Source organism: Myotis daubentonii, chromosome 5, assembly GCF_963259705.1.
Source record: "Myotis daubentonii chromosome 5, mMyoDau2.1, whole genome shotgun sequence".
Classification (NCBI taxonomy): Eukaryota; Metazoa; Chordata; class Mammalia; order Chiroptera; family Vespertilionidae; genus Myotis; species Myotis daubentonii.
This window is the reverse complement of record NC_081844.1, coordinates 19,197,700-19,316,952: the sequence shown is the minus strand read 5'-3', so window position 1 is coordinate 19,316,952 and position 119,253 is coordinate 19,197,700. Positions and strand designations below refer to the sequence as shown.

Sequence of the window (119,253 nt, the reverse complement as noted above, 5' to 3'; positions counted from 1 at the left end):
AACACACACACACACACACACACACACACACACACACACACACACTCCTCCCAGCTTGGCCACAGGACTGGCGATGAAGTCATCAGCTAAAGATGTTTCGAAGGGGAGCCAGAGGGGCCTGGCTGCCAGCAATGCAGAATTTGGTCAAGTGGAGCCAACAGCCCCCTTTCCTGTCCCCAGGGATTTCCCAGGCCCTCACTGGTGCTGTGTCCCCTTGAGAAGTTCCAGGAATGAAATGATCTAATGTGGATGGAAAGGGGGCCACATAGAAAGCTGACAAGCTCAGGGGGGGCCTGACAAACTCAGAGACCAGAACTAACCACATAGGATGGTCTGAAATCACAACTTCTTAACTAAAAGTGAGTCACGGCAGGGAGTCATGTCCTAGGCCAGTACCTTCCTTGACAAAGGTCAATCTTCACTGTAACTGAGCCTGAACATTGTCTTTTTGCCTCCCTGATAACATACCTTTGGAACGTCAGAGAAATCCCCTCAGAGTACAACCTCTCACCAGAGCGGGAGACCACAGAGCCCTGCATTGTTGTCTTGTTCCCGCATACTATCTCTATGGGCTGTAAATGTTCATTGTTAACTGTCCTGCACCCACCAATGTAAAAGAAGTACTTGTTTCTCCATTTCCTCCAGTCTCAGGAAATGAGATTTACTCCCACCTCCCTAATCTACCACCAGTGGATTTCATGAAACCCCCCTTACGTCTCCTCCTTTGCCTGTAATGTACAAAATAAACTGCAAAAGTACCAGTCTCCTGAGCATTTTCTCAATCATTTGAGATTTTTACCTCCTGGCAACTGTCATCACTTTGTCTCAAATAAATTAATGAAATTCTCTACAGGTTTGGACATTTCTTACATTGACAGTAATTACTGGTCCTGAGGGTAAGTGACACATGCCCACTCATGAGTCAGCAGTTTCACTCCTGAATATGCACAGTGGAATACTATACAGCAAGGAAAAGGACAGGTCCCCCCGCAGGTTACAAAGAACATTCATGGAGGTGATGTTGAGTGAAAGATGCCAGACAGAAAAGAAGGCACCATTGGTTCCATTACATCATTTTAGGAAACAGGCAGCTTCACCCATTATAACAGAGGTGGGCATGGCTGGTATCCAGGGGCACTGAGCATGACGGGAGAGAGCCCAGGGTGCTCCTGGGCTGGGAATGTTCTGGAACCTCATCCAGGAGGCGGTCCCATGGGCATACCATTGTACAAGGTCATTGAGCTGAGCATTAAGATTAGTCCTTTTTCCTTATGACATTTGCATCTCAATCAAAGTTTAACAATAAAAAGGCAGAGGCTGTGGGGTACATTCTGGTCTCTGAGTTTGTAAGGCCTCCCCTCAGCTTGTCAGGTTTTGTATGTGGCCCCTTTTCTATCCACATACATTCTGGATGTTTCTCTCTCTCTCTCTCTTCCCCTCTCTCTAAAAATCAATGAAAATGTCCTGGGGTGAGGATTAAAAAAAGAAGAAGAAAGAAAATATATCAGGACTCTCCCAGCAGTTGCTATAGAGCCTGCCTGCATCTTATTCCCCTTCACCCCAATAAGTCTTGATACTACACTTAAACTACTCCCATGCATCTGAGCTTTGAAATTCTTTTCTCACAACACCACAAGAAACCATTTTCCCTGGCAAAAATATTGTGACTTACAGTATGAAATATATATTTGGCCTTCCACCCCATTTCTGGTACTGAGCTCCTAAACTCCTTGTAGTTTCCCTGTGAAGTGAGTGAGAAAGGTGTCTTTTGCTATGTTAATCTATAATAATAAAAGCATAATATGCTAATTAGACTGGACAGCCAAACGACCTTCTGGACGTCATTCTGGACACCCTTCTGGACAAAGCTATGGCAGTGGGGGCTGAGGCAGAGGCAGTGAGGGGTGATCAGGCAGGCAGGCGAGCAGTTAGGGGTGATCAGGGAGGCAAGCAGTTAGGAGCCAACAGTCCTGGATTGGGAGAGGGTGCAGGCTGAGCTGAGGGACCCCCTCCTCATGCATGAATTTCATGCACTGGGCCTCTAGTCTATAATAATAAAAACATAATATGCTAATTAGACTGGCCGGCCGGACGACCTTCCAGACAAAGCCAGGGCTGCGAGGGAAGCCCGGGTCCCGAGTGCCAGAGGGAAGCCGGTGCCGGCAGCTGTGGGAAGGAAGACCTACTCTTGCACGAATTTCATGCAGCGGGCCTCTAGTATAAACATAACTAAGGATGGGGCTGGTGGCCAGTGGAGCCAGCAACATGATTAGAAGTTTCAGGTCCACCCCTGACCTCTGGGGAGAGGAGAGGAGAGGTACTGGAGGTTGAATCAATCACCAATGGCCAATGTCTTAATCAACTATGCCTACGTCAGGAAGCCTCCATAAAACCCCGAATGATGGGGTTCCAAGAGCTTCCAGGTTGGTGAACAGGAGGTGCTGGGAGGGTGGTGTCTCGGAGAGGACATGGAAGCTCCATGGCCTTCCCCACACCTTGTCCTGTCCATCTTTTCATCTGGCTGTTGATTCTTATCTGTTAATACCCTTTGTAATAAATGAGAACTCTAGTGCGTCAGTGGGTTTCTGGAGTTCTCTGATCTGCTCTAGCAAACTCATTGGACCTAAGAAGGGGGCCAGAAGCACAGGTGACAACCTGGACTTGCAGGTCAGTTGGCATCTGGAGAGAGGGTTGGGGTGGGGACAGTCATGTGGGACCAAAAGCCCTGAACCTATGGGATCTGACGCTGTCTCCAGGCAAAAAGTGTCAGAACTGGGTTGAATCATGGGATACCCAGCTGGTGAGGGAGAATTGTTGGTGTGGGGAACCTCCCCTCCCAACACTGGAAATTGGGTGCAAAATATTTTAATGTAAAGTGTCCAGAACAGGCAAATGAGATTCCAGACAGGAAGCAGACGAGTGGCTGCTAGGGGCTGGGGCAGGGGGTCTAGGGAGTGCCTGCTAATGCAGGTGGGATCTCCTTTGGGGGTCATGGAAAAGTTCTGGAAAAGATGGTTGTATGATATCATGAGTGTGCTAAAGGCCACGGAATCGTTCACTTTCAAATGGTGGCTCTCCTGTTAATTCCTGTGGAGCTTCCTGACTGAAGAGAGATGGCCTCAGCCTCCCGCTTCTGTGTTCCCGGGAACTCAGCCTCTGACCGACTCAGATGCGACCTCTGCACAGCCGTGTGAGCATGCAGGGTCTCGTGGATGGGTCATCCCTACACCCCTACCCACTTTACCTGCCCCTCCACTTCCCCATCACTAGAGAGGGAATGGGTCCGAGTGGAAAGAAGAGGCTGGTTGAACCTCCTGACCAGCTGCAGCCCGGATGGTAGGGGAGCCCCTGATGAGAAGCCAGGGCTTAACGAAGGTGGGAGGTGGGGTTGGCCCAGGCCCCTCCCATTACCTGGTGATAACCCACCGCAAGGAGCTGAGGCGGAGCCTCAGGGCGCTGGAGTCTTGGCTGGCCTACACAGCCAGTGGCTTTGTGCTGGGGAGGGGGGCTGGATCCTGTTCTTCCAGTGGGAGCCTTGCTCTGTGGCCCCCATTGATCCTGTACCTCTTGCCTGCACACCCCTGTCACACTTTACACATCTGCCCATCTTCTCTGTGGCACAGGGACCAGTGCCAGGGGCCAGGAGTCCTGAGCAGTGGAGGAAGGTCTGGGTGACTCAGGGGAAGGGTTCCTGGAGCACCCACTGCCCCATCACCTTCTGGAGGCTAGTCCTGACACCAGCCCTTTGTGCCCTAAACCTCAGCACCCCAATTCCTTGTCACCTCCTCTCTGGGCCCAGCAAGGGACTGAGGCCCAGACTGGCTTCCTCCTCTCCCCAGCCTTCCAGAAACCCCAGCCTGGGGCAGAGAGAGCCAAGCACAGACCCTTTCAGTCACAGAGCAAGGGGGTGGCACTGGAATCTGAATTATGATAATGTTGACCCCCAGCATGTGCAAACCCCCCACTCCCTGTGTGTCCTCCCCACGGCCCTGACACGAGTTCTGTTACCACCATTTTTATCTTTAATATTTGTATTGATTTCAGAGAGGAAAGGAGGAGAGAGATAGAAACATCAATAATGAGGGAGAATCATTTATTGCCTGCCTCCTGCACATGCCCTACTGGGGACCGAGCCCACAACCCAGGGATGTACCCTTGACCGGAATGGAACCCAGGACCCTTTAGTCCACAGGCCCCTACTCTATCCACTGAGCCAAACCAACTGGGGCGACCACCTTTTACAGATGGGGAAACTGAGGCTCTGCTGGATGGGGAAACTGAGGCTCTCCCCTTGTGCCAAGTGTCAGGGAGAGGAGGGGCAGGAATGTGAGCACAGAATGGCTGGAGCTGACAGCTGTCCAGGCCGATGGGTCTGGATCAGGGCAAACTCTTGGAGGCTGTTATATTTGGGGGAAACCATAAATAGACGGGGGGACCTTCAGAGTCCTATCCCAGGCCTAGAAATACCAGGGGAACACATGGCCCAGTAGAAGGCCAGACATGTGTGAGGTACCCATTGTGGAGTCACCCCCTAAAACCTATGTACCTTCTTGTGCCCCTGGGGTTTGGTTCCCTTATCCATTCATGGAAATGAACGGTGCCTGCAGCCTGGAGTCCAGTGAATGCTGTGGTCTCACCATTATTGATCTGCAGGCTGCCACCTTGGACAGCACCCCCTGTGCTCGGCTCTCTGCGCCCTGATGATCTTGCTCTGCCACGTGAGGATGACTCAGCACTCTGGAGTAACTCTGGAGCCTGGCCTCTGCTGGTGTGTGTGGGGGGAGGGAGCCCTAGCTCCTTGCCTAGTCATCCCTACATCCTTTCGTGAGTACTTTGTGACTTTGTGCCACGCTGGTGGGGCAAGAGGATGTTAGGGTGAGCACATGTGTTTAACTAAGCACCTGCAGGTTACCTGGGAGGTCACAGGGACCTCAGGACTTTCCTATCGCCTGGTATAATTCCACTGCACAGAGCTAAGGCTGACGAGGGGGGGTGGGGGGGAGTGGGGATGGAGGGGAGGCTAGACTTGGTTGGCCTAGCACAGCTGGGGGGTATGTGCTGGGAGAGAGGGGTGAACTCGGTTCTCCCAGTAGGAACATGGCTGTGTGGCCCCCACTGATCCTTGTACTTCTTGCCTGCACACTCCTATCACACTTTATACATCCCACCATCTGTCTCACACGGCTGCCCACCCTCTCCATGGCACAGGGGCCAGTGCCTGGGGCCAGAAGTTCTGGGTGACCCAGGAGGAAGGGTGTGCCTGGGGCACCTTCTGCCTCTTCACCATCTGGTGGCTGGCTAACACCAGCACTCCCTGCCCTGAAGTGCAGCACTCCAATTCCTTGTCACCACTCTCTGGGCCAGCCAAGGAACTGTTGCCCAGAGTGGCTTTATCCCTGCCCAAATCTTCCAGGAACCCCCACGTCTGGGGCAGACAGAGTCAACACTGCCATTGCTGGGGGTCAGGCTTGGATTGGGGGAGTGAATGGAGGAGGGGCTTTTAGAGTAGGGTTTTGAAGAATGAGTAGGAGTTTCCCAGATGAGGATGAGTAACTGCAAAAATACCCAGTATATGAAGCACCTACTACATGCCTACTGTGTCCTTTATACATCATGTAACCTTCTCTCCATTAAAAGTCTCTGTCCTTATTTCCCAAATGAACAGAGGTGTGATGGAGAGAAATGACTTGCCCAGGTAACACTTTTTGGCTATTTCTGCTCTGCTTTTTCTTTCTTTTTTTTTTTAAATTTCAGAGAGGAAGGGAGAGGGAGAGAGAGAGATAGAAACACAATGAGGAGAGTCATTGATTGGCTGCCCGATCAGCTGGGGATTGAGCCCAAAACCCAGGCATGCGCCCTTGACCGAGTCGAACCTGGACCCTTCAGTCCGCAGGCCGGTGCTCTATCCACTGAGCCGAACCAGCTAGGGCTGCTTTGCTTTTCAATATCTTAGGCCTTTGGTTCTAACCAGAGGGAAGAGAGGTAACACCATCAGGAAAGAAGGCCACTTCTTACGCTCTTGCTATGGAGTTTAGCACATAATAATGTTGTGGGTCTTTTGTTTGTTTGTTTTTAAGAAAATCATTCTTCCCATCAGCCCACCAACCTGGGATGATGTCCCCATTTCACAGAGGAAGATACTACTGAGGCTCAGAGGCTCTCCTGGGCCCCAGCTTCCCCAGGAGCACCACCCTCCAGCTTCTCCCCCAGGAAAGCAGCCACAGACCCTGCCCAGCTGTGGTCCCTGGAGTGTTTACTGTGTCGGCTGGACCAGGCAGGCGGGGGCGGACAAAGTCCGGGGAATATAAAGGTCTGGCAGCAGCGTCCGGTCAGTCACAGCTCAGAGCACAAGGAGCACAGCTTTGCCCGGGCAGAGCCCCACGACACCGCGCTGCCTGCGATGCTGTTGATGCTGCTGACGCTCTCCTGGCTGCCGTCGGGGGGCGCCCTATCTCTTGCCCAGGAGCACCTCCCGGTCTTCCCGGGACCCTCACACGCACACTCCAGTCCGGACATCTCCAGGTTCCAGGAGTTGAGGAAACGCTACGAAGATTTGCTGACCAGGCTTCGAGCAAACCAGACGTGGGAAGACTCGAACCCTGACCTCATCCCTGCCTCTCATGTCCAGATACTCACCCCAAAGCGTGAGTGAAATCTCAAATACATCCCCCCCTAACCCCAAGCAGCTTCTATCAACCAGTGGTTCTGAGTTATAGAGCATGACGCTGAGCCTCAGTTTCCCCATCTGTGAGCCGGACAAACACGTCCCTCCTTGGCGCTGATTGGGGAGCTAGCGTTCCTGTTTGCGTCAGGACAAGCTTAGCCAATGTGGGAGAGGAGAATTACATCTCCTCGGATAGCAGATGGGGAAACTGAGGCCGAGAGAAGCCAGCGACTCTCCTGAAGGCTCACCTAGCCTGGAGAGCCCTGAGATGAGGTCGGGCAGGGTGCGTGGTCCCTGTCCTTGAATGTAGCTGGGGTTGAGGGTGGGTGGGATCCTAGAGGGTGGATGCAGGGGCAGGGCAGGGGACAGGAAGGGGAGCAGGCAGGACTTTGTGCACAAAGAGGAGAAGAACCCACCGGGACTGGTTCTGAATCTGATCCAATCTCGCTGCCGGGCACTGCTGAAGTGGCATGTGCTAGGTGCCCTGGAAGGAGAGTATTTTCCGAGGAGACTCCGGGAGGTGGAGAGGGCAGATCTGGCCTGCGCTAGGAACTGGGAGGGGCTGGGGAGGGGTGATTTTATCCCGCCCTAATCCCACTGGTGCTGTGAGACTCCAGGTAAACCTCTTGCCCTTTTAGTCTAACAAACCGGTGGTGCTCATGCAGCAACTCAAACGCCAGTCTCTGTAGTAGCCCCAGCACCTGCACCAGACTGGGGGGCTGCGAATCCCCAGGAGCCTAGTACCCTTCATTTCTCAGATGGGAAACTGAGACCCAAGGAGTGGAGAACAGTGTCTGGTTGCTGAAACGCTAGCCCCAGGCACTTAGTAGGCCTTCAATGAAAATGTTTTTGACTGCCAGGAGGAGGCAGCATCAGCATTTGACTAAGCACCTACTGCGTGCCATGCACCGTGGTGATCAGGCAGACAAATCCCTACCAAACAAAATAGGGTGGTGCCTATTTTAGGCAGGTTGGAGGGATTCAGGGAAAGAGTGTGGCTGGTGGAGGAAGGGGTTTATGCAATGGCCCTAGGGTGGGATCCAACCTGGCCTGTGGGAGGAAATGGGCACCCTCACGCCCGGCACACAGTAGGCCCGTGCGTGACTGGCCTTCCTCTCTCTCCCACAGTGAGACTTGGACCTGGCGGCCACCTGCACCTGCACCTGGGCATCCCCAGGGCCAACCTGACTAAGGGGCTCCCCGCAGCCTCCCGCCTGCATCGGGCCCTGCTCAGGCTGTCCCCGACGGAGTCGGGCTCGTGGGATGTGACGCGGCCGCTGCAGCGTCAGATCGGCTTCGGTGTCTCCCGGGAGCCCGCACTGCGTCTGCACTGGCCGCCGCCATCTGACCGGCTGCTGGTGGCACCGACTTCCGCACGGCCCCGGCTGGAGCTGCACTGGCGGCCACGCGCCGGCAGGGAACGCCGCAGCACGCATGCGCGCGCTCCAGACGGCTGCCCGCTCGGGGAGGGGCGCTGCTGCCGCCTGCGGAGCCTGCGCGCAACGCTGGACGACTTGGGCTGGGCCGACTGGGTCCTGGCCCCGCGCGAGCTGGATGTGCGCATGTGCAGCGGCGCGTGCCCGAGCCAGTTCCGGTCGGCGAACAGGCATGCGCAGATGCTGGCGCGTCTGCACCGCCTGAAGCCCGAGGGCGTCCCTGCGCCGTGCTGCGTGCCCGCCAGCTACGAGCCCGTGGTGCTCCTGCACCGGGACAGCGAGGGCCGCGTGGCCCTCGCGCCCTACGACGACCTCGTGGCCAGCGACTGCCACTGCTTGTGAGCGGACCTAGACCTTCATCGACGGCCGTGCGCAGTGGAGGCGACCTCAGTCCTTGCCTGTCCAGTGGAATGGAGTGGGACCTGAAACATACCATTATAACCACTGCTGTCTGCGGCCTGCCGTCAAAAACAAAGTTTTTATACGTTGATATTTATTATTAATTTATTGGGGTTACTGGCCTGCGGACCAGAGAGCTGGGGAGGGCTGATCCAGCAGGGTGTACGTTTATTTAAACTGTGGTAATAAAAATGAATTTGTGTGACCTGGCTCCTGTGATGCGTGAGCTGGGGACCTTGGGAAGAGCCTGCCCCTCCCTGGCCTCAGTTCCCACAGGAGACCTAAGACAGGGGGGAGTGGAAGGGTCAGTGAATGGGCAGCAGGGCGTTCTTGGAGCTGACGGGCATTTGGACGGTGCTAGTGACCCTCCAAGGGCAGCCTGGGACGTCCCTGCCTCCATGCTTGTCTAGCTCCATGTCTCTGGGCCAGTTTCCCTCTATCTCCTCGTCTCTCAGTGCTCCTGTTTCTGGACAAGTTTTTTTTTTTTTTATATATTTTATTGATTTTTTTACAGAGAGGAAGGGAGAGAGATAGAGAGTTAGAAACATTGATGAGAGAGAAACATCAATCAGCTGCCTCCTGCACACTCCCCACTGGGGATGTGCCCGCAACCCAGGTACATGCCCTTGACCGGAATCGAACCTGGGACCTTTCAGTCCGCAGGCCGACGCTCTTTCCACTGAGCCAAACCGGTCTCAGCTGTTTCTGGACAAGTTAAGATATTAGTATATTAGGGCTAAAACAGACTTAGAGCCCAGCTAGTGCGGCTCAGTGGTTGGGCATTGACCTATGAACTAGGGGGTCATGGTTCGATTCCTGGTCAGGGCACATGCCTGGGTTTCAGGCTCTACCCTGTGCAGGAGTCAGTCGATCAATGATCCTCTCTCATCACTGATGTTTCTATCCCTCCCTCTTCCTCTCTGAAATCCATTAAAAAATATTTTTAAAAAACACAGACTTAGAGACCAATTCTAACACTGCATTTCACAGATGGGGGGAACGAGACCCGTGGAGTTAATGGCAGAGTTAGGACTTGAACTCATGCCCCCTGGCGCCCCAGCCATAGTTCTGCAACTATTAGGGTGTTAACGAGTAAGAAAAAGAGGAAGGGGTGGCATTCTGGGCAAAGGGAGTGGCATGGGCAAATGGCTTAGGAAAATGAAAGCTTCAGAAGGGAGTGGGCTAGGTGGGGATGAGGCCCAGACCAGAAGGGCAGAGGGATGGGAGAGGCAGTGAGGTGACAAGGCTGAGTCATACAGTCCTCAAATACCAGACTGAGGACCCAGGGACAATGGGGAGCCAGAGAGGGTGTGTGAGCAGGGGAAGGACACAGTCCTGATTCATGAGTTACAGAAATCCCTCGGGGGCTGGCGTGGGCTGCCCTGGGGACTGAGTCTGGGTGCCGGGGACCTGAGAGGGACAGAGGGGAGGGGCTGGGGAGAAATTCAGGAGTCTCCAGAGATCTAGTCTTGAGAGCTCAGGAAGTCACTGAGAGGAACCTTCTCCCTCCGAGCCAGCAGCCTCACCAGCCCTACAGTGTTTATTGAGCACCGTCTGCACACCGAGAGGAAGGGGACAATGGAGTTGACTCTGGGAACCTGCTGTGTCTGTGTTGGAGTCTCCTCTTCCCTTTCTAGCAGCCGGTGGGGCTGAAGAGCAGAGCAGGAGCCGGGCAGAGGGCTGCGAGGACAGCTCTTGCCTATCCCCATTCCTCAGGCTGGGAGACTGAGGTCAGGGCGGATCCAGAACGGCCCGAATCACCTGGGGTGGGGCAGGCTGGAGTTCAGGCTCAGTGCCCTGTGATCACGTACTCATCTTCGACCTCAGGAGCCTGGCCCGGGAACTGCAGGTTGCCGTAGACGGGCTGGGAGGCCCGTTGGAGGTCCTCGTAGTTCATGTAGAAGTCACTGTCCTCTGAAGGGTGCGTCCTGCGGGGACAGACAGACAGGAAGGAGGACTCAGAGGGGAGGCACATCTGCTTTGAGAGGCAAAGGCAGTTCAGTGACCCAGTCGACTCATATTTACACATGGAGAAACTGAAGCGAGGGGCACTGTTCTCCCAGCCCAGCAACTTCCTCGGAGGAAAGGAAGTCAGGGTCAGTGAGTCAGGGAACCTTCTGTGGATTTGGCACAGAATGCTGAGGTCGGAGGACTTTGGACCACGGTAGCATTTTTTTTTTCCTTCCTTAAAGTTGAGATGGTTGTCTTGTTTTTTACATTAAAATTTAGCCTTCAGTTTCTTCTCAAAAAAAATTGGTAGCTCTGGTCACATCAGCCCCATAAACATACGTGGCTGGAGCCAGTGTCTGTCCTTATAGATAGGAAATGTGTCCATGGTCCCTGAAGCAGCAGACTTTGTGGCCACAGAATAAAAATAAGTCTCAGAGACTCCCTTTCTGCATCCACACATTAGTTGGGGAGGAGTTTGCGCCTTAGGAATGTTTAGCTATGGTAGGCAAGACCCTCAGAGAAGAACGTTCCTTCCTTCAGAGCATCTTAATCCCACCCTGGTTCCTCTTGTAACAAAGGCCACTTTGGGTAAGTGGTGTCTATCACTCATTCACACTTTAGTATAAATTACTCCAAACACATATATGGTTGGACAGGGATGGACAGGACTGGGAGTCAGAGTTTGTTTCCTTCCTCTGCTTCTGACTCACTGTGTGACCTTGGGAAAGTCATTCCCTTTCCTCCCAGAGCCTATCTTTTTCATCTGTAAAATGCAGAGTGGGAATGACGCATCCAATCCTAAATGTTTTCGGAAGAGACTGGCCGTGAACCCTCAGTGACAGGAAAGCAGAGGGGAGCGTCAGGGCACAAGCTGCCTTAGCAAGTCCAGTTCCCTCAAATCCCTACCGAAGACCACTTCTGCTTTTAAGCCGTGTTTTCATCTGCTTTGCATATTCTCTCATTTCTCATCAATAGACTCCCACTGCCCGCCCCCCGCCCCCCAATCGGGGTCTCACCATCCAAACTCAGCCAGGACCCTGTTCCCTCCTTGCTTGTATCCTCCCAATGCCTTCGGCCTCAGCTCTAATGTCTGGCTGTCTCCAAGCCCATTGACAGCAGTTTCTCTGTTCTCTCCCACCCACTGACAGTTGTTTCTGCTGGTGCCTCCCCCTGAAAGCCCACCCACTTCTCATCCAACCTGGGAAAGCTGAACCTACCTAACCCCAGCCTGATCTAGGGACGTTGGGGCGTTGTATAGGGGAGATGGACACAGATGTCTTTCTTAGCATCTCTCATGTGTCCAAGAGAGATGGAGGGAGGGCTGTCCCCATTCCACAAGACGGAAACAGTGTTCAGGGCAGCGCTGGGTCACACGGAACATGCAGCCAGGCTGTTGACCGCTACCGCAGAGCCCCCACTCTGCCTAGAGCACTGGCCTCCTCTCTCCCTGTCCTTGGCAGCCAGAAACTGGGTTTGTAGGTCATGAAGGGAGTTTGTCCTGACTACAGGGGCTCACTTATTCTTACCCAAACTCCATAAGGCGGGGTTGCTGTTATCCCCATTTTACAGATGAGGCACTGAGACCCGGAAGGGGAAAAACTAATTGCTCGAGGTCACACAGCCTGCAAGAGGCAGAGCTGGGATTTGAACCCTGGCCATCTGGCTCCAGAGTCTAACAGGCAAATGCGTGTGGGTCACTCACCCGTGCTTGGCCGGCTGGTCCTTGTCAGGTGGCTGGCCTATGAACACGTTCTCATAGTCAGGTGTGGGGGGTCTGGGTAGGGTGGCTTCTGGTTGATGAAGGCTGAGGCTCCGGCTACTGTATTTCGGCTGCCAGCCTGAGCTGGGCCTGGGACCATCGGGAGCAGCCCATGTCTTGTCCTGGCTCTGGCTCCTGGGTGACCAGCGTGACCGGAATCTCCAGGCCAGCAATGAGCCAGCTATGATGAGCCCAAGGAGCAGGCTTCCACTGGCTGCCAGAGCCCCAATGGCCGCCCAGGACAGGCCAGGGGGGCAGCTGACCTCCAGGAAGGTGGAGAGGTTGCGCCAGGTGAAGGTGCCGGCATCCAGGCACTGCGGGGGCAGCTGGTCCGAGCAGTTGTCCTGCCGGACCTGGTGCCAGGAGGCGAGGCTGCAGCGGCAGTCAGCCTTCAAGTCAAGGGCGCAGCGTCCTGCCAGCTCCGCATCCACGCGGTCCAGAGGGTTGTTGGTCACATTCAGGATCTGCAGCTTTTCCAGGCGGGCAAAAAAGGGCCCCGGGAGCTCCCGAAGGCCGTTCCCAGACAGGTCGAGGAGGAGCACGCTGCTGGCCTGCAGAGACCTGTTCCAGGGAATGTTCAGGCCTCGGCCGCTGAAGTTCAAGCATGTGGCTGTGAACTCCGTGGCCCAGTCCACGTCCCCCGAGGACACGTTGCAGGACAATCCCAGGCTGCATGGATCCTGCAGTAGCAGCAGCAACCACAGCGCCCAGGGCAGGGCGCGCCCCATTCAAGCAACCTAGACAGAGACACCAGAATCCAAGCCCGACCCCTGCCTGTGGCCGCTCTCACCCTCCACACCTGGGTTTATTGTGAGTTGGGTTTGTTTGTTTTTAATGGCTCAGAACAGCTCAGGACGCTTTTGGTAATAGGCAGCCCCTCACTTACAGCCCCTTATTGTTTGGCTCTGGCCCCCAGCCTCAGTCTTTCCCCTCCTGGAAATGGGTACATAAACCCGGTGCCAGTCCCGGCGTTGCCCCTTCTACCAGATGGGTTCCTGGGCTTGGCTCAGTCCCCAACAATTTCGGGCGGCTTCATTGGCCAAGACGCGACTATATGCAAATGAGCGGTGGCCCGGCAGAGGGCCGGTCTCTGAAGCACCGCGGCTGGGAGTCCTGGGCTGGAGTGGGTGGGTGGGTGGGGGGTGCCGAACTCTGATTTGCAGGCCCTGCACAGACCCCAGTTCTAGCTTCTGTCCTGTCTTTGCAGTCCCATTACCACGCCTTTACCTGGGCGGCGCTGGGAGATCCGGTGCAGAGGAGAGCTTGGCGCTGGATCACCTGGACCCGGGCGCACAGGAGCCGGCGCCCTCTCAGATCCCCTGCGGTCCCTAGCGCTCCGCAGACCCTGCACCCAGCGACGCGGGGGAAGAGGAACTGGAGTCCGGGTGGAGCGCAGAGGGCAAGAATGAAGAAGACACAGAGAAGACCCGCCCTTCTGCAGGGCCTCCAGGCCCAGGATTCTCACGGGAGGGGGAAGGGCGGCCGCTTCCCTCTCGCTGGAGCCCAGTCAACCCCCATTAATATCCCCGCTGCGGTCCCATCACCACGGCTTCATCAACTCACTTCCTGGTCGCAGCTCAGTTGACTCTCAACCCTTGCACTCATTTATTCACTCGACAGACATCACCCAGGGCCCCCAGAGGCCGCAGCCCTGACCAGGTTCTCGAGGAACACCCGGTCCTGAGAGGACAGAGCTGTACGCAGACACCCAGTCCCACGCAGTCAGGACAGGGCTAGAGGGAGGGACACAGTCCTGGAAGGCTTCTTGGGGGAGGAGACATTAACATTGGAGTGAATAGACGTTAGCTGAGGATTCCTAAAACCTGCCTGTGACTCCCCAAGCTCCTAATCTCCCCACAGACTCAGCACTCTTGCTCGTGGACAAAGAGGCCTCCATGTCACAGGGTTGGTGAGGAAGCTCCCTGGGGGAAGGGACGTTGAGTCTGGGGCTTGGAGAATGACAGGCAGTGGCAGGCAGAAGCAAACCCATTTGCAGATTCTAGGCAGAAGGCACAGCAGGAGCAAAGACCCTTGGCCCCGGGCTCAGAGCATGGGCCCTGGGCCTGTTGGTTAGCAGGGGGGTGGCTGGAGTGGACATGCTAAGAGGAGGAACGGGTAGTGTGTGTGTGTGTGTGTGTGTGTGTGTGTGTGTGTGTGTGTGTGTAGGAGGAGGAGCAGAGGACAGGCCTCGAAGCAGGCTGAGGGGTGGGACCTTATTCCCAGGGCCATGGGGAGCCAAAGCAGATGTGTGAGCTGGGGAGGGGCATTGTGTCAAGACTTACAACTGGAGTGAGCCTGGGGACTGGGGAGGGAATCTAAGGAGGAGACCAGTATCCCCCAGGGAGAGGTAGCCTGAATCAGACCTGAAGGACAGTAACAGTGAGATTGAGGAGGGAGTGGACAGGGCTGGGCTGGGAGAAGGTCTCAGCTTCAGTGGGGTCCTGGCATATCAGGCAGATTGAGTTCAAGTCCATTCTAGCCCCTGACTCCTGTGCAACCTTAACTGCTCTGTGCCTCAGTTTCCACATCTGTAAAATGGGATAAGTGCTAAGAGCCTTCTAGATTCTGAGAGGCTGCAGTCCACTCCTTCCACTCTCCCCTCTCCTCAGACTCTGCTCTTCCCATTTCCATACTCAGAAGAATTCAGAGACTTTTCAGAAAGGGTTGCAAATTGTTCTTCAACACACCCACCCAAAGTTACTCCAAATAAGAAAATGTAATCACAACTCTGAGACAGTTTGTTTTCTTATCAGATTGGCAAGAATTCAAAGGTGTGATACATGTGTGCTGGCTGAATGTGGGGAACAGGCAATCCCACACCCTGTGGGGGGATATCCACAGTGCCGCCCCCAGGAAAGGCACCCTGGCCCAGGCCACCAGGATCGTGAACACATGTGCCCACTCACCCAGCAACCCCACCCTGGGGCTCCCACAAAATATCTACGTTTGCAAAATGACAGAGGCGTAAACTGATGAAGGCTGAACACAATGCAGTCCGTCTACACAGTGGAATATTACTCAGCCACGAAAAGGAGTGAAGCATTGACATCGACAATGTGGATGAACCTGAGAGACATGCCAAGTAAAAGAAGCCAGACACAAAAGGCCACTTGTATGACCTCATTTATGTGAAATGCCCAGAACAGACAGAGGCAAATCCACAGAGACAGAAGCACATCAGTGGCTGTCAGAGTCTGGGGGAATGGGAAATGGCTACGAATGGGAGTTGAACTGTGACTTCCTGGTTCATGGGCGGACACTCAAACACCAAGCCACAGCGGCCGGCAGAAACATTGATTTGTCGTTGCACTTATGTATGCATTCATTGGTTGGTTCTTGCATGTGCTTTAACTGGGGATCGAACCCACAACCTTGGTGTATTGGGAAGATGCTCTAATCAACTGAGCTACCCAGCCAGGGCTAGGGGGGCACCTTTTTAGTGGGATGATCAAGGAATCCTTATTGAGAAGGATAAAGGAGCTTACTGAGTAAGGAGATGGGGGAAGGGCACCCAATGTATGGAACAACTTATGCAAAGGCCCTGCCTGGGGCGGAAGCTGCCCGGGTGAAAGCAGCTGTCTCCAAGAGAAAATGCTAACTGGAAAAAGCAAATAAAATAATAATAATAACTTTCTAGATTTCATTTGCCTACAGAAACTTTGGATGAAACATGAAAAACGAATACCCATAGTTACCTCTTAGTGGCAGGCAGTTGGGAAGGAGAAGCTCACCAAGTACATTTTAATATTTTTTATTTTAGGATCCCATCATTTCATTGGAATGCGAATCATAGTTGACACATTCAATTAAAACATTAAAATTAGCCAGCAAGCACACACAAGACACCCAGGTTTTCAGGACAAGAGGGAAGAGGGTGCAGGTGGGCCATCTCCCATACCCCACATCCTGGAAGGTGTGGGTAGCGTCCAACACTGAGGCCTCTTAGAATAAGAGGAAATGAGCAAATGAGGAAGCAGCAGACACTCAGGCGTGGGGGAGGGGGGCAGGCAGGCCTGGGGCCTGGGATAGTAGGTCCGGGGGAACTAGAGGTTTGAGGTCTCACATATCTGGGTGTCCTGGAGCTCAGGAGGCATAGGTCCTGTGGCTTGGGTGTCTGGAAATGCCTCGAATTTGGGGGGGCTTCTGGCTTCTGGAGCATGCCATAGGTTTAACAGGCTTGGGGTCTAGGCCTCCTGCTGTAGTCCCAGCGGGCCATGCCCAGGACTGTGGAAGGGAGGAAACTCTGGCTCCGCTGGCCCCCACCCTGGCTGAGGGGAACTGGAAGCTTCTGGAAGGCACATCTTCATACTCCCTTCCTGACACACACCGAGCAGGTCCTGGGTCTGACTTCCAGGAAGGGCCGGCCCATCACATCAGCACAGAGAGCTCCAGAGACCCTCAGAGACAGAGAGAGAGAGAGAGAGAGAGAGAGAGAGAGAGAGAGAGAGAGAGAGAGAGAAAGAGAGAGAGAGGAGTTCCCTCAGTTCAGCTACATGAGCCCAACACTCTTGGATGCCCTGCACCCACCCTAGCTGGGTGAGGCCTCGGACTGGGCCCTGCCCCTAGGAGCCCCTAGACTTCCTGGCCCAGCCCCCTTCCTGGCTTCCTGCCAGCTCCATCCTCTCCTAACAGTCTTTGAAACCCCACCCCTCTCTCGGAGTCCAGTCCCCCCCAGGGGAGGGGTGGGGCAGCCTGACACAGCAGCAGCGGAGGCCATTTAGGGGGCCAGCGATCTTCAGGCATCTGCAGGGCTCTGGAGCCAGCAAGTCAGGACAGAAGGCAGGTGTGTTGGCCAAGGGCTGGCCTGGGGCAGTGAAGCCCACAGGTTTACCTGCCACGTGGGTGGCCCCAGACCTCTCGGCATTCATTCAGCAAACACGGCCGATAGGCTTGGCCACTTCTCTCCGGCCAGTACCCTAACCTCCCTGTGCCTGGGCTGGCTTTCCTCTCTTAAAATGAGGACAGTCACGACCACTGGGTAGGTGGCTGTGAAAGCTGGGAGGCAGACATGAATGTGAGCACCAGCCTGGAGCTGGGGACACACGTGACCAATGCACCAGCTGAGTGTCCCATGGGCTAAAACAGCCGTGGGCAAACGACGGCCCGTTTGAAATGAATAAAACTAAAAAAAAAAAAAAAAGACTGCACCCTTTTATGTAATGATGTTTACTTTGAATTTATATTAGTTCACACAAACACTCCATCCATGCTTTTGTTCCGGCCCTCCGGTCCAGTTTAAGAACCCATTGTGGCCCTTGAGTCAAAAAGTTTGCCCACCCCTGGGCTAAAACGGTAGTCCACGAACACACAAATCTAATTCCGGAGGTAAACCTTGATTTTCAATGAGGAGGAAAGACCTTATTTGAGGTCACATGGCCTTGTTGGTTATAGCAAATTTTGAGAAGCCACTGGATACCTTTGGGAGGGGGGTGGGCAAACAAGAGGTGGCATTGAGGCGACCGTGGTCAAAAGGTGCAGGCCACCTGCCAGATGGCATTTCCCGGCTCTGGCCGCAGGAGGCCACGCTGCCGGCCCGCAGGCTCTCCTAGGAGCAGCCCTGACGCACAGACGAGGGCAGTTCATTATAAACGCCCAGGCTCCTAGTCCTCCCGGGAAAGCATCTCTGTCTTCCCGGGGAACTCACGACATCTTCGGCAGGGCGCCTTCTCGCCTCACTACGACCCGGGCTCCTGGGGTGACCTCCCAAGTCATTATGCTCTTGAATCTGGTCCTAGGGGCTGCTTTTTGGGGATCCCACATGAAGACAGGTGAAGTGCCGTGAAGGAATACTGCACGATCTCACTTACACACGGAGTCTGGAGGTGGGTATGTACATTAAGTTGAGTGTAATGAATGTCTCACGCTGTGTATCAAACATCAAGTTGTACACCTTAGTATGTACAAATTTTTCCTTTCGGCACCCTGACCAGGGGTTAAACCCGCAACCTTGGCCTATCAGATGATGCTCTAACCAACTGAGCTACCTAGCCAGGGCTTATATGTGGAATCTAAAAAAGCAAAATAAATTAATAAACAAAACAGAAACAGCCCTAGCCCATTTGGCTCAGTGGTTACAGCATCAGCCTTGGACTGAAGGGTCGCGGGTTTGATTCTGGTCAAAGGCATGTGCCTCAGTTGCAGGCTCGATCCCCGGGCTTGGTCAGGGTGCGTGTAGGAGGCAACCAATCAATGTGTCTCTCTCATATAGATGTTTCTCTCTCTCTTTTTGTCCCTCCCCTCCCTTCCATTCTTTCTAAAAAAAAGTGGAAAAAATATCATCAGGTGAGGATTAACAAAAAGCAAACAACCAGAAACAGAACTATAGATATAGAGAACAACTTGATGGTTGTTAAAGGGGAGGGAGTGAGGGGGGAAGGGAATTAAAAAATTAACAATAATCATTTATCTCATGATTAAAAAAAGGAATGCTATACAGCAGTTAGATTTTTAAAACCTTGTTTACTATATATAAATATATAAGTATTAACATGGAAATATATCATTAAATGTTAATTATAATATATAATTATTATATTTAATTATAAGTAGCGGCATCCAGGCACTGGCTACTTAATTAGTATTAAGTTGTGCAATCTTCACAATAGTCCCTTGAAATTGGAACTACCATTGCCCTGCATTTTACAGCAGGGGAAACTGAGGCACAGTGTGTTTGAGTAGCTTGCCCAGGGCCCTACAGTTGCTGAGGGGCAGCCCTGAATCCGTGTGTTGACCACGAGGCTGCATTTGTCTGTGTCCACCTGGAAGGTGTGCAGAGCCATTGCATAACACACATGGCGCTTGTGGATGCACAGGTGGTAGCGGCTGCCTGGGGGTGGGGGCTAATAGGGGTATTTAGCTTTATTTGCTAGGTTTGATTCATTTTATTTTTGGCAAGTTTTGTTCGTTTCACAAATATTAAGTGAGCGCCTACTGGATGCATGCAGCAAGGCTCCTGCCCTTGGGGTGCTGACATTCCAGTGAGGGAGATGATGAAACTAGAAACTGACAAATTCAAAGGCGGTTCGAAAACAGTGTTATTGCGCCCGGCCAGGGTAGCTCAGTGGTTGGGTGTAGACCTATGAACCAGGAGGTCAGGATTCGGTTCCTGGTCAGGGCATATGCTCAGGTTGCGGTTGCAGGCTAGCTCCCCAGAGGGGGGCGTGCAGGAGGCAGCTGATCAATGATTCTCTCCCATCTTTGATGCTTCTATCTCTCTTCCTCTCCCTTCCTCTCTGAAATCAATTTTAAGAAAATAGCGCTGTTGAGAAAAAAAAAAAAATGACTGTGGGGTATTCTGACAACCAGATGGGGCTATTGACAGTTTTGAGGGTTTAGTCAAGGAAGGCCTCTTGAGAAAAAAGATAGGACAAAATGGGAAAAACAAAACAAAAAGATTGGAGGAAAGAGCTCAAAATGGGAATCAGGGTGTGTGTGTTTTTTGAGGGGGGAGAACGGGGTGATTTTTGAAATATTTTTTTCTGCTATGAAATTATTCAACTCCTTAATATGTAAACGTTAGTTGGAAGCCCACTTGGAGGCACAGGTGAAATCAGCAGAGAAACCTACCGGGTTCCAAGCCTGAAACTGGGGATCTCAAGAGCTGCACCAAAGGGGCGCCAGGGGCCCTCAGGAATTGGACCTGCGAGTCTCTGCTGCCCTCGTGTGGTCGAGCTAGGGATTGCAGGCGCGGGTGGCCTTGGCAGAAGTGGAAAACTGGTTCCTCCCCGTTCTGACCCCCGACCCCCACCTCACCTCAGCCACAAGCGGGTTGTGACCACCTGTGTGGCCCTTAGGCTGAGATCTCCGAGGACACTGGAGGCCTCAGGCCTCAGCACAGAGGAGGCATTTGTAATTTTTAGTTCAGCAACAGGTATTTATTGAGTGCCTACCTACTGTGTGCCAAGCCTTGTTCTCAGGGCTAGGGATACAGCATGAAACAAAACATTAGAATTCTCTGCTCATCAAACTCATGAATTACTGGGGACATGAGCAATCAACGTGCAAAACCAAAATTTTCAGGAAAATGCAACAGAGCAATGTGACCCAGGACTTTGGAGGGGCTCTCTGAGGAGACATCCCTGGAACTGAGGCCTGAACGGGGAGAAGCCAGCCAGGGGGAGGGGAAGGGTGTCCCAGACAGGAAAAACAGCCTGTGCAAAGGCCCTGGGGTGGGAATGAGCTGGGTGCAGGCAACAGGATCATGGACAAAAAATGCCTAGTTTCTGGTGCTTAGGGAGCATCTACTCCCCACTCCTGTTAAGATGGGGGACCTTGGAAGGGGCAGAAAAATTTTCCCCATGTGCCACACAGAGTGAGAATGCAACCTTAGGGTGCCATGGAAATGCTTTCCTCCACCACAAGAGAGGCCTGGGCTCTGGAGAGAGAAGTGAGGGGGGCACTGCCACCACACCCCAAAGTGGACCTGGTACCTCCACTCTCTGCTATGCATCTTGGGGCAAGTTGCTTCCCTGCTCTGAGCCTATTTTACCTGCAGAACTTTGTCAGCAGCTGCTATAGACTCCCCCACCGCCATCTCTCCCTTCCCTGCCCCTCCCCCCAAGCCTGAGGTTCTCACAAAAATGCCTCCAATATCCCAGAGTGAGTGTCCCAGACCTAGGCAGGGAGCTGGGGGCACTTCAGTGGGTGGAGTGCTGCCTCTGGGTTGCCACATGACTCCCCTGGTGCCTGTCCGAGCCTCAGTTTCCCCATCTGCAACATGGGGAAGAGAAACGCTGCCTCTCTCATGAGGTGCTGGGTGCACAGGTTCCTAATGATTGGTTTGACTCTAAAGTTCAAGTGCAAGGCAGGTACTTAAGTTTGTGGGCAGTGGGAACCCCAGAAGGTGCCTGGAGCAGGGCAGTGGGCTGGCGGGGCTGCGGTTCAGTCAGCTCTTGCTCAAGTCCACACAGCAGAACAGGGCACAGCCAGGGTTCAAACCCAGGCCCAGATCCTCCACTGGGGACTTCTGCCTCCAGGTGACCAGTCTTGGGTGTAACTTGTAACCTGACACTCCAAGTAGTTGCTGGTTTTCCAGGAAGTCTATGCTGTCTGAACAACCCTTCGCCTGTGCCCCTTCTCCCCTCCACCAGCACCCCTGGCTGGGGGCCCTGCTCCCACTCTGTCCAGGCTGGAACCCCTACCCAACGCCTCAGCACCCTCACCCACCACCCATAGTCACCAGCTGCTGTGGCTTCTTCCTTCCTGGTGTTTGGGTTTTAATTTTTGTGTTGCAGTTAGAAAATTACCCATAATTACAGCTCTGAAAGGAAATGTCTCCTGGTGCAGACCCTGCTCCCAGCTGTGGCCCCCTCCATCGCAGGGCTGAGGAGGGCTGCCAGCCCGGATCTGGCCCCTTCCAAAGCCTCCCACTGTAATGAGAAGGGGGCTGCTCCCGTCTCCTCTGGAGAGAAAAAACCATTATCAGGAAAACCCCAAATCAGCTTCCCCTACTACTTTTGCAACATATTCACAGCCAGACATCTGGGTCCACAGGGAGGGCCCATCCAGAGAGAGGCAGAGCTGCAAACAGACTACTCGAGACATTCTTTTATCAACAGTGACAAGTCCCATACAGGCTAGTGTAGAACCAGTAATATGGAGGATGTGGCCAGGGAAGGCGAGGAGGGGGAAGGGGACAGAGAGGGGGAAGGGGACAGAGGAGGAACTGCTGGGAGCAAAGGCCAGAGGAAGAGCCAGAATAGGCCAGGCCTGGAGCCAGAGAGTTCCAGGCGGCAGGAGCAGCCAGTGCAAGGCCTAGGAGGTGGGCCCTCGAAGGGTCTGAGAATGGAAGGGCTGGAAGGAAGTGAATGGGGGGAGGGAAGGCCCCTCTTCCAGGCAGCCCCCGTACCTCAAAGCAGAACCTGCTTCGCCCCCCTCCCCCCAGGCACTGCCCCGACCCTCCGCGGGGCGTGAGGGGGTGGGGGGGTATGGGGGTCGTTGGTGGTCCCTAGAGACCCAGCTCAGGGCTGCAGTCCCCGCACTCAGCCACACACGGTGGGCCCTAGACTGCGAAGGGGTCGCAGGTCTGGGATCCAGTCTTGACCCTTCACCTCCTTGCTGACGACCCCACTCCTGGGCCCCTTGACCAGGCCCATGGCCCCTGTCTACCTAGGCCTCCCGATCTACCGCTCAGCCTCAAGTAGCTTCTTAAAACCCCGCCCCTAGGCGCTCCACAGCTTCCTGTGGCTTCCTATTTCTTTTAGAACAAACCCCAACCCCTCCGGCTCCTCTGCACCCCCCCTCCCCCCATCATTCCCCTGCTCCAGCTAAGCTACGCAGCCCTCCTCGCTCCGCCTCCCACACCTGAACTCCGTGCCCACCTCGGGCTTTTGCACTTGCTGTGACTGCAGTGTGAACATGCTGCTTCCAGACCGTTCAAATCCACTTCTACCCTCATTAAAACATGTGTTTCCCGTGCCCGCCCTCGCATGGGTGGGTGGGTGGGTGGGGCTCTTTCTGCAGGTTCTGCTCTTGCAATGCGTGCGCGTTGGATGTGCGCGCAGCTCAGCTTCCCAGACGCCGCGTGGGGGCCCAACGCCCGCTGTTCTAGGGCTTTTCCGCCGGCGCCGAGGCTGTGTTTGGAGAGCCGTCCCGTTGCCATGAGAACCGCGCTTGGCCGCTCCCGCCCGCCTCCCCCTCCGCAGCTCGCGGGGCAGCGGGCGCCTCCCCCCCTCTCCCTCCTCCAGAGCCGGGCTGACCCTGCCGTCGTCCTGTCCCCCTCCACCCGAGACCCCCCGCCCCGGCCCAGCACGTGGCACTCGGTGAAATTATCCCACCGACTCTCCAGCTTTTCATCATTCTCCTTCCCCATCATACCCGCTACTCCCCGAGCGGTAACAACGTGTTCCGACCGAGTCCCGAGAGCCGGTACACAGCAGGCGCTCAATAAATGTTGTGGAGACTCAAGGAACCAAGGCTCAGAAAGGACGAGGGACCTGCCCAGGGCACACAGAATCCCGGGGAGCCACGGAGCACTGGGAGATAAACAGGGGGGGCGGGTGTCGGGAGGAGCGTTTGCGGGGCCCGGGAGCCTCAGCTGTCACAACACGCTGTGTGACTCGGGTGGGGACACCCTCTCTGTGCGCTCGTGGGGAGCAGGCGCTGGAGACTGGTGGTGGGAGTGCGCATTAGGAAGAGGCTGTCCTGGCCCCCGCCGGGCGCTGGAGAGTCCCCATCTCCAGGCGGGACCCAAGAATGTTGGCCGCGCCCCCATCAGCCCGGAGCTCGGGCCCCTCCTCCGCGCCGGCCCGGCTCGGGAGGCCCACGGGAGAGGAAGCTGGGGGAGGGGACGACCAGCTGGACAGGAAATGGGTAGGGCCGGCGTCCCCCGTCCCCCTGACCCGGGCCCCTCGGGATGGAGGCGGGGCTGGGGCCGGCCTGGCCCCTCCCTTCCTCTTCGCCTGTCTGGAACCCCAGCGGCTCCCCACTTCCCGCCCGCCTGCAGCCGGAGTGGTGGCAGGGGAATCCTGTACTGGGGGGCGGCTTCAGAGAGGGAGGCATAATGGGGGTTCCACAGGCAGCGGGAGGGGGCGTCCCCCTCAAGACAAATACACGACACAGGAAACGAGTGCACAACCACACACCACAGGTCCCAATCCACCCACGCGCGGAGGCACACGCGCGCGCGCACACACACACAAGTGCACACAACCTGACGCCGCGTCCCTCGGCCCCACACTGTCGCCACGGACACACACGCTGCCGCAGAGTCCCGGGCCGGGCCGTTCGCTGGATGCCTGCCCACACCCCGGGCGCAGTGATGCTCGTGTGCGCTCGCACAGGAACGTGAACACACACACTCGCCGTAGTTGCATAGCAAAAAACAAAAACAAAAAAACCCTCCCACGGCAAATAGTCATAGAAACAGCCAGACTTGGAGCCACACAACTGGGCCACTTCGCCCCGCCCCCTCCAGCCCCCCCATACCCCCCCAACACCCCCGTCTGCTAACGCAGCCCGCAGGTGCCCGGCACAGGCCTCCACCCGACCCAGGCTCTCCTGCCTTGGTGTCCTTGTCTCAGCGACTGCCCCTAACTCCTCTGCATGCCCCTGGGGTCAGAGGGCCCAGGAGGGGGAAGGGGGCACCCACTGTCTGCACCCTTAGTTCCTGCAGAGGGACAATTAAAGGTGGTTGAGCCTCATTTACAGTCGGCAACACAGACTGAGAGGCCTCGCCAGCGACAGGCCCCCAGCACCTACACTAACAGAGGGTGACTGTGAAGCAGTGCACGGTGGCCCCCAGGGTCTGGCCTGTGTACCCAGGAGCCTGTCCATGGGGGATGTCTGTGTTGTGTGGTGTGTGGCTGTGGGGTCCACAGGCTCGGTGAAACCCCAGGTGCAAGCACAGAGCCCTCAGGAGCTGAGGGAGCACCCAGGCGAGTGTGAACAGCTGCCCTGGGCTCTCTCCCCGCTGCTGGAAGCTGTGGGTGGCTGTGCCCATGTGAGCGGCGGCATGCGTCTCGCTCTTCTGTGACCGCCACTGCCGGGCTTTGTGCCGCCCTCTGTGTAACGGCATGTTCCCGGGTGAGGGGGAGCCGAGTGGGGGGCCCTGCGGGATGACACACTCAGTGTGATGCCCACCGCAGGAGTTGTGCCAGGGTCTGAGATTGTGTTCCCGGGTGTGTAAATTGGGTGGCTGGTCCTATCTGAGTCGTGTGTGTGTGTGTGTGTGTGTGTGTGTGTGTGCGCGCGCGGGCGCGCATAGCCTTAATCAGCTGTGTCCCACTGTGTGTCCCGAGATGTTATGGGGCCACTATACACACACACACACACACACACACACACACACACACACACACGGCCCTGCGCATGCACACAACACACACACACACACACACAGCCCTGCGCGTGCACACAACACAACACACACACACACACACACACACACGGCCCTGCGCATGCACACAACACACACACACAGGGCCCTGCGTGTGCACACAACACACCACACACACACACACACACACAGGCCCTGCGCGTGCACACACACGCGCGCCACACACACAGACACAGACACACACACACACACAGGGCCCTGCGCGTGCACACACACCACACACACACACACACACACACACACACACACACACACACACACACACACACACGGGCCCTGCGCGTGCGCGCCGGCCCGCGGTTCCAGCAGCGGGACCCACCCGCGCGCCCGCCATCGCCCCTTTAAGAGCGGCGCCCGCGGGCGGCAGGGAGGCGGCGGGCGGGGGCGCGCGCGGCGGGAGGAGGGGGCGCGCGCTTCCCGGAACAGCCCGCGCTGTGGGAAGAGAGGAAGAAAATAAACCCGCGGCTGAAGCTGGTGCCGCCGCCGCCGCCGCCGCCGTGTGGGCTCCCCCGCGCGGATGCTGCCCGCGGTGCCTGCGCAGGGCGCGGGGCGGTGAGGCGCGGGGCGCGGGTAGCTATGGCGACGACGAGCGCGGCCAGCCGCGCCGCCTGACAGGTGTGGGCCCCGGCGGCGGCGGCGCGGAGCATTATGTACGCCAAAGGGGGCAAGAGCGCGGCCGTGCCCTCCGACAGTCAGGCCCGGGAGAAGTGAGTCGGGGCCGGGGGCGGAGCTCGGCGGCCCCGCAGGTGCCGTGGGCCCCAGCGCCGGCGCGCGCTGCGAGGGGCACGTGGGCGCGGGCTGCCGGACGGGAGGGACCCGAGTGCGGTGAAGGGGCCGCGAGACTTGCGAGGGAGCGCGAGACCCGAGGGGCGCAAGACTGGAGGGGGCCGCGAGCCTCGGGGGGTCAGGGGCGCAGGAAGCGGGAAGGTTGGAGAGGGCGTGCGGGACCTGCGAGGTCCTGAGAGTTGAGGGGTGTGAGTTTACGGGGGGCGGGGGGCGCGCTACACTCGAGGGCCGCGAGGCGCCCCAGCGGCGTGAAGGGCTGGGCGGTTTGCGGGGACGCGCGAGGCCCGAGGGCGTGACTTTTGAGGGGGCGTGCGAGGTCCGAGCGGCACTGGGGGTCGCGAGGACTCCCCGACGGCAGGAGCTTGAGTGAGCGCGGTTGCGGGCGCGCGGGCGCACTCTCCAGGGGGCGTTTGCAGGGCCGGTCGGCTGGCCTTTCTGGACCCTCGCGCCTCTTGGAGAGGTTGAGAGGCCACCTGTCCTGGCAGCTGAGGGGGACCCCTGAGAGGCCCCAAGGCTCAGTCCTGCAGCCGAGCCCCGGGGTGTCGGCGCCCAGAAGCCCCTCCTCTTGCAGGGTGTGGCGTTGGGTCCTGGACACGGGGTGCTCTTGGGCGGGTAGGAGGGCAGCACTAACTCCCAGACCCCCAGCGGGTGCGGGCTGGGGGCCCTCAAAACTGGGAGCTCGGTCTGGGCCCGGCGGCAGCCTGCAGCTGGCATTGCCACTTACCGTCTCTGTGGCTTTGGGCAAAGGCGCCCCCGCACCCAGGCGCATTTTCCTTCCCAGAGCAATGCAGAGGATCATCAGTGCCGTCTCTTAGTGTGGGGGAGAGCTGGAAAGGTGCTTGGAGCTGCGACCTTCCTCCGCAAGGGCACCGGGTGGCCGGCAGTTTTGTTAAAGTGCCAGGGAAGATGCCTGCAGGAGGGAAGGCTTCCCATGGCTGATGGCCAATGGCCTAGTAGTCGCAGGATCCTAAGAAATCCAGGCACCTCGAGTGGCCTTGATGGGAAACAGGACAGCGAGGAGGCGGGGTCCTGCTGGAGAGGTCCCACCATGAGCTCCTGGAGGGCCAGGCCAGGAGGGAGGACTTGGCTGTCCGGGCAGAGGAGCCCTGGGTGTGGGCCTGCAGCACCCCTCTCGCCCTGCTCTTCTGCCTGAGCTAACAATGGGACCGGCCCTCCCCTCACAGGGACAAGTCCATTCTCTGCCCAACTTTGGGGCCGTTTTGGAGAAGAGTCTTCTAGCCAGGAGACGCCGGGCAGATCCCTGCCTTTCCGGCCTTCCTTGCCCATCTGCGCAGTTTTGAGGTTGGGTTCCATTTTCGAGCCCCTTTAAGCACAAAGACTTTTTGAAACTGGCATCTGGCTCCTGCCCAGCTTGGGAGCAGGGCATGCCTGGCATTGCCACCCCATCCCTGGGGGTCCTGGTGTGTCCCTGGGCATCTTCTTACACTGGTTTTGGGGTCTGGGTAGAGTGTGGTAGTTGGGAAGGCAGGCCCCAGCCCTGAAGAGTCCCGCATCCTAGCATGGAGGCAGGCGGCGAGTTACCTGGGCAAATCAATGGGAGGCCAAGTAGAGGGATGATCTCGATATTCTATGAAAGCAAAGGAGGAAAGCGGGTGACAGTAAAGTAGGAGGGGGCTGTGCAGAGGCCTGGAGGAAGAGTAGGCGGCTGAGGGCACAGCACGTGCAAAGGCCCTGGGGTGAGGCCTGGCAGAGGAGCTGGGCTGGTGCCCTGGTGGGGGAAGAGCAGTCCTTGAGGGCTCTGTGGGCCAGAGGGGCTTGTGCGTGTGAAAGTGCACTCCAGCTCCCATGTGGAGTGTGGCTTATAGGGGGTCGGGGTAGAGGCCAGGGGATCTGGGGGAAGTGGGCACAATGATCTGGGTAAGAGCTGATGATGGCCCTGGCTGGTTTGGCTCAGTGGATAGAGCATCAGCCTGGGGACTGAAGGGTCCCAGGTTTGATTCCGGTCAAGGGTTGCTCAATCCCCAGTGCGGGGCATGCAGGAGGCAGCCAATTGATGGTTCTCTCTCATCATTGATGTTTCTATCTCTAGCTCTCCTCCCTTCCTCTCAAATCAATTAAAAATATATATATAAAATATTTTTTTTTAAAAAAGCTGATGATGGCAGCTTATGTGTGGCCGTGGAGAGCAAAGAAGGGAGAGAATCAGAGATTTGAGCTGAAGGTAGTGGGGTTGGGAGTTGGGTTTCAATCCCATCAGACATCCCAGGAGAGATTTGATTTTTTGAACCTGGCCTTGACTCTTGGCCAGGGCTGGAGACGGAGGGGGTTATCTGAATCCTGGTCCCTTCCCCCTCATGCCCTCACTCCTTAGCCTGCCCAACAGAGGGTCTCAGCGATGAGGGAGTCTGCAGAAACACCTCCCATGGAGGCCAGAGATGCCCCAGGCCCCTTTTGGCCAGAGCCATCCTGCGCTCATCTGTTTCTTGCAGAGGGTCCTGGAGGAATGTTGGTTTGGGGATGGGGTTCTGCTGTTACAGTTTGGGAAACACCACGTGGTTGCATCCCCTGTTTCACCGAAGGGGATGCCAGGGCCTGGAGAGGAAGTGACCTGCCAAGCTCCGGGAGAGCACTAGCGAGGTAGCCTGGCTGCTTTTGAGACGTGGCCTGCTGGCCTCGCAGGATTATCACAAGGACTGGGTAAGCGGCTGCAGGTAGAGGTCCCTGCGTACGCAGCCACCAACGCAGCCACTTCCTGTCTCGGCCTCGGTTTCCTCCTCTGTGAAATGGAGTGGAGGAGTTGCACTGGCTCTCCTGGACTGTGCTTTCCTCTCCTTCCTGCTGATCCCTGTCTCAGTGTGGGGTCCGGGTCAGACGGCCTCAGAAACAGACTCTGCCTGGGGGTACGCTGACTGTGGGTCCCTGCCCTCGGGGATGCACAGCGAAGTCTAAAAGTGCAGCGAGGGGGTGGCCCGGAGGGTGAGAGGGAGCTGGGGTCCTAGTGGGCCACTCGTGTCAAGGCTCGGCCTGTTCCGTAAATGGTAAATACTTGCAGCCTGTGGTGAAGCCGATGAATGGCTGCCACCCGGAATGAACTAGCACTTGCATTTGGAGTTGGTTTGGGTCCTTTTATTATTACTTTTTAAATGGTTTATTTTTTATTTTTTTACTTTAGAGAGAGAGGAAGGGAGAGGGAAAGAGAGAAACATCGATGGGCTGCCTCCTGCACACCCCCACTGGGGATCAAGCCGGCCACCTGGGTATGTGCCCTGACCGGAAGTCGAACCAGTGACCTTCTGGCACATGGGACAACGCTCAGACCACTGAGCCCCACAAGCCAGGGCTTGGGTCTTTTTAACTTGGGGATGAAGGTGACAGGGCTAAGTTGGAGGCCCCTCTGTCCCCTTTGGGTTGCTCCACTTCTGCCTCAGAGGCCCTGTCTTTGTGAGCTGGGGGGAGAAGTCTAGAGGTCTGCTGCGGGTGTGATCTCCTCGAGCACTTTCGCCCTGGCAGGTGGCTTTAGACTGGGCCCATAAATGACAACCATGGTCGGTGTTGCTAAGCACCCTGTGTGTTTCTCCTGGGATTGGTTTTGGGGTCACACATAGCCATGGAGTTGGTTTATAGCCCAGCAGGTGAGAGTCACCTGTGTGTCCGTCCCTGCTTCCAGGTGTGACCAGGTGTGGGCACCTTGTTGGTGAGGGCACAGGTAAGGCTCTTGAGGAAGAAACCCCTGAGCTGGGTCCTGGAGGCTGAGCAGAGGCAGTGGACACAGGGAAGCCTCTGGGGAAGGGCTTGAGAAGAGGAGGCATCTGGGAAGAGAATGGGAGGAGGGGGAGGTGGGCATGGGATCTGTAGGGGGTGGGTTGTCACTGGCCACTGGGTGGGAGAAAGGCCGTAGGCAGCAGAGGCCCCCAGAGGCGGATGAGGGTGGCCACCACCCTGGCGAGAGATAGCTGAAGGCCTGGCCTTGAGGGTGGCAGAGAGGAGGGCGGAAATGTGTGGGCTGGAGAGTCCCTTTGGGGGGCATCAGGAGAACTGGCTGGTTGATTAGATGGGGTGGGGCTGACACAGGCTGAGTAGCTGGTCTCACTGCCCCCAGCAGCGTGCGCATCCATGGGCTGGGGGGGGGGGGGCACTGAGCAGGGAGCACTCGTTACTCTAATTCCTGATAATTATGGTAATTCCTGATAATTACGGCGGTGGTGCTGCATTTTAGTTCATAAGGCTTTAACAAATCACTATGTCACCAGTTCCCTGCACAGCCCGTGTGCGCTGCTCCCTGTGAGCGCCCCAGGGCCAGGCACCCCGTCTCCTCCATGTCATTGCTCCATCTCTAGGGGGGGCCTCTCTGGAGACACCCTCTGCTCCCTGGGTGGGCTCCATTGGGTGGGCTCTTTTATTCTTTCAATATATTTTTTTATTGATTTCAGAGAGAGGAAGGGAGAGGGAGAGAGAGATAGAAACACCAATGATGAGAGAGAATCATCGATGGGCTGCCTCCTGAATGCCCCCTACTGGGGATCCAGCCTGCATCCGGGCAGGTGCCCTGACCTGGAATCAAATTGTGACCTCCAGCCGGAGCCGGTTTGGCTCAGTGGATAGAGCGTCGGCCTGCAGACTGAAAGGTCCCAGGTTCGATTCCGGTCAAGGGCATGTACCTGGGTTGCGGGCACATCCCCAGTGGGAGATGTGCAGGGGGCAGCTGATCGATGTTTCTCTCTCATCGATGTTTCTAACTCTCTGTCTCTCTCCCTTCCTCTCTGTAAAAAATCAATAAAATATATTAAAAAAAAAATTGTGACCTCCTTGTTCATAGGTAGGCGCTCAGTCATGGAGCCATACCCGTGGGCTCTTTTTCCTACAGGTCATTTGTTTAGCCGGGATTTGGCTCTAGAGCCCTGCCCTTCCTTGTAACCGAGCTCAGAACCTGGATGGTCAGAGGCCAGAAGTCCTCCCTAGAGGTCCTGAAACAACCTGGCCAAATGTCCCGGCTTCAAAACTTTACACCAAAAACAAGACAACAGCTCAGAATTCCTCCCTGAGACTTAATCCTGGTAAAAATTAAAGTACCAACACTATGAGAATCTTTGGCTGCTCTTTGCTCTTGGGGTAAAACCCCAAATGCTTAACATCCAAATAGTGCTCACCGACCATCTCAGTTAGTCCACCTCTTGTGAGCTTAGCAGGGAGGGAAAGAGACCGAGCCCCTGCCCTCCCAGCTACAGGTCAGTGGCGGCTTGAGGCAGTGAGCAAAAATGTGTCAAGTGGAGATAGGTAAGACGATAGGGAGGACTTGGGCAGGGCGGAGGTTAGGGGTAACGGGGAAGCCTCTGACAGGTGACATGGGAGCCATGCAGGTCTCTAGGTGAAGTGCCCCAGGCAGGGGAGTAGCCTGTGCCCAGGCCCTGGCATGGAGGGTGGCCAGTGTGTGTGTGGGGGGCACCAGAGGGTCTAGCGAGGAATGCTGTCGAGGGTGTGACTCTAGGGCAGGGGTGGGCAAACTTTTTGACTCGAGAGCCACAATGGGTTCTTAAACTGGACCGGAGGGCCGGAACAAAAGCATGGATGGAGTGTTTGTGTGAACTAATATAAATTCAAAGTAAACATCATTACATAAAAGGGTACGGTCTCTTTTTTTTTAGTTTTATTCATTTCAAAAGGCCGGATCCGGCCCGCGGGCCGTAGTTTGCCCATGGCTGCTCTAGGGGCTGGGAGAGAGTAGCCATTGGAGGGTCCTGTCAAAATTCAGGTAAGGGAGACAGGGGCCTGGACCAGGTGTGTGTGAGAGATGGCAGGAGAGAACTTTCTCCTTAAGATTTTACCCAAATTTAGTAAGTGCAGCTGTCTTGATCTCAGGAGACAGCATGCACCACACCTCTGTGAGCCAAGGCCGAACCACCCAGGTTGGACCACACAGGTGGAGGTGGGAGGCAGGGGCGGGAGTGGGGGGGCGGGACTGTGGTGGGGGCAAGTTGAGGTTGGGCCTTTATTTATTTATTTATTTTTATTTTTTATATTTTTATTGATTTCAGAGAGGAAGGGAGAGAGAGAGAGAGAGAGAAACATCAATGATGAGAGGCAATCATTGTCGGCTGCCTCCTGCACACCCCCTACTGGGGATCGAGCCTGCAACCCGGGCATGTGCCCTGACTCAAAATTGAACCTGGGACCCTTCAGTCTGCAGGCCGATGCTCTATCCACTGAGCCAAACCGGCTAGGGCAGTGATGGCGAACCTATGACACGCGTGTCAAAGGTGACACGCGAACTCATTTTTTTGGTTGATTTTTCTTTGTTAAATGGCATTTAAATATAGAAAATAAATATCAAAAATATAAGTCTTTGTTTTACTATGGTTGCAAATATCAAAAAATTTCTAGCCAAAACCGGTTTAGCTCAGTGGATAGAGCGTTGGCCTGCGGACTGAAGGGTCCCGGGTTTGATTCCGGTCAAGGGCATGTGCCTGGGTTGCGGGCACATCCCCAGTGGGAGATGTGCAGGAGGCGGCTGATCGATGTTTCTCTCTCATCGATGTTTCTGGCTCTCTATCTCTCTCCCTTCCTCTCTGTAAAAAAATCAATAAAATATATATTTAAAAAAATTTCTATATGTGAAACAGCACCAGAGTTAAGTTAGGGTTTTTCAAAATGCGGACACGCCGAGCTCAGAAGGTTTGCCATCACTGCGCTAGGGCAAGGTTGGGCCTGTAGATGCCAGGTGGGTAGCGGACCCAAGCTCAGGAAGGCCAGGCTGGAGCACGCTGTGTGTCATGTGAAGATGCCATCAAGGCAGGAGGGAGGTCACCTAGAACAGCGGTCGCCATCCGGTGGTCCATGAGGGCCAAAGGGCTGGCAACCGCTGGCCTAGAGAGAGGAAAGGAGAGACTGGGCTGATGGGGAGGAGAGCAGGCAGAGTGGCTCCTCGACCCGTGTCCTGAGTCAGATGCCACCACTGGACAGTCCAGGGCCAGGGGAACCTGGTGGGGGGACCTGGTGGGCTGGCAGCCTGGAGCCGTGGGCCGATGTGGTGGGAACCAAGGGCCACTTCTTTAAAAGCCTTCTGCTCCTGGGGTATGCGGTAGCCCATGCCCTCCTCCCGCCCTGAACCCCCAGCTAACTCCATCTTGCTACCCGTCTCCGGTGTCTCATTCCCCTGGTCTTCACTGCTCCCTGCACTGACCCCAAAGTGGGCAGGGGCCCTGCTGGAACCCTAGCTGCTCTCTTCGCCCAGAGGGGGGCGCGGACAGTGAGCAGATCTGGGCTTTTCATATCCATTCTTTCGCCAGTGGATGTGGGCCTGGGGATGCAGGCCACTTGAGAAGGCTCAGGAAGCCTCTAGAACAGTGATGGCGAACCTTTTGAGCTCGGCGTGTCAGCATTTTGAAAAACCCTAACTTAACTCTGGTGCCGTGTCACATATAGAAATTTTTTGATATTTGCAACCATAGTAAAACAAAGACATATTTTTGATATTTATTTTATATATTTAAATGCCATTTAACAAAGAAAAATCAACCCAAAAAATGAGTTTGCGTGTCACCTCAGACACGCGTGTCACAGGTTCGCCATCGCTGCCCTAGAAGGGGAGGAATCAGGAGTGAGTTGGACAGGGAGCTTGGAGTGCAAGGGGCTGGGAAGACGATTGGGCTGGAGAGGGGCAGACGCTGGAGATTGCTGGAGGGTGCAGCTTCGGAATCGGGGGGTCCTGGGCTGGAGGCACCGCCAAGAGGAGGGAGGTGACGTGGTGCAGACTGTGGCCAGGCTCAGAGAACTGCTGCATCCCCCCTTGTCCTTCCTTAGTACACACCGCCTTCCAGCTCAACTTACAACTTGCCTTCTTGTGTTGTTGCTCCACCGTTCCTCCTCACAGGCAGGCAGCCTCCAGGGGGACAGGGTCTGTCGTGTTCACTACACAAGGCGGTGCTGGGCAAATGTTTGTTGACGGAATGAATGAAAGAGTGGACGGATGGAGAAAGGAAGGAGGAGGATCCAGTGTGAGGGCAGACGTGTGGGGCCGGTCCTGGGGGCAGGACAGAGGGCTGGAGCTGGCAGGGGCGTCTGATGGGTGCGAGGGTCAGGGGTGCGGGTGGGGGGCGGGGATGTGAGGAATGAGGAGCCTGGCTGGGAAGGGTCAGAGAGCAGGAGGATGAGTCAAAACAAGTTTATTTTCAGATGGGGCGAGCAGCCAGGGGTGAGTGGTCGGTTAAGTGGGAGGCTCCGGCCTGCCCTTGGGGAGTCTAAGGTTTTGGATCCAGAGCCCCTCCCCCAGCCCTCCTGAGTCCTCGCTGGGCAGGAGGAGGATCCTGGGGCTCCCAGGGGGGCCATGCCGGTGGAGTGGATGGCTTTGGAATAGCTAGGGGCTGGATCTTGTCCCTCTGCCAGCTGGTATAGAAGACAGATGGGAGGGGAAGCAGAGGTGGAGGCAGAGGATGGAGAGGCCTGGGAGGCGGTATGGCCTGGGAGGCCTGCAGGCTTTCCTGTGTGGCCTGCAGAGGGCGCTGCTGGTTGGCAAGTGGCCCATGCTCTTGGGTTGGGCAGCTGCTGAGTTGGGGGGCGGGGGCCATACCAAGCACTTTGGGTGTTTGGCAGCCGAATGGAACTGCTGGCCCCATCTCCCCTCACCCACCCACAGCGCCCCAGGCTTTCTGGGGGCTGGTACAGAGTTGGCAGACAGTGATCTCCAGGAAGAGGATGGGGCTCAGGGACACCTGGAGGAGGAAGGCCTCAGCAGGCAAGGCTGGGAGTGGGTGGGTGCTGGTGCCGTGTGCACGGCTCAGGGTGTCTGCTGAGAGGCCCCACGTCGCGCAGTCGGAGTGACACCCAGGAGCCCTTTCTCCAGGCAGAAGACCTCCCGGGGCCAAGGCTGCTCTGGGTCTTGGCATCAGTAGGATGGGCTGGGACTTGGTCCACAAAGGAGTATTGGGCTGACCAGGATTGGGCCTGGAAATGGGGGTGTGTGGCTGCTGGCAGTGCTGCCTAGAGGAGGGGCCTACAGTCTGGGTATTGATGGATGTGTAGGAGTTGGCCAGGCTGAGAAACTAGGGAGGAGGCCATCTCCTGTGAGGGTGGAGGCGATGGGGCATCTGGGGGACTAATGTGAGGCTGGGGGTGGGTGCAGTGAGGACTCAGTGTGGGCCCCTGCCCCTGGCCTCCACCTGCCCCACGGAAGGCAGGTGCCTGGCCTGAGAGCCCCTCCAGGAACCCTGGGGGCGGGGTTTGAGGCTGACCAGACCCCGGGCCTCCTGAGCCTGAGCCACTTCCACCCGGCCTGCAGGTTGGCGCTGTATGTGTATGAGTACCTGCTGCACATCGGTGCCCAGAAGTCAGCACAGACCTTTCTGTCTGAGGTAAGCGGGCCCTGCCTCTACCCTACCCCAGGGTCCTCTCCTCCCGGCTTCTGTCAGGGCTCCAGTGGTGGTGCCAGATGGCCCCGCTGAAGGCCCCAGGAACTGAGGGCTGGGGTGGGTCAGGCTCGGCGGCTGGCATAGAGGCGTCTGTCCGCCCATCTGAGGATCTGCTTTTCGCTCCTCTGCCCTTGTTGTACCCAGTTGTCCCTGCCCAGCTACCTTGCTCTGGCCCGCTGGCCCTGGCCCGTGTTCCCTGCCTGAGGGGGGTTGGCGGGTCTAGCAGACGGGCAGCGGCTCCTCACCTGCCTTCCTTCTCCTGTGCAGATCCGATGGGAGAAGAACATCACGCTGGGGGAGCCCCCAGGTTTCCTGCATTCCTGGTGGTGGTGCGTGAGGGGCTGGCCTGGGCAGGCTGTGGAGGGGGGTGGGGGGGGCGTGTGGGAAAACCATCACCCCCTGCTGCCCACAGCGTGTTCTGGGACTTGTACTGCGCAGCGCCTGACCGCAGAGAGGCATGTGAGCACTCCAGTGAGGCCAAGGCCTTCCAGGACTACGTGAGTCCCGCCCCAGGGACCTGGCACGGGCAAGGTGGCGGGCCTGGGGCTGGGGTGGGGGCGGGGGCGGGGATGGGAGGGTGCGTGGCCTGTGGGTTTGCTTAGGAGGCAGAGAGCCTGGGTTCCTGTGGCCTCCGGTCACTCACAGGGAGGCTCATTCCACTGCACGGGAGCCCCCACACCTTCCTGAGGCCAGGCCCTCCTCGTCCTCTTCACTTGAGTCCCTGGTCCAGGCTAGACAGACGGTAGCTCCTGCCTCCCCTACCGCCTGTCCCTGCCGCCCCGGCCTTTCTGAGCCTCCTGAGGCAGGAGCCGAGCCAGGGTCTCGGGGGTTTAGCTGACACCACAGGGACACTTCCTGACCTTGTTCTGTGACTGGGCTGCTAACTCACCGCTTTGGCCTCGGTTTCCCTCTTGGTTGATAGGGGAGGGGCAGCACAGAGGCCTGTCTACTAGCAGAGCCTGGGGGGAGGAGTGACATGAGGGGATGGGTGCCATCCCCTCTGCCTTTATCCTCTTCACCCTGGCCCCTCAGAGAGGTCAGGGGCAGACCAGGGAGGTCAGCTGGACCTGCTTCTCCACCCTCCTAGGCTGTGGGCCCAAGGCCAGGCAGGGACGCAGCCAGCTTCCGAGGGAGGTACGGCTCCCTCCTCCTGTGCACCCAGCTGGTGCCCTCACCTCTTCCCCTCAGGCCTCCCAGGGTGTAGCTGCCCCCACCTCTCTCTTTGCAATGGCACCTCAACCCAGGGCTCTGCAGGGCTGGGGTGTAAGAGGGTTAGGGGTTCACATGTCCCGGAAGTTGCCCATGTACACTGTATGTGCATGCATGGAAGCCGGGGTCCCTGCTTTCGCCCTCATCAAATCCCTCTGTGCATTTGTCCCAGTTCTGCCAGACCTGGGGCTCAGGGGTGCCTGGAGCTGTGTCCCTCCTTGTGCCTCTTCGTTGTCCCTGGGGCCATTCCCCTCACGGCTCTGGCCCCCACCTGAGTCTGATGACTTCTGGGGCCTCCTGGGAGGACGAGACACTAGGGTTCCACATTCGTGTGCATGTGCTTCCCTGTGCGCACCCGTTACCATGGCAGCAGGGCGCCTGGGGGAACCCGTGTAGGCACAGCAGTGGGGGTGCGGAGGGTGATGGGTCCCTGCAGCTCCCACTCTAGTTGGAGACATCTTGCCTGCCCTCCTAGGGGGCCTCCAGCCCTCCCCCCACACACACTCCCCACCCCCGCCACTCTCCACCCCCGCCAGGCCATTCGAGCATCTCCAAGAAACGCCAGCCGGCACACCAGCTAGTCGTGGTGGCAGTGCTGGCCGGGTGCTTTGGGGTGAATGATTGATGCAGGGGACCCAGGGAGGCTATGTAGTAACCCTTCCGGGCCTAGAGTTGGGGAGCCACAGGGGTGCGGGGTACACCATACCTTCCCCCTCGTGGTCCTGAGTTCTGCTTGCAGCCTTCCAACCTCCACCGCCCTGTCCTCCCTGACCAGGAAATGCTCTGGCGTCTGCTGTGCCTATTGGGCAGGCAGTGTGGGTGGACAGACCCAGAGCACAGAATGTGCCCCCCTACAGCCCCCAAAGCGGGTGCCTGCCAGAGTAGCTGCTGCAGGCGGTTGGGCTGTGTCCTTGTGCGGTAGTGGGGTGGCGGCAGGGGGCCCCAGGGGCTGAGAGCTTCGTCTCCCCCACCCCTACCCTCAGGGTTGCTTGGGCTTTCAGATGAGTGACCTGTGCTGGGCCTGGGAACGCCCCTTGCCACTGTAGGTCTGGGGAGGCTCTCCCAGTCCCCCGCCTGGGGCCTGGCAGGAGTCCTGTGGAGGCAGACCTATGAGAAGGAGCAGGAAGGGTGCCGGGCTGCAGTTCGTTTAGGGCGGGGCGTGTCTTCAGGAGCCCCTTGCCCCACTCCTGTGCGGCAGGGTTAGTGCTGAATTCTTCTGAGCCCGAATGGCTGCCGTTCCACAAATTCCTGAGAACCCTGGTGTTGGCTTGTGCCAGCCTCAGGAACAGCAGTGATGACAGACTCCCCGCTTCCCCCTGGGGCTTGGGGGGAGGATGGGTGATGCAGACAGGAGAGGAGGGGCCCCCAGAAAAGTGCTCGCTACTCAGTGCCCTTCCCTATCCTTTGATGTGTCCCCTCTGCCCTATAGACTAGCCTTCCATTCCCCCCACCCCCCACTCTGTGGGCCCCCAAAAGCTGACACGCCTGACCAGAGGAAGTGACTTGTCAGCCTGCCCCCTGCATCTCTGCCCTTGGCCCACAAGATAATGCCCCTCTAGCACCTGGGCTTCTCCCCTCCTCCATCCCCCCTCCAACCTCTGTTGGGGTCCTGGAAACTATACCCAGAGAGTCCAGTTCTTCTGGGAGGGCAGGGGTCGTGGTCTGCACAGCTGCTCTGAGGAGGAACCCTGGGGAGGGAGTTACATCTTCAAGCTGTTGACTGACTTTTTGTCTGTTTATTTGGCGTGTGTTGGGTGGAGCTGGGGGTCCAGCTAAGCTGCCCTGCCAGCCAGGAGGACACCAAGTGTGTGGGAAGGGCCTGGGGGTAGGTAGGGGATGGTGCCCCTACCCAGTGGAGGCTGGGTTCAGAGGGAAAGCATCAGCCTGTGCTGGATCACTGAGTGCACGCCAGTCCTGGATGGTTGGCATTTTCCGACCTCCACATTCCTCATCTTGGGACTCAGGGTATCCAGTCTTCCTTCATGAGCTGTATGGGCTCAGCTGGGCTCGGCCCTGACCACCTCCAGGTTTTCAGGTGCAGCAAGGAGGCAGAGCCTCTTCGAGGCCACCCAGCAAGTCAGAGTCTGTGGACTTGTTAGGGTGTTAAACTGGGGCGGGAACAGGGGCAGCTGTTCTGTCTCCTAGGACCCCAGCCATCCTCCCCTGCGTGGACAGAGGGTCAGATGGCTTGGGTGCCCTGTTCTGTGGGATTGGCTACTTGCTGAGGGAACGCTGGGGCAGAACTGGCCTGACCACGCCTCATGTCTCCCCCGCCCTGCAGAGCGCTGCCGCTGCCCCCAGCCCTGTGATGGGGAGCATAGCCCCCAGCGATGCAATGGCAGCTGGCCCCATGGCACCTGGCTTCTTCCAGGTACAGCCAGGGCTGGGGCCCTTGTCCCCCTGACTCTGGGTGCACATGTGTCAGAGAATGACAGGCACAGGTGCCGATGGGTGTGGGTCCCACTTCGGGAGAAACCCTGAGGCAGGCAGGCTGGAGCTGGTTGGGAAGGTTGCAGCGGGGATGCACGTGGGGCTAGCGAAGGAGGGGCTGCAGGGTTTGAGCCCAGGGCAGGAAGGATGGGATCTCTGCACACTAGACCTGTGTGTGTACATGCCAGGGTGCCTGGGCCCACAGAGCGTGGCTCTGAGCCACAGGTCCCTCCCGTGACCCCTCCTGGAGGGGACATCCCCAGCCTGCAGATAGGCGAATGGCCCACCCTCCCACCTCCGTGGCTTCTCCACTTCCCCTCCCTTGCCCAGACTTAGCAGGGCCTCAGGAAACAGTAGCTCTTCCCAACCCACCTGGTTCTGTCCTCCTAGGGCCCCCTGGGCTCCCAGCTGCCCCCCCACAACCCCAACACCCCCATGATGGGGCCTCACATTCAGGTAAGGACTTGTGACACCCCTGTCCCTTTGCCCATGCACATCCCGCTCCTCTGTGCTCACACACACCGGGAGCTAGCCACTAGGGCTTGTTGGCTAGGCCTGGAGATGGGGTAAGTCAGGCTCTGGGCCTGGGCACAGCAGGAACCAGGTAGCTTTGGGGGGGAGGGGGGGGGTGGGGAGGGGGAGGTGCTGACCCCTGGCCCACTTCTTCCAGCCCTTCATGTCACCCAGGTTCTCAGGGGGCCCCCGGCCCACCCTGCGGATGCCGAGTCAGGTGAGAGGGAAGGCAGACTGGAGGAGGGGGAGTGGCAGGAGCTAGGTGGGGGAAGGGCACCCACACTCATTGCTGCCGTGCCCCTTTGCAGCCTCCTGTGGGCCTACCCGGCTCCCTCCCTGGTGCCATGGACCCCTCCCCGCGTGTTCAGGGTGAGTAGAGAAGCACCAGCTGGTGTTCACCATCAGGACCCCAGCTTTCATGCTCCATCCCCGCTGCCTCACTGTACACTCCGCTCCCCCAGGTGTGTGTCCACACTGCGGAGTGGTCCCAACCTGAGCCACCTCCCTTTGCTCCCACCCCAGGGCATCCGAGCATGGGCCCGATGCAGAGGGTGACTCCTCCACGGGGCATGGCCAGCGTTGGGCCCCAGGTAAGGGGTGGGCCCAGGGGGGCTTCAGGGGCTCTGCCCTCTTGGCCTGTACTCAGGGCCCTTTCCCCTCACAGAGCTATGGAAGTGGCATGCGGCCCCCACCCAACTCCCTCGCTGGCCCAGGCCTGCCCACAATGAACATGTAAGGCCCTAAAGGGACCCCTGGAGTCTGCCCGTGGGGCCACCACCCAGCTTCTTGGGCTGGATTAGCACAGCAGCCTGGGATATTACTTAGTCCACTGTTGGGTGGGAAAACTAAGGCCCGAAGGCCGGTGAGTGATGGGTTGGGATTTTCAAGTGCTTAGCACTTCGTCAACATCTGCTGTTTCGGGGGCCCAAGGTGTGGGGCGGGGGAGGAGTGCTGCTTGTCCAGCTCTAGGTTCCATCTGCCATCTCTAATAGGGGCCCCGGAGTGCGTGGCCCATGGGCCAGCCCCAGTGGCAACTCGGTGAGTCGGGGAGTGGGGCAGTGGGTAGGGTGAGGGGTGTGGGGGGACAGTGGGCGGACTGCTCACAGCTGCCTCTCTCCCTAGATCCCCTATTCTGCCTCCTCCCCTGGCAGCTACACGGTGAGTGGGGTCCTGGGGCCACGCCGATCACTCAGAGGGTGGCAGCAGGGCCTTCCTGATGTTTTGTCTGCCTCTACATGCAGGGACCTCCAGGAGGTGGTGGGCCCCCTGGCACACCCATCATGCCCAGCCCCGGAGGTACTAGGGCCTGGGTGGCGAGGGGAAGGGTGTGCTTGAGGGAGGCCTCTCACACCCAGGCCTTCATGCCCCGCCTTCCCCAGACTCCACCACCTCCAGCGAGAACATGTACACCATCATGAACCCCATGGGGCCAGGCGCTGGCAGGGCTACCGTAAGTGCGGGGTTGTGGGGTAGAGGCTGCTCTGGTGGCAGGTGGCCGGAGTCCCACACCGCCCCTCTGCCACAGTTCCCGCTGGGCCCAGGCCCGGAGGGCCCTATGGCAGCCATGAGCACGCTGGAACCTCACCACGTGAACGGATCTCTGGGTGAGTAAGCGGCCTGGGGACCACCCCCCACAGGCTGCCTTGCTAGCCTCATGCTCTCGCTGAGTGCCCCCCCCCCCATTCCTCCACCTGTGTTCCTTGTAGGGGCATCGGGTGGCGCCCTGAGCTTTCCTGGGCGACTCAGTGCTTGGGCTGCACTGGGTGAGGGTCCAGTAACTAACCCGTGGGGACACCCCTTCAGGCCCTCCTTCCAGACCCCCAGTGGGCTGAGCTGAGGGGTTGGGTGCAGCCGCGGTGGGGGGTGGGGGGTGGGGGCAGGGAGGTGGAGCTCAGGGAAAGGTCGGTGGACCCCGGCTCAGACGCCGAGCCCCGCGTCCCCTTGTGTCTGTCGTCCACAGGCTCAGGCGACATGGACGGGTTGCCGAAGGTGAGGGGCCGCGCTCAGGCATAGCTGGGGTGTGGGGCGGCCGCGCAGGGGACCCGGCGGCGGTGGTGGGGTCAGGACTGGAGTCTTGCGCTGACTGCGGCTGCCCCCAGAGCTCCCCTGGCGCCGTGGCCGGCCTGAGCACTGCCCCCGGCACCCCGCGGGATGACGGCGAGATGGCGGCCACCGGGACTTTCCTGCACCCATTCCCGAGCGAAAGTGTAAGCGACTGCGTCGACTCCCCCCCTGCAGCGGCGTCGGGCCGGAGGGGCCTGGCGGGCAGGCCCCGGCGGGGCGGCCGGGGGGCCAGAGCAAGACCGTGACCGCGGCGGGCCAGGTGGGGGGGCGGCCGCGGCATCCTTCCCCTCCCCGCTTCCCTTCCCCACCCTGCCCTGGTCTCACATGCCTACCCTGCCCCCACCCTGTGACCCCGCCCCAGGGGCCTCACCTCCCTAACTTGGACTCCTGCTCCTTACCCCTCTCCACCTGTGCCCCACCCAGTCCATTTGTCCTTCTTCCTGGGGGACGGGTCCCAGCCTAGGCGGGAGCTGAGCCCCCCCTCCCCTTTGCGCGCCACCCCTCGTCTCTCCGCAGTACTCGCCTGGGATGACCATGAGCGTGTGATGGGGCAGCAGCCCCTTGCCCAGTGCTGGCCGCCTCCTCTGCCCAGAGCCCCTGCCAAGGGCCAGGGGCTTGGGTGGTCTGCAGGGGGAGGGTCTGAGGTCACACCTCGGGCAGCTGGACTCCTGGTCAAGGCTTGGAGGCCCCGCATGAAGGACTCATTTTATTAAAAACAAAAACGCAAGGACCTCAGAGATGCTCTTTTCTGTGTGGGCTCGACCCCCACCCTCACCTGTTTCTACTTTGTCCTGGGGGACTCCTCTGGGCCTCCTTTCCCCTGGGCAGGAAGGGGTGAGCACCCATCAATAAATGTAACTTGTTTTGGTTTTTGGTATCTGGTCTCAAGATTACTCCATTTGGCTTGTAGCCACGTCCTTCACCCTGGGATTTCAGCCCCACCTTCAGCGGGGTTCTGGAAGGTCCCTGAGGATTGGGAGAGGTTTTGAAGGGTAGTTGAGAGTCTTTACGAGGTGAAAAGTTGGGGGATGGATAGGGTTAGGTCAAAGTCCCCCAAGACCCACAGGTGTAGTTGATACTGGCAATGTCTTTATTGTCTTTGGGAGGCCTGGAAGGGTGGATTCAGAGGGGCAGAGGGGTAGGAGTTGCTGGGAACTGTATGGCCACTGCCTCAGGTGGTGTGCATCAAGGTGCCTCAACCTGCAAGTGCCCGTTGGCATCACCAGTACAGTTGTTGGAGGCCGACGGTGCCAGTTCTTTCTTGGAAGACTGGAGGCTGGCACTGGCCACATGCCTCATGTGCTTGAGGCCGGGGCGTTCCATCTTGTGCTCCAAAAGCATGTGGTTCTGCGGCGGAAGCCCCACGCAGGCCCTGGAGGGTGGAGGGGTTTCAGCAGGGCCTCCGATCCTTAGGACCCTGTGAGCAGCCCGGCCCAAATGAACATAGGACCAAGGTTCCCCCCCCCCATGGGCTCCCCGAGGTGGGGCACACCTGAAGATGTTCTCAATGCAGCTGCGCTGTCGGAAGAGTGAGTTGACCACAGGGCTGCCTGGTGGAGCCAGTGGCGCCTTGAAGAGGAAGCCGAGCAGGGAGAGCACCGGGTGGAAGCCCTGGGGTTCCAGGTCTGAGTCGGTACAGAAGCTCACGCGCTGGCACAGTTCTGTCAGCAGCACCAGATCCAGCATGATAGGCGCGGCCAGAAGCGAGTCCTGTGGGGCCAGTGGGTGGTCAGGTGGTGGGTGGGTGTAGGCAGGTGGGGGGGCCCTCACTCCCGTCCCCCGCATTCCACACCTCGCAGGTGTTGTGCAGCACCAGCGTGTTGGTGCCGCCCAGCATCAGCTCCGACGTGTACTCGTCCATTGCGCGTTTGCTGTCGCCCACATATGGCACATATTTGATAACCACCTGGGGGGCGGAACTGGGTCACAGGGATTGCCCTCCTCCACCAGGGGCCCCCCTCCCCACCGCCTGCACCCCACACACGCAGTGGTCAGGCTCCTCGCCGGGTGCATAGAGCACCGGGTTGCTCTGCACCATGTCGTCTACCACATTGCTCTTGGACACCTCCTTGGAGCGGAACTGCGGCGGCGCCGACAGGTTCTGCCCGTCGTTGTTGCCCAGGTGGTTGTAGCTCACGATGGACATGGGCTGCAAGACAAAGGACCACGAGGATGCTGCAGACCCCACAATGGAAGAGCAACTCAGGAGCCTGAAGCTCAGGATTAGATCCCACCCCCTGAACCAGGTACCCGCAGGCCTGCCCACCTTGAGGCCGGAGCTGATAAGGAAGTCAACCAGCACAGACTTGACCTTGGTCTGGCCTGACTTGAAGTCATCTCCGCCCACAAACACACGGCGCTGCCAGGCGAGCTCGAGTGCGCCGGGCACCAGAGTGTTCTGTGGGGACCCATTGAGGAAGGCACAGCCCTCCAAGATGCTGGCCACAGCGAAGAGTGTGGAGGGCGACACCTCCAGACCTAGCTGCGGGCACAGGAAGACGGCCAGTCAGTGGAGGGATCCTTGGGGCTGGCCCTGACCATGCTCCACTCTGGGTGCACCCACCTGAATGGTACGCAGCAGGTTTTCTGCGGTGTCATTGAGGCCTGGGACCAGTTCGCAGAAGCGCTCCGTGTTTGCTGTCCACAGCACAATGACTTTGTCCAGCCCCGCGCTGGACCGGAAGTCGCGGATGTCCCTTCGGATCTGCTCCAGCTAGGGAGCGGGGGAAGATAGTACAGATCCCCTGTGGAGGCCTGGGCTACTGACCTCCCCAAGTGCAGAGAGAGCCGGGACCCTCGGGATGGGGGCGGGGGACAAAAGGAGGGCAACGTGGGGCGAATGGGAAACAGGTGGCAGGGGGAGGGGCAAATGGTCGTGGGAGCAAGTGCTGCACCTGCTGCGCGCGCGTGCCAGGGATGAGGTTGTCCGCACGCGCGCTCTGGTTAGCGGCGATGAACTCTGGGATGTAGACGGAGGGCCTTGGGCGCAGGGTCTCCATGTGCGGCCACAGCTGTTCCTGCAGCCCCCAATCTAGCACCTTCGCGCGCCGCATGGCCTCAGCCAGATTCAGCGAAGATATGTCCCAGCCTGGGGGCGACCCTCAGACTCATCCAGGTCCTACAGCTGGGCCCCTCTAGGCCCCGCCTCCCACCCCCAGCCCGGCCCAGGGCCCCGCCCACCATCGAACACGAGGTCGTCCGGCGACACCATAGGCAGCAGCGCGTGGAGGGGCGCGAACACCTCTTTGCCTTCAGCGTCTAGGCCCAGGCTAACGGTGCCTGCCTGCGTCAGCGAGCCGTAGTAGTTGGCCTCCTGGGGGCAGCGGTGGAGGGTTGGGGTGGGAACAGGGTAGGCGTGGTGTGAGCCAGCTGGGGTGGAAGCTACCCGCCCTCTGGAGGTACCTTTCCAGAGCCAGCCACCACCTTAGGCTCTGCTCCTTGGAGTCCCGCCCCCGTGGAAGCCCCTCCCCGTGGACCCATCCTCTCAGAGCCAATCTCCTGCTTGGACTCCAGCCGAGACCTAGCTTCCGCAGCACCCAATTCGACCCCCACCTTACGACCCGTGCGGGTGGGCCAGGACAGGCGCAGCCGATTGGCCAGCACGGCAGCGGTGAGCGTGGAGCCGTTGTTGCCGCCCCAGCCGACCAGCATGACCCCGAGCCGGGGCACCTGCCGGGCGGTCCGGAAGGTGAAGCGCGTGGCTGAGGGGTGTACCTGAGGGCGGGCAGTGCAGTGAGCCCAGAGCCGCAGACGTTGGGCAATCCCACCCCCTCCTGGCTCTCTGGGTCCCCTAGCCCCCAGCCCACCTTGAGGACGCCATCCTCGCGGCTGACGCTTGTCGTCCGGTACTCGTACTGCGCCTCGATGGCCTCGGGGCTGTAGACCACGTCGGGGCTCTCGACCACAAACTGTGCTGCAGCCTCCATCGCAGCGAGCTGGGGGTAGGGGGTTGGCAGGAAGTCAGCGGGAACTCGAGAACAAGCCGAGCGGACTTTTATTTTTATATTATTGATTTGAGAAAGAGAGGAGGGGAGCGAGAGAAACATCGATTTGTTGTTCCACTTACGCATTCATTGACTGGTTCTTGTGTGTGCCCTGGCAGGGACCCGCAACCTTGGCGTGTGGGTACCACGCTCTAACTGGACCCGTACCCCACCAGGGGCCCCACTCACCAGCGCAGAGTCTGTTGATTCCCTGGACCCGCACCCCATCTAGAGCCCCACTCACCGGCGCAGAGTCGGTTCAGACAGGCGGTGCCACCGCTCCGGGCGCTCGAACTCTAAAGAAAAGAGCCGAGGCCCCGCCCTCACCCCGCCTCTCGCTCCTCCCGCGCTGGGGAGGGGGTGGGGGAGTGCCGGCAGTGGCCTTGGACTCGGGTTCGAGGCCCTACAGCGCACGGCCCAGGAGGCTATCATTCGTCCGCCCCGCCAGGCGCTGGCGGGCATTACGTGGGCTATAGACCCCGGCCCCAGCACGGGGTGCGTGGATTCACTTCTCACCACAGCCTGTTAGGGAGCCCAGCCTCTTAGCTCCATTTCACAAAAGAGGACATTAAGGCTGCATGTGAGCACCAGGCCCCAGTTACAAGACAGGGTTGCTGGGCCTAAGAGGGTGGGTGTCCCTGGGTCCGAGATACTACTGGGGAAACTGAGGCAGAAGACTGAGCTAGGACTGTACCTCAAAGCCAGACATTCTTCCAGCCCAGGCTGCCTCCCCTTCCTCCCTCAGTAATAGCCAAGCACAGGGACCTCTGACGGCTCACAGGGGGGTGGGGATGGGGGTCCTGGATCACGACGGTTCTGGTTCCCCAGCTGTAGCAGGACTTGGCAGGGCCAGGCTGGGGAGGGTGGCTGTTGGGTGGGTATGGGAGAAATGGGAATGGGAAGGACCCGGTCAGCCAGCTGGGGAGGAGCTAGGCTTGCACACCACTGCATCCTGCTAGCACCGTGTGATAAGGGAGCGTGGGAACTGGTGGGCAGGCGAGGGTTGCTCCCCCAGGAACTTTCCAAAACAAGCAGCCTCCTCTGGCTGAAAAGTTTCCACCACTGGAGTTGGCCCAAAAGGTGAATAGCTGGGAACATTCGCAGGAAACATGGTCAGGGCCTGAGCTTGTGGGGATGGGGGGTAGGACTCTAAGACTGGCCCCAGGCTTTGCTCTCAAAGGGCCCCCAGGTGGGGAAGTTGGTAATGGACCACAGCAGCAGTCGCCAACCGGTGGTCCGCGGACCACTGGTGATCCATGAGATCCGAAAGGTTGGTGACCGCTGGACTAGAGCATCCCCAGCTGGAGGGAACTCGGAGGGAGGGCTGGTCAGGGCAGGCTGCCTGTAGGAGGTGGCTGCTAGGAGGGGTCTTCAGATCTGAAGACATCTCTTATCAAGAGATGTGAAGAGCTGCCCAGACAAAAACCTGGGGGAGTGCATTCAGGAGCAGAGGAAAAGGCAGCCGGGGAGGGGAAGGAAGGTGGTGTGGGGAACCAAGGCAGACCTCAGGGCGGGGGACGGAGAATATGGTATAAGTATCTGGGTTTTGTCCCGGATCCTAGGCAGAGCTTGAGTTTGATCAGTGGCCAGTGATTTCCTCAATCACACCCTATGTAATGCAGCATCCATAACCCCCCTAAACAACGGAGTCCGGTGAAAACATGAGGTGCTGGGGAGGTGGCACACACAACGTGCAGGGAAGCCCTGTGCTAGTCTCCATACCTGCCCTTTGCATCTCCTCCCTCTGGCTGTTGGAAGTGGTTTTCTGAACACTGAGCCATTCTGGAAAATTACCAAACCTACGGGGGTTGTCTGAAACCCCAATTTATAGCCAGTTGTTCAGAAGTATGGGTGGCCGGGGACTTGTGGCTGGTGTCTGAAGTGGGGTGGGGGGCAGTCTTGTGGGACTGAGCAGCTTAAGCTGTGGGTGTGATGCCAGCCCCAGAAATTAACTGTTGGACATCCAGTTGGAGTCAGAGGATCAGAGGGAGCTCGCACCTCCAGGCCAGATACGTCATGGGACTGTGCACAAGATGCAGCCCTGGAGAAGCCGAGCCAGAAGGAAGCTGGTGGGGCAGAGCAGGCCCAGGCGGGCTCCATGGAGGGGCAGTGCTGGGGTGAGCTGGAAACAGCTGGAACTGTTCCTCCCTAATAAGACGACTGCAAGGATTGCTGGTTATGCAACACCAGGTGAGTGCTGCCTGGAGGCAAGGTGGTGAGCAACTGGGGACCAGACCAGACCACTGTCTACACCAGAGACCAGTCTCCTGAGGGCAAGGACAGAGCTATCTTGATTACTGCTGAGTGCCAGTGCCTAGGGGAGCCTGGTGCACAGGAGGGGCCGTGGGATCTAGGTGCTGGTGGGAGGACAATCAGGAATGTTATCCAGTAAGTGGCAGGAGGGGGTGGGGAGCATCAAGCCCTTCAGCCATGATAGTCTCCAGGAGCGGGGAGAGGGGGGGGGGACACTTTTGGGCCCCGGGGGGTGGGAGGGACTGGACTCATGGTGTCCTTAGTTAGGAAGGATGGTCAGGGAGCCAACTGCCTGTGGCTGCAGCACACTAAAGAGGTGATGGCCAGGGTGGCACCAGGCAAGGTGGGGTGCTATGGGCAAGGTTGGCAGAGGGGGGAGGTGGGTGGGCAGGTGTGACAGGACAGGACCAGACGCAGGTGTCAGCCTGGGCCTTGGGGTATGGAGACAGGGACAGCAGTGTTATCCCCTGGAAGAATGTGGCAGCCAGGCCAGTGGGGAGAGGGTATACTCTGCCCTGCCAGGCCCCCCTGACCTCGCCTTCCACACCCCTCGGATTCCTGAGCCTCCTCAGAACTCAGGCCAAGGTCGCTGGCCAGGGAGCCACCAGGGAGGCTGAGGCCTACATCCCTGACCCCTGGACATTAATCCTGGTCTTACTCTTTATCTGTTTTTCTCTCCCAAAATAAACGCCCCCTCCAACCCCCACTGTGTCCTTGGAGTCCAGGACCTCTGTCTTCGGCTCACCTGGAAAATGGGTCAAGGATGGCATCCCACTGTTGTCCTGGGCCTGAGGGGCTCCAATGGACCTCAGAATGCTGTCCTCACTGGCGGCACAGGGGTACCCCCGAGTGCCAGCCTAGGAGGAACTAATAAAGTTACTCACCACTGTTCTCATCGATCACAAGTTGTTTCCCCAAATGCTCCACTTACCCCACAGGGTGCTGCTGGAGCCTGGGGGACCCCCTGCTTGACTCGGCCACCCCATCCAGACTGCAGCTGCAGGGAGGGCAATGCCCTACCACACACCTGCTGTGGCTGCCCAGGGCCCCTGCCTTCCCAGCTTCTCCCGCTTCTCTTACCTGTGACCAGGCGGTCTTAGCCTCCTGCCCTGGCACCTGGAGGGCCCACTGCCTCAGGCCAGGCTCACCTGCTGGCAGCGGCTCAGGCAGGCTGTCTAGAATGCCTTCTCTACCCCATCACCATCGCCAGATCCCAGCCCAGCTCCACACAGGATCAGGGCCACCTGGCTGTGACAGACACACCAACACACCTATGCAGCCTGGGCTGCTAGACTCAGTTCAGTGAAATTTATTGTAGGTTGAAAAATCAGCATTCACCTGTTTAGTGTACAAAAAGGACACTAGATCTTTAAGAAAATATTAGGAAACTGAAGACGTGGGTGCTTTTCAATTGTAACATTTTGGCAAAAGTGAAAAGTTCTTGTAAACACCAACTCCATGGCTCAAATAGTTTTCCTCCACAGTACAATATTAAAAAGAAATAACAGTATCAATAAGTTAAGACCATATTTAATCAGCTAGAACTTTTGTCCATCAACCCCCAAAGCACAAAACTTTTCTTAGCTTCATAATTCCTTAAAAGGAAGAAAAACAACAACAAAAAGAAAATTCAATGGAGAGTCCCTTGACCAGGTTCCCAGGGCAGAGGGCTGGGCCTCCTTAAACATCCCTTGTCACCAGACTGCCTGTCCACAAACACAGCTGTCTGCACAACTTGGGGTCCAGGGTCTGCTCAGCTCTTCGCCCACTATGTCCCAAATGAAAAATAACATAACAGCTGGTGAAACATGAAGGATGAGCTTCCTTGGTGCTCTGACACCCAGGGGCCCGTGGAAGAGACTGTCGGGTGGGCACAGTGCAGGTGTTCACAAGGGACCTGCTCTTTGGGAAACATCAGGAGACACCCCACAGCTTACACAGCTATGCTGTGAGCACTGCCGCTTCCCTGTGGGGGGGTGGGTCACAGCCATGTGCCACCCACTGAGGGTGGCTCTGAACCTTATGTACAAACCTCAGACCCCACCACGCCCTGGTGCCCGGGGCTACACGCGCGCACGCACACACAGCTCCCCGATGCTCTGGAGGACACTATACTAGGCACAGTGACTAAGCAGCAATTGGGGTATCCATACAGCCTGTGCTCACTCTCGGAGGCCCCCTGACCTCACCAACCCCCAGCCCCTCCCTGAGTGCATACCCCATGGTGGCTCTGCTAAGACCACCCCAGGACCCACAAGGGGACTGAGGAATGGAGTGAGGTCTCAACAGTACAACATAAAAAGCAGCAGCAAAGGGGAAATTGAGAACATGGAATAAAGTCCAGCACTGTTGCTGCATAATGAGCTTGTAGCACAGAGAACCCTAGTGCCCCAACAGCTGAGGGCCTGAAATAGAGGACAGGGCAGGGGCTCCAGCAGCTGCTCTGGGGACCAGCTGGAGTTCTCAAAATAGACCTGGGGGTTGACCTGCCCTGCACACCCCCTTAGAGAGAGCCCACCCTTGCTTGGGCCTGGAGAGCCTGGCCAGGCACTCAGCCAGAGCCCAGCATGGGAGAGGTGACCAAGGCTGATCCCCTGCCCAACTTTCCAATGGCATCTGTAATACTGCAGAAAGGACACAGGGCAGCGTCTAGACTCTGGGCGTCCAAGGAGGGGAGGCACAGGTTTAGAAAAAAATGCTTTCTCTTTCATACAAAAATAGACTCAAGTCTCATGAGCAGTAGCTAAAAGTGGCTGTCTTTGTATAAAACTAGAAAAGGCAGGCAGGCCAGCCCAGTCTTCTGGTGAGAGGAAGCTGAGCCCCTTGGGCTGCAGTCAGCGAAGAGGTGGGCTTCCTGGGGAGCTTGTCCTGGATGGGGGTTGCTCTGGAGGTATGGGGCTCAGGGATCGGGACACCCCACCTGGATCTGTGTCCTGTGGATGCCAGATCTGCAGGGCCTCCCCTGAAAGCCGGCGTTGCTGGCTCAGATAAACGTGTCTTCCTCGTGTTTATTTTGTTAAATAAAAATTTTCCCCTTTTTTAGCTCTCCCCGCCCCCACAGCCCCAGCTCCCTTGCCATCCAGAAGGGTCAATCCAGGGAGGGCAAGCTCCTGCCCTATGGCTGGGGCTAGGGCCAAGGCTGCAGCTGCCGTTGGTCATACTCAGCAATGAGCCTCTTGATGTGGGCCAGCTTGCTGTGCAGGTACTCACACCGGTGCTTCTCCTGGCTGTAGTTGGTGTTGGTCTGCAAAAGAGCAGCAGGGTGAGCCAATCCCGCAGCCACTGGCATTCTGAAGCATGGCTGCAATGGGAGCTGTCCTGTGTGAAGATGCTAGCCTACCTGTCACCTCAGGCTGCCACTGCTCCTGCTTATAGGCCCGTGCCCACTGGGCAATGACAGGGACCCCTGCTCCACCTGGGGCCAGCGCCCTCGGCTGGCTTCCCTCCCAAGCCCCAGGCCCTACCCTGGGAAATGGGATCGTGGCCAGGATGCGGGTCAGAGGCAAGATGAGCAGAAACCTGGCTGAGCTAGGGCCTGGCTGGCAAGGAACCAGCTGGCATGCAGAGCACACACATGGCGATCCCACAGCTAGTGGCCTTCAGGAATAAAAGCTGGTATCACCCTGGCCAGGCATGGGCAAGGAGCTACCTCACATATCTCCAGGGATCCCAAGGAGAGGGCCCCGAGCCCAATTAGCAGCTGAAGCGGGGAACTGTGCCTCCTCTCCTTGCCTTTAGGGGCTGCTTCACCAAGCAGTGGGAGAGCGGAGGGCGCTGCGGTACACGGAGAGAGGCTGCTCCCCACCCCCACCCCCACCCCCACAGTGGGGTGGACATTTACCTTTTTGATTTTGCGATATTCCTGTAAAATCTGCCCACGAGTAGTCTACAGGAAAACAAAAGAAAGAAAACAATGACCTCACCTGCAGGAAGCTCCAAGTGAGGGGGGTGAGGTGCCTCCCTGATAACCCATGACCTGCATGTCACCACTGGCCTGGGGACAATAGCCTCCAGGTGGCCCTGAGGAGAGCTGACCTAAGTACAGAGGAAGGATAGGCTGGGGGAAGGGGGCTGGACCAGGGGGCAAGGTGCAGGGGCCCAGCCTCAGGGACAAGGCAGAAAGTGGGAGAGGGCAAAGAGCAGGGCGATACCCTCCTTCCCTTGCACCTCAGCTGGCCTGTCCACTGTTCAAGGCTAAGCACAGAGGCCCCTGACCACCTGGGGATGCAGGGAGCTGCTGGGGCAGGTCCACATAGGAGCAAGAAGGAAGGAGGATTGCTGTATCCTGAGGCCTCATCTGTCCCAGACCCTCAGGGTCCCCATCGCTCTTCCAATCAAGAGCCACCTCCTCTGGAAACCAAACAGGACTGGCCAGTGGAGACAGACTCTGACCCCCCGATTAATTAGGGTTGGCCCTGTAGTCAGGTGACAAGCTCTAAAAGGTGGCTCAAAAGGGAGGCTGGTGTTCTAGGGCTGGAGACCAAGACCCTCCCACTGCAGGGCGCTCCCACATGGGGCTAAGGGAGACCATGTGCCCGGCCATCAGTACAGGTGACAGACCACAGGCACACTCCATCCTCTCCCACTTCCCACTGTGGCTCTGGCGGTGCACAGATGGGCCATGTGGTGCAGTGTGGCCTGGCCTTTCTCCTCCTGGCCAGGCTGTCCCGAATTGTGGGTAGTGGGCTGCAGAGAGGATCCCAGACACTCTCACAGGCAGGACACAGGTGCTGCAACCCAATGCTCCCTGGCTTGGCCTTCCTGGCTGCTCTAAGTAGCATCCTTGCCTCCAGGGCTCATGTTCCACCTGCAGAGCTGATGCCAATGTCCCCACTGCAGGGGAGGCCAACTAGGCTGAGAGCCTTCTGGTTCCCATGGCAGAGCCCAGACCCAGGCCTGAACCAACTGACCAGCAAGGGACGGCCACCTGTCAGTCCATGAGGGGTCAAAATGCTGGCTCAGCCCCTCCTCACCAAGGAGGGCAGCAGATAGGTTTGGGGGCCGTGGGCTTAGCTGGACTGAGAGAAACAGACCCATCTCCCCAGGGTAGGGTACCGGCAGGGAGCCCTACCTCGTACTCCTCGGAGCCCTGGGAGAGCTGCCGGAGCTGAGCATCCAGCTGCGTGAACCGCCGTGTGATCTGCTCAATGCGGGCGTGCAGGTCTCGGTACTCACTGTACTCGGCGTTGAAGTCATTCTTGTAGCTCTGGCGCTGCTCTGAGGAGGAGATAGTGGCATATTTTCTGGAAAAGGGAGAGAACGGTGGGGCTCAGGGGCTGCTGTAGAGAGGCCGGAGCGCCTGTGGCTGCATAGCCAGCCACACCCAGGAAGAGCCTCACCCAAGCAGGAGCCTGGCCTAGAACAAGCCGAGGGGATGGAACTGGCACCCAGGGACTTGGACTTAGCCCTGCCACTGCTGAGCTGCAGTGCAGGGTGAGGAGGGGAAGGCAGGGAGGGGTGAAACCCCTGGGAGAAGAAGAGCGGCCAGCCGAAAGCAAGTACTCACAGCAAGTAGTCTGGTGTCTCTGAAGTTGATGTGGGGACACTTGAGCTGTTGCAGGTCCCATTTAAACCTACAAAGAGCAAACAAGATCTGCAAAAGGTTCAGGCTTCGTTGCCTGAAGGACATGGAAGGGACAGCAGAGAGGCAGGACCCTGCTGGACCCAGAACCTCTGCCCTTCCATTATGTGGTCATGTATGTTCTCAACCACAGCTGTGTAAGTGCAGAGCAACCAAGTCCCTGGGGTGTTTAGTCTCCAGCCATAAAGGAGAAAGACAGATGGCCCCCGGGGACACCTTGAACCTGCCTGCACATCTCTCTGCTGACAGTGGTCTGAGCTCCACATGATGCTCCCATTCTTCCTACCAGACGACGGACTTTGGGACCCGAAGGCAGCCCCAGTACAGGGCTGGCTGGAGTCATGAAGGGGAACACCCTAGGTTGTCCTTGTGGTGGGGACTGAGGACAAGGGAACAAGGCCTGCCTGGACCATAGTCAACTGAAACTACAATCTAGTGTCTCTACTCCCCCGTTTTTTTGAGATGAAGAGGTTTTTATCACTTTGTGAGAGGAGAGCAGTTTGCCAAGCCCTCTCTTGGTTTCACACTTAGATGTAGGCATCTGGGCACGAGGCCACCCTGCAGTACACCCCCACCTGCACCTGAGAGTGTTATTTTTAACTAGAGGCCCAGTGCATGAATTTGTGCATGGGTGGGGTCCAGCTGGCCTGCCCCGATCAGGGCCTATTGATCAGGGCCTATCAAGCCATCCCCTGGTCGAACTCCCGGCTGAGGGGACAATTTGCACATTAGCCTTTTATTATATAGGATGAGGCTATGCTCTCCCTGGACCGAAGCCTGATGAACATATATGTGAGGGTTTAGCCCACGTTCCCAGGACCCATGCCCAGCACAAGGCAGGCCTCTAGGGATGTTCTGCATTGAGGCTTGAACACCTTTGGGATCCTGCCTGCGGCTCCAACTCCTGCTGAAGTACTAGGCCTCCCTTGTAACAGCTGAGGTGATTCCTGCCATGGAGCCTGTTTCACTGGCAACCCCCACAGCGGCTCCTCTACCCTCACCGTCTGTCCCCTTTCTTGACCCCCACCACTCCGCAGCTTCTCCTGTGCCTCCCAGGGACAGGGTCAAGGGGCTATGTCCATGAGTTCACACTGCAGACCCTAGAAAAAGGGCTCTACCCTGCCCACAGGAGTCAGTGGGCCTGAGCTAAGCCCAAGCCACCCAATCAGCACACCACCTTGCCCAGAAAGCCACCCTGAAGCCACAGGAGTGGTCCATGGCCTGATGCTCAGTTTCGGGGGGGGGGGGGGGGCACAGGTCCCAGGAGTGGTCTTAGCACAGGGTGATGATGAGGGTGGCTAGAGAGTAGCTCTGGGATGAATGGGGGCCATAGGCTAGGGCTGGGTGAACAGAGCCACTTGCCTGAAAGGTAAGAGGTAATCATTAGGTGGGGCTGGGACAACTGGGCCAAACTAGGGACCAGTGCCATGCATAAGAGTGCGATAAATCAATGCAGGAAGCTTCCTCAGGTGCTGGCCTGGATTCTTCCCAGAGTTTGGGGAGAGGCCTGGTGCCAGAGAACAATGCCACTGTTAAGGGAAGTATGTTTGCCTGCACATGCACAGCACATCCCGTACCCAGAGCGGCACAGGGTGAAGAGGGCTCTGGGTGGGCAGTGGGGGGCTCTGAGCCCATCCATTATTGTTATCACTGGAGTCACCTGGAAGATGCAGGTCAAGATGATCAATGCCAGGCACAGCTTCTGGTGCCCAGCCACCCCTTTCCTCTTCCTGGGGGCACCTACTTCCTGGTTTGCCTGATTCTAAACCTTACCGTCTTCCTCAGCCTGGGGACTGGGTACGAGCTGCCTGGCCGACTCACAACAGGCAAGATCTGAGCCCCATGTGTGTGGGGGGCCAGCCTGGGCTGCAACTTTCTGGCCCCATTCTTCCTCCTTCCCAGGGCCCTGCCAGAGCACAAGGGTCTTGCTTCTGCCATTTGGGAGAACGTGCTACTGGGCCAGGCTGCTGAGGACCTGTCTCCCTGGCCAAGATGGGATCAGAAGGGCACTCAGGAAGTCAGGCCACTTTCTCTCAGTCTGTCTACCCAGATGTTGGGAAGCCCAGTGGCACAGCAGGGCCAAGAGGAACCCAGAGGTCTGACCCTGTGTCTGCTAGGACTTGCCCCCCAGCCACAGGGGGGACTGCAGCAGCATTTCTGGAGGGCAGTCAAATAACTTTAAAAACCCTGAAGGAAAAAACGGCTTTGCTACCCCAGGAATGCCCCTATTCAGACCCTGCCTGGGGAAATGATTCCAGAGCCACACCAGGTGGCAAGCCTGGGACTGTTTGTGTGTGTGTGTGTGGGGGGGGGGGGGGGGGCGTGGCGTGGCACACTGTGATTGTTTTGTTTCATACTGATCAAGTTCACAGCCACACAGGGTGCTCAGCTCAGGTGCCTGGGGCTGTGAACTCAGGGTGGCCCAGGCTCTGCTGCCAGCCTGGCCAGTCCACATGCCTCCCCGGTGTCCCTGGGCCCCACCGAGGTTTTCCTGCTCATCACATCGTCCAGACAGGCCTTGTACCCCTCCCTCATCCTGCTGCTGAGACCCCAGATTTTTCAACATCCAGCTGGCTGTGTGACCTGGCTCTTGTTGCCCGCTGTTCTGTGAACCTCCCAAACCCTCTCTCCACAGGATTGCCAGGCTACACGAGGCCCACAGCAGCCCAGGTGCTGCCCTGCTCCTGCCAGGCCATCCCTATGGCTTTCCCTGCACGCAGAAGGCCCCTGACCTGCCCTGACCCCTCTCAGTGTCTGTGCCTGGAACTTGTTCCTGTCCCCATGCACTGCTCCGCCTGTGAGCCTCAGCTTGGTTGGATCTGTGTCTCTAGCCCCTGTGCTGGCCTGGAACATAAAGGACTGCAGAAGGCTCTGGGGCCAAGACCTCTGGGTCATTCACTGATGCCCAGTGTGAGAAGAGGGTACAAAGGGGCTGCATGTGCAGAGTGAGCCAACATGGGGTGCACGGGGCATTGTGGCACCCTTGGCATTATGTGGAGCTGGTGCTCAGGCTCCTGGCAGTAACCTTCTGCAGAGCCCCTGCCCCAGGTCTGCTTTTCAGCACCTACCCAGGTTGACTGGCGGGGCTCCAAGGGAACCGGACACAAGTTCTGGCGGCCTGGCTCGATGCCTGTCCCCAGCTGCCCTATCCTTGTCCTTGTGCTTCTTGGACTTCTTCTTGGACTTGCCGCGAGACGAGCCACCGTGGGGCCTGCTGGGCTGGGCACAGTCCTTCAGCAGGGGAAGGCTAAGGCAGGAAGTGGGGGCTGGGGTGGCCATTTCCCCGTGATCACAGTCCCGGCCACTGTGGCCCAGGTCATTGCTGACATCAGCCAGAGGGTCGTGTGCCCTCGGAGGATCCAGCCGTGGGGGTAGGTGGGCATCTGTGCCCGCCAGTGGGCCAAGGGTGGGCAGTAGGGCCTCCCGACCATGGGGCACATTCAGCTTCCCATTGGCGGCGGGCTGAGCTCTCTGGGTGAAGTGCGATATCCTTGGTTTCTTGTTAGCCAGGGGGTCAATGAAATCAGGAGGCTGAGGACGTTTCTGGGAAGAAAGGGAGATCATTTTAGAGGGGAGCCTGTGTCTGGAGTGGCTGGCATCCCTCGGGCTTGGCAGCAACAGGCCAACCTGAGCTAAGCGAGCAGCAGTGCCCACCTGCAAGGCCTACTCCAGCCACACAGGGGCGCCCAGATACCAGTCAGGCCTTTGGTGCCCACCCAAGGACACATGCAGAGGAAGGAAGGGCAGCGAGGTCACCAGAGTACTGGCCCAACCACCTCCAGAGACTGGACTAAAATGTGGCTGTGTTCAGCATCTTCCCCAGATGACAGGAATGGTGACAAGCCAAATCTGAGGGACACAGGGCAGCCCCACTGGCTGAGACCCATCACCCCAAACCCCTGACTACTTCGATCTCACGGCAGCCCATTGACACATGGTCTAGGTCTCATCCCCATTTCACAGATGATTAGACTGAGGTATGTGAGGCAAAGCCAGAGCACAGAAGGGGAGCCAGCACTGAACCAGGTGGCCCTGACCCAGGGAAACAAGCTAAAGAGAAAGACTACAGATGGCAGGCCTAGGACAGGGGGTAGTCGTGAGTGAAATGAGGCCTCACAGCTGGGGTGCGCATGGACCTGGCTTTTCCATGTGTGTTGAGTGCTCCAGGAGGAGGAGGAGATGAGGGAGAGAGGGAAGAGGAGGCGGGTGAAGAGGAGAGAGAGGAGGAGGGGAGGAGAGGGGCCCGAATGTGGGACTCACAAGTCAGAGCACAAAGGTGGGTGGGGATAATTTTTACCAAAAAGCCCAAGCAATGATGAAAGGGGTATAGCCAAAGAACCCCAGTCAGAGCCAGGTGAGCGCTGCCCCCATCCAGCCGCTGCCGCCCTCCCTGACTACTGACTACTGACTACAATGGCAGCAGCCACTGCTCACAGGGCCCCCACTAGGTGCCATTCTGTCCTGCAGCCAGCACACAAGACTTTACTCATGACAGGCCTGAGGGGCAACAGAACACGAGGCTCAGGGCAGTCCAGTGCTTGTGCTCCCTTGGCCACACGACTGGAAGATGGCCAAGGAAAGCACACCCAGGTCCTGGGCCCAGGCCTCCCGCCTGGGGAAGCCAGACAGCTGCTCATTCGTTGAAGAAAATGTCCCAGCCTTGAGCCAAGAGCTCAACAGGCTCCCCAAACACCAAGACTGGGTCAGGCCCACTGGCTCTGGCTGAGACCCACTCTCCCTCCTCCTCCACAAGCATCAGCATCTCCATGTTGCCATACCCATGCCCACTGCTCCTACCTGGGGGGGTGAGACTGAGCTCCCATGCTCTCTTGGAGGGCTGGCGGCAGCAGGGTCTCCAGGGAGGCCACCTGCACTCTGTGGCTGGCACAGCTTTCTGCGAAGGAGAATCAGGGTGGGTGGTGGCTTGCAGCAGTACCCCACGGGGCACACCCAGGCCCACCTGTCTCTGCACTGACACCACACTTCCACCTTTGCCGAGGGATATGGGGAAGGGCTGGTGCCCTGAACCAGAGGAGGGTGAGCATAACAGGTATGTCAGGCTTGGTGGGCAGAGCTGCCGGAGTACATCCCACCCTAGTTTTGTCCATAGCTGCCCATCGGTTGTGGCCTCACTGCCCAGAGGACTGCCTCACTGGGTGTTCTGTGCCCAGAGAAGGATCAATTGATCACCCACTCATCTAGACTCCTGTTACCATATAAAACTGACCAAACACTCCAGGTCTGTACTGTTTACCCATGGAAGCTGGGATACTGGGGTGCTGGCCACTCAACTGTTTGCCCTAATAATGACGCTCACTGCAGAACTTTAGAGAATACAGAAGAGAACTGCGACGCCCTGGTCTGTGACAGGAAGGCCTCCTGGATTCAGCACCTGGGAGCACAGGCCACAGCACCTCCTTATGGATGACAGGGGTGGCTACTGGCCAACCTGGACCTGAGCAAAACAATGCAGCCAGGGATAAAAGAGACAGACACCCCAAAGCTTGATGGTGACGCTGGTGCTGTGTGTGGTGCTGAGGGCCCTCCTCCAGCCCTGCAGGGAGACTGAGGTCCAGGGGTTCAAGGACCACATCTGTGCTGCTCCAGCCAGTTACAAGCAAGCCAGCCTCCCTGACCAATGGCCACACTCCAAACCACTGCTGCTATCCCCTGCCTGAGGCCCAAAATGCAAGGAGAGCCACAGGAAAGGTGCCCAAAACATGCAGGTGCTCACTAGGCAACACGATCCCTGTGGTTAAGGAGGGGCAGGCTTGCTGTCCAGCCACAGGGAAGCCACCAGAGCTCTGGTTAAAGATCGAAAACCAAGGACAGGCATTTTTTTCACTCTCTTTCAAGTTCCCCACTAAAAAGTCATGAAGAGGAAAGGGAACAAGAGAATAACAATATTTAACACTAAAGCAGAAATATAGGATCCAAGAAAACCAAGTCCCAGGCCACAGAATCCTGAGGCCTAGGGGCTGTAGCCTCAGGGACCTCAGAGGAGCTCCCACCAGGCTGTTCCTGTGCAGCCCCGCTCTGGGACCTGGTCCGCTGCAGGGCCCACAGCATGTCCAGGAGAGGAGGAGGTTGGGCCTTCTCCGGGCGCCGGGAGGCTGCTTGGGCCACACCTGGATGACAGGAGGGATAGACGTGTGGCCCTGGGAGAGGAGGAAACAGAAGCCTCCAGAGGAGTCAGAGCCGCCCGCCCAGAGGAAAGTCCTGAGGAGCGTGGGGCTTTTAGGCAACAAATGTCAGGCTCCAAAATGGACCGAAAAATTCATTTGAAAGGAAGGACTGTTACAGGATGAAAACTTTAACTCAACAACAAAAACACCAGACTTAGTATCTCCAGAAAGACAAAGGACTTGTATGGACATCTCTCCCAAGAAGATATACAAATGGCCAATAGGCACATGGGAAGGTGCTCAACATCGTTCTTCATCAGGGAAATGCAAATCAAAGTCACATGAGATACAACTTCACACCCACTAGGATAGTTAGACTAAAACAACAACATCGGAAAGTAAGTGTTGGTGAGGATGTAGAAAACTGGGACTTCTGTACACTGCTGGTGGGAATGTAAAATGGTGCAGTCACTGAGAAAGAGTATAGTGGTTTTTCAAAAAGTTAATCACAGAATTACCATGTGGCTCAGCACTTCCACTCCTTGTATATGTTTAAAGAGAACTGAAAATCCATGTCTACGCAGATCCCTGGACACAAATGTTCATGGCAGCACAATTACACCAAGAGGCGGAAAACCCAGGTGTCCATGGAAAGGTGAATAAACAAAATGTGTCTAACAGAGTATTATTCGGCCATAAAAAGGAATGAAGCACTGACACATGCTACAACCTGGATGAACCTTAAAAGCATTATGAGTAAAGAAGCCAGACACAAAAGGCCACATGGTGTATGATCCCATTTATATGAAATGTCCAGAACAAACGAATCCATAGAAAGAGAAAACGAATTGCCAGGTGTTAGGGGAGGGCAATGAGGGAGTGACTACTAATGAGGAGTCTCCTTTAGGGTGATAGAAATGTTCTGGAATTAGAGATCATGGCTGCACAACATTGCGAATGCACTAAATACCAGTGAGTTGTACACTTTCTTGTTGTTAATCCTCACTCAAGGATATTTTCCATTGATTTTTAGAGAGAATGGAAGGGAGAAACATCCATGTGAGAGAGACATATCAGCTGGTTGCCTGTGCACGCCCCCCGATCAGGGCCAGAGATTGAGCCTGCAATCAAGGTTCATGCCCTTGACCAGGATCAAACCGGGGACCCATCAGTCCCCAGGCTGACACTCTTTCCACTGAGCCAAACCAGCTAGGGCAGGTTGTGTTCTTTAAATGGGTGACTTGTGTTAAGTGAACTGTATCTCAATAAAGTTATTATTTTTAAAAAATATCCTTAAGAGTAAATAAAAAATGACATCACTCCCATGGATAAGAACATGATACGCCCGGCTGGTGTGGCTCAGTTGGTTGAGCACTGTCCCATGCACCAGGAGGTTGCCTGTTCAATTCCCGGTCAGGGCACATGCCCAAGTTGTGGGTTCAAACCCCATTAGAGGGCGTGCAAGAGGCAGCCAATCGATGTTTCTCTCTCTCTCTCTCTCTCTTCCTCTTTTTTCCTTTCTCTGAAATCAATAAAAACATATTTATTTAAAAAAATAAATAAAAGAACATGATGCTACAAAAAGAGAATAAGAAGGACTCTTGGGAACTAGAAATGATGGCCAAAAGGACAGGATGGGAGAAGCCAAAGAAACCTCCTAAAAGAAAAACAGGGAAAAGCTAATAGGGAAGACAATGGGAAGAGTCTAGGAGCATAGTGCCCCAGTGGCAGAACTAGAGGAAGCAGGAGGAAGAATAGTGAGACCTTTTCCCAACCACACAAGAACAGGAAGGACAAGGTAAGTTTTCAGATCCTGGGGGGCCACATTGCCCCCCTGCCCCAGGTCACCTGCAAGGCTGTCCATGTGGATGTTTGCACAGGCCTGGGTGGGGAACCTCTGAGTGCTGTTTCCTACTGACCATACACACACACGTGCACACACACTTGTATGGAAACACGCACATGGGCTACTAACTCTCAGCCATGCCCCTTCCTGGAAATTCAGTGAGGACAAGGCCCTGGGTCTGGGAACTTAGGCGTCTGGTGAGAGGCTCTAAAAGAAGGACGGACAGAAGCCTCGCTGTGCCCCTCAAGTGCCCCTTGCCACCTCAAAGCACCTGGGTAGGCATATCAGCCATTTCAACACTGGACCTTTATCACCAAAAACTGTGTGATGAATGAAAACACCTGCAGGAGGGGACAGGGCCAACCTAACATGTTTAGCTGGGGCAATAGATCGCCAGAGAGGGGACATGGGGGAGGGTGTCTCTTCTACAGAGACTGTCTCCTTTCAGCACCCTAGCACCCAGAAACCTTGGACAGCCAGAGCAGGGACCTCAGGCTCCGGTAGCTCAGGGATGAGTGCCCTGCAGGGCTCAGGAGGAACTTGGGGTTCACCTAGAGTGGCCTCAACTCAGCTTTGTTTTCCAGATGCAATTACTACTGCTTTAAAGAGCTAAACTTAAAAGAGAGAAAAAAATAAACAAAACCTCCATAAAGAGCTCCAGGTCCCTGAGAAATCACTTAAGAACTAATTAGTGCTCATCCAGCATCAGTAGAGAAGGCTGACCAGGCCGCTTACCTACTCCTCCCAGAGCCCCCTAGGCCACTCCTGACCTCTGGTCCCTAACGCTAGAGGGTGCATTTAACCTGCTTCGTCACATCTGCGGGAGCTTGGTTTCGTCTGCTTCACATTCTTAAATGGTTCTAAGAAGAAGGCACAGCCTCCTAAGCAGAAGCCCTTGGAGAATGATGTATGCTCTCCAGCCCACACAGCGGGGCTGGCCTTTCCCCCCACAGGAGGCCAAGGTGGGCTGTCCAGGCACGGGGAAGATGGCCAGAGTTCCCACGGGCCTTTCTACCCAGCTCTCAGCGCTGAAGCCTTTGGAACTAGACAACACCAACCCAGCAGCCTGAGATCTACCCCAGGCCCAGGAGAGGTGGCCTTACCTGACAAGCATGCGCTTTAGCAGCTGCTGGTCCCCCTCTGAGTAGCCAGGCCAGTCCTTTTGCACATCCTTGTACACACAGTCCTTCAGTGTGCAAGTCCCATCCTTGGCATTCACGTTGGCCACCTGCAACACAGAGCCAGCGTCACTTTGTGGGAAGCCGGAGGGAAGGGAGCATGGAGGCAGACACAGTCCTGGAAGAGAAGAGGACAGCACCCCACCCCCAGCTCCTCTGCACTAAGTCCCGATGCATACTTCTTACAGCTGCTAGGGGCCAGACTGGCTCTAAAAAGTGGGGGCGAAGGGGCTACCATTTATAAACCCCATCATCAGCTTCCCTCTGCTATGGATTGAATGTGTGTGTCCCCAAAATTCATGTTATGGTATGATAGTATTTGGAGGTGAGGCCTTTGAGAGGTGTTTAGATCATGACAGTGGAGCCCTCATGATTGGGATTAGTCTCCTTATAAAAGAGGTTCCCTTGCCCCTTCTGCCATGTAAAGACAGTGTGAAGATGCATCACCACAGGGTCCTTCAAAGCTAATCTGCCAGCGCCTTGATCTTGCAAGTCCAGTCTCCAGAACTGTGAGAAGTAAATGTCTGTTGTTTGAGCTGCCCAGTCCATGGGACTGCAATAGCAGCCTGAATGGATGAAGACACCGCTCTAGGATTTGCAGCTCCTGAGGCAGAGTAGCAGAGGCTGGGGGTGCTGGGCAAGAGGCGCCTCTAGGGGCCAGATTGAGCCCACCTCCCATGCACCAGCCAGCTCTGCTCCCATTGGTTAATGAAAGCTGAGTTGGTCTCTAAGATGGTTTCTGAAGATGGGTTTTTGAACATCTGCCTTAAGGGTGTGTGAAGTTTTGAAGGGCGCCCTGGTCTCCTACACGTGCACGTGTAGCTGTGTGTTGCTGTTTCTCCCTATTACTGGGTTCTAAGAGGACTTCATGTCATAGTGATTTCCACAAGAAGCATTTTTTTTTAAGACCATCATCTGTTGCCAACACTAAGATTACTCAGATGTTGAAATTATCTGGTAAGGATTTTTTTAGTCCTCACTAGAGGATATATTTTATTATTTGGAGAGAAGGGAGGGAGGCACAGGGAGAAACACTGACTGACTGCCTCATGTACATACCCCAACCAGGGATCGAACCTGCAACTCAAGTATGTGCCCTGATCGGGAACTGAACCTGCAGCCTTTCGATGTATGGGACAACGCTCCAGCCAACCAAACTACACCAGCCACGGCCACAAGGCGTACTTTTAACAGCTGAGTAATATTCCACCGAATGGCCACGCTATGATTTACGCAAACATCTCTCCTTTGTTGGATGCGGATGTGTTTCCCGTTTCTCTGTAGCATAAACAGACATCACTGTGTGCGTTTCCATGCAGGCAACGGTTCTCTTTCGCCAACTTCCCAGAAGCGGGATTAATGGGTCAAAGGCTCTGAACGCCTTTTATGGCTTTTAATATATATCGCTCAAATACTCTCTAGATCAGTGATGGCAAACCTATGACACACGTGTCAGAGGTGACACGCAAACTCATTTTTTTGGTTGATTTTTCTTTGTTAAATGGCATTTAAATATATAAAATAAATATCAGAAATATAAGTCTTTGTTTTACTATGGTTGCAAATATAAAAAAATTTTCTGTATGTGACACGGCACCAGAGTTAAGTTAGGGTTTTTCAAAATGCTGACACGCCGAGCTCAAAAGGTTCGCCATCACTGCTCTAGAAGCATGTCCACCTGTCAACACTCCCACCCGTGAGGACGAGCCTCTGGGTTTCTCTGAAGCCCAGCCAGCCCTGGAGACAGGTGCCTTCAATGTTTCCACAGAAGGAAGAGAGGTGCCTTTGAGGAGCGCCATTTTGTCAGTGCTGCTCGCGGGATACCTGGTCGTGTGGGGAGGCTGACCGGCCCGGGCAAGGTGCCGCCCACAGGATGCTGAAGACCTTCCCCTTCCCCAGTTGACGGGGCCCTGCTGCCCCCCACAATCACTGGGGAGAACTACCTGGGCAGTGAACACAGAAGCACAAGGCAGATGGGGCCGTTCAGGAGAAATCAGAGCAGGCACAAGGAGGACGCTCTGCCCGTAGATGCTGGCTGGGCTACCTCCAGGAGGCTGCCGACAACCCAAGCTGAGTGGAGGAGCCATAGCCCATAACGGTGCCTCTCTAGTTCCAGAAGGGCCTGGAGCAACGAGAGCGTCTGGGGATAAGAAACAGAGCAGCTGCTCCAGGCCGGTCCATATAAGCACCCCCAGACCGTCTCCAGAGAATGGAGCCTGGCGTCCTGCCATGTCTCAGGGCCGCTCTGAGGGTAAACCTCAGGTGTATCTGTGAGCTCAGTTAGCTAAGTTTCACATTCTGGGTTTGAGGGTCTCTCGTTTCTTCTTCATTTCAGGCATAAGCAAGGCAAGAGGGGAGAGCGGGAGTGAGGGCATTCTTAAGAACGCCACACCAGAGGCTGAGGGTCTAGTGGCTACCTGACAGCAGTGAGGGCTGCAGGCACATCCAGGGGCGGGCATGGGTCCCACCTGTATATTCAGTCCTGACACACCTGACAGCTCCATCAAACTCCCCTCGGCCCTACCTTGGTCTCCCTGTGCTACAGAGAAAGGCTCTGGGGGCACCCAGCCCGGGGGAAGGGCTTTCCATGTGCTTCCTTTAATTTGTGAGGACAAGACTGACACGTTGGACTTTCTAAGGAACTGAGCCCCCTGGGAAGGTTGACTCTGGTTCTACAGCTTCCTGGAAGCTTTGGCAAGCCCCTGAGCCAACTCCCGAGCTCTCGTGGAGAAAAAGCACTGCTTGGCCCTTGTCAGCACAAACTATGACCTGGGGATGGTGCCTCAGGAGGCCAAATCCACACATGGGTGCCAAGTGAGTGACATGGGAACCCCTGATATACTGGTGATGTGAAGTGTCAACAATTACCAAGGCCCCTGGAACACAGGAGATGTCTTCCTAAACGAAGGTAATGGGTGCCCTCAGAGATAATGGGCGGGCCTGGGCCCAACCCAGATCTACAACCATGCATGAAATGAAGATCCTACTTTCCCACAGGGGAAGATTGTAGAGGCCTCTTTTCCCCACTCCTACCCTTTACCATGAACTCTCTGGGGCCAGGGGTAATGAGGGGCCCCAGCTGGAGCATGGGTGCTGACATTCTCCTACCAAACATGCTGCATGGTTCACAAGAGCCTCGGGTTGCACTGAGGAAGGGAAAATGAACACCTAGAGGCCCGCTGAAGAACTCGGCAAACATGAAAATTCATCCTCAGATACAGCTACCATCTCGGCATGGGCTCTCTGCCACAAGAGGCACGGGCCAAGTGCCCAGAGTGTCGGAGGCGGAAAGTAGGAAGAACAGGTGAGCTGGGAGAGGGGACTTGGAGAGGCTCGACCACACCTCCTCCTCGGGTGCTGGCATGACTGTCCTCACAGCAACACAATGAAGTGGCAGCAGCATGGCCTGGCTGATGTGGTGAAGCCAGAGCAAGCCACTCGCTTCCTAGAGTTCCTCAGGCTACCTCCTGGAATCCTGGGAGCCAGGGCAGGGCCTCAGGAAGGTGACTGGGCTCACCTCACTTGCTCCAAAGCTCAGGCTATTTCTTAGTAGTAGGCTTACCTGCCAGCACCATGCCCCTACAGGCAGAGCATCCTCCTGTAAGCCTTAGGCACTATAAGAGGTGCTGCAGCCGTGCCCCGGCCACAGATGGAATCTAGAGGTACAGAAGTGAAGCCTCCTGCCTGGGGTCATAGCTGGTGAGGGGCTCTCGCTAACGTGTGCTTTCCTTGATTTCACTCAATTCTTAAAAGCTTGTGCGACTGAAGTCTTGGATCTCCTGTGCAGTGCCCGCTGCCTATGTGCTAACAGGTGTTAAGGAACAGGGTGTGTGTCCAGACCGTCTGTAGAGGCTGCTCACAGGCTGGCTGAATCCCATCCCACCCCACCCCACCCCAGCCAGCCCCGGGTAAGCATGCACCTGTTGGAGGAGGCTGTCCAGCGTGTCCTTGTCTGCCTGCGCCAGGCCATCCTTCTGTAGCCGCAGCAACAGTTCAGCCTTCCGGTAGGGCCTCAGTGCCAGAAGATGTAGCACCCGGTCACGGAAAGGCCTCTGAGATACCCCACCGCCCCCGCTAACACCACTTTTCTTGATGGCATTTGCCAAGTTAATGGGGGTTGCCCGCTTCCGGGAGGGCACAGTCTCCGTCGCCCCTGGGGCTGGTTTCCTAAACTGAACCTTCTTGCCTGCAACAAGAACCAGGGTGATAGATAAGTTAAGAATTGGAGGGGGTGAGAGGGTGGCCATGGTGTCCCACTGCCTGGGGCTGATGCCGAGTTCCTGAGTGTGGAAAGCAATGGCCAACAGCATCACACTCCTGCCAAGCCAGCGTGTCCAGCCCAGCCTGCTAGCTGGAGATCCAGGGGGGCTGAGAGCGCCACCTGCTGACCACACACAGCTCACTGGGAACTTGCAAGCTCAGTAACGGGAGCAGCAAAGAAGTACAGGTATGTTTAGAGCCATCATTGACTTCATCATGAGCAATCTAAATCCTGGGGACCGAAAACACTGACCACCACAGGGAGAAGGAGCTGGTCTATGAGTCCTTTTGATGTTAAATGGAGGGGGATCTTTGACCTGCCAAGGCAGGCGTTCCCTGAGACTATGCTTCGGAGCCCTGTGCTGGTCCCATGGGATTCGCCATTCTCTTTTATGGAAAAGTAGAGAACACAGACGTCAGGGTTGCTTGGGCAGCTGCTCTGGAGAACCCAGGGTGTTAGCAGCTCCCCAGCTGTGGCTCCAAGTGCTTGCTCTTCAGGCTGACATGGTTGTGCCTAGAGTCCTGGGGGCAGCAGGCCGCTCTGACATTCTCCGGGTAGAGACAATGGGGTCCAGCATGGCTTCCCCTCCACTGAGCCAGTAGGCACTGCTCTCGAGGGAGGAAGTCGTTAATTCTGTTCTGGATGCTACACCTGACACCAAGGGAATGTGGATGGCTGAGTGAGGTCAGCACATGCCCTAAATCCTTGGGCCAAAAACCTCTCCATGATGGCTTCTTTGTGCTCTTAGCCCTCTGACCTGATTTGTCAGTTTAAGAAAGGAAGAAGCGCTTTGTGAATCTGCAGGCCTCCAGTGGGGCGTCGGTGCATCTTCAGGTTTTCCGGCAGAGCCTACTCTGTCCCTAGAGGATCCAGCTGACAGGCTGACATGAGATGGGGAGAGACCAAGTACAGCCAGACAGCATCTTAAGAGGTGAGATGAGTGTTTCCACTAAAATATAAAACTGTTGCAAAAATTCTCATCGTATAAAAAATGGTCCAATAAGACAAATGTTGGCCAAGTTTTTGGCTGAAAGACCCAGAAATTCACTAAGATGTCTAGGAATGTCTATGTTTGCAGCTTGCGGTGACAGCAAGTAGGTGAAGCTTTTTTTGGATTCTGACCCCAGGGGTGGGCAGCCATGTCCACTGGGGCTAAACACTGACCAGCAGGACAAACTCCTGCACAGACATCTGGAATTTCACTCAGAGCCAGCCCCACTGCCAAGCAAAGGAAACTAGGCTTTCTTTGGGGGTATTTGAAACCTCCCACCATTTCTTAAAAAAGAAAAACGCCATTGAGGTCCTCATCTGCTGTAAGCTGGTTCACTCCTCTTCTGCCTAATGCCCGTTTCCCTGGGAATAACTTCTGATAACATTTCAACTCCGTCTGGGTCTAGGAGGTGAGAAGGCTGCAACAGGATGATGAGCTTTCTGAATAAACTGTGCTTTTAATCACATTTTTAATGTTTTCACCAAAATTATTTCCGAACAAATGCTGAGTTGCTGGAGCCTTCCAGGCAAGCAAGGATCAATGCTTTTCCTTCCAGGTCTCAATCCGACAGCCACTCGCTGGCCCCAGCACAGTAGCCGGCCACTGTGGGGTGCATCTGGTGGTCTGTCTCATGCTAGGCATCTCAGACTTGGTGAGGAGTCAGCTGGGCATGTGAGAACAAGGGTGGTGGCCAGAGGAAATATGGCAACCCTGTGTTCATGAAGTATGTCTGTGTGTCTGACCAGTAAAGGTCCCTGAGACTGTGGCCTGGGAGGGAGGCCAAGGATTCAAATTCTTCGTTTTAGGTCCTAAGTCCACCTGGGGATTTGGGAGGCAGCAGATGGCATAACCCCCAGCTGACTGGCAGGACCTTCTTCCTGACCAGACATGGGCCTGGCTGGTCCTGCTCAGGGGCTGGCCCACACCTCTGCTACCCACCATTCCTGCTCCTGGCCTGGACAGGCTCTGAATGCCTCCTACTCCCCCACAGCTGCCTGTCAGGCATAATCTGCTCCCGCCCGAGTGGAGCCCTAACAGTTGAAGCCCCTGGCTCCCATCCTCACCCAGGTAGCGGCCTCCGGGCTTGATGACGATGGTACTCCGACTCCGTGTCTCCTCCTCAGCTTGTGCCATGCTCTGCCGTGCCTTCTGGTAGGAGTCATCGGTGGCACACACTGTGATTTTGTCCTGGATGCTACCCAAGCAGTCCAGGTGTATATCCCCATGGCTGTAAGACAAGGGGCCAGGAGCTAAGATGAACACCTGGGAGACGGAGATATGGTCTTGGGCCCAAGCCCCCCAGCCCCCACCAGGAAACAGGGCTCAGCACTGATGTAGACATATGGTTTCCACAGGGCACATCTTTACCCAGAAGAAACAAGGGGTCCAAGGCCCCTGGGCCAGAGACACAATGCAAGTACCTACACCCTGGACATAATGCAAGCAGCCAGAGGGGCTCAATCGAGGTATGGGGGCTCTGGGAGAAGGAGGTACTGGGCCAAAAGCGGTGGGCAAACACCTGCACAGGAGGGTGGGGCCCAGGGGGGAGGCTGGAGAGGCAGGGCTGTCCCTCGTGGCCTCACCTGGATAAGTACTGCTGGATACAGTCGAAACTGCCCTGGGGGCTGTCACGGCCAATGTTGGAGAGGTAGAAGGAGAAGATCCGAGCCTCTGAGGGGTAGTCCGGCTGCGGGATGGAGATGTGCTGCACGGAGACAAGGGGGCATCACTGAGAGTCCAAAGCATGGAGGGGATTGTGGCACAGATCAGCCGCTGGACCCCAACTGTCCACCCTGCTTTAAACACCTCTGCTTTTTGGCAGTGAAGGACCCTAGGCCGGTCCCCAGCACCTGTGCCCAGTAATGCCAGGGTCCTCTGTTCCCATGTAAGGGGGAAGGGTGATGGCATCACAGTCTGAGAAGTACAGAGCGGGGAACATACACATGGAGGCAGGGACCGAACCCAGATCTGGGCGATGATTTAGTTTCCTCACCCACCAAAAAGGGCAGATCTGGCCAAGGACATCCTCAAAGGTAAAATGAGCCCTAGCTGGTGCTCAGTGGTTAGAGCATTGGCCCACAGACTGCAGGGCCACTGGTCAAGGGCACATATCTTGATTGCAGACTCAATCCCCGGCCCCAGTCAAGGCACGTGCAGGAGGCAATCAATTAATGTGTCTCGCATCAATGTTTCTCCCTCTCTCTCCCCTTCCTTCTGCTCTAAGTATCAATGGAAAAAATATCCTCAGGTGAGGATTAACAAAAAAAAAGTGTCGGGGGAGAGAATGAGACAAGATAATGTCAACAGCCAGCAGGGCCCGCTGGGCAGCCAAGATGCTTTGACCCTTGCTCCGCTTAGTGGCCTCCTCTCCACCTCCTCCGTGGGGATCCAAACTCCACCTGAGTGTCTCCACTGGCCTGTGGCTGTGAACAAGGCTTCTGAGGGTCACCAGGGAGATGCAACCACAGCCGGGTGCACACCAAGCCTGCAGCTGCCCAGATCATGGCAGGAAGCCCGTACACCACTTGGCAAAATAAAAAGCAGTTTCCGGGGAAAACTGGGCCGGACGTGGGTGGCTCCTCCTTCCTTGCCCATATCTGCTCAGGGGGCAGTGGCCGCAGAGGGTGTCAGTCCCCATTGAACTGTCACCCCTGAGAGGAGGGGAGAGGAATCCGGCCTGAGTTCTAAGGTGCTGGTGGCCCTGGGTAGCTCCCACCCTACCTACCCCACCCCTCAGCTCGTGCAGCCGTGAGGCAGACTCGACCCCACTCATATAGGCAGGTGGGAAATGGAACTCCGCAACTATGCAGCCACAGCCATGACAGGCACAGCTCACACTGGATCAAGACAGGGCAGACAGCTGCCCAAGGACACGGGTGTAGGAAACCACTCATCACAGCTTCAGAATGTTCCCTGTAACCAGCAGAGAGCTGACGGTGGGACCAGGCCATGTGCAGAGGCCCACTCACCACGCTGCAGATGCCCTACCCAAGCCTGAGCAGGGAGCAGCTACCGTGCTTCCCCCAGGCACTTCACTGTAACCCTTTCACCCTGTGTGGGCCTTTTACACTGGGCACATATGCCCACTTCCAACATTTGTCCTGGAGTAGGAGAGGGCCCAGCACTGAGCCCAGAGGCCAGTCTGTGCAGGACAGTGGGTGACACAGGGCTTGAAATAATGCTCAGGAGAGCCTGGTCCTGGCTAGTGAACAGGTGCTTGTGGCCAGTGTCCTCAGGATAGCTGGGGTGGGAGGAAAGTGTGCTGGGAGCGGCACCACTGCTATGGCATCCTCTGGTTAATCGTTTGTTGCTGGTTAATAATTATCAGTCTCTGGGAATCAGCAAGGAAACCATCCAGCTGGGCACAAACGGCCCAGGAATGCGCAGCTGGCTCTGTGCCAGGGAGCTAGGCATGTGTTCCAGGACATGGCCTGAACTGCAGCAGCCATGAATGTGTCCTCTGGGCAGTCTCAGAGCTACCAGTTGGTCTGAGTATATGTAGTGGGTTTGGATGTGTCTGATGGCAGCACTGACACCAGGTTATGGGGGATGGGGACAAGTGTTTGTGTGACAGAAAAACGAGCAATAAACAATAAACATGCTTCTCCCATCTCAGATGCCCTGAGTGCCTCTGAGGCCTGAGGCCTGCAGGGGGTGCTGGCTCCCCTGCGGCAGTTAGTGGGGTCCTGGCCAGAAGCCTTTCACCTCCTCTCTTTGAAATCTGTCCCAAGTCAGCCACTGACCTCCCCCAGGGCACTGTATGCGGTGCAGGTGAGAGTTCTGGAGACAAATCAAGTCCCTAGTGGAGGTGGGAGCAACATGGTGGGGGACAGCACTGGATATTCCTTCAGGCAAAAAGAGGAAAACAGGTGGATATGGGAGCCAAACACCGCTGACCAGGTCCGCTCTTGCCAGAAGGATTATCAGGAACCATCAGTTTTCTTCATCATTTTTTAATATTTTTTTAAAAATTCTTTATTGTTGAAAGTATTACATATGTCCTCTCTTTTTCCCCCATTGACCCCCTCCAGCCTGCCCCCACCTCCTACCGCAGGCCCTCTCCGCCCCATTGTCTGTGTCTTCATCGTTGGAACCGTTCTGGGGAGAGTTACTGCTGTGGCTAAGCACGCCTTCTAGGAGCAAAGCAGCCCCTTTTGCTGGCCTGGCAGATACCCAGGGCCCTTTCTCAGCACCTTCGTCTCTTCCTTCTCCATGGGGCTCTAAAGAGCAATGCTCCGCCTTCACCTGCCCCCTTTCCCCAGGCTCCTAAGGTCTCAACTGCCCAACTCTGGTGTACGACGTCTCCAGACTCATAAACCCCATTCTAGAGATATTTTTAAGCTACTTCCAAACTATCCCTGGGACCAATAACACAGCAACAAGCACCTTGTGGCTCAATCTTGAGCACATCCTAATAGACATGGTTCCTACACACACAGACACCGGCCAAAGGTCTGTGACCAGCCCTATCAGACCTTGTTCTAGAGCTGCAATTTCTAGAACAAGGTCTGATAGGGCTGGTCACAGACCTTTGTGGTGGTTTCCCACCACAGCCCAGGGAAACGCCAAGGACAAAACCCTACCTCTCCTTCTCCATTCAACTGAAGAGTTTTGGAGTGGGGCTGGCCAGGCTGGGTGCTTTACCAGCTGCCAGGGGCTAACAACTCAGAATCCACCCCTTGACAGCAGAGGACCAGTGAGTTAGCTCAGTGCCCCTGAGAGCGCAGAGAACACAGATGTGAAAACGTACCGGAAAAATGGACAGGTGAGTATTTTGCTCCAGGAGACACAGTCCCGGAGGCCAGATACATTCAGATGAGGCCTAGCTCACCACGGAATGTGGTGAATGCTGCAGAGTGCACAGGGCGACCGTGGCCACCAGAGGGTGCTATAGGGCCAGTCTGGCAGCAAGCCCCAGCCTGGGCTGGGAGGTGGCGGGATGGGCCCAACAGCCACCCAGGAGGTACGTTGATGCTGTGACCCGATGCCAGCGGAACCACATTCATGTCTGAGGGGGGAGAGCACCAGGAGCCAAAAGTGAGCTCATCCTGTGCCACAGGGAGTGCACTGGTTCTCCTAAAGCTACGTTAATTTACACAAGACCCTCTAGGTCAAGCATGTCAAACTCGCAGCCTGCCCCAAGTTTGACATGCTTGCTCTAGGCCAGTGGTGGGCAAACTGCGGCTCTTTGGCCCCTTGAGTGTGGCTCTTCCACAAAATACCACATGCGGGCGCGCACGAACAGTGCAATTGAAACTTCGTGGCCCATGCACAGAAATCGGTATTTTGTGGAAGAGCCACACTCAAGGGGCCAAAGAGCCGCGTGTGGCTCGTGAGCCGCAGTTCGCCGACCACTGCTCTCGGCGAACAAGGTCCCTATCTTGTAGAGGCTGAGGGACAAAGGGGAAATTGGCCAAGGTCCCCGAGCTAAGGAGCCTACAGACAGGGTCTCAATCTTCAGTCTGTTAGTTTGATGGACCTCTGGGGAGTGGGTCCCTGAACACTGAGGCAGCCTATGTCCCTAAAGAGCCTGTTCCATCCAGCTCCACTGGCCTCCTGCTCCCCCATGCACACCCCACATCCTGTTCCATTTCCAACCTTGCAGATGTTGTGCACAGAGCAAAACCCCCTTCCTTCCTTCTCAGGAACATGTAGGCCCAGCTGTGCACATGCAATGGAATGACCAGGAGAAGTGGGAGGAGAGAGCCAAGGCACCTTACCTCCTCCCTGCCAGTCTGAGTGATTGTGCACCTGCAGCCTGGCACCAGGCCAAGCCTTTCACACCTGGTTGGGGGGAGGGGGACATGTCCCATCAATGCCCAGGAAGAGGAGGAGGTACAGATGTCACGGGGGCAGACCCAGTGCCTGACTCTATGTAGCAAGCTGGGGGGAAAACACACCCCACGTCACACAGCCCATCCAGCCCTCACACAGGCTCCCACAGGGAAGAGCCTCCTGGTGAAAAATCATGGCCTGGACTGCCTGGAGCTGCAGCACAGCGCCTCCATGCTGAACTCCTCTAGATACTCTGTGAAGCAAAAGAAAGCCAAGGACGAAGAAAAAGTGGACAAAACATGATTCTAAAACTAAGGTGGTGAGACCCCACTTCTAGAATGAATGTGGCTCTCAGGCTTTCCGTAGGAATTCGGGGGACATAGGGCATGGCCCAGGAGAACCTCATGGAGCATCCGTGAGTAGTGGAAAGTGAACACTGACCTCAGTGGCCCCTTCTGTGCACTGGCCTCATCTTCCCACAGGGGCTGAGGGACCAGGGCAGCCCCACCGACACCCCTGGAGAAATGTCTCAAGAAGAATAAAGGGAGGTGGCAAAAGGGTAACCACAAGACTCTGACGGGGCCAATGAAGGCACAGATGTCCTCAAGAAGCCACAGGGGGGTGGGGGTTGTCTGGGCCTTTGGGTGTCTTGCCAACCTTCACTGGTTTCAATGTGTTGGTCAGTTTGTGTGTCCCTGGCCAGGCCGCAGCCCCAGTGACCCCCATAAGGGCTAATCTGGGTGTGTGTGGAGGTGTTCTGTAGATATCCAGACCAGCTGACTCTAAATAAAGGAGAGGACCCTCAATGGTCTGGGTGGGCCCCTCCCAATCAGCTGAAGGTGTGAAGAGGGAGAGTGATTCTCCCTGAGAAGGAAGAAGCCGCGCTGCATCGTGGCACTGGCCCGCCTGCCCACAAGCGTATCTGGTATCTCTGTGTCTGCACACGCACCATCGCCTACAGCAGTGATGGCGAACCTCTGACACGCATGTCAGAGGTGACACACGAACTCATTTTTTTGGTTGATTTGTCTTTGTTAAATGGCATTTAAATATATAAAATAAATATCAAAACTGTAAGTCTGTTTTACTATGGTTGCAAATATCAAAACATTTCTATATGTGACACGGCACCAGAGTTAAGTTAGGGTTTTTCAAAATGCTGACACGCCGAGCTCAAAAGGTTCGCCATCACTGTCCTACAGGCTTCCTCTATGGAGCATCCTGGCTCAGTAAAATCCACAGATCTCTCAAGTGGAAACTGACATTGACACATGTGGCAACTCTTGAGATAAAAAACAAAGACTTGTAATAAAGACTAGAAGAAAAACTAGTGTTCCAAGGAGTGTTTGGTGGGTGGGAGGTACTGATGAGTGTCTAAAGACCGGAGGACAAGGATTGTGAACAACTTGCCCTTTCTTTCATTCCCTGATTTTTCTATTAACATGTTCATTTAGAATAAAGTACATTTCATAATAAAATGGGGGTGCTGAGTTTCTGTAACTCCCCAACTCAGTACCAAAATGAGACAAACACCCATGGTCCTGGGTCCATAGAGGGACACTGCTTGGGCTCTGGGGCCACAGCTTTGAATTAGCTCAGAGACTGAGTCAGAATGCGTATTGGGGCCTGGGAGCCAAGTAGGAATCTGCTACAGGAAGGAAGGGACGGACCCTGGGGGGTGCTAGACAGGATACCTTTCTTCTGCTCACAGATGACCATTTGTGGGCCCCAGACCAGACTGGGCACATCTAGAGGCGGCGCTTAGCCTGGCATGGGGGCTGGAATGGAGGTGGATGGGACCAAATACTGCTGTGCCCAACAAGTCATGACAGGCCTCGGACTGAACCAGTCCCACAATTCCACATATGAGTAACACAAAAACGACTCACCCCTTGGCTTCCTTGAAATCGAATTGATGGTCTCAGTGAAACAGAATCCTGCAAAAAAACACAAAAGATACCTATAAATCCAGAGCCTCACATCCGGTTAGCTAAGGAGCAGGGAAAAGACCGTGAGCTCAGGAAAGGTGAGAGAGAACACAACATCTGAAAACTACAGGTAAGGTCGCCAAAGTAGGGTTTTGAAGAATCAATATGAGTTCCCTGACTGGCATGGGGACTGGGGCTGAGGGTCATTGAGGGGCCAAGAGTGGAGACACAGGCAGTAAGCAGCCCCTCACTGGTCTCCCAAACCCATCACCAGCCCAGGCCACCCTGCCTCACAAACACCGCCTCCAAATGGAAATCAGGGCGGGCGAGCATCACTGGCCAGGAGGCAGGCTGATGATGTGACTCTGGCCTCCCACCACTGGCAGAATGAAGCCCAAAACCTGCCTAGCTCCCATGTCACAGTTTTAGAGCAGTTTGTCACTGTGCTAGGAGTGGCAGAATTTCCAAATGTCATAAAAAAATAAATAGTAAAAACTAAAAATAAGTACTTCAAGCTTCAGGTATTCAGACATCACCTTCTGGTGGAATTTTAAAAGAATATGAATACAGATAGAGGGCTGCACCTCCTCTTCTAACCTTGGGCCTAGAGCACCCACCTTCTGAGTAGCAGACACCACAGTAGTAGTGTGGCCCTGACTTGTCACCATGACCCCCTCCCTCATCCCCCAAACCCATAGGACCCTGCCTCTTCCACATGGCACTGGGGTACTGGGCTCTTCAAACCTCCATCACCAAGCCCACCACTCTGGCCTCCACCCTGGCCCCACTTAGAGTAAGGGATACTTCCCTACCACCCCAGTACCTCCCTGAGTGGCTGCCTGTCAGCTCCCCACCCAGAATGTCAGGCCCATAGCATGCCCTGGGGAGGTGGAGTAGCTCTGAGTAGTGGAGTGACTCCACCCTCGTGGGGAGAAACAACCAACAGGCAAAGCCGGGATTTAATAGGCGGGTCCATCAGCCACTGGGCTGACGGCTGTGGGCATGTGAGGGAGACAGCTCAGCTAGCTTGGACATGAGGGATACACATGCAACCCCTTTGTTTACCAGGAGCCTCCTCTTTTGCTGAGAATCTCAAAGGACTCTGCTGTCTGAAGCAGACCCGAGGGGTCACTCCATGCACTAGCACTTACCTCCATGCGATCTGATGCCCCAGAAACCACCCCAAACTTCTAAACACATCGTCCCACACTGCTAGGCTGTCAGAAAGGGACATCCAGAGGCCATGGTGCTGTTGAGACAGGGGTCAGGCTCCTTTCAAAGTAGACTCAGGACCAGCTGACCCGACCCACGACCTTGACCTGACCCCTGCCTAGGCTGCCAGTCAAGAATGAGAAACACACCACCCATAAGGGTCTCGTCCTGGCAGGGCCCTTGGAGATACAACATATAAGTGGCCTTTGCTTGGAATTAGGTTAAAGACGTGAAAAGATGGCCACTGAGCAGATGAGAAGACGCTCAGTGCTGTTACCCATCGATGAAATGCAAACTGTGCGCCTATCAGAATGGCTAAACAGGAAAGACAAACAACACCCTCGAACCCTAGCTCATGGCTGGTGGAAACGTACTCTGGGTGGCTGCTGTGAAAAACAGTCTGGCGCTTTCTTAAAATGTTAAACACAGAGTTACTCCATGACCCAGCAATTCCACTCCTAGGAATTAATTAGCCAAGAGAAATTAAAGATACGTCCGTATGAGAACCTATACAAAAATGTGCACAGCAGAATTATTCTTAGTATCTGAAAAGTGGGAACAATCCAAATGCCCATCAGGTGGCAGACAGAAAAACAAGAGAATACCACCCCAAAATAAAAAGGAACAAACTCCTGATGGACACAATATGGATGAACCTAAAAACCACTGGCTGAGAGGCAGCAACATATGAGACCAGGCACTGTATCAGTCCATTTATCTGTGCGTCCAGAAAAGGCAGAGCTAAAGAGACAGAAAGCAGATCAGTATGTGCCAGATCAGCAGATCAGGCCCACAGAAGACCTTTACTGAAGACTCAGGGGCTCTGAGCAACAGGCAGGGAGAGATTCCTATCTGTCAGCCCGTTTAACACAAGAGTGATATATGTGGGTAGAGGGGAAGCAGAAGACATGAGAACACCGCAGCACAGGCAATTCAAAGTAGCCTGCCTGCCATTATTACGAGCTCTCTGCTGACACGTGATCATCAAAACCAGGAAGGAAGACTGTTTCTGGCAGAAGGAACAGCAAGTGCAACGCCAGGGCAGAAATTTGGGACATTACAGTGGTAGAGGGCACATGGGTCTTGGCTCTTTTGCCCCCAGATCTCTCAGCCCAGACCTCTGTGCAGGGATTAGCAGGGGCTACCTCAAGCACCGTGTGTGCCATACACACACAGCAAGGTCTTTGAGCTCCAGAGGCCATGGTTACGTGAGGCTGGATTTAGGGTAAGCAGAGAAGAGGAGCAGGCAGGGTGTATCTCCTGTGAAGGAACTGCACCAGGGCAGCCCTAGTACTCACACATGCTGGTCCACCCTCCTCCAACCACACACTCCCTGTGGGCCATCCAGTGAAGCATTTAACTGGCTTCATAGCTGCCAAGTAACTTCTCTGGAAGACTCTTTTCTTTCAAGGTCACTCATTCCCCAAGGGCAATGAGGACACATTTGACATTGGAGAAGTCAGGCAAGAGGCCTAAAAGCCCCCACTTTCTCTGTAATGCTGGGAGGGCTGGCCTAAAGTGCATGTCCCCACGCAGCCTGGCTGTCATTATAGAGCCAGGCTCCTGGCCACATGGGCTTGTCTGGTGTCTCTTTCCTCCAGCAGGACCAAGTCCCTCTCAACAACAGAGTATTTCACTCCTACTCTCACACATTCACTTGGGTGACTCCCCACAGGCTTCCTGTCTAGCCATTAACAATAGCAGGTACATCTTTAAAGGGCTGAGGGTAGAAAACTGCCAACCTAGAATTCTATATCCAGTGAACAGAGAAAGTAAAATAGAGACTTGTCCAGAGAGACAAAAGCCGAGAGTACGTTTACAGCAAATCTGCACTACAAGGAAGGTTCTGGAAGTTCTTCAGGAGGAGGGAGTGACATCAAATGGACATGAGGATCTCACAGACAATGAAGAGCACTGGGCATGGCGAACCCCTCTATGAATATGAAAGAGTAAGTTACATTTCTGTAAAACATCACTGACAGTCTGAGACACAGATAAGAATAACGAAGTGCAAGATTTGGACACACACAACCAAATGTGAGAAGGCATGGTGCAAACGAAAAGCAGTGGTGGTGTCCGGGCTCAAACTTGTGGGCTCCCAGAAGGTGGGTGTGGCACCAACAGTGTCTTCTGAGCAAGCAGCCAGAGCCCAAATCAGAGGTTCCTTCATGGTAGGACCAGCATCACTCCATCATAGAGGTTCAGGTGCTTCCCATGGCAACATGGCCATCATGGCCTGGTTGGCTGCTCCCTGCAGGGGCCGACAGCTCATGAGGTTAGGTGGGGGAGTGTTGCCCTGTTACCTTATCTACGCAGCAGGACAGAAGGCAGCATCCTAGGACCAACAGGATCTGATGCACTGGCCTGGACATTGCCTGTACTCATTTCCCTGTTGCCTCAGCGGCTTCTGGGTCGGCCCTCAGACCAAAATTATCAAGGCACCAGGTAATGTAACTGCCCTGGATACCCCTATCACTGCACTACTGCCTCCACACCTGTGACCTTGGTACCTGAATGGGCTGCACTTCAGGCATCACAACAATGCCCCAAGTCTCCTCAGACTCTCAGGGGCAGGGGAAGTTATGTCATTCCCAATGCAGGCTCAAAGGTCACACATACCTGTTTTAAGCCATCCAATGCAGTGTCTCCTGAGCAGCAGGCTAGCCCAGGAAGCCCAGCCCCCACACTGCACCTGTCAGGTCCCCGCATGGCAATGCACCATCTCCCACTGGTCTCAAATGGGGATGAAGCTGGGAGCTGCTCAGGACAAGGATCACTGCTGGTGCCGCACATCAGTCAAGCCAGGGAGTAAGCAGGGAGGCCTAGTGGAGCAGGTAGTAAGGCCTCAATGCAATGAGGCAGGAACATGTGTGCCCTGCAATCATTTGGCCCCCTGGCAGCTCCCTTTTGGCGGGGGGGGGGGGGGGGGGGTGCATGGGGGAGCCATGTAGGAAAGACGGCCATGCGTGTGAGAGAAAATGGGGAGCATACAGGATAGGTGACAGCCAGGGAGCTGGGCGGCCCCATAGGAGGAGGCACAAATGCCTGCCTAAGAACTCTCTCCCATAAGATGGGTCAAGGATGAGAAGGAACTCAAGATGGTCAGAATCCCCTTATCTCTACCCATGGAGAAGAGCCTTAAAGGATGAGGCAATAGGAAGTGGCTTATGAAATCCATGTCCAGGTCCAGCTACAGGTTCACAGAAAGCCAGTGGGTAAGGCACAGAGTTACACTCATGATGGTGGGTGATTCTGTCCCAAAGGACACTTGGTTGTCATGACTTGATTAGGAAGGAAGGTATTTCTGGCACCTGGTGGGTGGAGGCAGGAATACTGCCTAGCACCCAGAGTGCATAGGATGGCCCCCACAGCAAAGAATGAGCCTGCCCCAGGAGTCAGCAGGCTTCGGCTAAGGAGCCCTGAGCTGATCAATGCCATAAGGAAAGCAAGGGGAGAATGATCATCAGGGCAGAACGCAGAAAATTCCATAGGACCAACCTGTTGGTTTCCTCAATAGGTAGATGGCACAAGGGGAAGAATGATGGAGTGCTACAGAGTACCACACACTTGGCATGCACATCACGAGTGGCTCTACATGGCCCTGGCTTGACCCAGACACAGTTGAAGACCCCGTGGAGACAGCTGGCAGGGTGCCAGGGGGTGAGCCTCAGTGCTCTCATGGAGCTGCACTGAGGGTGTATCTACAAAACCAGTCCGTATCTGTTAACATTCAATATTGCCATTAAAAGGACATGGGCGAAATGAATAGATATGTGGGATTGTTTTTAAAAATGCTCCTCAGTCCTGGCCGGTGTGGCTGGTTGAGCATTGTCCTGTGCACGAAAAGTCGACAATTCAATTCCCAGTCAGGGACTTGCCCAGGTGGCAACCTTGATCCCTAGTCGAGGTACATGCAGGAGGCAGCTGATCAATGTTTCTCTTTCATATCGATGTTTCTCTCCCTCTCTCAAAAAAATCAATAAAAACGTATTTTTTTTAAAAAATGCTCAGTGAGATGCTCACAGAGGGTGAGGCTGGGTGACGGCTCACGGAATGTCATTATTCTCTATTCTGTCTATGTGTGAACATACCCATGTGAAAGGTTTAAAATAAAAGTGTACACAGAAAAGACCCCATGGTGCACAAAACAGATCTAGCAAGGACTGGCCTAATCTGGATGCAGCCCTGGGACACCCGACAGAGGCTGTGCGTGGGAAACAGCACCCAAGTCCTGAAATGCCCAGTAGGCACAATGTCAACACCGCCAGGCAGTGCATTCCCTGCTGTATACCTGGCCTGACCCACCCCGTCACCCCCGTAACCCAAAGGTGTCCATGGAAAGTAATAGAAGGAAAAGCATCTGTTCCTCTTTAAAGAGAGCCTGTGTGATCCTGCAGGACTAGGCCCTAACCTTCATGAGTGGAGTGAGGCCAGGAAAGGGGGAGGTGAAGTCTGGAGAAAAGGCCTGGCTGCAGACCTCCTGGCAACTTTCCTCTCCTTTCCAGTAAAGAACAGAGGATTAGGAAATGCCTTTCAGGAACCCTCCCTAACACTTCCTGGCAGGTTCTGAGCTGGACACTGAGGACATGGAGAGTTCAGATGGTGTCTGCGACCATGAGGGGCCATTTCCATGAACCACAGACACGGAGGAAGAAGGTGTGGGATATGTACCCAGAAGGTCAGTCTACTGGAGGTGGCCGGCTCAGGGCTAAGCTGGGAAACCTGAACAGGGCCTAAACAGGGGTCCAAGTCAGCCCCTCCCCTTGGCAGCACATTCATCATTATGGACAGACAGACACATATAAGCAAGAAAAGGGACTCCAAGCAGCTACAAGCCAGGTGTCAATCAGGACCGACCCACGGGCCAGCACAGCACATGAAGGTGTATAGGAAGCTTAGGGAAAAGTTTTTAAGAAACCTTAAGGATTAGAAAAACAAGTGCAAATCACCTGACACTGTGGCCTGCCACCCTCCCACACATTTGTTTTCTTCCTGGGTCAGCAAGTAGACACCGTCAGCATGCTGTACTGGCCATCTTGCTTTCCGCTGGAATTCAGCATGCCCACTGGTACTCCATCCCCACCCCACCCCCATCTCCACTGTTTTCTGTCCCTAATGCCGCACCTTCTCCAGAAGGTCATGTAAATGGAATCATACTGCATTTCTTTTCTGTGGCTGTTGTAACAAATTACCACAAACTTGGTGGTTTAAAACAACAAGTTTAGTCTCTTACAGTCCAGGAAGCCAGAAATCTGAAATCAGTCCGTGGGACCAAATCCTGCATGGCTGCACTCCTTTCAGAGGCTCAGGGGAGAAGCTTTCGCTTCTTCCAAGTTTTGGGACTCCAGGTATCCTTGGCTGAGGCAGAATCACCCCCATCTCTGCCCTGTGGTCACATCATCTTCTCTTCTTCTCTGTGTCAACTCTCTCTGCCTCTCTCTTATAAGGTCACTTTTAGCCTCCCAATATAAAGATCCTTAACTTAATCACACCTGCAAAGTCCTGTTTCCATGTGAGGTCACATTCATAGGCTCCAAGGGTTAAGACCTGGGCATCTACCGGGGGCCCTTATCCAAGTGACCACACACACACTTAGCATAATGCCTTTAAGATGAGTCCATGTTACTATCACTGAAGTCCATTCCTATTACTGCTTGAGTACTAACCACTGTATTATACCAGTGTGCTCATCTATTTGCCGACTGAGGACACTGGGTCATTTCCAGTTCGGGGGACTAATGAGTAAAGCTGCCATAAACATTCATGTACAGGTTTCTGTATGGACATGAGTTTTCGTTTCACTTGGTGAGCACCCAGGAGTGTGATTGCTAGGTCCTATGATAAATGTATGTGTAACTTCATGAGAAAGTGCCAAACTATCTTCCAGAGTGGCTGCACCATTTGCATTCCCACCAGCAATGAAGGAGAGCTCCAGCTGCTCCCCATCCATGTCAGTATTTAGTGTTGTCAGGTTTTTTATCTGAGCCATTCTGAGAGATATGAAGGAATATCTCCTTGTAGATTATTTTTTTTCTTTTCTTTATTTTTTGTTAATCCTCACCTGAGGATATTCTTTTCCATTGATTTTTAGAGCAAGTGGAAGGGAGGGAGGAAGGGGAAGAGGAGGAGAGAAACATATAGATTGGTTGCTTGCCACATGCACCCCTACTGGGGCTGGGGTTGGAATCTGCAACCCAGGTACGTGCCCTTAACCAGGAATCAAACCCATGACCCTTTGGTGTGCAGGCCAACGCTCTAATCACTGAACACTGACCAGGGCTCATTATAGCTTTAATTTGCATTTCCTTAATGACTAATAACACGGACAATCTTTACATGGACTAATATGTCATTGTTATATATTCTGTGATGAAACTGCACAAATCTCAAACATATTTTTAAAAACTGGGTCATTTTTCTATCATCAGATTTGGAGAGTTTTGGAGAGATTTTTATTGTTGTTTTTTTAATATTATTTTTATTGATTTCATAGAGGAGAGGAGAGGGAGAGAGAGAGAAATATCAATGACACCTTAGCCAGTTTGGCTCAGTGGATAGTGCGTCAGCCTGTGGACTCAAGGGTACTGGGTTTGAATCCCGGTCAAGAGTAGGTACCTGGGCCCAGCCAATGTGGCTCAGTGGTTGAGCGTCGACCTATGAACCAGGAAGTCAGGGCACATGCCTGATTGCAAACTCTATCCCCAGTGTGTGGGGGGCATGCAGGAGGCAGCCAAACATCTCGCTGATCATTGATGTTTTTATCTCCCTCTCCCTCTCCCTTCCTCTCTGAAATCAATAAAACTTTATTAAAAATGAATAATATTTTAAAAAAAGAGTAGATACCTGGGTTGCAGGTTCCTTCCCCGGCCCTGGTCAGGGCGCATGCGGGAGGCAACTAATAGATGTCTCTCTCTCACATTGATGTTTCTCTCTCTCTCTCTCCCTCTCTTCTCTCCCTCCACTCTCATAAATAAATAAATAAATAAATAAATAAATAAAATATCTTTGGTGAGAATTAACACACACACACACACACACACACACACACACACACACACACACAAAGTAACTGGCCTTGGCTCAAACCGACAAAATAAGCTTCAGGTATTTTCCTAAAAGCTGACCCCTTCCCTCCCTCTGCCCCCACAAGAAACCAAGAGGCAGCTGGAGCTCTGCTAAGCAAAGGAGTGAAGGTATTCTCACTTGTAATCACATAGCAGCCACCAGCTTCACTATATTCATTACTGACAGGACACTGTGCCACTGTCTACTTTCCACATCGTCACATGGCTTAGCAATGTCCTTGCATTGCTCTCCCTCCTGTGTGGAGACTGGTACATAGCAGAACCGCCTGTCTTGTCAGCTACCTTTAATCTGGAAGTTCCTCAGCTGTTCTTTGTCATTTTAGGATACTGACATTTTATTTTATTTATTTATTTAAATATATTTTTTATTGATTTCAGAGAAGGGAGAGGAACACACAGTGTTTCAGCTATATGCCTTGAGGTGACGACTGTAGCCCAAGAAGCACCCCAGGCAGAAGCCCTTGGGGTCTGTCTGCCCACAGTGGGCTGTTAACTCTGCCCATCTGGGCAGGGCTACTCTATTCAGCCTGCCTTCTCCTCAAGCAGCTGACAGCAGATGCCTATTCCCCATGTGTAGCCCAGGCTCAGCCCCGCTGCCCACAGCGTCACAGTGGTGGCCATAAAATGCAGTTCCTATCTCTGCTGGCCTCAGCTTCCAGTGTAAGCAGGAGTCCTACCTTCTCCTACTACACTTACTTACATGTCTACGGTAACATCGGCAGTGTGATGGTAAATTGTGTCAACTGGGCCATAGAACCCAGTTCTTTGGTCAAATAGCAGTCTAGATGTTGGGTGAAAGAGTTTCTTAGATGAGATTAACATTTAAACCAACATACTCTGAGTAAAGCAGATTACCCTCCATGTGGGTGGGCTTCATCCAATCAGTAAAAGGCCTTAAGGGAAAAAGATCAAGGTGCCCTGGAGGAGAAAGAAATTCTGCCTCCAGCCCACCTTTGGACTCTAGATACATCAGCCTATCTCCAGCCTGTCAGTCTGCCCTACAGATTTCTGACTTCTCAACAGCCATGATCGCATGAGTCAATTCCTTAAAATAAGTCTCCCCTCCTCAAATTGTTTCTGTTTCTCTGGAAAAGCCTAATTCAGACAGACTCAGAAACTGCCTTTTGCAATGGTCTTAAATGCATTACAGTTCTTAATTATAGTGCCAGGGCTCTTGGCACTGGCTCTCGACCCAACCCTGCCCTTCTCTGAACCCTCTGAAATTCTGGCACAAGAGGCTCCAGGTTCCACTTGGCCTGCTCCAGCCACAGCCATAGGGTCACCTGCCTCTCAGAGGAACCTTGTTTCAAGACTGAGACTCAGAAGTGTCCTCATCTGTCATAGCAGCTTACAGAGGCCCCCTGCTCAGGACAGCTCCTAAGGGCCCCCTGCATTGGAGGAAGTCCACTCCACAGGACACGCCTCAAACTTGAGCTGTCCCTGAATCTGGGTAGGAAGAAAAAACACACCTATTTCCACTGAAACTTAGAATTTCCTTAGTTACAAATACAGGCAACAAACTATAGCGGTGTGAGTGACATCAACTCTAGTATGCTTTAGCACATAAAAGGCTAGTTGAGCAGATGTCTTCAAAAACTATTTTTGCTCATCACTATTTCAAAATTACAGAAATTAGATTTGCTGCTAAATCTCATCATTTAAGACATTAATATGGTCATTTTAAAAATAAATTTTTTTATTTATTTCAGAGAGGAAGGGAGAGGGAGATAGAAACATCAATGAGAGAGAATCATTGATCAGCTGCCTCCTGCACACCCCCCTACTGGGGACCAAGCCTGCAACCTGGGCATGTGCCCTGACCAGGAATCAAACCAGCAACCTCTTGGTGCATGGGACAATGCCCAACCACTGAACCACACCAGCTGGTCAATGGTAAATTTGTTACAAGGCCACACATTTCATTTTAATATTTCACTCATTCTCTGTGTAGTGCATTTCTTTGGTAACCTTATCTAATAAAAGAGAAACATGCAAATTGACCATACCTTCGTGACACTCACAAGCCCCGCCCACCAGCCAATCAGAGTGGCTATATGCAAATTAACCCAACCAAGATGGCAGCTGGCAGCCACGTTGCTGGAGCAAGCAGGAGGCTTGGTTGCCCCGGTGATGGAGAAAGCCAAGCTTCCCCCTGCCCTGGCAGGCTGTGGCCTCCTCTCAAGGCAACAAAGTTTCAATTGTAAAAGACAAATAAATCACAGATACCTGCTGCCAGCCAGCCTCCACTGGGACCTTGAGTGGCTGGGGTCTGTGGCCAGCCTGCAAACAGCCATCAGCCCCTCACCCAGGATGGCCACACCCTCATGGGGAGAGGGTCCCTGCTAGGGGGCTTGGCCAGCCTAAAACAGCCATCAGCCACTCATCCAGGCAGGTCAGGCAACCGGGCAGGACCCCCCCACCCTGAAGGGGCTGTGGCCAGCCTGCAAACAGCCATCAGTCCCTCACCCAGGCTGGCTAGGCACCCCAGCAGGGACCCCCATCCTGATCCGGGACACCCTTCAGGGCAAACCAGCGGCCCCCACCCATTCATCAGGCCTCTATCCTATATAATACGAGGGTAATATGCAAATTGACCCTAACAGCAGAACGACTGGGAATGACTGGTCACTATGACACACATTGACCACCAGGGGGGCAGACACTCAATGCAGAGCTGTCCCCTGGTGGTCAGTGCACTCCCACAGGGGGAGCTCTGCTCAGCCACAAGCCAGGCTGACGGCTGCCAATACAGCGGTGGTGGTTGGAGCCTCTCCCGCCTCAGCAGCGCTAAGGATGTCCAACAGCAGCTTAGGCCTGCTCCCCGCTGGCAAGTGGACATCCCCTGAGGACTCCTGGGCTGCCAGAGGGATGTCTGACTGCCACCTTAGGCCCAATCCCCCCAGGGAACAGTCTAAGCCAGCAGGTGGACATTCCCCGAGGTCTCTCAGACTGCGAGAGGGCACAGGCCGGGCTGAGGGACCCCCACCACCACCACCGAGTGCACAAATTTTTATGCACCAGGCCTCTAGTCTATATATATAAAAGCCTAATATGCAAACTGTCCCCTTGGGAGTTCGACCGGGAGACCAGCAGTTCGACCAGGAAACTGGGAGTTCGATCGCTCTCTATGACGTGCACTGACCACTAGGGGGCGGCGCAGAATGAAGGAAGGCCCCGGATGGCAGCCAGCAGCCGGGGAAGGGAGGCCCTGGCCGGCAGCCGGAAGGCCCTGATCAGCCCTGATCACTGGCGAGGCCTAGGGACTCTACCCGTGCACAGATTTCATGCACCAGACCTCTAGTTATATATATTTTAGGTATCAAAGAGGAGATCCATGCCCAGAAAGGGACATGGTCCCTGTCTAGAACTCATGGACTTACTGGGAGCTACCTCAAATGGAGTTTGGCAATGAGTGGCCAGACTAGAAAAGTGCTTATAAGTCACTGGAGTTAAAAAAAAAAATTAGCCCCCATAAATCCACTGTTTCTGAACCAATATTTACTCTTGGCCTCAGAAAGTCGGGGTGAGGACTCACCAGAAAAGCCACATAAAGTGCTAGCTCAGTTATGGAACATCAGCACCCCAACCCCCAAGTACTGCTGGGACTGATGTGCACAATGCTTCCTAGTGCCCACAGGGGTGGGGTAAGGGATCTTCATGCAGCCAAATTCTGGAGCAGTTGGTTCCAGTTATTTAAAATGCCATTATTATGGTGCATGTGGGCACAGAAGACATCACATGACTGAGAGAACACTTGGACATGAATGCCCCCTCTCCAGGCATGTCTAGAACCCCTACCTGGATCCCACCTGGCCTCTTGAACCTCCCTTTCCCACTCTGGACACCGTTCCCCAGCGTCCAGTGGCCTCCCCCAACCCCTGCACATTCCAGGCACACACTGTGCTCCCTGGAACAGCTGTCACTCCTGTCCCATCTCCCAATACCCTGACAGGGAACACCTCCATCAGAAAGGCTGAGATGCCGAAACCGGTTTGGCTCAGTGGATAGAGCGTCAGCCTGCGGACTGAAGGGTCCTAGGTTCGATTCCGGTCAAGGGCATGTACCTGGGTTGCGGGCACATCCCCAGTAGGAGATGTGCAGGAGGCGGCTGATCGATGTTTCTCTCTCATCGATGTTTGTAACTCTCTATCTCTCTCCTTTCCTCTCTGTAAAAAATCAATAAAATATATATTTAAAAAAAAAAAAAGAAAGGCTAAATTGATAGCAAGAGAGGCTAAGTACATGCCCCCAGCTCCCATGACCCTCCTAAGAGCCCCTACAATCCCCAAAATAAAAAGATGGCTCTGAGCACCTTAGAGCACAGGGGGTACACACAGTGACCTGGCCAGGCTACTCCTGACCAAATGTAGTCTGTAAAGCCAAGAGGGTAGAACTGAGGCTGCCTTAGTCCTCCACATGGAGACCAGAACTTGAGAGTAACCAAGAAAGAAGGGGGTGCTTTTGCTAGTTAGGACAATTTCTACAAGTCCAGGGATTTATCTGAGAAATCAGAAAGGAAAGAGGCAGCTCAGAGACCAGGGTGATAAGCAGGAGCCACTATCACCAGAGTGGTCACCAGACTGGCCACCAGACTGTGCTGGAAAGCTCTGTCTGACACCTTCTAGAAAAGACCCTCTCTGTACTGGGGTCTGTGGAGCTCACTCGGATTTTGGCAGCATGATGACACTTCTGTCCTCTCCCAGGCCAAGGCTGCTGGCCAGAGCAGAGAGGGCCTGGCTTCCCAAATGCAGGCGTGGCATTTCAGTTTGGCCAGAAAACAAAGACCATTAAATGGGAGTACAGCGGCCCACTCAGGAGGATGGAATGATAAGAATATGGCATATTTTTATTTTTATTTTTTTAAAAAATAGATTTATATTGATTTCAGAGAGAAAGGGAGAGGGAAAGACAGAAACATCAACGATGAGAAAGAATCGATTGCCTGCCTCCTACACGCCCCCTACTGGGGAACAAGCCCGCAACCCAGGCATGTGCCCTTGACCGGAATCAAACCTGGAACCCTTCAGTCCACAGGCCAACGCTCTATCCACTGAACCAAACCGGCTACAGCTAAGGCATATTTTTCTATCTCTAACCTATCCAGTTTGATCCAATGGGCAAGGTAAGCAGGATGGCCACAGCTGGATGGATCCATGGGCCCACAGACAGAAGAAGAGACCCACTGGCTACCTGGTCCCCGGGAAATGCCTCCTTTCACCCTGCAGCCTAGGAAAGGTCTGCTGGGTCACTGCCCACTCTTCACAGCTCTTTGCTCTAGTCCCAGCACACAGGTGCCCGCTAGTGGGGTTGTCCCAAAGACCCAACACATCCTGAGGGGTAACCTGAGACAGTGAGGCTACATCCAGGTGATAGCCAGTCTTCCTGGGCTTGAGAATAAAAAAAAAACAAAAAAAAAAACCTAGGTCAGATGTGAGAAACAACTTTAAAAAAATGTTTTTATTGGTTTCAGAGACAGGAAGGGAGAGGGAAAAAGAGATAGAAACATCAATGATGAAAGAGCATCATTGACTGAAAGCCTCCCACACAGTCCCCACTGGAGTCCACAACAAGGGCATGTTGCCCTGACCAGGAATCCAACTATGACCTTCTGGTTCATAGGTTGACACTCAACCACTGAGCCACACCAGCCAGGCATGAGAAACAACTTTTTAAAACATTACTCAAAAGGTACAGTCTGTGTAGGGGGAGACAGGAAGGCAGCCCTAGTGACAGAAGGAGGCCTCTCATGGTAGCCTTGACTCCAAATCTTCCCAATGAGCACACGTCACTTCAGAAACACGAAACATCCAGGAGGCAAGATCAAGTCTCCTACTCATCAACCCAGATCATCAAAACCATTTTACTTCAGGCCTGAAATTTGGTTTCAGGAGCAGCTTCTGATCTGAGTCATCACGGAAGTGGAACCTGGCAGGACTCCAGGCCAGCTGCTCAGAGGACCAGAGTTAAATTCAGGAATGGAAAACAGACTGCCTTATCAATCGAGGTGTCTCTCTCCCTCCCTTCTACTCTTTCTAAAATCAATGGGGAAAATATCTTCAGATGAGGATTAACAAAAAAGAAACCGGACTGCCTTGCTGGCGCTGGACAGGTGCCTGGGTCGGCAGTGAGAATGTCCAGTACAATCCAAATCCTTTTTAGACTTCTGGGCCAGGAACCTAGAATCACCCAGAGTAAGAGGTCAGGTTAACTCTGGGGGACCTGTATGGTTCTTACCATGGCCCGTGGCTGCCCCAAGCAGGGCTAAGACCCCGAGGTCCAGGGGTCCTTCCTCCACACCAGCGCAGGCCACTCAGCCCCAACCCAGACCTGGGAAGGGTCAGGCCTTGCTTGAAAGCTGAGGCAGCACCTGGTGTTCCCTCCTCTCCTTACAGGAGATTGGGCGCACCTGCCTGGCCTTCACATCAAACAGCTGGTCCCAGCAGCGATGGGAAGCAGGGGTTAAAGAGCAAGAATGATGCACTGGGGCCACTGGCAGCTGCTGGGAACTGAGAGCAAAACTTCTGAAGCTGAGATCACAAGATTCACTTCTGCTTTAGAATCTGCCATTTAAAAGCTGTGTGACCCGAGTCAGACACTTAACTTCTCTGGCTTTAGTCACTTGGGGCTGGTGGCCTACTCACTCACCTCTGAAACAAGGTACAAACAGTGCAAACCAGCTCTGCCACTCAGGTGGCCTCCAGCTCTGGCCTCTATGTTTCAGAACACTGGAAAATACAACATTGCCACATTCTTCAAAAAACAAAAATCCCTGACATGTGCCAGGTGGCAAGACCACCAGGGTCAGGGAAACCACCCTTCAGTGGCAATATGGCCTGTACTAGTGATGGACACAATGCCTGGGCTGGTCGGTTTTCACATCTGTGAAATGGGAATGACTCCGACCCCGCGAGGTTATATACTCAACCCTAAGGGGTGTTCCGGGGGTAACCATGGCCCCGGAACCTCTCTGTGTCTGCTCTCCCACCAGGGTAACAAACAAAACACGGGACAGCGACCCTGGGCACAACAGGAGGCTGCGGCCTGACTGCCCTGCTCAAAGAGTTGCAGCCATGGGCTCAAACACAAAATATATGTGAACTGACTTTGGGAACTGTCAGGGGCCATAGAGTGCAGTACTTTCCAATTCACAGCATAGCTTGTGTGCTTTCACTAATGTGTCACAAGGTAATTAAAGCAAACCCAAGACCTTGGAAACCAGCCTGACAACATGGCCCAAGAGCTTCAAAGCCACTGGCCAACTGGGTCCACAGTCATGCTCAAGAAAATGACAAATGGGCAGCTTGGTGCCAACTCTGCATATTCAATTCCCCAGAGCAGAGCTTATGGGGACACCAGGACAATTTCCAGAGGCCAAGTCGGGCCAAAACTTCCCAGTGGGAGAGGCGATCTTGTTTGGTTAGGAGTGCAGTGGGTCAGGCCTGGGAGAAGGAACAACCTCCCCGCTCCACCAGCAGACAGCACTCAGGAGGCAGTGAGAGCGCCCAAGGGTCAACCCATGCTAAAGTGAGCCCCATTAAACGACAGACAACCCAACAGAAAATGGTGACAATACCACATAGATAAAAGAGCACACAAGAGTCACTTGGCTAACACACACAAGAAGCCACTAGGAAAACACATATGAGAGTGAGACATGGTTTCTGACCAACAGGACCACAAAGTTAGGAAGAATCACTTAATCCAGAGTGCGAGATAAAATGGGAAAGGTGCAGAGATCTGGCAGAGATAGGAGGAACTGTCAGCCACTGTTGGGGGGAAGAGGAGAATAAGGCAGGACTCATGGGTAGCACCTCAGAGCTGGGCCCTCCCTCAGCTATGTGTGGTCGGGCTAGGCAAGCATTCTGGGCCAGGGGCCAGCTGCGCAGGGGAGCTGGCAAGATAGACAGGAGTCACGGGCATGGACTTCGGCAGGATGTGCACAGGGAGCGCAATCCCAGGCACTTCCTGCTGGTCTGTCTGACACACCTGGCTGGTGCCAAAGGCTGGCTGCACCGTGTAAAAGCAAAACAAAATCGGAAAGCACTGATCCAGAAAAGGGAGGCCAGTCAAATTCACGACTCACAGCTAAGACCTGGCACGCGTCAGGCCCTCCCCTGAAACCTCTGTCCTTGGGGAGCGCACTGTTTGGTGAACAGGAAGTGGGGGAGGCAGTGAAGACTGACACTGGACAAGAGACTTCCAAAGAAAGGCCGTTAGCAGTTGAGAGGTCCCCGGTATCCCATGAGGGTGGTTTGAGTCTGGGAGATGCAAGATCAGGAATTAGAAATCACATATCACAGCCAATGAGCATAGCCCAGTGGCACCGCCATCTGGCTGGCCCAGACAAGGGGTCTGTAACAGGCGGAAGAAGCCCGTTAGGCCACCAAATACCTGAGTTCTGTGGGACAGGAAGGTCCTAAGAGCAGCCCGTCACTGAGGCTCAATCCCTCCCATTAAGGACCCACACACTCAGAGACAAATGAAGGCTCCAGGACAGCAGGGAACCCACCAAACAGACATAGCCACATTGGGGTGATGGCCATAAGAACACAGGGCAGGCTCTGTGGCTGTGGGTGCAGAGAGGCTTCCGGGAACCGTGACCACAAGCAGAGCGCCATCAATGCTGACAAAGCGCTTTCTGTGGATTGTGGGCGTGACAGGAGTGAGTCAGGAGGGGACAGAGGGCACCCCAGGTAAGGACAAGGCACCTGGGGAAGGAGAGGGACAGGCCTGTATCAACTGTGACCCTTGCTCAGGTGGAGGCACCAGCAAACAGTGGGCACATGGCGCTGCATTTCAGTCCCTGGCTGATGGGAGCCCAGTCACTGTGCAGATGGGCCAGGCAGTGGAGGGCTGAGGAAGGTGGGAGGCTCTCTGGGATGGATCTGCCTGCGTGGGCTGACTGATGTGACTCTGTTCTGTTTTTTTAAATGCAATCTTGTGACTCTCTGGGTAACAAACTCTGAAGGCACATCCTGAGTGAAAACAATGACATGAGGCTCACTCTTCTGAATTTCCCCTATATTTTCTGCAAACTTCAGGATTCCTCATGGACTCCTGTATAGAACTGCTGTGTATGTGTTTTTTTTTTTGCACATTCATCTGTGATGGGGCAGAAGAAGAAGCAGCTACAGACTCCAAAATCCTCAGGGCTGGGAACGGATTTTCAAAGCAGCTACCTTCATCCCTCCAGAATTGGCCAATCTACAGAGCTCAGACTCTGAGCCTTCTGATCCCACCTGTCAGACCTGTCACCCCAGCACCACCCACAGGGTTAATCAATGGATGAATAAGGAACAACGGAAAACATAAGACCCAACTTTATTTTTTTCTTCTGTCGTTTTCTTTTACGTTGTTTTGTTGTTGTTTTCAAGGCTCAACTTTAAACAAATGGAGCTGTCCAGCTTACATCACTCCAGGCATCATCGTAGCTAAAGCCCAATGGTGTCTTGTGTGTGCTGTGTTAGCACTCCCCACCTCTAGCATGTCCTGATGGCTATCATGAGAAATGCTCCTTATGTGGGAACCCACCCACTCTGGGAAACCCTGCACACCACCAAGTCCCTACAGTTGACAGGCCCTGAGGGCCCCCACAGACCTGTAGCCTTGAGCTCTCAAAGAACCAGCTGGTCTGGGGTCTGTGATGCATATACCTAGGAGACCCTTGGCCCAAGGCTCCAACAGTGGAGCAAACTCCTACCTTTCAGAGTCACCTCAGGCCTTGACTATATTCCTGGACAGCTGAGGGTGCACAAAGAAGGAAGACACGGAGCCCACAACATTACAATGACCCCCACACAGCACAGGGGAAAACTGAGATTCAGAGGATGGCATCACTGTTCAGCCAGTCCCCTAGCCTCACTACCCTCACTTTGCAGCTGCTCAGCCCACGTGCAGTCAACACCAGTGAGGGTTTAGAATCAATAAGGCCTACTACCCTCATCTCTGGCCCATCAGAGAGAGAACTGATGGGCATCTGGATCCTCAGTGTCTAGGCCCCCTGGGTGCCACATGAATGCAAGACAGTGGAAAGCCTTCTCAGGCCTTCAGGCTGGCTCAGAACTAGCTCCAGCTTGGCCACCTTGAGACCTGGACCCTGCTCTCTCCAGTGACTTGCCTACAGCATCTCTAAACTCACTAGACCCCCCGGAGCCACACAATAGCAGAAGGATGCCCATGCCTATAGCAAGTGGTGTGCTTACTCCTGAATGCTGAGCCCCAGAAATAGCACCGGGAGCCCTGAGAAAAGGGTATGGAGGTAGGTGTCACATCCACTCAGATTGGCCACTCATCAAGGCTGAACTGTGATGTGCCCAGCAGATCACACTTGGCAATTCCTGTCACCTGAAAGCATCCAGGCCCCAGTGAGTTCACAGGTGAGAGACCAAGACCAGGAAGAGGAGAGGCAGCAGGAGGAGCCATGTGAGGATGCCTGGATGAAGTGTATCAGACCACAGCTCTGGGGCACCCTTCAACCCAAGGAGAAAGGGGTTCAAAGCTTCATGCCTTCCTAGCACAGTGTCAGCCGAACCTCTTTTGCTGGCCTGTGAGCCTGCACACCCAGGCACTGGCAGACTGGTTCATTGGCCCCATTCTCACCCAGGCTCACCCAAAGGGGCCATCAACCTCGCCTGCTCAGAGACAAGGAGGAAGCGTCACCAAAGACATGCTAGATGTCAGGGCTAAGAGAAGGGAGGGCCTCATATCAATCCTATACTCTAGGCCAGAAGCCACTTCAAAATAGTTCTTAACGCAGCTCCACTTGCTGGCACAGATCACCGGGTTAGTGGCTCTACTCTCAAGTCCCTCAGCCAGTGGGACCCTGTGCACAGGTAAGGGAGCCAGCACAGCCTGGTCCCAACACCAGAGTAGATTGGAAACAAGCTGGACACAGGCACCCAGTGCTGGCTGTCCTCATCCCACTTGCCCGATCCACTCTGAGCAGAGCGTATTTCTCTGGAACAAGCAGACATCTACAAGCATCCAACACCAAAAATAGTGCAACCAGGGGAGAAACACACTCCTCCTAACTGAGTCCTGTTCCTGCCTCAGACATCTCCCCACAGTTCCCCAACCTCAGCACTGACACACACCCCTTCCGCCCCATCTCCCTGCCCAACCTATAGCGGTTCAACAGTCCCGACTCTGAAAAGGGAGAGACAACATCAAAAGATTAAAAAGAGCAAAATCATGCTATTTCTTCAGACAGAACCCAGAAGCCGCAGCCCCTTGGCAGGGAGGCCTGCCTGAAAAGCCCTTCCCCATGTCTTCCAGGCCACTGGCATCTAATTCAGAATCTATCTACAGATGGCACTCATCCCAAGCTGAGAAAGCTCCAGAAGCTTTTCAATGAAGCCTCCTAGCCCATAGAGCGCTCACTCCTGGGCAGTAGGAGATGCCAGCTGCACACTGTCGTCATTATAAGAGCCCCATCTGAAGCCACCGTCATCTAATTATTCCTCATGCCATGAAGTGCATGTTCAAAGACACCATGAGAACAACCAATCCTTACTGGGCACAATCCCCTTGAAAGATGACCCTGACCCCGCAGTATGCCATGGAGCTGAGGCCAGGGGCTAGGAGACATGGGCCACAGCTTGACTGGAATCAGAGGCAGATGTTTGCCCGCCCAGCTCCAGCAGAGACTTACACGCTGGCCCTGTTTTCAGAGTTCACCAGCAGGTCACAAATAGAAAGGCAGGCCTACTGGAAGCTATGCCAGCCTTGACGCAGTGCCGAGAAGCGCTTCCGAGAAACCCAAGGGATTGAACAGGGCGGGAAGCATTCACATCTGCATGAAATCGGAGGGAGACAGCCAGCCAACCTCAGAGTAGGTGCCCTCAGAGATGAGGTTCAATTGAATGTATGCCGACCATGTGAACTGGGTCAGCCACCATCGTCAAGGCATCCCACCAGTGAACTGTCTCGGTCCCACCCTGCAATGCGATGGCAAGCTGCCTGCCAGGGCTCCTGGGGCCACACACCACTGCATGAGGGCCACGGGGTTCCTAGAACAGCCCAATCCACTAACACACTGAGTCCTCGTGTCCCACACTCATCCCAACACTCCAGACCAGCAAACTGTAAGCTGTTTCTGTAAAGGGCCAGAGAGTCAGTATCTCAGGCTTTGAGAGCCAGTCAGTTGCAAAGACTCCCTAGGGGCCTGAAATGCAGCCACAGATGTCCCAATAAACTCTATTTACAAACACAGGCAGTGGACCAGATCTGCCCCTCCAGCCATGGTTGACCGACTCATTTTAGACTCTAAGGTTGACATCTTTAAAAAGAATGCTTCATACAGTCCACTTCATCAGCATCCTGGTCCAATTCTGTCCTTCTAGCACTACAATGAACATGCTGAAAGCCTTGGTTTGAAGGGCCCACAACTATAGCAGCAACACGGAGCACAGCAGGCTCAGCTCCTTTGGGGGCAAAAAGAGGCCCGTGAGATCTACCACTAATCCCACAGGGAAAGAGAGCAGCCAGGAGGGGAGCTAGGCATGGGATCTCTGTCAGGACCTGGAGAGCAACACACACAGAGGCCACAGGCAAGAAGTCCCTGTCGAGAAGGAAATCACACTGAGCTCACCAGCTCTTGCCTCTGCAAGCCAGGCTGTCCTGATGCAGTCAGTGGTCATTCTCCTTGTTGTAATGCTGGGCTGGAACCCTTAAACTACCCCTCCAGATGGGTAGAACCACAAGGTCCACAACAGGAAGATGAATTTCCCCCAAAAATCACTTTTAAAAAAGGAAAAAGGCCCTTAGCTTGTTTGGCTCAGTGGATAGAGCGTCAGCCTGCAGACTGAAGGGTTCCGGGTTCGATTCCGGTCAAGGGCACATGCCCAGGTTGCAGGCTCGATCCCCAATAGGGGGAGGCAGCCAATCCATGATTCCCTCTCATCATTGATGTTTCGATCTCTCCCTCTCCCTTCTTCTCTGAAATCAATAAAAATATATTTAAAAAACAAAAAAAGTAAACAGGAACCTCCCAATCCACTTGCCCTCCTCAAGGCAGTGGAAGAAGGGGAAGCCACCCAGAACCCTGTGGGTCCTGACAGCACTGTCCCCACTAGAAAGAATGGCATGAGGGGGCGACCACCCTTAAATCAGCCTACTTTGGACTACAGCCTGAAGACAGGCATGAGACCTGTGCAGGAGGGGGAGGGGCAGGAGGACAGGAGCAAGGCACACCCTCCCCTGCTGAAGGTGCCAAGTGGGCTACATCTGCCCATAGGACCAGAGGAAATTCCAGGACAATGGCACAGCTCCTGCCTACCCAGTAAACCCCAAAGGGCAGTTCTTGACCTGCAGGGCTTCCAGGCCACTCCCACCTGGAAGAAAGCCCATTTTCTACACCAATCACCTTGTAATCCACAGGGGACACAGAAAGCTAAACCTAAAGTATAGATTCTGCCCCATCTGAACTCTTTTTTTTTTTTTTAAATATATATTTTATTGATTTTTTACAGAGAGGAAGGGAGAGAGATAGAGTTAGAAACATCGATGAGAGAGAATCATCCATCAGCTGCCTCCTGCACATCTCCCACTAGGGATGTGCCCGCAACCCAGGTACATGCCCTTGACCGGAATCGAACCTGGGACCTCTCAGTCCGCAGGCCGACGCTCTATCCACTGAGCCAAACCGGTTTCGGTGCCCCATCTGAACTCTTGACCATTAATTAACCTCAGGTGACTGCAGGACGGAGCCCAGCCCCCTCCATCACCCTCTGGACCGTTGTTATTGTTGTTGTTGTTGTCTTGTGTGTGTTTTTTGGGGGGAGCGGGGAGAGACACAAGTCCTGCTACTGGAAGAGTAAGAAGGTGATAATGGCTGGGGAGAATGAGACACCCAGGGCAAAGCCCATGTCACCCCTGCTTCCCCAGCTCTCAGCCCCCACTGCTTGCTCCCCCACAGGTGCTCTAGGCCAGGGGTCGCCAACCGCTGGTCCATGGACCACTGGTGGTCCATGAGGTCCAAAAGGTTGGCAACCACTGCTCTAGGCCACCCAGGGTACTCACTCCCATCTTACAGACCACAGACCTGACTAGGGCTGGGCTCCTGTACCTCACTGCCATCTCCACTCATCCAGAGCAGGGCCAAGCCGGTTGTCCCTGACCTTCCTGTTATCTGCGCCCAGGTGACCTGTTCGAAATCTTCCCTCAGGCAGGTCATGAAGCCAATCCAAGTCCACCTTAAGTGTGGGAGCCACCATGCCCCCATTCAACTGGGGTCAACTGCAAACAGGGGAATCCTGAGCCCACTGATGATCCAACAGGTGTTGGAGGCCCTGCAGACCTTAACTCTCCTGAACAGTCACATAACAGTGTATTTTAAAGGCTCTAAGAACAAGTTCACACCAATCAGGATGGCTACCATAATAAAAACAGAAAAGAACTAGAGTTGTCAAGGATGTGGAGTAGTTAGAACACTTATGCATTGCTGGTGGGAATGTAAAATGGTGCAGTTACTATGGAAAACAGTCTGGCAGCTCCTCAAAAACGTTAAACATAGAATGATCATATGATCCAGCCATTCCACTTCAGGTTATATACCCAAAAGAACTGAAAGCACTGTCTCAAAGAGATGTTTGTACATCTACATTCACAGTAGGATTATTTACAGCAGCCAAAAGGTGTAAGCAACCCGTGTCCACTGACAAAATAAGTAGATAAACAAAATGTGGTCCATCCATATGATGGATTATTCAACCACAAAAAGGAAGAAAATTCTTTTTTTTAAATATATTTTTATTGATTTCAGAGAGGAAGGGAGAGGAAGAGACAGAAACATCAATGACGAGAGAGAATCATTGATTGGCTGCCTTCTGGACGCCCCCTACTGGGGATCGAGCCTACAACCCGGACATGTGCCCTTGACTGGAATTGAACCTGGGACCTTTGAGTCCACAGGCCAACGCTTTATCCACCGAGCCAAACCAGCTAGGACAGGAAGGAAATTCTGACACCTGCTACAACATGGGTGAACCCTAAGGACATTTTGAGTGAAATAAGCCAGTCATAAAAGGACAAATACTGTATGATTCTACTTACATGAGGTCCCTAGAGTAGTCAGATTCATGGAATAGAGAAGCAGAATGGTGGGTGACAGGGGCTAGGGAAGGGGGATAGGAGTTAGTGTTTAATGGGAACAGAGTTTCAGTTTGGGAAGGCGAACAAGTTCTGAAGATGGATGATGTAAAAATGTATTTAATGCCACTGAATTGTACATTTTAAAATAATTAAGATAATAAATTTTGTTATATGTAGTTTATTACAATTAAAAACAATTTTTTTTTAATGCTCTGAGAGATCCCAGGTAATGACTCTTGCTGATTAATCTTTGCACTCCCAAGGCTTCCCTGATCTTCACCAGTCATAGAATGGAGCCCCCAGGGGAGTGGAATCAAGGTGGAGACGAGCCCCCCACAGTGAACCTAGGAAGGGGCTGGAGCCATCTACACTGAACAAATCAGAGCAGCCACTGCCACTAAGTTGAGCTTCTTTGCAAGAATTAACCTCAACTTCCTACCTTGGCGCCCCTTACCTTCATGTTCTCTGGCTGCCCTGCCACTGGGCCTCCCTCCAGTGCCACTCTCAGATCTCAGGCAGACATCGCCAATCTTGGCTCCTTCCCGGTTTGCTCTGTTTCCTAAAGGCACCTCCTGCCCTCAGGAAGCTGAGTTTCTTCCTTCCGGTGTCATCGCCTGTTGGTTGTCACCATGGTGCCCTCGGTTGACTTCCCTCACAGGGGCATGGGGACTGCAGAGTGAGGTCTGACCTGCAGGCGCCCACCAGTAAGTGCCAAGTTAGTCTGATAACCAGGACATGGGGGCCATGTGTATGTATCCAGGTGAGGGAAGAAGTGGGCCAGGACTCCTTAGGCTCATCATTCCCGTGATTCCTTTGCCTAGGCCCCGCTGGCCCAAGCAGGATAATGGAGGAGACAGAACCCCCACCTCAAATCCCGAGGAAGAGCATTCTTAAGTGGAGGGGTCTGGCTCTTCCAGGCTGCCCTGTGATTCCCTAATATCCACAGGCTGGAGCATAACGTGACGGCAGAGAGGAGCCACTTCACCCTAGACTCCAGGCCTGATTCTTCACATTCCCTCAGCAATGGCCACCAGCCCAGTGGACTCAGCAGTCACCCCAGACCTGGAAGGACATGTTTCCAGAAACTTGGCCAGCACTTCCAAACCCTGTCCGCTGCCCACTCCATCATCACTGCACCCAAGACTGCTGGAGGGATAGAGGAGGGGGGTGCACTGGAGGGCCCAGCTCTCTCCAATACAGTGGGTGGGCTTCAGCAGGAAAGCTGCTAAAGGAACTGAGGAAAGTCCTGGCCAGGTAGTTCAGCTGGTTAGAGCATTATCCCAATACAAGGTTTTGAGTTTGATCCCTGGTCAGGGCACATACAAGAATCAACCAGCCTGGCCAGTGTGGCTCAGTGGTTGAGTGTCAACCTATGAGCCAGGGGGGGTCACAGTTTGGCTCCAGTCAGCATATATCCAGGTTGCAGGCTTGGTTCCCAGTAGGGGGCCTGCAGGAGGCAGCTCATCAATGATTCTCTCTCATGATTAATGTTTCTCCCTTCCAGTATCCTCACCTGTTGGTTGTCAGCACTGTGACAACATATATATATATATATGAGGCCCAGTGCACAAAAATTTGTGCACTCGGAGGGGAGGTCCCTCAGCCCGGCCTGTGCCCTCTTGCAGTCTGGGACCCCTTGGGGGATGACCACCTCCTGCTGGCTTAGGCCCGCTCCCTGGGGGATTGGGCCTAAGCTGACAATCAGACATCCCTCTGGCAGCTCGGAAGCCTTCGGGGGATGTCTACTTGCCAGTGGGGAGCAGGCCTAAGCTGCAGTCTGACATCCTTAGTGCTCCTGAGGAGGCGGGAGAGGCTCCCACCACCACCGCTATACTGGCAGCCGTCAGCCTGGCTTGTGGCTGAGCAGAGCTCCTCTTGTGGGAGCACACTGACCACCAGGGGGCAGCTCCTGCATTGAGCATCTGCCCTCTGGTGGTCAGTGTGTGTCATAGTGACCAGTCATTCCCAGTCGTTCTGCTGTTAGGGTCAGTTTGCATATAACCCTTTTATTATATAGGATAGAGGCCTGGTGCACAGGTGGGGACCAGCTGGTTTGCCCTGAAGGGTGTCCTGGATCAGGGTGGGGGTCCCACTGGGGTGCCTGGCCAGCCTTGGTGAGGCGCTGATGGCTGATTGAAGCTGGTTATACCCCCTTCAGGGTGGGGGTCCCCACTGGGGTGCCTGGCCAGCCTGGATGAGGGGCTGATGGCTGTTTGCAGGCTGGTCACATCCAGGTGTGGGTCCCCACTGGGGTGCCTGGCCAGCCTGGGTGAGGAGCTGATGGCTGTTTGCCAACTGGTCAAGCCCCCCCCCCAGTGGGGACCCTCACCCCATCGAGGTTTGGCCAGCCTGGGTGAGGGGCTGGTGGCTGTTTTCAGGCTGGCCAAACCCCCGGCGATGGAAGCTCCCAGCCTCTCCTTTTTTTCTTTTTTTTTTTGTTGTTGTTCTGGGATTTATTTACCTTCTATAATTGAAACTTTGTTGCCTTCAGTGGAGCTCAGAGCTGGCCAGGAAGTGAGGGATAGAAGCTTGGCTTCCTCCATCACTGGAGCAACCAAGCCTCCTGCTCGCTCCAGCTCCATGGCCACAGCCAGCTGAAAGCAGGTATCTGGGGTTTATTTATCTTCAATAATTGAAACGTTGTTGCCTTCAGTGGAGCTCAGAGCCGGCCGCAGCAGGTGGGAAGCTTGGCTTCCTCCATCACTGGAGCAACCAAGCCTCCTGCTCGCTCCAGCTCCATGGCTGCCGGCCGCCATCTTGGTTGGGTTAATTTGCATATAGTCGCTCTGATTGGCTGGTGGGCGCAGCTTAAGGTGTAGCAAAAGTATGGTCAATTTGCATGTTTGTCTTTTATTAGATTATATATATGTTTAAGAATCATCCAATGACCCTGGTCAACATGGCTAAGTGGTTAGAGCACTGGCTCGCAAACCAATGGGTTGGGGGTTCAATTCTAGTCAAGGGCACATACCTGGGTTGCAGGTTCCCCATCCCAGTTGAGGTGCACTGGGGGAGCAACCAATTGATGTGGCTCTCACACAGTGATGTTTCTCTCTCCTCTCCACCCCCTTCCATTCTCTCTAAAATCAATGAAAAAAAATCCTCCAGTGAGGATTAACAACAAAAAAAAACATACAACAACAACAAAAAAGAATCAACCAATGAATGCATAAATAAGTGGAACAACAAATCAATGTTCCCCTTCCTTCCTTCCTTCCTCCCTCCCTCCCTCCCTCCCTCCCTCTCTCCCTTCCTCTCTGTCTCTCTAAAATCAATCAATAAAAAATATAACTTGCCCTGACCAGTTTGGCTCAGTGGATAGAGTGTCAGCCTGTGGACTGAAGGGTCCCAGGTTCGATTCCAGTCAAGGGCATGTACCTTGGTTGCGGGCACATCCCCAGTAGGGGGTGTGCAGGAGGCAGCTGATCGATGTTTCTCTCTCATCAATATTTCTGACTCTCTATCCCTCTCGCTTCCTCTTTGTAAAAAATCAATAAAATATATTTAAATATATATATATATAACTTTTTTTAAACTGGGGAAAGCCATTTCTTTATTTAAAAAAGAAATCCTTAACAACAGAGGTACAGGAACAGATACTCTAAGTTCTGAAAAACTGCACTTTCTTATTTGCAGGACAGAGGCAAGAACAGTCAACGTCCAGACCTCTCATTGATCTGACCTGAGAGACCACTGCAATAGTAAGCACTGCTTCAACCCATGATAACTGAGCCTCGGGAAGAGAGCCAGTGGCCCATTCCCCAGGCTATGAGCAGAAATGGCTGCAGCCCGACAACCAGACTCCAGTGTGTGGCATCCTTCGGGGAGATGCGTCCTTACCCTGAGTATCTAAGCTGGACGTGGCAGCAAGGAGCAAAGCTAACCCCACCCCACCCCCCACCAACCCCCCACCACACACAAACAAGCATGGGATAGGTACAGGGCACGTCCTCAGGAAAGGCGCTTCTTGCACCAACCCTCAGTCCCCGGAAGAGCTAAGGAAACACCAATGATGAATTGTGGAGGATTAACCTTGGCCCTCCATCACTGTGGCTCATTAATTTCTCAAAGGCAGAGCTGTCCAAGGTGGTCTGACCACCACCAGGACTGCCTGTTGAGGTTAATTCAGGTTGCCACTGCCCCCAGGCACTGTCACAGGGTGCAACACCTCCATCCAGGCATGGCTATGGCTACCCTAGCACCTAGAACCCTGTGTGTCGTCCTAACTCTCAAACACCCAGCTTAGGCATGACCATAAAGCCCAGTGTGTGATGGCATTTATGCCACAGCCAGAATCAAGAAAGATTAACAGTGTCCCTCCCCACCCCAACCAGGCACAGGGGGCAACCCACATCCTTCCCATATCTGACCCCTTGCCTGTCCAGCACCTATTGACCAAGACTAGTGCAATAAGGAAAACCTGGCATCCAACTGTCCCAAACAAAGAATACAATCCAAAAATCAGAATAAGAAAGGCTGCTGGGCCTGGCTGGTGTGGCTCAGTGGTTGAGCATCAACCCATGAACCAAGAAGTCACTGGTTCAATTCCTGGTCAGGGCACATACTGGGGTTGCAGGCTCAATCCCCAGTAGGGGTTGTACAGGAGGCAGCCTATCGATGTTTCTCTCTCTATTCCTCTCACTTCTTCTCTCTCTAAAGATCAATAAAAACGTATTTTCTTTAAAAAAGGAAGGCTGCTGGCTCCCACAGCTGCCACATCTGTTCAAAACCACCTTCAAACTGCACTATCAGGACACTGGCAAGAACCTGATGACCTCCATGCCCTGGGACAAGGTGGCAACCCAGAAAGATGTGGCTCCGGAGCAGTGATGTCAGTGGCAATGGTGCCCACCTGCCACAGACTCGTATTAGCTCTCCTGGCCACAACAGCCTTCCCTTCAGCCAAGGGTGACTCCAGAACCCTATGTGTCGTCCTAACTCTCAAACACCCAGCTTAGGCATGACCATAAAGCCCTGTGTGTGATGGCATTTATGCCACAGCCAGAATCAGGAAAGATTAACAGTGTCCCTCCCCACCCCAACCAGGCACAGGGGGCAACCCACATCCTTCCCATACCTGACCCCTTGCCTGGCCCTCAACACTGCCCCAGCACAGGTCTCCCTGCCTCTAGGCCTGCCCTCTCTGACCATTCACCCCCAAAGGCCAGAACCCGTCTCTCCCAGGCCTTGATTGCAACACCTGCAGCCTCCTACTCCATTCAGGCTGCCCAGGGACACAGAGGTGCCCCTCCCCACACATCAGCGCCTCTGCACAGCACTCAGGACAGGGACACGGCTCTGTGCAACAAGGAAGTCTAGGATCAATGCAGTGCTGGAGGATAACCTGTTAGGCTCCACACTGCAAAGACTTAGCCACTAAAGAGTAAAGCTTACCACTGTAATAAAAAACAGAGCTTACACAGTGTCAGGAAAGACATGATACCTAAGACTAGAGGCCCAGTGCACGAAATTCATGTACAGGTAGGGTCCCTAGGCCTGGCTGGCAGGGCCAAGTGGGGCCTTCCAGCTGCCTGCCGGGGCCTTCCTTCATTCCGCACTGCCCCCTGGTGGCGAGCGCACCTCATAGCGAACGATCAAACTCCTGGTCTCCCAGTTGAACTCCCAAGGAAACACTCTGCATATTAACCTTTTATATATATAGACTAGAGGCTCGATGCACGAAATTTGTGCAAGAGTAGGCCTTCCTTCCCCCAGGTGCCAGCACTGGCTTTCCTCTGGCACCTGGGACCAGGACTTCCCTCCGGCCGCTGGCAGGCACCCGGGACCCAGGCTTCCCTGGCAGCCCCAGCTTCATCCAGAAGGTCATCAGGAAGGATGTCCGGTCTAATTAGCACATTACACTTTTATTATTATAGATTATACAAGTACATCAGTGTGGTAACACAGTGCCTGGACACAAGACATAGCAAGTGCCAAGGGCCAACAGTAGCCATGGGAATAGAGTATTTAGTTATTTTGCCAGTTTTCTACACTAAGCTATACTGCTTTTATAGTAACAAGAAATAAATCCCTGACAGAGTAACTCAGTTAGTTACAGTGTCGTTGCAATATGCCAAAGTTACAGGTTCAATCCCAGTCAGGGCACATACTAGAATCAACCAATGAATGCATACTAGAATCAATCAATGAATACTAGGTGTACCAGTTAATAATGTGGATTTTTTCAATAGATGGAGTTACACATATGTTGATATATATGCGATTTGATATGTATATTATGTTGTATTGACAGCAAGCTTCAAACTTCGTATGTCAAATTTGCTGAAGGTGTTAACATCATAGATATTTTTACGCTTAAAAATGTCGAATTTCGCCCTGACCAGTTTGGCTCAGTGAATACAGCGTCGGCCTGCAGATCGAGGGGTCCCGGGTTCGATTCCGGTCAAAGGCATGTACCTTGGTTGTGGGCATATCCCCAGTGGAGGGTGTGCAGGAGGCAGCTGATCGATGTTCCTCTCTCATCGATGTTTCTAACTCTCTATCCCTCTCCCTTCCTTGCTGTAAAAAATCAATAAAATATATTTTTTTAAAATGTTGAATTTCATGCCCAAAAAAATAGCATTTGCGGGAACTTTTAACTCATTACTTTATTTTGAAGAAAAAGTTATCATAGACTTCCAGAAACTTCTCAAGATACTTGTGAACGCTGGTTTAAACGCTTTAAAAGTGATATTTGGATGTGAAAGACAAGGAACGTCCAGGTCAACGGAAAAGTTTGAAGACCAACAATTACAAGCATTATTGGATGAAGATGCAAGTGAAACTCAAAAACAACTTGCAGAAAGATTAAACGCTCAGCAAACAATTTTTCCGACCGCTTACAAGCAATGGGAAAGATTTTAACCCTTTGAGTGACAACCAATGTCCTAGGAACTATGCTAAAAATTGCCAAGGCATTTTTGCTGATTTTACAGCAGTTTAGGAAAAAAATTATGAATCGCAAGTAAATGAAGTTACATATTCAAAAACTTAAGGAAACCTTTACTACATTTGTTTTCATCTTTGACATATACTGTTTTCTGATTGTATTATAAAATACTAATAGAAAAAAAAATTGCCGATAGCGCTCCCCGGCACTCTAGGGGTTAAAGGAAGGAAAATGGGTGCCGCATCAATTGAACCTAAGACAAATGGAAAACCGAAAAGTCATCAGTAAAATGTTGCTTCAACGGCACGAAAGAAAGTCTTTTTTACATCGAATTGTGACTGGTGATGAAAAGTGGATTTAATTTGAGAATCCCAAATGCACAAAATCATGGGTTGATCCAAGTCAACCATCAACATCGACTGCAAGGCCAAATCGCTTCAGAAAGAAGACAATGCTCTGTGTTTGGTGGGATCAGGAAGGTGTGGTGTATTATGAGCTTCTAAAATCAGGTGAAACCGTTAATACTGATCGCTACCGACAACAAATAATCAATGTGAACCACGCTTTGATCGTGAAACAACCAGAATGTGCCAGAAGACATGGCAAAGTAATTTTGCTTCATGATGACGAACCATCACACACTTCAAAACCAGTTAAAGACACGTTAAAGGATCTTGCCTGGGAAGTATTAACCCACCCCCCATATTCACCAGATCTTGCTCCTTCAGATGACCACTTGATCCAATCGATGGCACATGCGCTTTCTGAGCAGCACTTCAAAACGTAAGAAGAAGTGAAAAATTGAGTCTCGGAATGGTTTGCATCAAAACAAGAAAAGTTCTATTGGGATGGTATCCACAAATTACCTGAAAGATGGGGAAATGTGTAGCTAGCAATGGACATTACTTTGAATAAAGCACTTTTGATGTTTCTCTTGAAATTATCGTGTTTTCTTTGATTACATAATCGGCCATTATTAAACGGTACACCTAGTACATAAATAAGTGGAACACCATATTGGTGTCTCTCTCTCCACTCTCCTCCCTTTTTCCTTTCCTTTCCCTCCCTCCCCCTCTCTCTCTCTCAAATCTATTTTTTAAAAATCAACTTTCTACATGTGTCACTTTTAAACAGGGGTTTGGTGAACCCATGAACTTTACAAACATGTGGGACTCCCTTTCCAGAGTCCCCTGACCAGGTGACTCAGCCATGGCCTGGAGGGACCAGACCCAAGAATATAATTAGCCTCAGACTCCATGCAGCTACTTGGTGTGGGGACAGGAGAGCTCCCCTCTGGACAGTTAATGTGGACACCAGCTTCTTTATTAAAATGTGAAGTGACAAAACAACCACAAGACATGGCTGTCCATATCACTCACTTGTTTGGGGGGACGGGTTATTCTCAAAAGCGTTCCTTTGTACTCAGCTGGCGTGGCTCAGTGGTTGAGTGTCGACATATGAACCAGGAGGTCATGGTTCGATTCCCAGATTCTAGGTCAGGATACACCCCCGGTTGCGGACTCACTCCCCACTGTAGGGATTGTGCACAATCCGATCCAGGAGGCACCCGATCAATGATTCTCTCTCATCATTGATGTTTCTCTCTCTCTCCCCCTCTCCTTTCCTCTCTGAAATCAATTTTTTTAAAAAGTATATATATTTTTAAAAAGTGTTCTTTTGTGCTCTGGGGTGACCGCAGAGCAGCCACATATCACTGGAGATGAGATCTTCTGGCCGTGCAGCTCAAACCAAGAAGAAAGTGATAAAGGCAGAGAGAGCGGGGAGTGAGGCCCTAAAATCCAAGGACAGGGGAGGCCAAACCCCGAAGGCACAGAATGGATTGCCAGCTGCGCCTTGCCAGGCCGAAGGGACAGGGCTCCTGCCACAGAGAAGCAGATTCCCCAAACAGGGTCTGCTCCAGCCCAGAGCCTCGCACACAGAGAGAAGTGGGCTTGTTTTTCAAGAATTCATTAGGGATGTCACAATCCTGGAGTGATGTCAAAACTGCCTCAAGGGTTATGAACTCTGGCCTTGAAGATGAGTCAACAGAGGGTGGGTTTCAGAGAGCAGCCTGCTGTTTACACACAATCCCCTTGGAGATCTGCATGCAGTTGGAAGGCTAGTCCAGGGTTGTGACAGCAGGCAGGCTGGCTCCTCACAGAGCCTTACAGCCTCCAGCAGAAACCACCAGCACTCACCCGGTGCCCAGAATGCTCCCCCTCTTCAGCACCTATGAGACATAAGCATTCTGAGAGGGACTCACTCCACCCAAAACCATCCAGTGCCCACCTTGAGACACACAAGCAAACTGAACCCTTATGGCTCCCTGCCCACAGGACCCAGCACAACCCTTCAGAGGGGGTATTCTGATTCCGCCTTTGGGAGATTCCTTCCAGTGACTCCACCTCCCAGAGTCTCCACCCATTTCTTCACCACTCCACCACAGGGCTGATGGGACCAGAGGAAGTAATGCGTACAGCTTGGGACAGGTTACTTTCATCTTCAGACTTTCTTGGGGGAGAGGGCACAAGACAGACCCAGACAGCAACCCCAGGCATTTGCAGAGCCACTCATGTTACCAACACTCACAGGAGCCTGAAACACTGGCATTTTAACTAGGACTCTAGACCACCATGGGACTCCCTTTCATAGCTGTGTCCCAGTGGCTCAAGATCCCTCCCAACTTGAGTGGGAACCTGGGCCAGTGAGGCCAGTCTAAGTGACCTCGGGCATGCAACAATGCTTCTCAGAGCCCAACTGCCCCCAAAGCACAGTGGGAACAGGAAGCCAGCCCTCCTGCCAGTGTTGTGAAGAACAAAGTGGTTTACAGGGGCCTGGCCCACAACCAGGAGGGGCAGTGCCACCTAGTCCTAAAGGTGGGCCATCTGTAAAGCAGACAAGGCTAGCAAGAAGCTCCCCTGATAGGGCCAAGTGGGGCACCCCCCAGAAAGGGGAGCCAAGCCTGCCTCCCAGAGCTTTACTGTGGGAGGGGAACAGAAGCTAAATTAAGGCTCCTCCTGCCACTGGTGCCGGGCTGACATCCACGCAGCCGCTCCCTGAGCAGCAGCGAGCAGCACCCAGCACAGCTCCAGAACAGTCCAGGAGTATTCACTGCAGACCTCCTGTGCTTCCCCTTCCCGAAGACAAAGTCCTGCAGCCACCCTCTACAGCGTACTGCCCCCGCCCCCCCATGGCCTCTCCAGCCCCTTATGTCTCAAGGCCTGTGCACCTAGTTTTCCTGGACCCCTCACCCAGCAGACCTCAGCTGTGGCATCTCCTAGAAGCGCCACTCTCAATCACCACCCTTTCACATCACCTGTCCCTATGCCATCATGTTGCCCCATTTTATTTCCTTCCTGACACTGACCACTAACAAGTTCTTCGTGTTGATTTCTGTGCTGCCCTGTTCATTATGTCTCTTGCCTCTAGAACAGTGGTTCTCAACCTTGGCTGCACATTAGAATCACCTGGGAATCTTTTTAAAATCCTGATTTCTGGGCCTCATCCTCTGGAAATTCTGTTTCTTTGTTATGGGGTGAGGATACAACATTAGTAACAAAGAAACAATTTCCAGAGGATGAGGCCCAGAAATCAGGATTTTAAAAAGATTCCCAGGTGATTCTAATGTGCAGCCAAGGTTGAGAACCACTGCTCTAGAATGTCAGCTCCTGGCACTAGGGCAGCTGTGGGCAAACTACAGCCCGCGGGCCAGATCCGGCCCGTTTGAAGTGAATAAAACTAAAAAAAAAAAAAAAAAAAAAGACCGTACCCTTTTATGTAATGATGTTTACTTTGAATTTATGTTAGTTCACACAAACACTCCATCCATGCTTTTGTTCCGGCCCTCCGGTCCAGTTTAAGAACCCATTGTGGCCCTTGAGTCAAAAAGTTTGCCCATCCCTGCACTAGGGGCATGCCTTGGTCACTTGTGAATGTCCAGCTCCTCAGTCGTGGATTGTGTCCACACTTCCTCAGTCTTCTCTCCCAGAAGTAACCCAACACAGCAAAAAAGGAGAACCACAGGAGTAGCTCCTTCAGGACTCACTTGAATTTTTATATTCAAGGAGAAACTGCATGAAGCCCCAAGTCTGGATGGCTGGTGGCTGTGTGTATTACCACATCTTCACCCTCCACCAAATTCCAGGCAGGCCACTAGGTCTGCACAAAGGCAGCTCAGAGTTCAGATCCTGCTGGAGAGAGAAATTTCAGGGACTTCTACGGGAGCTGCTCCAACAGCTAGGGTTACAAGAAGTTCCTGTCAGTCCCCTGCCACTTCTGAATTTGTACAAGCCTCTTCACAATTAAAAAGTAAAAACAAAAATCCTCTCCACAAATTGCCACTGGCAAACCATTTAACCACAACACGAGAGAACAGGAAACTCTAGACACTATTAACAAAGCTGTGCACCTAAGGTTTTGTTAATAACCAATACACTGTTCTGGTCACACAAACAAGTTCTTCAAGTCGCCTTCCCCATGTCCAGCACCCAAAAGCACCAAAAGCACCTGAGCCGCTCTCATTTTAGCCCAGTTTAGCACATTGCCCAATGGGTATGATTCAATACAAAAATTGCCAAGTCACTTAAATTTCCAGACAGCTTCTGAGAAAAACACAGGTTTGGGTCCCCCGAATTTTAGCCCAGGCAGCCAAGTTGGCCAGGATGGCTGGAAGAAGCTCTTTGAGGGAGTCCCTTCTAGCGACCGACTCTAACGTACACAGCTGGGCTCCATGTGGAACCTGCCTGAGTCTGCAGTTACTTACCTTCACCCTCACAGGAGGAAGATCTAGCTTTAGTGAGGGGATGTAACCAACACCCTAAATTAAAAATAGCTGCGTGACAGCATGAGGTGAATGCACAGGCTGGCCTTCCGGAGGACCCATGGATCCAGCAAGGGCAGCATGACAGGGAAGGCGGGGCTCCTAACCCACAGTGACCAGGTACCAAGTTCACCTTATTTACATGACTCATGAGCTCTCCCACAGCTGCCTCTAGGAAGTCTGCCTTCCTGCAGGACAAGTCACTCAGGATGGAATTCTGCAGCGAAGGGAGGCTCAGGCCAACCACCGTGCCCCTACCTCCTCCTCCTCCTCTTCCTTCTCCTCCTCCTCCCCAAAGGAGTGCCTCAGCCTCACCTTGAGGGATCTTTCTGACAAGATGAGAATTCGCTCTTACAAAAAAGATCAGGTTCCCCCATCTATTAAGGGGAAACTGAGCCATCAGAACAGGAAGAAAATTGCCCAGAGAGGTGGGAAAAAGCACGGGAAGGGTGGGCACCTGGGAAAGAACAGGGGAAGAAATTCCCAGTTCAGCTAATGGTGCTGAACAAGTCCCGGGCAGGAAGAAAGCCACATTCCTTCCTAGTTAGTCTCTCTCCACACCCGCCCAAGGCCCCCTCACCCCTGGTACACACAAGCACTCACACCGACGGGCCCTCCTCAGCCACTTCTGACTACAAGCCCCCGCTTTCCAGGCGGGAGGCAAAGAGCTCCTAAACCACTTCCCCGCAGGACCTGACCGCTGGGCACCTGCCACTTCTGTCCTAACACAGACTGAGTGCCATGACACACACAGAAGTGGGAAGAAGCAGGTCTGACCACAGTCCCAGCTGTGCCCCGAAGTCAGGCCTGAAAGAGGGTGCACAGCAGCCTCTTCCCCACCCCCGGCCCCAGGCCAGGTGGCAGAACTGAAACATCTTGAACTTCCCCAGATGGGCCCAAATGGACCCCTGAGAAGTTCAAAGCCGGCAGCCAGGTGCAGCGGCCGGAGCCCCCTCCCAGGTGCCCACCACCGGCTCCCAGCCCACAGACACAGCTTCTTCCCCACAAAACACTTCCACTCTCGGAAGGAGGTCTAAAGAAACAGGGTCACCTGGGGGAGGGGGAGCAGAGAGGGGGTAGTTTCAGAAAAACTATCAATATCTACCCAAATTCCGCTTCCCGAGAACCCAGAGTGATCCCAACTCCAGCGGCCTCACTGGAAAGACTCGAAGACGGCGCCCCCACACAAACGGAACGGGACCCCACAGGTGCCTCTCTGACCCATCCTAGCGAGGACTCTGACGGAGAAGCCGCAACCCCACCCCCACCGCTCTCCCCGGGCCAGGTGAACAGGTAAGTTCTGGGTGGACAGGAAGGGGTCCCGGACGCCTCCAGGTGCCACACAAACGCCCCCCTGGGTCAGGCGCGCGAGTTCCGGCCCCTCCGCCGGCCTGGGCCTATCGCCATGTCGCCTCCCCGGACCAAGGAGGAACGTGATTCTCGCACCCTGCCGGCCAATGGATCCACAAACAGCACCCCGAACGCCGGACCCCGCGCCCCGAGGCCCGGACGCCGGGCGAGGGGCACGCGAGGCCGGCCTGCACCCCGACGTCCCCGACGGCCGCACCGCTCACCTGGCTGGCGCGGTAGGTCTCAAAGGCTCTCAGGGCACTGTCGGTGAGCTTCACGTGAAACACGGACACCTTGCTGCTGTCGCTCACCCGCCCGCACGACAGCCCGTAGCTCTGATCCTCCTTCAGTGCCGCCATCTTGCGACCATTGCTACCCGGCCCCCCTTCCCGGCTCCAGAGCGGGCGCGCCGGCCACGCCCCGCCCCGCCGCCTGCTGACGTGCTGCATTATTCATGAAGCGCTGCCCACGCCCTCTTCGGATCCAGCGAAGTTTACCGACGACGCCACACAGCCGTCCGACGTGCTGCATTATTCATGAGACGCGGCCGGCCACGCCCCCTGCAGCCCTCACGAAGCCCATAAGTCACCGCCCCGACGTTCTGCATATTTATGAAGGCGGGGTGGCCCAGCTCAGGGGCGCACTTCCGCTCCTAGACTCCGCCCCGACACGCGCATAAGTACAGGCCCCGCTCATAAATATATTATTCATAAGTTTGACTCAACCAGGCGCGTCGAAGTCCCGCCCCACCAGCCACTGGGTGATGTGATGTATTATTTATGAGGTCTGTTTGGCTTCTGATGAGTCTTAATAAGTGGAGGGGGCGGGGCCTGCGCAAAACACGTGGAGGGCGGACCCAGCAGCTGGTCGGGTGGGTGGGCGTGGCCATGCAAACCAGCGCGCGTTGAACGCTGGGTTGAACAGGTAGGGTGTAAGGTCGGTGGATAGGATTAGACCTCCCACCCTTACCCTTAGGGCTTTAAGGGGATTAGGAGAGCCGGTGAACTTCGTTCATGATAAGAGATAAAATATTTTAAGGGATAAAATTTTGAGGTGAGAGGAAGGTGAAGTTCAGGGACCTTCTGTATGTCCCTGCCCAAGTGATCCCCATGAGCTCTGACATGGTTGTCCAGCTCCCCCATTTTTAAAAAAACGTTTTACATGTTACAAAATTAATCCATTTAAAGTGTAAAATTCAGTGGCATTTAGTATATTTACAATTCTATGCAGCCACTATCACTTTAATCACCCAAAAGGTAAACTCCATACCAAGGCACTCCCCACTGCCCGCTCCCCAGCTCCTGGCAAGCACTAATCTGCTTTCTGTACCTATGGATTTGCTGAGTCTGGATATTTCCTATCCATAGAATTATACATGTGACCTTATGTGTCAGGCTTCTCTCAGCATGGTTTTTGAGCTTCATTCATGTTGCAGCCTGTATCAGTGCTTCATTCCTCTTTATGGCCAAGTAATAATCCATTGTGTGGATTGACCATTTTGTTTATCTATTATCTGTTGATGACATTTGGGTTGTTTCCACTTTTTCACTATTATGAATAGAGCTGCTGTGAGCATTCATGTAGAAGTTTTTGTGGATAGATGTTTTCCCTTCTCTTGGGTCTGTACCTAGGAGTGAAATTGCTAGGTCATTTGGCAATTCTGTTTAACTTTTCAAAGAACTGCCAGACTGTAGTCCATAGAAACTGACATTTTATCAAGCTCTCATTGCACAGATGGGGAAACAAGGCTGAAGACAAGTGCTAGCTTGTCCAGGAAAGCTCCTGCTGGGCTCCTGACCTGTGGAGAGCTCTGGAGTAGTTTGCTTTCTCCCTTTAATTACAGATGGTAGTCACAGGATGAAGATTTTGAGGTGAGAGGAAGGTGATGTTCAGGGACCTTCTGTATGTCCCTGCCCAAGTGATCCTGTTAGTTCTAGGCCAGCACTACCATTCATTTACTCCCTTGACCATGAACTGCTGAGGATCTGTGCTCAATGTTTGGCATCCATGACTGCCTTCGGGGATGGATACAGTGTTTTGCACCCATCAGCTAGATGAGAAAACTGAGGCTTGGAGAAGAAAAAGAATTAGCAACACTGCAACCATGGGCTGCACTGCTTGGTAACAAGCATTTCTCCACTTTATACTCACTACCCCAGAGCCTCCCAGCGGGACCCCAGGGACAACAGAGGAATCACCAAGCACTGGTATATTATCCAGAAGTCTCTAAGAACTAGGTCACCCAAGACATTGAAAGCCAGTACATCTCTTTGGAGTAGCCCCTTGACACATCCTCTACCTAGCAAGCTCACTGTAGAATCTCTAGCCCTAATATTGACTATGCTGCTGTCAGCTCACTGTACTACAGACCCCTCCATTATTGGTCTCAAAGAATCACCCAATTAGGTCCCATCCAGGTCCCTGTTTTTAGTTAACAGAAATAAGACAGGACTAGGTAATAGGCATAGGAGTGTGAACTCCTGGGCACTCTAGGCACATCACATCACCCCAGTACCCAGTAACACAGGTCTGCTGTGGCCCAAGAGGAGACCCAGTCCTCCCCACGCCCACAGCTCTGGCCCAGCCCTAAGTGGCAGTGAAAGCAGGCGGAATGCAGGATGGGAGGCTTTATTTCACTTGGGGGGTTGGGCGGAGCCTAGATAGAGGGCAGCAGGCTAGGCAGGAGGGGCTGGTAATTGTACAGGAACTGGATGGGGGAAGGGCTGCCCTGAGGCCTTGGGAAGGAGAAACTGAGGCAGGCCCCTGTTGAGACCTAACCCAGGGGGGAGTGGGAGGATAGGAATTGGGTCTGGAGGAATAAGGGCCCCCTCCTTCCCGGCTGGACATGGGGCCTGGGCCCTGCCTCATTTCCTCCTATAGGGCCTCAGTCCCTCCTGCTCACTAGGCCATGCAACCCTCAAACCTCACTGTCCCTGCCCCAGAGGAGGGGGCTAGGCCAGAAAGGGTACTGGACAGGGAGCCTGGGAGAGTTAGGGAGCGCGGGGTGGGGTCCACGGTGCTCAGAAGGGGTAGCAGCCACCTGGCAGTCAGTTCCTGGCAGCGATGACCACAGAGAGAGCCACGCCCCCCAGGGCAACAGCAGTTGCTCCAAACAGCCACTTCCATGGGATGGACTGTAGATAAAGGGAAGGGAGGAGGTGGCTGGAGGGCAGTCAAGACTGATATCTTGGGCCTCAGGTACCAACACGACCCACACAGGCCTTTCACTGCCTAAACATGCATTTCCTGCCTCCTAGCCAACTCCTACATGTGCATCAGAACCCAAGCTAAATTTCACCTACTCTGGGAAACCTCCCCTTCCCCTCTGGAAGAGCCATCACTCCCCACCCCAAATCCTACATGTTGTGTTCCACCTTCTGCTTTGACCCGGGTCACATGGGACTAGGGCCTGTGTCCCCACTATGGTCCAGCACAGCCCAGGTGAAGGTGACAAGGACATCAATGTTTGCAAGATGAAGACACTCGCTTTACGTAGTCTACTCTGCCCTTCCACAAGAAGCCTCCCTGCCACCAGCCCCAGCTCACCCAGGCACCCTTGCCAGGACACTTAGCAGGCAGCCGGCTGGGGTTGCCCAGCATTTTCCGGTACAGGGCGGTCTCTGTGCTCCGCTGGGCCGCGTGCTTTTTCACTAGCTTCGAGAGCTCCGCGTGGATCGTCTGGGAGAAGTGAGTGGTGGTTGGGTTAAGAGCATGTGGCAGCAGCAGCCAATGTGGCCACCATCACTGGCACTGTGCCCTTCTGGTGCCCTGGGTCACTCTGGGATTGGGACCACTGGAACACAAGGGTTCCATCTGCCCCTCTCTGGGTGTCAGCAAACTGGGGACTGCCATCTCCATGCCTCTAGGGAGCCCGTGGTCGGAGCAGAGCACAAGGTTCTGGGAGAAAAGCTGGGACATTGGCACTGGCCACGCTGATAGCACCCTTGGCTTCTGGGACCCCATGTTCAGGATGAGCCTATGTAGGGGTCATAAGGGTCTCAGCAAGCTGGCTGGGGCCCTTCAACCACCGCCCCTTCCCAGGTAGAAACACAACAGGAAAAGCCACAGCAAGAATGATAAATGGCCCAGCTGGTATGGCTCAGCAATTAAGCACTGACCCAGGAACCAAGAGGTCACCGGTTTGATTCTTGGTTCGGGGACATGCTCAGATTGCGTGCTTGATCCCCAGTAAGGGGTGTGCAAGAGGCAGCTCATCAGTGATGTTTCTCTCTCATTGATGTGTCTATCTCTACTCTTCCTCTCTCTCTAAAAATCAACAAAAAAATGTATTTTTTAAAAAAGGACAAAGGGCAGATGACAGAAGGGACTTCCCAGACAAGCCATAGGGCAAGTTCCCAAAGCACCTGTTCTTCTCACCTTGTTGGAAGGTTCCAGCTTCAGGGCTGCCCTCAGGATGGGTATGGCCTCGCTGTACTCCCCTTGCTGGGCCAGCACCTGTGAGAGAAAGTAGGTGGCATCACTCTGGACCCTAGGCCATGCTTTCTCTCTCTCTTTTTTTTTTTTTTTGCATTGATGGTAATTTCCAGAGCATTTAATTTCAGTCATACAGAAGAAGGCCCTTGTTTTTAGGAGATGGGCACTGATGTGTTTAGGTGGGAGGTATCACCGCAGCTAATTCATCCTTTAGGGGGAGTCGGGGGGTGGGGGGTACACACATACACAGAGGGAGAGGAAAAGTGACATCTGCTGAGTCTCCGTAAACGGGCGTCCCTTTAGTGTATATTCAACTCGTTGGTTTGACATTTTTTTTAAATAAAAAAATTGATTGCCTCTTGGCTACTGCCTTCCGCCCCCAAAGCAGGGATCTTGTCTGTTTTGCGGACCGGCACTGGGACCCTGGATGCTCTGTACTTGCTCGCGCCTCTGGAGCCCCACTGGCAGAGGGGAAACTGAAGCGGGGGAAGCAGCTTGCCCGCGACCACACGGCTGACGCGCAGACCCTCACGCGGGTTGACGTGTTCCACGCCGCGGCACCCATGCCCCGCCCTCGGGTGCCCGGCTCCCAGCCCTTCGCCGGGCAGGGCGTCCTCGGAGCGGTCCTCCCTGTCGTCCATCTCGTGCCCCGATCTCCCTAGGCCAGTGATGGCGAACCTTTTGAGCTCGGCGTGTCAGCATTTTGAAAAACCCTAACTTAACTCTGGTGCCGTGTCACATATAGAAATTTTTTGATCTTTGCAACCATAGTAAAACAAAGACTTATATTTTTGATATTTATTTTATATATTTAAATGCCATTTAACAAAGAAAAATCAACCAAAAAAATGAGTTCGCGTGTCACCTCTGACACGCGTGTCATAGGTTCGCCATCACTGCCCTAGGCCATGCTTTCTTTCATGAAACCCTACTCCGCCAGGCTCCTGACCACCCTGACAAGTCCCAAATCTATCCCCAGGGGTCCAGTTACCTCATGCTCTGCTCCTGAACCCTCAGGCTCTAAGAGCACCCCCACTGAATTCAGTGTTGTCCCCCTAACCTTCTCCTTTCCTGAGTGTCTGTCCTGGCCTATACAGGAGACCTGGTCACCCTCTTCATCTACTCCTCCCTCACCACCTTAACTGGACATTTCCAAAGTGATGATTCAGAACCAGCATGTGACTCAAGCCAGCCAATGAGATCCAGCCTGAAATATGCTAATGCCACTGGGAAGCTGGTTGTTAAGTGGCAAGGATGCAAGCAGCTTTTGGGGGAAAAGAGGGAGCATCTTGGTTGCTCCCAAGAGAGGAGCCTACCTGAGAGGGCACCCCACAGCAGACACAGTATTCCCACAACATTGCCAATGCCCGGATCCAACCCTGCCTGAACCCAGCCACAAGGGATGTGACTGTGTCACAAATCAAGTCCTCCTTTTGCTCAAATCTGTTTGAGTGAGTTTGTCACCTCCAACCAGCAAATCTAAACGTGTGATCTACATGAGCAGACAATACCATGGCCACCAAGAGGATTATAAACCCCTGAAAAATTAGAATAACATCATCATCTCCACATTTCTATGAAAAACTCTACACATAGCAAGTGCTTAAAAAAATGCCACCTGGAGGGAGGCCCTGCTCAGGTCTCTCACAAACATGCTAGGTGGCCCAGTGCTTGCTTGCACCTCAGTTTTCTCAGCTAACTGCTAAAAGGTGCTGAAAAATCCCTGTTCTTCCCCATCCAAGGTTGCTGTGAGAATGAACAGATGGAGACAAAAGCAATTACAATAAAGTCCATGCAGGCCAAATTCTCTCCTATGTTCCACCGGCACCTACTGTGTGCCTAGCCCTCTTTGCAGGGTTAGAGATTTAGTGAGTGAGACAGATGAAATCTCCACCTCCTAGCAGAGGAGATAGACAAGAGGTTTGATCCCTCCATGTGCTGATGGCAACGTGGGAAATATGAAGACAGGCGGGGGGGGGGGGGGGGGGGGGCAGCAGGGAGGGCTTCCCAAAGAGGTGATATCAGAGCAAAGATCTTAAGAGGGCAAGGGAAGAGCCATGGGGGTACCTGCAGTAGGAATGTCTCAGGCAGAGGGAATTACCTGTGCAAAGACATAGGGCAGGGGTCCACAAACTTTTTAAACAGGGGACCAATTCACTGTCCCTTAGACGGTTGGAGGGCCCGACTATAGTTTAAAAAAAAAACTATGAACAAATGCCTATGCACACTGCACATATCTTATTTTGAAGTAAAAAAACAAAACGGGCCGAAACCGGTTTGGCTCAGTGGATAGAGCTTCGGCCTGCGGACTGAAAGGTCCCAGGTTCGATTCCGGTCAAGGTCATGTACCTGGGTTGCGGGCACATCCCCAGTAGGAGATGTGCAGGAGGCAGCTGATTGATGTTTCTAACTCTCTATCTCTCTCCCTTCCTCTCTGTAAAAAATCAATAAAATATATTTAAAAAAACAAAACGGGAACAAATACAATATTTGTATTTGCACGTGGCCCGCGGCCATAGTTTGAGGACCCCTGGCATTGGGTAATGAGGCTGAACAGGATGGAGAGAAGCAAGAGGTGAGGTGGAAGGTGCCAACAGAAGGAAGATCAGATGGCTCAAAGCCCCAAGGACTGCAATAAGAACTCGGCTTTTGGACCTAGCCAGTTTGGCTCAGTGGGTAGAGCATCAGCCTGCAGACTGAAGAGTCCCAGGTATGATTCCAGTCAAGGGCACATGTCTGGGTTGCGGGCTCAACCCCCAGTAGGGGGTGTGCAGGAGGCAGCCGATCAATAATTCTCTCTCATCATTGATGTTTCTATCTCTCTTTCCCTCTCCCTTCCTCTCTGAAATCAATAAAAAATATATTAAAAAAAAAAAAAAACTCAGCTTTTGTTCTGAAGAAGAAGGGAGCCATGGAGGATTATATGCAATGAGCAGTCACCATTGGGCCCCAGGGAAATGTGTGGGAGCCTAAGGCTTGGGTTCACGTCTGGCCTCAGCCAATGAATTGCTGTGACTCAAGTCATACCTCTGCACCTGTGTGGGCC

General features: G+C 54.4%; 6 protein-coding genes across 23 annotated transcripts in view; 2 read left to right on the top strand and 4 right to left on the bottom strand.

Annotated features, from left to right (window-relative positions):
• Positions 1 to 5,922: 5,922 nt before the first annotated feature.
• Positions 5,923 to 8,757, top strand: GDF15 (growth differentiation factor 15). The gene is made up of 2 exons (XM_059696194.1): positions 5,923 to 6,644; positions 7,793 to 8,757. Exons 1-2 carry the CDS (start codon positions 6,401 to 6,403, stop codon positions 8,440 to 8,442), a joined length of 894 nt encoding a protein of 297 aa, XP_059552177.1. The 5' UTR covers positions 5,923 to 6,400; the 3' UTR covers positions 8,443 to 8,757.
• Positions 8,758 to 9,204: 447 nt separating this feature from the next.
• On the bottom strand, positions 9,205 to 13,766 carry LRRC25 (leucine rich repeat containing 25). Its single transcript, XM_059696193.1, has 3 exons — positions 13,436 to 13,766; positions 12,152 to 12,945; positions 9,205 to 10,427 (listed from the first exon to the last, which is right to left on the bottom strand). The coding sequence occupies exons 2-3, from the start codon at positions 12,934 to 12,936 to the stop codon at positions 10,289 to 10,291; spliced, it is 924 nt and encodes a 307-aa protein (XP_059552176.1). The 5' UTR covers positions 12,937 to 12,945; positions 13,436 to 13,766; the 3' UTR covers positions 9,205 to 10,288.
• An 11,652-nt stretch (positions 13,767 to 25,418) lies between these two features.
• On the top strand, positions 25,419 to 42,284 carry SSBP4 (single stranded DNA binding protein 4). 8 transcript variants are annotated; one of them, XM_059696173.1, is made up of 18 exons: positions 25,419 to 25,750; positions 35,062 to 35,134; positions 35,459 to 35,520; positions 35,604 to 35,688; positions 38,682 to 38,771; positions 39,221 to 39,286; positions 39,501 to 39,560; positions 39,652 to 39,712; positions 39,866 to 39,933; positions 40,008 to 40,075; positions 40,336 to 40,381; positions 40,466 to 40,501; positions 40,585 to 40,639; positions 40,723 to 40,793; positions 40,869 to 40,947; positions 41,304 to 41,332; positions 41,443 to 41,666; positions 41,924 to 42,284. In XM_059696173.1, the coding sequence occupies exons 1-17, from the start codon at positions 25,692 to 25,694 to the stop codon at positions 41,650 to 41,652; spliced, it is 1,218 nt and encodes a 405-aa protein (XP_059552156.1). In that variant the 5' UTR covers positions 25,419 to 25,691; the 3' UTR covers positions 41,653 to 41,666; positions 41,924 to 42,284. The 8 variants fall into 8 exon arrangements, with proteins under 8 accessions (XP_059552156.1, XP_059552159.1, XP_059552154.1 ...); XM_059696175.1 differs by having other exon boundaries at positions 25,421 to 25,750; positions 41,443 to 41,550; XM_059696171.1 differs by having other exon boundaries at positions 25,420 to 25,750; positions 41,443 to 42,284.
• Positions 42,285 to 42,479: 195 nt separating this feature from the next.
• On the bottom strand, positions 42,480 to 48,803 carry ISYNA1 (inositol-3-phosphate synthase 1). 7 transcript variants are annotated; one of them, XM_059696159.1, is made up of 11 exons: positions 48,389 to 48,803; positions 45,214 to 45,398; positions 44,960 to 45,121; positions 44,588 to 44,720; positions 44,302 to 44,495; positions 43,971 to 44,120; positions 43,674 to 43,889; positions 43,392 to 43,556; positions 43,200 to 43,313; positions 42,900 to 43,117; positions 42,480 to 42,779 (listed from the first exon to the last, which is right to left on the bottom strand). In XM_059696159.1, exons 1-11 carry the CDS (start codon positions 48,411 to 48,413, stop codon positions 42,593 to 42,595), a joined length of 1,749 nt encoding a protein of 582 aa, XP_059552142.1. In that variant the 5' UTR covers positions 48,414 to 48,803; the 3' UTR covers positions 42,480 to 42,592. The 7 variants fall into 7 exon arrangements, with proteins under 7 accessions (XP_059552142.1, XP_059552147.1, XP_059552144.1 ...); XM_059696164.1 differs by having other exon boundaries at positions 45,214 to 45,342; XM_059696161.1 differs by lacking the exon at positions 48,389 to 48,803 and adding an exon at positions 45,635 to 48,353.
• Positions 48,804 to 48,937: 134 nt separating this feature from the next.
• On the bottom strand, positions 48,938 to 112,319 carry ELL (elongation factor for RNA polymerase II). 3 transcript variants are annotated; one of them, XM_059696154.1, is made up of 12 exons: positions 111,998 to 112,309; positions 75,290 to 75,337; positions 69,209 to 69,330; positions 68,690 to 68,853; positions 66,294 to 66,559; positions 62,299 to 62,423; positions 58,022 to 58,118; positions 56,293 to 56,767; positions 53,150 to 53,216; positions 52,715 to 52,886; positions 51,485 to 51,529; positions 48,938 to 50,887 (listed from the first exon to the last, which is right to left on the bottom strand). In XM_059696154.1, the coding sequence occupies exons 1-12, from the start codon at positions 112,220 to 112,222 to the stop codon at positions 50,771 to 50,773; spliced, it is 1,923 nt and encodes a 640-aa protein (XP_059552137.1). In that variant the 5' UTR covers positions 112,223 to 112,309; the 3' UTR covers positions 48,938 to 50,770. The 3 variants fall into 3 exon arrangements, with proteins under 3 accessions (XP_059552137.1, XP_059552138.1, XP_059552139.1); XM_059696155.1 differs by lacking the exon at positions 75,290 to 75,337 and having other exon boundaries at positions 111,998 to 112,319; XM_059696156.1 differs by lacking the exons at positions 48,938 to 50,887; positions 51,485 to 51,529; positions 52,715 to 52,886 and having other exon boundaries at positions 53,150 to 53,236; positions 111,998 to 112,313.
• A 2,066-nt stretch (positions 112,320 to 114,385) lies between these two features.
• FKBP8 (FKBP prolyl isomerase 8) overlaps positions 114,386 to 119,253 on the bottom strand; it is a 9,796-nt gene continuing 4,928 nt past the window's right edge. For all 3 annotated transcript variants that reach the window (XM_059696166.1, XM_059696167.1, XM_059696165.1), the window contains 3 exons: positions 116,151 to 116,228; positions 115,320 to 115,451; positions 114,386 to 114,907 (listed from right to left, as the gene is read on the bottom strand). In XM_059696166.1, coding sequence (XP_059552149.1) covers positions 114,821 to 114,907; positions 115,320 to 115,451; positions 116,151 to 116,228 — 297 coding nt within the window. In that variant the 3' untranslated portion in view covers positions 114,386 to 114,820. The remainder of the gene's footprint in view (positions 114,908 to 115,319; positions 115,452 to 116,150; positions 116,229 to 119,253) is intronic.

Coding starts and splice junctions, on each gene's coding strand:
- LRRC25 (XM_059696193.1), bottom strand. CDS start 12,936: ATGGGGCGCGCCCTGCCCTGGGCGCTGTGGTTGCTGCTGCTACTGCAG. Junction 10,428..12,151: donor GACCAGCCGGCCAAGCACGG/GTGAGTGACCCA, acceptor CTGTCCCCGCAG/GACGCACCCTTCAGAGGACA.
- ISYNA1 (XM_059696157.1), bottom strand. CDS start 45,477: ATGCGTAAGTGGAACAACAAATCGATGTTTCTCTCGCTCCCCTCCTCT. Junction 45,122..45,213: donor GCGAGGATGGCGTCCTCAAG/GTGGGCTGGGGG, acceptor GCCCGCCCTCAG/GTACACCCCTCAGCCACGCG. Junction 44,721..44,959: donor CCACCCGCACGGGTCGTAAG/GTGGGGGTCGAA, acceptor CGCTGCCCCCAG/GAGGCCAACTACTACGGCTC.
- ELL (XM_059696154.1), bottom strand. CDS start 112,222: ATGCAGCACGTCAGCAGGCGGCGGGGCGGGGCGTGGCCGGCGCGCCCG. Junction 69,331..75,289: donor GATTTCAAGGAAGCCAAGGG/GTGAGTCGTTTT, acceptor GTCTCCGTGCAG/CACATCTCCATCCCGCAGCC. Junction 58,119..62,298: donor CTAAAGCGCATGCTTGTCAG/GTAAGGCCACCT, acceptor TCTCCTTCGCAG/AAAGCTGTGCCAGCCACAGA.
- SSBP4 (XM_059696173.1), top strand. CDS start 25,692: ATGTACGCCAAAGGGGGCAAGAGCGCGGCCGTGCCCTCCGACAGTCAG. Junction 35,521..35,603: donor TTCCTGCATTCCTGGTGGTG/GTGCGTGAGGGG, acceptor TGCTGCCCACAG/CGTGTTCTGGGACTTGTACT. Junction 39,561..39,651: donor CCCTGCGGATGCCGAGTCAG/GTGAGAGGGAAG, acceptor GCCCCTTTGCAG/CCTCCTGTGGGCCTACCCGG.
- GDF15 (XM_059696194.1), top strand. CDS start 6,401: ATGCTGTTGATGCTGCTGACGCTCTCCTGGCTGCCGTCGGGGGGCGCC. Junction 6,645..7,792: donor CCAGATACTCACCCCAAAGC/GTGAGTGAAATC, acceptor TCTCTCCCACAG/TGAGACTTGGACCTGGCGGC.